The 121519-nt window shown below is 41.3% G+C and overlaps 1 protein-coding gene, 1 long non-coding RNA gene, 1 other non-coding gene and 1 pseudogene across 11 annotated transcripts; 1 reads left to right on the forward strand and 3 right to left on the reverse strand.

The window, feature by feature from the left end:
• Positions 1-16109: 16109 nt before the first annotated feature.
• LOC116527003 lies at positions 16110-17829 on the reverse strand. Its single transcript, XR_004258342.1, has 2 exons — positions 17542-17829; positions 16110-16305 (listed from the first exon to the last, which is right to left on the reverse strand). It is a non-coding gene; the product is annotated as an uncharacterized LOC116527003 (long non-coding RNA).
• Positions 17830-35917: 18088 nt separating this feature from the next.
• LOC116527056 lies at positions 35918-36052 on the forward strand. The gene has a single exon (XR_004258368.1). It is a non-coding gene; the product is annotated as a small nucleolar RNA U109 (small nucleolar RNA).
• Positions 36053-38635: 2583 nt separating this feature from the next.
• On the reverse strand, positions 38636-114675 carry EVA1A (eva-1 homolog A, regulator of programmed cell death). 8 transcript variants are annotated; one of them, XM_032243458.1, is made up of 6 exons: positions 114602-114675; positions 114163-114233; positions 113174-113275; positions 72770-72892; positions 68646-68798; positions 38636-39921 (listed from the first exon to the last, which is right to left on the reverse strand). In XM_032243458.1, exons 5-6 carry the CDS (start codon positions 68728-68730, stop codon positions 39548-39550), a joined length of 459 nt encoding a protein of 152 aa, XP_032099349.1. In that variant the 5' UTR covers positions 68731-68798; positions 72770-72892; positions 113174-113275; positions 114163-114233; positions 114602-114675; the 3' UTR covers positions 38636-39547. The 8 variants fall into 8 exon arrangements, with proteins under 8 accessions (XP_032099349.1, XP_032099348.1, XP_032099351.1 ...); XM_032243457.1 differs by lacking the exon at positions 114602-114675 and adding an exon at positions 114498-114580; XM_032243460.1 differs by lacking the exons at positions 113174-113275; positions 114163-114233; positions 114602-114675 and adding an exon at positions 104884-105189.
• On the reverse strand, positions 42928-44344 carry LOC116526824 (annotated as a pseudogene). The gene has a single exon (XR_004258288.1). The product of XR_004258288.1 is annotated as an L-lactate dehydrogenase A chain-like (transcript).
• Positions 114676-121519: the final 6844 nt, after the last annotated feature.

The raw sequence follows: 121519 nt of genomic DNA on the forward strand, positions 1-121519 counted from the left end.
CCCAAAGTGCTGGGATTACAGGCATGAGCCACCACGCCCGGCCAATAGCTAATATTCTTAAAGTGCTTTTGAGCTATTCTGATAAGGAGGTCTTCGAAGTTGCCAAAACTCTCAACCTTTCTCTTGTATTGTTTCATTTTATTAGAGAAATAAATTCTTTCTATTGATAATGAAATTTAGTTGCTTTTGAACAGAAAAAAAGATGAACTACTGAAAGCTTTTAGTTTAAATTATCTGAAGTGTGGCAAGAGATAACTTGCCTTCAGATGCCCTGATGCTTTTTATAACCCGATCAGCAGCAATAGTCATCATTCCCTCCAGTGATCAATTTAACACTTAGTGGGACTCAATATCCTGGTAACCAACACAAATGGATGCAAAGAACTTCAGTGCACAGACATGAGTCTCCTAGCCAGTTCATATAACCTGCAATCAAAGTCAGGGTGTAAGCTTCCAGTAAGTTTAGGAGAAACAACTTTCTTTAGGAAAGAGCCTTATTTAGCTTTTTATACACAATCATTAGGAAATTTGCTCAGCCCTCAAACATCTCTTGAACTGATGGTAAAAATTCCTCTATTAGCATTCTTTTCTCTTTTATATACTGCATTTTCCATTGTAAATCCAAGAATTTGAGAGATGCAGGCATGAAGTTACAATCAATCCAGTTTGGGGCAATAAGCATGTATCAAATGCCTCTTATAGACAAACAAACACTGTGCTAGGCTTAGGATGCAATGCTGAGTAAAATGCATTCCTTGACTTAAGAACCAATGTAGTCTAAGCAACAATTTCCCAAAGCCACCCAAAGGAATGCAGAAGGTTGCACCTGAGGTCCTTGTTAAAAAAAAATAAAGATCCCCAGGCTCTGTTTCAGAGATTCTCATTCAATGGATCTGAAGTTCCAGGAAATTTACAGTGTAGACATACTATTTAGACTGGCAATGATAGATGAGTGGAGTTCATTTGATAGACAAAGGTGTGAGTAAAGAAGGCTTTCCAGGCAGAGAGAAGAGCTTGAATACAAATTCGAAAGAGGGAAGATGTTTTGCATGTTCAGCGGGTAATTCATTGCTGCTGCAATTTGAACATAAACAAGCAGGATATGAGGACATATGGACAAAGAGAGTGAAACTATAGGAGAAGTCACAAAGAGGCCACAAAAAGGAAAAAAAATGCATTGAACTATTGATTGAAATGCAGATGTATTCATTCACTCATTCATTCAACAAATACTTATTTAGCAACCACTGTGCCCACGTCGAGTGAGCAGCTTGTCAGATAAAGATCACAGGACAGGCTGAGGAGAATGGGGTCTTGCAGCACAGAAAGAAAAGGAAAGCTCAAAGATGACTCGCTCCAGCATTTCAATGCAAAGTGTTGAAATGTTGGGGTTAGATCCCCAAGACAAGTTTCCTGAGATGGGGCTAGTTTGGATTTGAGTAGAAACATTGGAATTAGATGGGATAATATACGTAAAAATTAGTTGTAACTATATATTGCTATACAAATGTTCTGACTTCAACATATTCATGCAAAAATTATGCATATGAAGTATGAGGGGAGACTGACCCCAAGACAAGTTATTTATTAAAGAATTTGTTTAGTACTGTCAGGTAGATTAGAACCATGAACTTATAGAAGCAATTAGAAAAGGAAGAAGCTTAAGGTCTGACTTGGCTCCTTAACTCTCTATTATAAAGTCTCCCACCAGGGCCCAAGCCATAGATATCCACTTTACTCTGAAAATCTCATTTGCACCCAAATGAGAGATTGAAGCCAGGGAATTTATGCTATAACCTACCTCCACCTCCCTTCTCCCTTTCCCTCCCTTTCCATCTCTTCTCCTTCTTTATCCTCTTCCCTCCACTCCCTCCTTGCTTTTTTCTCTCCTTTCCTTTCTTTTTTGTTGGTGTTGTGCTTTGTTTTCTGGTTTGAACAGCTTGGGTGTACTCTGTTTAAGGGGTTTCTTTTTTGTTGTTTTGCTTTGGTATTCATTATTGTTTTAGTTCACTAACTTTTTTGTGTGAGTGTGTGAGAAGTACACAATAGACTTTTCTGATGTGACTGATGATCCATAACAAGGTAGGTCTCTCTAAGCTCCTCTGCTTCTTCAAGTGACCTGACGTGGAAATTGTGTCAAGAATGAGAGAATCTCAGTATTTTAAGAATTAAAGTTGGGCCAATATCTTAGTCATCTCCACCTGCCATAACAAAATACCATACACTGGATGGTTTAAACACCTGAAATATATACATATACATACATATATATATATATATATATATATACACACACACATATATATATATATACACACACATATACATACATATATATATATTGCGACGGAGTCTCGCTCTTGTTGCCAGGCTGGAGTGCAGTGGCATGATCTCAGCTCACTTCAACCTCTGCCTCCCGGGTTCAAGTGATTCTTCTGCCTCAGCTTTCCAAGTATCTGGGACTACAGTCACGTGCCACCATTCCCAGCTAATTTTTGTATTTTCGGTAGATATGGGGTTTTACCATGTTGGTCAGGATGGTCTCAATATTTTTTACAGTTTTGGAGGCTGGGAAGTCCAAGATCAAGGTGCTGGCAGATTCACTGTCTAGTAAGGACCTACCTTTTGACTTGCAGGAGGCTGCCTTCTCACTTTGTTCTTAATGGTGGGAAGAAAGAGAAAGATCTCTGACATCTTTTCATATAAGGGCACTGATCCCATCATGAAGGCCCCATCCTCATCACCTCATCTTAACCCTGATTACTTCCTAAAGGCCACATATCCAAATACCATTACATTGGGAGCTAGGACTTCATCTAAATTGGGGTGTGAGGGAGACACAATTCAGTCCGTAGCCACCAGTGACTCCCCAGATACCAAGAACTTTTCTCTTCATGTGCTATGGCTGGGGCTGATGGTCCAGAGTGCTTACTCCTTATGGCCACATGGCCTATGAAGTTCACCTCACATATGCTATAGCCAAGTTTATCATTAGACCAGAAAAAAAGTCTGACCAAGTAGTTGTAAGGACAATGAAAGACCCTGCATCAAAGGTGGAGGGACAGATATCACTACAAAAATTCATTGCAGCCTGGGATACCCCTGTGAGGTCACTCTGATGCCTTCTCATCACTTTTTTGATGTTGTTACATTTTTCATCTTTCTCCAATGGTCAAGTCAGATCTCACATATTGGGTGGGAACGTGGAAGGCCATGTCAGTGAACTTTCTGTTCAGCTCAGGGATGACCCTCCCACAGCCTGGACAGTGCCAGGGAATGTAGAGAGGATGTCCTGGGTGGAACCCCAGCCATCATGCCAATTTTCCATAGGAGCTGTCTAAATCTTTTTGTATGGCAGTAATAGCATGGACTGCGGTCACCAATCTCTCCACAATACCAATGTTGTCATGGTGACCTTGGCCAGGGTGGCCATGAGTTTGCTGGTACAGGAGGCACTGCTGCCAATACTGAAGGAATGATCATATGTCTTATGACTCACTGTCACCACAAACATGGCAGCAACCACAGAAGCAGCAGAGATGATGATCCCCTGGGGTCTATCCTGCAAGCAAGTTCCAGTCTCTTATAAGATAGTGAAGATACCAGTGGACTCTAACATATTCAGCTCCAGCATATTACCTACCTTGTATGCTGTAAGATGGAGATGTACCTCCCATGGATCACAGGCTTCCAGTCTCAACTTTGACAGTGTCATTTAGTTTGCTATGGAGGAATCATATAAGACACACAGTTGGTGATCAGTGTGGCTGAAGTAAATGGCATCCAATGAAAGTGATGATATTGCTCTGCAACTTTTTTTTGTTTTTGTTTTTTTTTTTTTAGACAGAGTCTCAATCTGTCTCTAGGCTGGAGTGCAATGGCACAATCTTGGCTCATTGCAACCTCTGCCTCCTGGGTTCAAGCAATTCTCCTGCCTCAGCCTCCCAAGTAGCTGGGATTACAGGCACATGCCACCACCCCTGGCTAATTTTTGGTATTTTAGTAGAGATCGAGTTTCACCATGTTTGCCAGAATGGTCTCGATCTCCTGACCTTATGACCAGCCACTTTGGCCTCCCAAAGTGCTAAGATTGCAAGCATGAGCCACCACACCCTGCCTGCTCTGCAACTGTTAAAGGTAGCCCTTCCTGGCTAGCAGGCACCTGATGTGACCAAATCTGTTTATTCTAAACCATCACCACCATGTCTTCTAGATGCAGCCGGCACTGCACAAACAGCACAGCTGACTGTTGAGTCGGAAAGAGCTTTTCGTTAAAGAGAAAAACGGCAACACGTTTCTGTGTACCTAGTTTCTCTAGTTTCTCACACACTTACTGAAATAACCAAAGAGGAAATTAGCTGTATTAACACTGGAACCCAGGGATGAGTACCAACACATGCTAGACACCTGGAGGAATTTCTCAGATGTGTTATACAGAAGGAACCCCTGGGGGCTGATATAACCTCAAAGAGAACCTAGATGGTAAACACATGGCAAAAGAAGTTCCCAGTGCCAGAGCAAGCAGCTCCTGTGTCTGATAGAAAGGGTGCTTTACTTGTCCATTGGAGACATTGAGAGGTTCTAACCAGGGAAGTGATTAAGTAAACTTCTATTTTTCACAGACTAATCTAGCTACTGGAAGGCAAATAGGCTGGCAAAGGACAAGAGTGGAAAAGGGAGACCAGTTTAGAGACTTACTAAGGTAGAGGAAGTAGAAAAGAATAAAGTGGATAAATGTTCGATACATATTATAGGGACAATAATAGGATACAGTGTTGAATTAAAAATATTTGTCTCTGGTGGTAGAATTACAGGTTGATTTTTAGTTACCTCTTTTTTATGCATTTTATAATTTTCTTCTGCAAGGAACATCAATTATTTAAGTTTTTAAAAGCTTAAAAATTTTAAAAATTCTCCCTGAATACACTAAAAAGAGGTAACTTGATTATGCAGAAGGCATATCCTGGATAAATAGCTTTCAAATAAGAAAAGTTCTCAAAATAAAAACAAAACAGATGAAACAGGAGTAAGACTAACCACTGGCACATATAAGGGGGTAAAAATTTTATATCTCTCTGTTTGACCAGGGCAGTGATTGCAGGATTTTTTTCTTTTCAGCATTGGAATTCTTTCTTCAAATAAAATCTCAGTGGAGGCCGTGTATATGGTAGAGATCACGGGAGCACTGTCTGGGAAGGAGCTAGGGGGCTCTGACTCCCACCTGCTCTACTCATGCCTGAGGTTATGCTCTTCCCTCATCTTCCCCCTTCCCCAAAAACAAAGGCCAAGGCACCTCCAAGGATGAGATCAACAATGGTTTTGCTTTTTGTTTTCTGTTCTGTTAGCTTTAGGGATTTCAGCAGAGGCAGCTCTGTTTGACGCATGTAAAATCTGGGTGACAGATAAAACTGAGTAGAAGCCTGGCTTCTAACCTTGGTAAATCACAGCCATTATTGTGCAATGGCTAGAATGAATGTACTGTAAAGGCAATATATCACTGATTACAAAGGTATTTTAGATGGGAAAACAAATAAAAAGGTGGGAAAGCAAGAAAAAGACGCCTTTTCTCTTTCAAGGAAAGAAAAGAGAAATGAGAGATCAGAACATGGCTTGCAAGCAAAATGTCTGCCCCAGATTAGGTTTGAACTACCTCTTTGATTTTTCTGTTTGAGTCCAAGTCATTGCTAAGGACACCTAAGCAAGTCTGAGGGAGCAGGGCCAGTTCCGCAAAGGCAAATGGACTGGCCCCCTTTCCCACAAGCAGTCATTACCCCATGCCAGTTACCACTCAGACAAATGAAGAGGCGCAATTGCTCCTACAAAATCCAGTTTGCAGCACAGCTTCAAGAGTTTATGAATTCGGGGGAAACCACACCTTTTAGACTGGTTGGTCTGGAAAGAGGTTTGATGAGGAGCAGGTTCATGGGAAAGTAGGTAAGAAATACATTGTTTTTCCATCTCAAACTCTTCTCTTTCTTCATTCTTATGGTTTCAGTAGCAGCTGCCCTGTTCTCATACGACTCTGTACTCCTGGTCAGATGATGCACCTGGGTTGGGCATAGACTCACGGTGGACCAAATCTAACACCTCATCCCCACATCTAGGCAATGAGATTTGCTCTCAGTCACAAAGGCTTGGTGTAACTTATTAAGAGTCCCACTTTAATGGAATTCTATTTTTCATTTGAAAAAGGAGAAAAATAGGCTTATACATGCCTTACTGCTCCTGGAATAAGTAAAAAGACAAGAACAGTAATTCTGATAAACTGAGACGTAAGTATGTTTTATTTTAAAGCTTGATTTTGCAAAACAGAATTTAGGATTTAAAAGGAAATATCATTACATGTATATTCATAAAATTTGCTTTATAGTAGGAGTTCTTTTAAACAGCCTCAGCTAATCAGCAGCTAAGCCAATATTTTTATCCTCTCTGTAATAATCCTGACCCATGCTGCAGCTGTTTGTTTACTCTATAGAACACCCTGGCCCTTGGAACCCACCAGATGAATTGTATATTTAATTACCAAGAATATTTGTTCCTCATTCAATTCTACTGTTATTTCATATGCACTGTACTTAAATATTCCACAATCTGAAAAAATGTGATTGCAAAAAAAATAGTTGAGTGCTTTAGAAAGACTTAATAAAGACAAATTACTTTTAAAAAATGAATTACGTTGAGTGAGAGAGTTTTGAATGACCAAAAGGAAAAGTAAACATCTAGATGGAATATGTATTCAGATTTTTTTTTTTTTTGGCAAACAACTTTTGTTTCTCATTCTACTTTACAGAAATAAAAACTGGAAATCACAGATAATGCATTCTAAGTATGACCTAAGTAATAAAGACCATGTAGAACTCTAGTCACCGGACCTAAGGTGTAAAAACCATATTTTTATATTAAAGATTTCATGTGAATATATTTATATTTTAACAAAATGTTTTATCATTTTACACAAAGGTACGTACTTTATGTCCTTCACGTTAGCCCACATTTTTGCTACCTGTCTACCTTGAAAGGTAATCTATAGATGAGAGAGCATCTGCTCAAATACTTTGTCTATCCACTCAGATAGCTTCAATTATCATCAAAATACTGATGTCTCCAATATCTGTATCTCTAGGACAGATTGCTCTCCTAATTTAAGATAGACTGCATATTGGATACTTCCATTTAGAAGTACCAAAAATATCTAAACTCAACATCCAAAACCATCTTCCACATCTCCTTATGCATTTCTTATCTCTAGGGTCCCAGTGTCGCTCACATGTAAGCTTCATACCTGATTTCCTCTTCATCCACCACTGCCACCGCAGCATCTAATCAATTCCTGAGGGCTGTGTGTAGGCAAGAGGGGATGTGGACTCTTATCTCTTAAGAACCCTTCACATCTATGAAGTTCTCTTTAGCCACACTGCCAGTCTCCTATTTCCAGCCACTGTCAGCTCTCTCCTGGAATACTGCAACAAGCTCCTAATTGATCTCTCTGCTTCAAGCTTTTCCAATTTAAATATTCTCATTATCACAAAGCAACCTTTCTAAAATGTTAAGTGTGATCCAGTGAGTCCCTTGATAAGCTTCTTGATTAAAATTCTATGGTTTCTCTTTGTTCTTATAATGGAATCGAAAGTTCTTAACGTGGTTTACAAAACCCTGCAGGATCTATCCTCTAATTATGGCTCCAGACTCAGATATTACCACTTTCCTTTTAAACTCTAAACTTCAGCTAGAATAAATGTCCTTCCCTTCTGGGGACACACTAAGCTCACTCTTGCCTCCTGGGCTTTGAGTATACTCTTCCTTCTTCTTGGTCCACTCTGCTGCCCATACCAACTTCACCCTCCAAAAAAAGTAACTCCCTGGAATTACTACCACTCATCCTATAATTCTTACCACAGGCATTGTTTTCACAAAACACCTTCAGGGACCTCCAACTCATCAGGGTGGTTTAGATGTTCTTTTAAGAGATCCAAGGTACCCTGCATCTTCCTTTCCATGGCATCTGTCACTGTCATCTGTGTTGTTGACTATCTGCTTACAAGGGCTAGGGCAATGTCTTGACCACTGCTATATCCTCAGAGCCCAATAGGGAGTAGTTTCTTCATTAATGAATGTTAAATGGGTGATTGAAGAAAGGGTCCCTGCAAGTAGCTCTGTTCTAGCAATGGAACCTTCTTTTCTGAAGGAAAATCTCTCTTAACCTTCCCTGGAAGCTTTGCCCTATTTTGTACTTTTAGTACTAAGTACTCTATTATTTAGTACCCTAATACTAAGATTCTATTCCTTAAGGGCTTGCAGAGGTAGCCCATACTGAGAATTCTTTTCAGGATCTACTCCTTTCAGTCACATAAAAACAATAGGTTTCAGTACCCTGTCTTGGTACACAATCAGGTCAACCATGAGCTGACTTGTTTATATTCTATAGCTCTGTAATAAAGTCATCCATCAACAATTTGGTAGGGCCTAGGATTTTCTCTTAAGAGATTATATTTTTTGGGTGTGTGAGAAAAAGTAAAACATTCTTGTTTATCAATAAATTAATGTTTATTAATTTTTTTCAATAAACACGTACTAAATATCTACTGTGAGTTGTCACTGGACCACAGACAGACAAAAAACATAAATCTGCCATCAACACTAGATTTACATCTAAGGGTTAAGCATGACATATTGAGAAAAGACTGAAGAGTCTTTTGACAGGCTACAAACTCAATCCTATATCATTTTGAAAATTTGCTATAAAAGAAACTAATCAGGTAATCATGACTCCAGGGATAAAACAGCATAAATTAATTAGTTTTCATTGACCAAACCCTAGTTTAACCCCTCACCACATGTCTGTTCCAAGAGCTTACTAACAACTTGTCTCGCAAGGTAGCTTAAACTGAGGGATTTAAAAATTTATTGCCAAAATTTAAAAGTACAGATTTACTTAGGGGAAAAAAAAGCATTCACACATGGCAACCATTGGCTGAGTAAAACTGTGGTTGCCTCCTTTAAGTGGGTCAACTTCTCTTCTGTTCCCACCAGCTTTCCACTTACAGATCTACCTGTTCCCTGCAGGCTTTTAAGATTATGACCCTTTATGTCAGGATAAAGTCTAGACACAGCATAAAACGTATCCAGTGTGTACCCAGCTCACCTCTTCAGCACAGTTTCTACTGCATCCCATTATTCCAGTTACTCTGAATAGAAAACGGTCATAATATACCCTGCTTTTTCCTATCTTTCAACCCACGAACATTCATTTCCCCTATATGGCCAACATCTGATTTATGGATTTAAAAAACCAGAGGAAAGGAAAGCAAGCTATAGAAAGGTAGAAAGGCTACAGAATTTCTCAGGCAAGGCATTAGAATGGCAACCCTGCATTAGGAAGCAACAGAAATTAGCACCTATCTGTGTGGAACCCATGCATAGCCTGAACTACAATTGAATTGGCTTTAGAATAAACTTCTCCATTAGGTGACCAAGTTAAGGGCACTATAGCCTTGCCTGCTGGCTTTGCACCAGTTTTTCACATCAATGTAATGAAAAAGCTGACAATAGCCTGGTGTTGTGTTGGTTATTAACATGATGTGCCACGAACACTTATCCAACCAACTGCTTTGTCAAAAGATGAAGGAAAACAGAGAAAAGGCAGAGACTTTGTGACAACACATTCTACGGCAAGATAAGCTGTATTATAAAGCCACTTAAATAACTGAAGATGTAAATTACCTTTTCTCAATATAGAATGTAAAAACTAGTTTTCTTCATTCTAAGTATCGGCAGCAGTTGTGTGTCTGCCCAGTAGAGGGAGGTCTCTTATCTGCATACAAAAATAACATTCAATACACAGTCATGCTCAAATGTACACACACACACACACACACACAAATTTCAAGTTCTCATCTTGAACTTGAAATATGAAAAAAAAAAAAAAAAAAGATTTCAGGGACTTCTGCCAAGGCGGCCAAATAGGAGCAGCTCTGGAGCACAGTTCCCAGTGAGAGTGATACAGAAGGTGAATGATCTCCACATCTTCAACCGAGGTACCGGGTTCATCTCAATGGGACTGGTTGGAGAGTGGGTGTAGCCCAAAGAGGGCAAACCAAGGCAGGGTGGGGTGCTGCCTCACACAGGAAGTGCAGCGAGCCAGAGGACCCCCCCTTCCAACCCAATGGAGGCCACCGGGGACTTTCCAGCCATTCCAGCACTCTGGTTCAGATACTGTGCTTCTCCCAGGGTCTTTACAGCCCATAGACCAGGAGATTCCCACGGGATAACAAGCACCATGGGCTTCCAGCACAACACTGGTGGCCGTTTCAGCCAGCACCGGGGGTTTCCAGCACAAATCTGGACCTCTTCCTTAGACCTTACGCAAAAATTAACTCCAGATGGATTAAAGATTTAAACATAAGACCTAACACCATAAAAACCCTGGAAGAAAACCTAGGCAATAACATTCAGGACATAGGCATAGGCAAGGACTTCATGACTAAAACACCAAAAGCAATGGCAACAAAAGCCTAAATAGACAAATGGGATCTAATTAAACTTAAGAGCTTCTGCACAGCAAAAGAAATAATCATTAGAATGAACTGGCAAACAACAGAATGGGAAAAAAATTTTGCAAGATACCCATCTGACAAAGGGTTAATATTCAGAATCTACAAAGAACTAGAACAAATTTACAAGCAAAAAACATACAACCCCATCAAAAAGTGGGTGAAGGACATGAACAGATACTTTTCAAAAGAAGACATTTATGCAGCCAACAAACACATGAAAAAATGCTCATCATCACTGGTCATAAGAGAAATGCAAATTAAAACCACATTAAGATACCATCTCATGCCAGTTAGAATGGCAATCATTAAAAAATCTGGAGACAACAGATGCTGGAGAGGATATGGAGAAATAAGGATGCTTTTACACTGTTGGTGGGAGTGTAAATTAGTTCAATCATTGTGGAAGACAATGTGGCAATTCCTCAAGGATCTATAACTAGAAATACCACTTGACCCAGCAATCCCATTACTGGGTATATACTCAAAGGATTATACATTGTTCTATTATAAAGACACATGCACACATGTTCATTGTGGCACTGTTTACGATAGCAAAGACTCGGAACCAACCCAAATGCCCATCAAGGATGGACTGGATAAAGAAAATGTGGCACATATATACCATGGAATACTATGCAGCCATAAAAAAGGATGAGCTCATGTCCTTTGCAGGGACATAGATGAATCTGAAAACTGTCATTCTCAGCAAACTGACACAAGAACAGAAAACCAAACACCACATGTTCTCACTCATAAGTGGGTGTTGAACAATGAGGACATATCGACACAGGGAAGGGAACATCACACACGGGGGTCTGGTTAAGGGGTGGGGGTTGGGGGGGATAGCAGAGGGTAGGGATATTGGGGAGGAGTAACATTAGGAGAAATATCTAATGTAGGTGACGGGGGCATGGAGGCAGCAAACCACCATGGCATGTGTATGCCTATGTAACAGTCCTGCAAGATCTGCACGTGTAACCAGAACTTAAAGTATAATAATAAAAAAAAATTCAAGAACTTGAAAATGTTTGATGTAAAATCATGCCAAAGGTTATTGATTGGCATGATAATGGGATGCAGAAGAAACTATGTGGAGAGGCAAGCTGGGTACACATTGAATAGACTGTATGCTTAGTTTAGACTTTATCCTGACATAGAGGGTCAAGTCTACAGGGAACAGGTAAATCAGTGATTAAAACAGCTAGTAGGAACAGAAAAGAAGTTGACCCTTTCAAAGGAGGGTTATTAGTGACTTGAAATCTACCTAAGATAACAAACAGAAAAGGAAAATAGATCATAGTAAATAAACTCTTGGGGATCATTACGAAGTTCTCTTTGCTCCAGACTGCCTGGATTATAGAAAGAGATTAATATATAGCCCAGTCTGAGAATGTAACGTCTAGTGAAAAACTCAGGATCTCCATCTTGAGCAGTTAAGCTAATGAGATATAAAAGATTTCTACCTTCAAAGAGGGAGGTGATTAATCAACTTATTTTGCTATAGAATACATCCTATGAATAAATATTTTGACTGATAACATCTGAACTGGAACCCAGGATTCTGAACCTACACAACCTATGGAACCCCACATTCAGTATAAAGAAGGGGCTGAGCAAACACAGGTTCTTTTCTGCTTCAGTCATATGACTTCTTTAACATGGTCTTCTGATGACTTCAGGAAGTTCCAAACTAAAGTTTTAAACAAAAACAAGACAGTGGCTTTCCTAGTCCATTTCCCCAAGTGATTTAGCTCTAATTCAACCATTAGGTGTCATGCTTCATTGATGGTGAATAAAGGTGAGCCAAACAAAGAGTAAGCCAATGGAAAACACACCTTCAGAATAGCAGGGGGAATCACTGCTCCCAGAGGTTGTCCAAGCTGCTAGGTGCCACAGACACAGCAGCACAAATGGACTTTTCATGGTCTTATTTAAAGAAAGTGCTTAAGAACTAAACCAAAAATTAGATAGGGTCTAACATATGAAATGAAAACTACAAATAAAAGTAGTAATATTGGCAAATGCTCATGTGGTACTTGCTATATCCTAGGCTCTATTCTGAGAGCTTTCCTCAGACTGACTTATTTGCTCTTCAGCATTCCTGTAGTACTGTTATTTCCATCTTCACATTATAGGTGAAAAAACCGAGCCATGGAATAGTTAATTTGCTAGTAAATGATAGGGTCCAGATTGGAATCCAAGTGTCTGCTTCCTGAGTCCTTGATTCTGGATCTCTAACCGAGAAGAGATCCAGAATTTAGAAACTTCCCTAAATAAGTACATCTTTCATTTAAATGTCTACAAAATGTAGCATTCCGTCAACTAGAAAACTGCCCTTCAACTCAACTTTTACAATTACGTATAAATTACCTTTATTAGCAATGTAGTATATTTTAGTAAAGTTTGATGTAGTAAAAGTAGGAGAGGCTAGGTCCTGTAAAGATTTTAAAGTAGCTCTGAAGCCAGGTCCTCAGAGCTGTAAGAACTTTGTTAGAGAAACTGAGAAGAAGGTGCCAGAGAGCCACAGGAGCAAACTCACTGCTCAGACTCAGGGCCTCCGTGCAAGCACCATCTCTTGCTCCATAGGCCAATAAGATCCTTGCTGACCACCCTAGACCAAGGGTTGGTAAACTATTTCTAGAAAGGTCCAGATAATAAATATTGCAGGCTTTGCAGACCATTCAAGCTCTATGGCATTCACTCAGCTCTGTCACTGTAGTGTTAAAGCATGAACAGTGGATACATAAATGAATAGGCATGGCTGTGTTCTAAGACAACTTTACGACATTGAAATTTGAATTTCATATAATTTTTATGTATTAGAAAATATTATTCTTCTTTTGATTTGTTTAACCATTTGATTTAATTTTTGGTTTGTTACCAAACCATTGTCACCTAATGGGCTGTACAAAGACAGGCAGGTATGATTTGGCTCTGGGGGCCATGGTGCGCCTACCTTTGCCCTTCACGGAAATCAGGAAGGAGGAAGTGACAGATGGGGAGGAAGAAGCTTGGGCGCCACCTGGAGGCCAGAAAAATCTGATGTCACCCCAGGATAACCATTTTGGAAAGCTAAATCATTTCTGTGGCTCCCAACCATAGAAATACAACAGAATTACCCAGGGTACTTGTTAGAAATACAAATTTTTAGGCTGCACCTCCAGAAATTCTGATTCAGTCATGTGGTTAGGTGAGGAATCTATTATTTTAAAAGCAGCTCATTGATTTAGGCAAGAGGTCTTCAAAATGTGGTTTGCACTCTGGGGAAGTACAGATATAGCCACTAAAGTATGGGAAGAAAATAGTAGAACTGCTTTCTATAATATTATTAGTCAATAAAAAGCAAGACAGAAATGAATTTTTATAAATATTTATCACATAAATTGACATTGGCTCCTTCACTGGGTGTGTGTGTCAGCGATCACTGATCACAAGCAGTACATGAGGAAATCCTAATGTGGAGGAACTGGTAGAGGCACCTTCACTCCTGTTTCCTCTTAGTGGACTACATATAAAAATGGGCAGTACCAATAATTACTGGGACAATTCTCAGAAAGAGAAAAGATGATTTATCTACTAGATCTCAAAACTCATCATGAAGCTATGTTAATTACGATTGTTGTATGGTGCCGGGATAGACAAATAGGTCAATGGAATGAAATAATAGTGTAAGAAACGACAGACTACTCAATACGTGATACTAGGGGAACTAGTTATCTCTAAATAAGAAATGAAAGTAGATTCCTAACTCACTTCATCAATAAAAATGAAACGTAGGAGAAGTAAAGTATGAAGAATACAATTGTCAAACTTTCAGAAGAAAATCTTTTTGGTTTCAGAATCAGGTAAGATTCTTAAATAAGACACAGAAAGTATGAATTGTAAGGGGAAGGACTGATAAATCTGACTCCTCTAAAATAAAAACTCATTTATGTTAAACAGGAAACTTCACAAACATAATTAAAATTCAAGCCACGAGGCAGGAGATTTACAAAGTATATAACCAATGAAAGACTGTATCTAGAATTTGTAAAGAACTACCACAAATTAGTAGAAAGAAACAAACACACAAAAAAACCCTTGTATCCCTTCCTTCTTTTCTAACCCTCCTTCTCTCATCAGAGAACCAATTATCATCCTGAATTATTGCTGAATTTATCACGGTAGGCGAACCATGGCCCCAGAGCCAAATTATGCCTGCCTGTCTTTGTACAGCCCATGAGCTGAGAATGGTTTTGTAACCAATCAAAATTTTTGTAACAAATCAAAAATCAAATTTAATGGTTGAAACAAATCGAAAGAAGAAGAATATTTTCTAATACATGAAAACTATATGAAATTCAAATTTCAATGTTCACAAAGTAGGGGGAAAGGGAAGAGTAGGGGGGAAGGGAAAACAATACAAATGGGTAACTCATAGAAGAGGAACTCACAGCTAAAAAGAAATAAATACAGGGAAAAATGTTTAATGTCATTAATAACAGAGAAATGTGATTTCAGATGACAGGATACCAAGTCATATACCAGATTGTGACTAGATTAAAATAACTGACAACACCATGTGTTGTCAAAGATTAGGAGATAAGGAAACCCTTCTACGTAGATGTTGAGAGTGTTAGCTGGTATAACCACTTCAGAGAGAAATTTAGCAAGACTTGTTAAAGTTGAAGAGGCACAAACCTACAGCCTCAAATTCAACTTCTGGAAATATACCCTACATAAATTCTCATACATGTTTCAAAATAAGATATATAGAAGAATTTTCATAGCAGCACTGTTTGTAACAGGAAAAAAATAGAGAAACATAAACATGCACGAATGGGAGAACGGATAAGTTGTGGTCTATTAGAAAGGACTTTTTAAACTGACTGAATCAGAGTTACATGTGTTAGTAAAGATACATATCTTAAAAAATAGTGTTATTGAGAAGAGGCAAATTGCAGAATAACACATGCGGTTTTAAAACAGAAATAATAATGCCAGGCATTATTTATGGATGTATGCATATGTGGTAAAGTAAAAACATGCACAAGAATGATAAATTCAGCAACAATTCAGGATGATGATTGGTTCTCTGATGAGAGAAGGAGGGATAGGAAAGAAGGAAGGGATACAAGGGGCCTATTTATATCTGTTAGATTCCTAATAGGGTTGGGTATTCTTTGTAATGTAATTCTGTGTATTTTTTAGTATGAGTAAACTGCTATAATGAAGAGGATTTAGAAGAAAAATAGAGTTAGATATAAGGTCGTAACTTTTTAATCAAATGCCAGAATGTGCACAGCTTTAGTAGTGAATGGGGGTGGATAAAATTTCAGACAGATTTTGTCACTAATCAATAAATTCAAGGAATATGGGGCTGTTCTGAGGTGACTGACACTTCTAATGAGATCAACACATCCTAATTTGCCCCAGACAGTCTTAGTTTATATATGTTGCTTCGTGTGATTATTAAGTTTTCCCTTTCCCTTTTAAAGGTGCCTCCCTTTGGAAGATCAATGATATGGTCTCCTGAAAGATGAAGCACTGTGGCTGATGATGCAGGCTATCAGAGGCTTGTCTGATAGGACCACGTTGCTCATTAGATGAATAAAGAGCTACATGGGAGAAATTAAAAACAATATGGTTAATAGCCAGTCTTCAGTTGATCTTTTATCTGAAGACTGAAGACCTCAGCAGTCTCACCTTTTCTTTAGAATCATGCCAGTTTAGAACAGAGGCCCGCGATCTTCTCATCTTCTCAAAGACACACCTGATGGAGTAAAAAGAATTACATAGTTAAGATCACAGACATGGCTGCAGACAAAAATCACCTGGGGAGGCTTGAAAGACAGAGATTCTTGGGTCCTAACACCAGATTATTGATTTGAAATCTGTAGAGTTGTGGCTACAGAATCCATACATTTTTTTAACTCTACAAGTTACTCTGGTACACACAGCCATGAAATTTTGTAATAAATACCAGAGCTCTCGCAGTTGTGCTATTTTAAATAACAACTTATTATTGGGAGCTAAAGTATTTTTTATATTAAATTTAAATGCTCATATATCTGACATGACCTGTCTTCATCTCTTGCCTGAATGATTTTCTAGCCTCATTATTCACAGCAATCAATTTTTTGCAGTCAATCTTTCTCCTGGCTGGGTGAAAGCGGATGGGTGTCTATTATTGAGAAAAAGAGAAGGCTGGGGCCCAGGGTCTGAACAGGCTTGTCATGACCCCTCCTAGCAGCCAGAAGGACATAGAGGACAATGCCAGGCCAAGGAGTGTTCAGTTATTATGCTGATCCCATGCCCTCTTGAGAAACTCTAGTCTTGGTTAGTTAGTGGATAAAACAGATGCCAGTGGGCTCCTGCTTTCTGGAGGAGGCATGTCAAAATGAAATTCCCTTTCTGACACCTCATGCTCATTCCCTTTGGGTTTCTGTCTAAGAGGGTGGGCTGAAAATTAGAGGAAGAAAATTGTCTCAAGCTGTAGTATAAATTTTTGAGAAATGCTCAAGTATAATAATGTTTTGCATTTCCTGCTCTTATTTTCTTTGTTTGGTTTGGTTTTAGTTGTTCTTTATTTAGTTTCATTTTTTTCTCCTGGAAAAGCATCTCTGGATTTGGCCAAGGGTTGCTGGATTTACTTTTTCACGTACTGAAAGACATCTGTATAAACTGAGAATGTGACTGACTGGGTGTGCTGCAGCCAGCAATAAAGGGGACACACCACTGAGCACCAGCGAAGCTTGGGTAATGGCCTTGTCACTTTGAATTTTTATTTCATTGGCACTGGATTCTTGAGGACACAGGTAATACTGTGTCAGATACATGAGCTCCTAGAAATTGCTCGCATTGAATTGTCCGGGAAATCGTCTAAGTTAGACATATCTCAGTTATAATTTTTAGATATTTCATCTAATTGGATATTCTCATTTCCTTGTTGAACTCTTTTTTGGGGGAGATGGCTTTGGGGATAGGTAGAGCATTAAACCATAAATACCCTCATATCCTAAAGGCCTCTGAGAATTGGGGTCAGGCAGGAAATCTATCAGAAATATCTCTTATCATGTCCTGAGAGACTCCTTCGCCACTGGCCTGATCAAGCTGACTGATGATGTCCTACATGTGTAATTTTAAACCTTCATTGAATATCAGAACCCCTGCAGGAACTTTTAGACATCATTAATCTTTCACCCCCACCCAGCATAATTAAAAGATAATGTCTGGAGAGGGGGTCTGGATGTCAGTGGTTTTCTGTTGCTTCTATAAAATTCCCAGGAGTAGGATGACTAAACATTCAGTATGCCTGAAACGGAGGGGTTTCACTTGAAAAGCTAGAAAAATCCTGCCCAAATCAGGTTGAGTTAATCACCCACAATGCAGGTGAGACTCCCATTAGGATCATTCCTTCCAGCTCTGTCTTACTGCACCCTAAGGGAGCAAAATCTCTGGGCTCTGCACCCAGTGTATAGATTTGCCAATCTGTCTCACTGATGGGATTCATATCTTCTGGTGACAGAGAAGATAACTGTTACCTGGAACCTTCTGATGCTGTTAACTGTGACCTAACAAAAGGATGTGAGCAAGAAATCGGAAGATGCAATAAACCTGGCCTAAGAAGATGGAAGAAAGAAAGTGGCTCCATGTGGCTGGCAAGCAGGGCACAATGGCAAAACCTCTGAGTTCACATGAAAAGAAAGGTGGTAAGGAGGGATTTCGAAAACAACCATTTCCTATTAGTCAATTTTTCTTATTCTATTTTTTTCTTACTTATTATTATGAAAAGATTAGGGATACCTTTTACAGTATCAGACACTTTGTGTTCCTTCTCTTTGGAGAGCCAGCTTTTGTTTTTTTCTGGGTGTTATATCCTATAGTGTCCTGTGCAGGCAGCCGGTGGAAACATCAGCTTGTGTATGTGGTAGAGCCAGCCCTGCTGCCACGTGCGGGCACCTAGGTCTGAGTCACTTTAGTCTTCCCTGAAGCCAAGTTGGACTGTGTGGCACTTATTGCACTTCACTGAAAAGGACATTTGGGTGTGTAGGAGAGGATGCCTGATACTTGATCGTACCAATAGTAGGTAGATTTATATACAATGCAAATGTACTTGGGATGAAGGTGAGCTAGCAAGGTACTCGAATCTAGAGGTGAAGCTCATGCAGTAGTCAGCTCACATCTGCCTTGGAGTACAGCACTCTGCCCTTTAGAATAAAGTCTTTGGGATGGCTGTTTGCTTATTTTACATAATCTCTTGTGAATTGAATATGTTTGCCTAATATTGGTATCTCCTGGGCAGTGGGAAAGGACTCTCGTTGCCATGGAGAAATTAGAATCTCCTAGATCCACCTGGTGGATTTCCCAGTGCTCACAAGCAGGTTCTTTTTGCCACAAAATGTCAAATTTAAAGGATCTAAGTTGCTAGAATGATAGAAAAAGACCAAACTGGGAGGAGATTAGGCAATGGGGTAGAAGGTTATAAGCTACCTAAACTTTTATGTAAATTTCCTTTGACTTGGACTTGAAATATCAATTGCCTGATCCCATGATAAGTGCAGAAATTGATAGAGCTTCCTTGTTTCAAATAAGGCCCATCTCTATCCTCTGCCTTGAGGGTTCTGTGTTTGGAAGGCCACATTCCTGGGAGAAAAGGAGTCCTGGAAGTGCTGATAGAGATAAGCAATATTCTTTAGTTTGTATCACATGCTAGACTGTTTTTATTTTCCTATGCATTAACTCATCTGATTCTCATAAAAGCAGTACAAAATATATGGTATCATCCCCACTTTACAGAAGGAAGCTGAAACACAGAGAAGGGAAAAAATTCCCCACAGTTGCACAGCCAAGATGTGAAGGGGCCAAGTTCAGACCCAGGCATCTCCTGATTTCTGAGCTCGAAAGGCTCTTGCTAGACCCCAGGGCCTTGTGTCAGCCTTAACAGTAGGACCCAATTTCATCCACTCAGAGTGAAGGGAGGTAGGTTGACCAATCTGGCAAACACTTGAAATAATGAGAATGAAGGGGATGACTGAAGGGTGAGATGGGGAGGATGAGAGACCTAGCAAGTAATGGTTAAAAATACTGTGGGGCAGCAGCAGCACTGGAGAATGGGGGTTTGTAGAAGTACCAGTCTGCACATTTGGGTGATTTTTGTTTCTAATCAGTGGCCTATATGTATTGGGACAAAGAAGATAAGCAACTGGGCTTCTCTAGACCAGTACATAGCCAAATGGTGCACATCTCAACAAAAATGGGGCTTTTATACTAGGTTGGAGAGTGGTTTTAAAGCAACCATGAGGGACTCATAGAATGCAGACCTCACCAGATCCTGTGCTTTGTGTAACGTGGGGAATGGGCAGCCTCCACCCTAGTCAGATTTCCAGTACAACAAGATGTTGAGTAAACTCCCAGGGAAGAAGTGAGTAATGGTTTCTTACCTTGTAGTGGAGTGTACATAGGGCTTAGTAGAAAGCCTTGTGCCTTAGTCCATTCATGCTGCTGGAACTGAATACTCAAGACCAGGTAATTTCTAAAGAACAGAACTTGTTTTCTCACAGTTCTGTAGTCTAGGAAATCCACGATCAAGGCACAGGCAACTTTCGTTGTCTGGGGAGGGCCAAATCCTCCAGAGATGAAGAGTGCCCTGTCTCCTGGTGAAAGGAGAAAGGACCAGCCAGCCAGCAAAACGCTGGGTGAGCCTCTTTTATAAACGCCTTAATATCATTAATGAGGAAGGAGCCCTCATGGTCTAATCACCTCTTAAAGGCCCTACCACTTGATACTATCATATTGGCAACACCTGAATTTTGGAGACGCCACATTTAAACCACAGCACCTTGGAAGTGAGAGAGGAAAAAAAAAGCAAAAGATACCTGGGATAGGGAGGCCAGGAGAGGAAAGGCCAACAAGAGAACTTACAACATCAGCATTCGAGGCCTGGAGTGTGGGGTGCTCACCTATAGATCCCACAGGACTCCAGCACGGGTACTCCCTGGCTAGTTAGGCTGAGGATGGGGGTTTTGGAATGCGGTCTTCAGAGGTTGAGGAGGACGGGGGCTGACTAGGGCCAAAATGAGCGTCTCTCCAATGTGTGCTCTTTCCACCAGTTGCGAGCGTGGTGAGGAAGAAGTTGTGTGGGATAGAAAAAGCCTGGGGAAAATGGTGCTTTCAGGCCACCCATCACATGCCTCAAACTCCAAAGAATGTGAACAATAGGAAAACAGATTTGCCGTCTCCCGCTGTCATATGTGTGACAGTAGAAAGCTGAAGATTTGAGTCAGAAACTGGTAAGTACACCCCGGGCTCTCAATAAAGTATGGCACGGGGCTTTATCTTGGTCCTCTCCAAGCCTGCTCTGATACCCAGGGACTTATACCAGCAGGGTGCGTGGTGTGCTTCAAGTTTTGGCCTCAGTGTAGGAGTTCTGGTGGCTGTTTAGAAGAGAAAGCAGCCAGGGTCTCTTTGCTTGTAATGAATGGCAGCCTTACCTGCTTTTCTTTTCTTCTTCTTTTTTTTAATCTGTTCCATAGTTTGGCTTTCCAGAGGTCGCTTTTTTATTTTACCTGAATGGAAAGCCTGACCCAATCCACCACTATTCTCTCAAGCTTCCCCCACCAGGAGCCCAGGCAGGCTTGAGTGCAGCATTTCTCCAAGTGTGGTCTGAGGACCACCCACAGGAGAGAGGCCCTGCCCAGGTGCCGCGCGTTTATCAAGTTCCCCAGCATGCTCTCAGGCACATTCCACTTTGGGAACCACTATTGGGATGTCCTGCCCTGCCTCATTGCTTCGTAGTTAATTTCTCTTTATTTCTTTTGTGACCTTCAGTCATTTACTTACCAAAAGCCCTGGGAATCTAAGCCCAGGCTAAGTGCTGAGGATGCCACAGCAAACTAGACAGGCACAGTCCAGCCTTCTCAGCTTAGGGCTTCTGGTATTTGGGGAGGGGGAATGGGAATAGTAGAAAGGTTGGCAGACTAAATAAGTGATCATAATAAAGTGTAAAAAGCGTTACAATAAACTGTGGCAAGAATAATAGTTTGTTAATGTGGCTCAGGAGGCCACCCAAGAGAGGGAAAGGTGTGACACCCTTACCTTTATGGTTCAGCTGCAGATGGCACCCCCTGGGTCGTAATACATACATCGGGATCCCATACAGTCTCCCAGAGAAAGGCAAAGATGAGAGACAGACTGAGTTCTACCCACGGGATACAAGGAGGGATGAAACAGTGTATAGAGGGGCTCTATGCTATCCATGGTATGCGGAGTTAAGGACGGAAGTCTGGAATGATTTATGTTTCAATATCAGTGGGAGATGCAAAATTTTCCCAATATCTGTGACCTCACCCAGAGTAACAAGCAATAAAAGCCAGAAAGTAAAAATGAGGCTGGGCTTTTATAGAGCCTAGCAGAAAAGGGAGTGTAAAGAGGTCTGCAAATCATGCTGCAGCCAGCAGCCAGGCTGGTGGAAGGGAGAGACAGTGGGTGAAAGTTCTACGGTGAGAAATAAGGGTGCACGGAGAGCCAGCTGCAGGAGGAAAAAAAGACCCAAGCTGCAGACATGAGGTGGTCCTAGACACAACCACACGCAATTTTCCCCACTGCCTTCCACATAGTCAGACCTTCCCTTTCAACTTGGTATTCTCTCTCTTCCTATAGGCAGATTCAGTTCTTTTTATTTTGAATTTCTTTTAAAGTTTCATTTCATTATGCTGCTTTCTTTTCTTGGGCTGCCAGCTATTAAAATTTTCTTCTTTCTCCCCTCTGCTACTAGGAAAGTCAGAGCTAAAGTCAATGCCTAGTTAAAATAACCAGATTTTCCTAGGCATTGAGTCAATTTGTTTCCTGTTCCTTCCTGTTTTAATTTTCTTTTTTCTATTTTAACAGCTGCACTACAATTTATTTCTATTCTTGAAAGCTGTCTTAACTTTTTTGGAAGTTTATGCAGATCTAAGTTATGATGAAATGAAACACATGTGTCCATTTTCTCCCACCCACCAATCCTTTACCCTTCCCCCTGACTGCAGTCACATTGCCGTGGAATCACATCTTCCTATGGTGTTATCCCAATCTCCATAATACTCTTTTGTTATTATTCACTGCAGGCACAAACAGAAAGGCCAGACCTCCCCATTCTCTTCATTTTTCTCCTTGATTTTCACCTACTGGTCTTTCTTGTGGCTCCCACCTCTGTCCTGACCCCTAACATTTATTGTTCATTGTTCTTCCCTAATTCTGATGCATCCCCTGTCTCCCAGAGGTTGGCTAATGTAACACCATTCCCCTAGAGAAGAATTAGTGTCGACTTTCTTTCCACAGCAGATCCCCCTAGGGAAATTGAGCATTCACTTATGGGGGACCATAGTGGGAGTTAGTTCAGAGATTCTTACACCCTGCCCCCAAACCCTGAGCAATGAAATATACGTAACCAAGGTCTTCCTTTGTGCATTTCTGTTCTGCTGCTTGGTAAATGTGTGCTCACTCATTCATAAATGAAGGCTTCTCAGCCCAGCATTGCTCATCCTGCTGTTTGACAGTTGTGCTTCCTCAACCCTTTGAATCTTAAATTCGTGTCACTGCAATGTTATGATTCATTGCTCTCACTCTTTCTCGAGGTTGTGGTTGTTTCTTTTAAACCGTTCTTCCATTAAGATGAAAGAGCCAACACAGAACACATGCATGTGTCTTCCCCATTCCCCAGCTCTGTGGGTGGTCCCAGGATTTTGTTCCAAATATAGCCTCTGAGAAAGGGAAAGCATACTTGTTTGTCTGCTCCTAAAACTTAATTTTCAGTGGAAGTCAGTACTGGTAAAAGATAGTTTAAAATTTTTGAAGGGGTTACAACTGTTCGTGCTCTATACTGTCTGAGTTCTACAGTGATATGGTGTGGTTCTGTGTCCCAAATCTTATCTCGAATTGTAATCGTCATAATCCCCACATGTCAAGGGAGGGACCTGGGGGAGGTGATTGGATTATGGGGGCTGTTTCCCCTGTGCTGTTCTTGTGATAGTGAATGAGTTAGCACAAGATCTGATGGTTTTATACGTGTTTGACAGTTCCTCCTTCTCTCTCTCTCTCATTAGAAGATGCTTGCTGCCCCTTCACCTTTCACCATGATTGTAAGTTTCCAGAGGCTTCCTCAGCCATACAGAACTATGAGTCAATTAAACCTCTTTCCTTTATAAATTACCCAGTCTTTGTAGCACTGTGAAAATGGACTAATACATAGTCTTAAAGATGAACTTTAGCTTAGCCCAATTTGGCTAATACAGAGTATGAACATCATTCATTCATATAACAAATGTTTGTTGATGAGGCTATGACAATGGTTTGGCTGCAAGCCCACCCAAATCTCATCTTGAATTCCCACCCAGTGGGAAGTAATTGAATCATGGGGGTGGGTCTTTCTCCTGCTGTTCCCGTGATAGTGAATAAATCTTATGAGATCTGATGGTTTTGAAAATGAGAGTTTCCCTGCACAAGCGCTCTCTTTGCCTGCTGCCATTCATGTAAGACATGACTTGCTCCTCCTTGCCGTCCTCCAGGATTGTGAGGCCTCCCCAGCCACATGGAACTGTAAGTCCATTAAATCCCTTTTCCTGTATAAATTACACAGTCTTGGGTATGTCTTTATCAACAGCATGAAAACAGACTAATACAGCCTCTGTTTTAGGAGCTAGGGATACATCAGTAAACTTTTGGTGAAGCTTGTATTCCAGTGAAGAGAAGACAGACATCAAAGCATATGTAAGTGATGTCATATTGGATTGTGTTAAGTATTATGAAGAAAAATAAGAAAATTTTCGTAAAATGACCAGGAAAGGCCCCTTTGATGAGGTGTTATTTGAGCAGAGACCTGACTGAAATGAGTGATTCTTTCCACCTCCCCTTGACCATGGCAGACATCAGTAATCGGCCAGAGCCATCATTTCTTTTTCAGGGAGCCATGCAATCCTCCACTCAGTAGTCCAGGCCATCACTGCCATTTGGTTGGTATTGACATGAATGAATGGGCCTATTTTCCATTCTATTCCAAAAATGCATTTCTTTCCTAAAATAAGGAGGCAATTTTAAAATAGAGAATAGATCTAGAGACCAGCTTTTACTCATAATTATTTAAGAGTTTAATGATGCAGGGCTGATTGTTTCCTGTATGAGTCCATTTTTGCACTGCTGATAAAGACATACCCAAGACTGGGTAATTTATAAAGAAAAAAGGTTTCATGGACTCACAGTTCCACATGGCTAGGGAGGCCTCATAACCATGGTGGAAGGCAAAAGGCACTTCTTGCATGGTGGCAGCAAGAGAGAATGAGAGCCAAGTGAAAGGGGAAACTCCTTATAAAATCGTCAGATATCTTGATACTTGTTTACTACCATGAGAACAGCATGGGGGAAACTATACCCATGATTCAATTATCTCCCACCAGGTTCCTCCCACGATATGTGGGAATTATGGGAGCTATAATTCCAGATGAGATTTGGGTGGGTACACAGCCAAACGATATCATCTCCTCTTCTCGTGTCAAAAAGAAGATGTTTTTGTCCTTTTGTGATGACTTTGTATGTCTGATTTTATAACTCACCTCTTTAGTAGTTTATGGCCCTCTCACAGTCATGGGGCTATGCAGCTACCCAGTGTTATTAGTCCTACCTACCAGCTTTAAATTGTGCATGCTGTCATGCCTTAGCCATATGTTTAGATTTTCAACCTGAAGCATCTTGTAAATAGCATGTTTTCCTTAACAAAATCCATTTTCATAAATAAAAACACTCTATACATGTATCTCCCAATTTTCTTTTTATCCATTCATTTATTGGGTGTCAGACAGAGAGTATTAAAGATAAATAAGCCATAGCGTCTTAGACTTGTATAAATGCCAATGGAGAATAAAACAAAATATTATATACATGGATAACTCATATCCTCTTATAGTTGTTTTTAAGGTACATGACTCTACAAATCACAGCTTCAGTGATCACCAATGACTTCCAGTTGCCAATCCAGTGCAAATCTTTATTCTACTTAATTTTTACTTAAGCCTGGGGACCATTTCCTGCTTTACTCCAATTGCCTATCTCAGTTCCTGTTGTTATGTATTTTCTTGCTCTTTGTTCTCTTCTATCTCTGCGTCCTTTCTCTTGTGGGCCTTAGTCACTCCCAGACATTCAGCATTACTTTCATGAGTCTCAAATATGCATTCCTGCTTACAACTTCTCTTCTGAGTTATAGTCCACTGGAATATTATTCTGGGACCTGAAATTCTGTATGTTCAAAGTGAAACACATGATCACTGTATTTACCAGCATCTTTCTGATTGCAAAGAATGGAAATACAATTTAAACTGGCTTATATGGGGAAAAAGAGGAATAAATTTTCCTGTACAACCAAAAGACTCCTGAGCTACAACCAGAAACTCAAACAGTATTATCTGAAATTGAATCTCTTCTCCTTTCCTCTTCTCTCTCTCTCCCTCCCTCCCTCGACCTTTTCTCTCTCCCTCAGAGTGTGTGTGTGTGTGTGTGTACTGACTTTCTAGGTCAGGGTCTCCATATTATAGCTCCCATAAGCACCAGGCTTTCCTTCACTGGCTTAGTAAACCTACAGAAAAGGGAGAACTTGTCTTTCACAACAGTTTCATCAAAAATCCTACAACTGAATTTCACTGGGATAATGTGGGACATTGACCATTGTGTAACCAATTGCATGACTGAAATGTGGAAATATGCTATATTAAAGTATATGATTTGGGAAGTTATTGATAAGCTTCAATCACATAAACTTAGAGCAGGGAAGCTTAGTAATTATAGAAAAAAATGAGTAAAAGAGAAAAGTATGCTAAGTAGGCAAAAGCAATAGATGTCAGCTATAACTGCGTGCCTCCCAAAAACCCCATTAACTCCATTATTTCTATTAAACAAGATAATGCATGTAAAAACATTATGTAAATGTAACAGTATTCCTTAAATGTTATTAATTCTACTGATATGATCTTCTGTTTTTTGTTTTTTTTTTTTTTTTTTTAGACAAAGTTTCACTCTTGCTGCCCAGGCTGGAGTGCAATGGGAGAATCTTGGCTCACTGCAACCTCCACCTCCTGGGTTCAAATGATTCTTCTGCCTCAGCCTCCCAAATGGCTGGGATTACAGGCAACTGTAACCACCCCCAGCTAACTTTTATATTTTTTGGTAGAGATGGGATTTCACCATGTTGGCCAGGCTGGTCTCGAACTCCTGTCCTCAGGTGATCCGCCCACCTCAGCCTTCCAAAGTACTGGGATTATAGATGTGAGTCACCATGTCCAGCCTCTACTGGTATAATTTTAATGATATTGAAAGTTTAAATAATGCAGGCTTGAACACTTGGAACCATCTTGGGCTGCACCCTCCTCTGTCATCAATATTTAGTCAGTTGTCAAAGCTTCTTGATTCTGCAACCAAACTATTTCAATATTGGTAAATCCCTTACAACCAGACTCTACCCTTTCCAATTCAGATTAACTTTTCTTGAAGCACAGTGCTGATCATATTTTGGCTCATAAACCTTTCATGCTCTCCAGTGCCTAAGGACAGACAGCCAGTCATATCAGCCAGTTAGTTCTCAAAGTCCAGGAACTAGATCCAACTTAGCTTGCCAGATGTACTCCTCACCATTCCCCTCTGCCTGTAGCCAATGGGAACTACTCACTGTGTCTAAATTACTCCATCTCTGAAACTGTCTCTGGCTGTTTCCTAGAGGTGAAATGCATCACTCCTCACTTTTCTGTCAGTGTTATCATCACATTTTGGGCCCAACTTTAGTATCTCTGTGGATATTTCAGAAAAGTATAGTGGCATAGTAATGTAAGATGATTTCAAATGGACAGAAATCCTGGATCCAACAGACATTTTCTGTTAAACTAGGATGTTAGAGTCTGGTCTTGGAAGACTCTTTTATAGATGAGAATATGTTATTTACCCACAAAGGGCTTTGGTAAATAAGAAATAATCTAGTCTGCTGGCAAGTCGAATGTACTGATAAGGCCACTCTTCCAAGAAAAGAAGACAAATATGGTGAATACTTGCTGTTTGCCACCTGCTGTTTGCCAACTGACACAGGAAGTGTAAGTGTTCAGCTTTGAGAAAAGATGGCTAATGGATACATGTTTACTTTTTATGTGTGTTTATTTGGCTTTCTTTGTGTGCTGAGTCTTCATTCTCACTAAAACAGAAAACTTCAGGGAAATGGTGGCAGCTCCAGGGCTATGTTCTCCAGCTGCCAGTTTCATCTTTATTGTTGGAAGTCCTAGAACTTTGTTTCAGTCTCATTCTTACCACATTATGCTTTGCTAAATAGCCATTGCGTACTTTTTTATCTTCTTCAGCAGCCTGAGGCTGGGGACATAATCCTTTTGATGTTCTGAACATAGTCATTATTCAGTTAATATTGGTTAAAATGATGCCAGTAGAAACTCCAGAATGTATGTCAAGGGGTCTTGGTGGGTTTAAAAAAAATTGTGTTTTACAAACATTCTATCTTTTCATATATTTTTCTCATATTAAATAATAGAAATTTTCAGACATAACCAAGAGTTCTTGTATTCATTTGTTCATTTTCACCCCCAAAAAAGGCATTTTATTCTCTTTTGGCAACTTCGAATAGCTCTGCAGAAAAGAACTCAAAATAATACAGTTAGTATTACCACCTTGTACAGCAATTGCAACACCACCAATATGTCCTCTGCATTTCAGAAAAGCTTTTGGATAGTAACACTTAACATTCCATCATTCACTTAGCACGTTTTTATTGAGCACATACTAAGGTATGGCATTATGCTAGGAATATTAAGACAAAATTCATTGACCTCTTTAAAGTTAGAATCTAGTAGAGAAGACAAATAGAAATTGTCTGACTACATATCTTTTAAGTGCTAGGTGCATAAAAGCAGTGAAATTCAATGAATAAACTGCCTGCCTCTTTCATTTGCAGACTATCAAGATGGATTCAAGTTGATTCTCAGGGTTCTGTTTTATTTCCACCCAGGAAACACCAGCATTCTTGAAATCCTTTCAATGTTAGGCAAAGGAGCAGAAGGGGGCATTCTGAATGTCGAGGAGGTCTTTAGCAACACCTGCTGCCTTGCTGGTCCTTAAAGAAGCCTTGTCTGTGGTCCCATCACCTGAAGGGAGCTGGTGATGAGGGTTGAAGGCATCCTGCATGAAGCAACATTGTGGGTCATTGTACACATATGTAAGTTGGCTCAGAAAGTTCAGAAACTACTCAGGGATTTGAGGAGAACTTCCAAAGCTAGCTTTGGATTTTCGCACTTTTTTGTTCATATTGTTCATAAATAATTTTGAATTGTAAGGCCTGTACAATTATGGACTCAAATTTCTGAGAAAGCCTCAGGAATTCTATGTACTGGTATCTATTTTAAGGCTAGAAACACAAGCATAAACTTACTCCAAATTTCAATTTTAACCTGTGCTCTGCACTCTGTTTAAATGGTTTAAGGAGGCACTTCCCAATGTTTACTCCATAGGTCCTCAGTTCCAAGGGGTGGTCACTGGTGAGCATAATTTGAGAAATGTTGTCTTAAGAGATACTGGTTTGCTTAGTGAATAATTTCTGGAAAAAGGACATAATTTTGAACTCTAAATGCTGTATCTGCTGGAAATAACTGGTTGCCAAGAATGCCACTGTATCCGAATTACAGAAATTATAATAAGCAGATGGATTCTTGGTTGGGGGTAAGAAAATTCATCTGAACTTAAGAGGTAGGTGGAGCTAATGATTCTAATTTGACAGAAAGTCACATGGTTTATATGGCTGACATAAAAACACACCCTTATAATTTTTAGGGCTCTCTTCTTTCTACTCTTCTGCCAATGGGGATATCATTTAGTTTCAGCTAGCCACCTGGGCAGAGGCCACATGGAACCTAGCTAATGCACCGACGTCTCATCTCCCACATCCTGCAATTGTCTTCCTCCCTTTGACTTTTAGCCATATTCCACTCCGCAGTGCTTCTCTTTACAACTGACCTTAAAACTGAGCTCTTCCTTGGGTGTCTTTTCAAAGTGCTCTCTACAATTAGGATTCTGTGATTATCTGTATGATCTCCACTCTGAACTTTCTCTTACACCTGTGCCTCTCCTCTTACCCAGCTGACCTATGGGAATTCATTATACTTTGTGAGACTCTGTGGTCGGCCCAGTGTTTCCTTTACAACCCTGGGAGTGCCGGGCTGACAAAGTTGTTTGTTTCCTATTGCTGCTGCAATAACATACTGTAAATGTAGTGGCCCAAAACAACAACAATACATTGTCTTACAGATCTGGAGGCCAGGATTTGAGATGAATCTTACGGGGCTTAAAGAAAGATGTCCTCAGGGCTGTGTTCAGTCTGGAGAAACTAAGGGACAAACCCCTTTCTTGCCTTTTTTAGAGGCTGATTGTATTCCTTGTCTCCCGGCTGTATCATTCCAACATCCTCCTCTGCCATCATACCTCCTTCTCTGACTGTGACCTTGACCCTCCCACTTTACTCTTACAAGGACTCTTGTGATTACATCAGGTCTAACCAGATAACTCAGGATCATCTTCTCATCTCAAGATATTTAACTCAATTATATCTTGAAAGTCCCTTTTGCCATATAATGTAACACATTTACAAGCTCCAGAGGTTAGAATGTGGACAGATGGTAGAGGATTATTTAGCCTACTCCAGGACAGTTGGGGAGAAGGAGATTGGGTTCTGCATTGATCTTTTTCCCTATTAATATCTGCAAATCACTTCTCTACAATAGGCATCAGCAAACTTTTTCCATAAAGGGTCATATGGTAAATAATTTTAGGTTTTGTGGGCCAAGAGGCAAAATCTAGGATATAATATAGGTGCTTACATAACTATTTTGAATGTAGCTATTTAAAAACGAGAAAATCATTCTTGGCTTGCAAGTGGTAGACAAACGTGGTGGTGGGATTTGGCCCATGGGCTGTAGTCTGGCAAATTCTGCTCTGCGCTCTCTTGTAAAATACTTCCTAAGAAGCTCATGCCACTCAGCTAAATCTCTTCTGTTTTATCTTGCCTTTGTCACTTATGTATATCCTGGTCACTCTTCAATACACATTGAGGATAAATTACCCACTGGAAGAAGTATTCAAGAAGGTAGAAACAGTCTCGAGTTCCAGATAGGCAAAAGTCTAACTCTACAGAGTACCAGTAACACCATAAAGAGAAAATATGTTTTTGTTTATGTACCACCTTTCTATAAAAAGTTCCTGATTCAGAAGTACACTTTTCTCATTCAAGAAACTCACTTGGAAATACCCAGATATTGCCGTGAGTGACCAGTTTTTCTACTCCAAAATATCTGCCAGACTTAGTGTTGTAACAGCGTATAAGGCATCAAAAACTTTCCATGAAAAGACTAGAAACTGGGTGAAAACACAAATTTTCAGGACTATAAAGGAAAAATTTTTACTTAATCATCTCGTCTTTTTTGATGATGTGGAGCTAGTTGCATGATTCTGGGTCCGAATGGACTCCCTAATATGGGCCCTGGCCTCAGGCCCAGATAAACCTCTCTTCGGAGAGCCTCAGAGGTTCCTTGGGTTCTTCAAACCACAGCTGGAAGTGAAGATTATTGTTAATTTCACTGTCACTACCAGTAGGCCCATCTCTACCTACCACTGAAAGAAAGAAAACAAAAAGGTAATAAAATAGATTCCTCTGTTGCATATGCTGGAGTGCAGTAGTGTGATTGTAACTTACTGCAGCCTCGAAATCCTGGGCTCAAGTGATCCTCCCACCTCAGCCTCTGGAGTAGCTAGGACTACAAGCATGCATCCCAACACCTGGCTAATTTTATACTTTTTTTTTTTTTTTTTTTTTTTGTAGAGACAGCGTCTTCCTATGTTTCCCAGCCTCATCTTAAACTCCTGGCCTCAAGTTAGTCTTCCAAAGTGCTGAGGTTACAAGCATGAACCACCTTAGCCAAGACATTTTCATATATTAGTTCCCTATCTCAGTAACTAAATGATGGTTTTTTTTCTCATAGACAGGAGACAAATTGACTCTGAGGGTCAAGTGTCTAGACGATATGAGTGAGACTGAGATGGTCTTGAAAGCAGAAATAATGGAATATATGATGTGACTATTTTGCAGACACAAGAGGCATACTTCCAGTGCTTAAGTTTTAGAAGTTTACCTTGATTTTTTTCAATCCTTGAGGGACTGAAAGCCTGTATCCATGAAGTTAAGGACAAACACAGCAGTTCAAGAAGAAACACCCATACCTTCAAAACCTGTAAGAATTTTGTAACATTCTGAGTGCTAAATTGAACTTGGAAAATTGTACTGTAAGCTCTATTACACAGCCACATCTAAGTTAATGTAGGAAAGATGGGAGAGACTCTAAAATTGAAAGAGACAAGGAAATGATTAATGGTAGAGAAAAGAATAAATGAAATCAGATAAAAGAGACCTTCACACACTCAAGAAAATTATCTTCATCACAAACAATCAAGGCTTTGGGGATTTGTGGAACAGCATGCTGCAACGGATTGTATTTCAAATTCTCTGAGACCTTCTGCATTACTTTATTAACTCAAAAAGCATTTAAGGAGCTACTACTATGAAACAGGTCCTGTGTACACACCGAGAAATCAGAGGTGAGTAAGATACAGTAGAGTTGTCAGGGGCTCAGAGACTAGGGCACAAAAACAGGTAAAGAAAAATCACAGTGTGAGTGTGCAAGGAGCAGTGGGGACACAAAGGAAGAATTTTACTCTATCTGGAAAAAGAAGAATATTCTTTTTTTATTTTTTTATTTTTTGAGATGGAGTCTCACTCTGTCACCCAGGCTGGAGTGCAGTGGCATGATCGTGGATCACTGCAACCTCCACCTCCCAGGTTCAAGCAACTCTTCTGCCTCAGTCTCCCGGGTAGCTGGGACTACAGGCATGCACCACCACACTTGGCTAATTTTTGTATTTTTAGTAGAGATAGGGTTTCATCATATTGGCCAGGCTGGTGTTGAACTCCTGACCTTGTGATCTGCTCGCCTCAGCCTTCCAAAGTCTGGAATTACAGGCATTAGCCACCACGCCTGGCCAAGGAAGGATATTCTTATTCCAGGGTGAAAAAGCAATTCATATCTTAAAACTTAACAAAAAGTCATGAATTTTCAAATTTGCTATTGACGTGGGAAGACTCTTACTTTGAAGGCTGATACTTTTGATGCGATTTTTAATGTTAAATTTAATTCTCAGGATAAGGAATGTATCCTGATATATACTGATTTGGGCTGTGATATGGTATAGCTCTGTGTCCCCACCCAAATCTTATGTTGAATTGTAATATCTACATGTCAAGGGAGGGACCTGTAATTCCCACATGTCGAAGGAGGGAAGTGATTGGATTATCGGGGTAGTTCCCACATGCTGTTCTCATGATAGTGAGCTAATTCTCACAAGATCTGATGCCTTCATAAAGGGTAGTTTTTCCTGTGCTAACACGTTCTTTCTCATCTGCCGCCATGTAGATGTGCCTGCTTCTCCTTCTGCCATGACTGTAAGTTTCCCCAGGGCCTCCCCAGCCATATAGAACTATAAGCCAATTAAACGTCTTTTCTTTATAAATTACCCAGTCTTGGGTATCTCTTTATAGCAGTGTGAAAATGGACTAATACAGTAAATTGGTACGGGGAGTAGGGCACTCCTATAAAGATACTTGAAAACGTGGAAGTGACTTTGGAATGGGCAGAGGTTGGAACAATTTGTAGGGCTCAGAAGAATATAGGAAGATATAGGAAAGTTTGGCCCTTCCTAAAGATTTGTTGAATGGTTTTTTTACCAAAATGCTGAAAGTGATGTGGATAATAAAGTCCAGGCTAAGGTGAGCTCACATGGAGATGAGGAATTTATTGGGAGCTGCAGCAAAGATGACATTCTCTCTCTCACCTGCTGTCATATAAGATGTGCCTGCTTCCCCTTCACCATGACTGTAGGTTTTCTGAGGCCTCCCCAGTCATGTGGAACTGTGAGTCACTTAAACCTCTTTCCTTCATAAATTATCTGGTCTCAGGCATTTCTTTTTAGGAGTGTGAAAACAGATTAATACAGGCTGGCAAACAATTAAAAGATTGACAGCCAGTATCTGATCACAATTTTCAAGAGGAGTTCATTTTACAATTTGTACAGTCTCAACGTTGGTCAAGAAGATAAGGAAAGACATGGGAAATGAGGCTAATTTTGCTCTGCTCAAAGCTGATTAGAATAGTGAGCTTAGCTGCCTTTATCAGAACTGCCACTCTGATAAGCGTGATATTGAAGCTTTTGCGACAGCTATGATAATAGGTGGAAGATATTGCCTGACTCACTTTACTTCAACAGAGTAGAATATATGTATATATGTGAATAAAACATTCAAATAAAAAGGGAGAAGTCACCATGAAAAGCATATAAATAAATTAGAAACTATTCAGCATAAAGAGAGAAAAGGCAAGAAACGCATTAACTTTGAATGTTCATTATTGTGAATTACTATAAGGGGAGATGAACGAAAATCCTTTCTGAACATAAGGTAACTCCAATTGAAGCATAAGAAGTTAGAAGTAGTAAAGGGAAATAGTTACCTAAATAAAAGGGTTACTCTGCTCTATAGAATTCCCTTTGAAGTTTCAGGATCAATTTTACTCATGAAGAATAAGTTAGAAGTAAGCCTATCTGAAGATAGAGTTGGAAGCAGAGACTTCAAGAGCCCTCCCAGCACTCAATTCAGGGTTGTATTTCATCAGCCTCTCTCCTAACACAAAGTACAATGTGGATGTTCGTGGACAGCAAGTGGCCCACTGCGTGGTCATTCAGAAACCCAGGCTCCTTCCATTTTGTGGCTCCACTATCCTCTAGAGTCTCAGAGTTCTTTGCTGAATCTTCTGCATCCAGCCAGCAGAGAAGGGTAGGGGATCACATGGAATCCTTTATGAGCCAGCCAACATCGTAATGGCAAATGTCAATTAGGTAGTCCTGCCATATTCCATTGGCAAAACTGTCACACAGCCACTCTACCCAAAATACTATCTTAGAAATATAGTCCATCTATGTGTCCAGAAGGCAGGGAGAACAGGGTTTGGTGAATACAACAAAGTCTTCGCCTCAGTTCAACAAATAGTTGCTGAAAGCATGTGATGTGTACATCCTGCTGGGACCCAATGACAAGGCAGATTCCCTGCCTTTGAGGCACAAGTGAAGAATTTCACAACAGTGTGGTAGGAACAAGGAGCATAGCAAGCACAGGATACGTGGAAACTTAGAGGACAATACTTAGCCCAGCCTGGAGAAGTCTGGCAAGGCTTCTTGGTAGAGGAAACACTTGTGCTGAGTCTTGAGGATAGGTAGAAAAGTGGAAGAAAAGGAAAGTTATTTTAGACAGAAGCAACAATTGGGATAGACAGCATAGAAGAGAACTATAAGCAATGTGATATTATTAGAATGTAAAGGAGTGAGCAAAAAGGGGCAGGCGGTGAAGATGTGGGAGCCTTCTATGGAGAGCCTGTATGTTATCTAGAAGTATTTGGACATTTTCAATAAGCAATGAGGAAAAAATGGGAGATTTAAAAGAGAGATTGGTATATGAGCAGCCATGCATTTAATAGAGGTCACCTTGGCGGCTGTATTCAATATAGCTTTGATGGTAGCAAGACTTGGATAACAATTTGGAGGCTTTTTCAATTGTCTAGGCAGGAGATGATAAGCGCTTTAACAAAGCTGTAAATGAAGAATGAATGCAAGAAATATTAATACTTAAAATTGGGAAGATTGTTAATTGTTATATGTGAAACTTCAAGGAAAAGAAGGAAACTGGAATGGTTCCAGGCTTCTGACTTGGCTTACCTGGTAACTTGCCTTGTCATTAACTGTATTAGTCCATTCTCACATTGCTATAAGTACTACCTGAGACTGGGTAATTCATAAAGAAAAGATGTTTAATTAGCTTATCATTCCACAGGCTGCATAGAAAGCATGGTTGGAAGGACTCCGGAAACTTACAATGATAGCAGAAGGCAAAGAAGAAGCAGGCACATCCTACATGGAAGGAGCAGGAGGAAGAGAGAGAAGAGGTGGGTGCCACACACCTTTAAACAGCAAGTTTTCATGAGAATTTACTCACTATCTGAGAACAGAAAGAGGGAAACCAGTTCCCATGATACAATCACCTCCCACCAGGCCCCTCCTCCAACATTAGAGATTACAATTCGATATGAGATTTGGGTGGGGACACAGATCCAAACCATATCATTAACTGACAGAAAATACAGGTAGAGTCTAAGGTCTGGGGAGAAGGTGAGCGCAATTTTGGGAAGTTGCCCAGCTATCTATTTTGTAAACTAAGGGGCATATTGCATGTAGAAATGTTTACTCCTCTATCCTTTGGGAATGGTAATACATTCAAAACATGCTACATTTAAAAAGGACTCCTCAGGGTGACCAACTTTATGGTAGAGGTTGTAAGGAAATATATTTCTCCTTCATAAAAGTGGAAAAATAAACTTAGTGGCATAAAACTACCACCAATTTACTATGTTTATGGATTCTGTGGACTAAGAAGCTGGACAGGGGTGATTTATGTCTCTTCTATAATGTCTAAGGCTTTGGTTGGAAAGAGTCATATGGCTAGGGGCTGGAATAACTTGGAGATTGCTTCACTCACTGCTGGAGCATTGGTGGAGAGGACTAGAAGGCTGGCTTTGGCACTATAGAATGTCTAGCAGCATTCCTCGCCTCTAGCCACTAGATACAAATAGCATCCCACCCAACCAGCCGTAGCAACTAAAGTGTCTCCCTGACACTGCCAAATTTATTCTGTGCAACAACTGTCTCCTGTGGTTGAGGTTGATGGATAATATGAGTCTGAATCTTAGCCAGGACTGGAAAGAGATTTTTCAAGTCATCAGTGTGTAGGTGGTCTTTAGAGTCACTGCAGTATATGAGATGTCTCAGGATGTCGGGTGAGAAGATCAGCTCTTCAAGGTTAGAAAGATGGAGCCATACTGAAGGGGTTGAGGAAAATAAGATAAAATGTTAAGAAAAATGAAAAAGAAAAATCAAGAGAGAAAGTAGGAAAACCAAGAAAGACAGGAAAGAATGGTGCAGTGGCTATTTCAGTATCTGCCTAGCATCCTAGCTCCGCTTTCTTCTTTGAGAAGCTCAGTCTCTCGCCCACAATGACCGGTGATTTCATCCATGGACCTATACAAGCCAGGCCATTGAGTCCTTCCTGTAATTTTATATTTTAAGCCACAGAGCAAGGTGTTTCTTTTTCTCTTCTGTGCTTATTTGAAACTATGTAAATCCAGAAGTGCCTATGGTGTGCTCCCTGCCACATGGCAAAGGTTCAGCTGAGTGGGTTTGCAGATGCCATGAGTTGAAAATGACCACCTGTGCCTTGCAGCTCAGGAAGAGGCTCTTAAAGGAAGCTGGTGGGAGCATTAATGCCCGAAGATTTCTTTGGCTCCAAAGACATCTTTACTTTGTAAAGTTATCTCAGAATTTTGTCAGCTAGAGCTTCTCTGTGAAACTGCCAAAGACCAGGAAACCTGCACCAAAAGCATCCCTTCCATGTTGTCTGTCTTGCTTCTGACTTCTGAGCTAAATAAGCCGTGAAACTATGCCAAATATGCACATACACAGTCTGTGAGCTGTGTGGGGGTTTGTTCAGAAGCAAGCAACACAACACACTATATTGTACAAGTGTGTTACAGTTTCATCTGCAGTAGATGATACTGAAACCAGCAGCAGAAGGAAGCAAAGTGGAGAGCTAAGAAAGACCAACTTTTTGGTAGCATTTAAGCCCCTGGATCCAATCACCTGTAAAGCTTCAGATCCAGCAGTGACCTTCCAGTTATGTGAATCAATAAATGCTCTTAAGTGGAATATCTTTCTGTTCCAAGTGCAAGTGTCCTAACACAGAAACTTAAACCAGATGTGAAGTGATAAACCTAAAATGTGAAACTGGTTGACTCAAGATAGGGAAGGTTGAAAAGCTGTAATCCTTGTTATATGAAAGTGAAGCAGCTGCTACCTAGTGTATTTTATGCCTCAGGTCATGTCCCCACCACCATAATAGCAACAGCATTATGGACTTGGTCGAAAGGATATGGGAGTGAGAACTGAGATAGGCATATGCCCCAGAGCCCTCCCAAACACCTCTGCTTCTGCAGTTATAAGGCTCGTAATCTCGCCCCATAATCAGCTTGATGCCTCCTGGTGATGAAAAGCAGCTCCCAATGGTTCCATTTTTCTAAGAGGTGGAAACAAGGATAGATGATGTTAATCTAAAGCCCAGGGGAATGGATGATTCCTGCAATTATTGCTAAAGGACTGAAACCACAAGGGCACGGATCCAGACTGAGAGATGCTGACTCAACAAGATTTTTTGGCACTTATAACTAGTCAATATCACCAGCCACCCAAAAATATAGTCAGGCCAGCGACTGAGTGTTTCAAGTGAACTTTATTGCCCCCTTGGAAAGTGGAGATTATGATTATGATTGTTCAATTCTTAAGACCACCCTCCAAGAGTTCTTACAACAAAAAGTGGGTTGCTAAAGCAATAGAGACCTCACCAGAGAAAGGTCTCCTAACCATCCTCTTAAGCATGGTGACAAAGTCAATGAACAGGGGAGATCCTCCCAGCAGGAAGGTCCTGGAGCATCCAGATAGGCTAGGAAGCTACTCCATGGCAAGAGAAGGGAGTCACCAGAGAGACAGGTCTCACTGTTCCTGTTTGCCAGCCTACAGGATGTTGCTTTGTCCTCTGTAACCCATTTCTAAATGTGGCAGAGCCTGGCTCCTCTTCCTTCCCTACTATCTTCTTTCCATATAAAGGCTACCATCTTATTTCTAGCTTTAAGTAAGTCTTGTATTCCTCTATCTGCTTAACAGCTCCACTATAGCAATCATACATTTAACCCACAGAAAGTGAAAAGCCCATTATCACACAGGAACCATCTCTCCTCTCTAATCCTTGAGGGCCTGGCAAAAGCCCATACCCATGTATATAAAAGAGCTTTCATTTAAGGTAAGTGTAACCACAGAGACAGACATGAAACGAAAACGATTTTATGTAATATTTATTTTTTTTTATTCCCATCCTAACTTTGGCTTTAATCCTTACCTCTCATTTCCATTCTTTTCTTTGAAATCCAAACTTTAAAAAAACAAAAAAGTGTTTAAAATCGCAATTATCTAGAGTCATAATAAAATTTTCTTGTCTCCAAAGAGGGGGAAAACATACCACTTTTATTTTTATGCAGCATTTTCAAATGTGCATGTCAGTATATATTTTATAAACTATTTAAAATAAAAACCCTTCATCCTTTGAGGTTATTGACATTTTCTAGTTCACTGACACATCTCCCATAATATAATAGTTCTATTCATTTTCATAAATGAAGTGGGAACTATTCTAAAAAATAGGACTTTAATCCCTGAGGTGCCAGTTAAAATGGACGAGGTTGCCCTTGGAACACAGATTTTAAAAATCAGCCTTAAATAATAAGCATGGATCATGCTATTTGAATCAGAATCACCTCCATAGCATGGAGCCATTTAAGAAATTGCATTTACTGGGTTAAGTTCACCCTGCTATTCCCAGCCCTCGTGCTATGATGATCTTTCCTTTTGCAAAGGAATAACACATAGCAGGCAAGTCTGCAGAAACTTCTGAGATCCTCAGAAATCAAGAGAAACCACAGTCGCATTTCTCCAATCTGCATCCACAGTGTTGGAGAGGATTTTTCAGCACCATTCCAAGACCTGGAAAGGCTGATGAACTGCCTTGATTTTTCTACTTCTCCGTAGATTTGACCAAAAAGGAGCAATCCTCCAAGCTAGAAAAGGGGCATGTCCTGCTTTTTCTCAGAAATCACAATATTAGCAGAGCTGGGTTCAGTTCCCTGTGCCCGCTGTCCCTGCAGACCCTCTCCCTTCCAGGCGGCCTCCAGCGGTTCCTGGATGTTGCTGCTGCCCTAATAGTAGCGGTTCAGGCTCCTGGTCCCGGGCACCTCAGGCTGGCCATTCATCCAGATCTCCCTGATGATGCGTTCGCGCTCCTCCAGTCGCTGGGCGCGCTCCAGCTCCTCCGCGGAGGTGAACACGTTCTTGTTCAAAGTCCTCTCGAAGCGGCGGTGTCTCCGCACGGAGAGGTCAGATGTGGTATCCTCGCTGCCGTCCTCGCTGTCACTGCTGTCGCTGCTGCTCTCTCTGTCCTGCAGGAACTTCTTCCCCGGACGCCTTCGGCAGTCTGTGTGGCAAGAGATCCTTATCACCAAAGCAGCCAGGGTCAGGACCAGCCCGACGCACACGCCAGAAACAAAGTACAGAGCTGCTCGCTCAGGATTTTCTGGGGAAAGAAGGGGAAGAAGCAAGCATTTGAGAGATGACAACTCCAAAGGCAGATACCCAATATGACCCCAGCCTACACCTCTCACCAGGCCCCACAGTTTTGATGGTTACAAATATTATCCTCCCATGTGACATATTTCATAATGTATTCAAAATATAATTATTGACAAACAGTGAACCTGTAAAAGGTATATGAGATTCTTTCACTCTTCTTGCAACTTTAGAGATTATTCCCAAATGAAACTATAAAGGAAAGAAAAACAGTAATTATTTAGCATCTACTGTATGCAAGCAGCTGTGCTTAAGTGTCATTTTGTTTAAGAGATGTATCTTCTAAAGCCTCTTCTCACGTAGAACAAAACATCTTTACTTGTGAATTTGCTCATGCATACCCACTGAATTAGCCTTTCATCACAGTGGTAGGCAGCTTCTGAGATAAACCCCACCTCCCAGTATTCACACCCTTGTGCAATCCTCTCCCCTTGAGGGGTGGACCTGGTGACTTACTTCTAAGAAATACAGTTGACCTTTGGACAACATGGATTTGAACTGCGCAGGACACTTATACGTGGATTTTTTTCAAACAAACATGTGAATCGAAAATAACTTGTTTGCAAGATGAGAAATCCACATATAAAGAATGTCAGCTTTTCAAATATGTGGCTTCTGCAGGGTCAGCTGCAGAACTTGAAGTGTGCATGCACAGATTGGGGTATACATAGGGATGCTGGAACCAATCCCCCACATATACCGAGGGACGACTGTAGGACATGGCAAGAGCAATGGGTGATTCCAGGATTAGGTTACATAAGACTGCGATTTCTTCTTGCTATCTCCCTCTCTCCCTCTCTCAGGCTCTTCTTACTTGCTGGCTCTGATGAAGCCAGCTGCCATGTGTGATCTTCCCTATGGAGAAGTCCAAGTGGCAAGGAAATAAGGGTAGCCTCTGGCCGACACCCTTTGAAGAACTGAATGGTGCCTACAGTCATGTGAATGAGTTTGGAAGTAAATCATCCCTCCATCTAGTCTTGAGGGACCATAGGCCTGGCCTTGTAGCAGCCTGTGAGAAACCTTGAACCAGGGAACTTAGCTAAGCCACACCCAGATTTCTCACTTGTAGAAACTGGAAGATAATATATTTGTGTTATTTACAGCCATTAAGTTTTGGGTAGTATTATAAAAAGCAATAGTTGCAACTGAAAGCCAGTGTAGGTATTTAGTCACTTCTTTTACATCAGAAAACCAATCATATGGAGACTTCTTTTACAATGAAAAAGGGGCTTTAGAAGTTAAATACACACATGCACATGCAAACATGCACAACCACAGCCTCAATCTTGTATTTATTTTGGGGAAAGAGAAGAGAATTTCCTGTGGATTTGTTTTTCCCTCAAGTGCACCTCTCTGGTTGACCCAAACTCTGCAAGAAAGCACTGTGATTAAAACATACATAATGCCTGCATACATGTTCCATGGTTTCAGTTAAATGTCATGCTTTAGCCTTTACAAATGAGGTCAAAGGAGTGACCAAAATGCAAAAGCAAGGGAAAAATGGAATATCTGGTTTTTGCTGAATGCTTAATTTATTTTTTACTGTGCCACTCCAATGATATTTATAAAATTCAAATAGCATGAAAGCTTCTCTGTAGTAATACAAATTTTGTGCCTTTTGTCTGCTTTCTTAAGACCAGTTGTTCACACTTTGTAGATATTAGACAAATATATTTCGATTGAATACTTAAAAAAAAAAATTGAAAGCCAGTGTAGGTATTTAGGAGTGGCCTCAGCAGGTTAACTGAAAGGGGAGGAGAAATTTGGGTTCTTTCCTTGGTGAGAGAAGAAAAGAGTCATTCTGTTGATGATCAATATGCTTAGTGGGCCTGGTGGTGACCCCCACTCTGTAAGGTGTGCCTGACAGAATAGGAGTCTTTGGGTGAGCAACTTTCATTTCTAGGTACCTATGAGGACACAGGGACAGGCCTGCCCTGGAGTCACAGGGTGTAGTTAAGCTAACAGAACCCAAGATTGACATGAGCAAATTTACTTTCCATATTCTATATTCACTTGTAAGTACTAATCAAAATATATATATATTTGTGGGTTTTAAGTAATAAGTGGGATAATATAAGCATTGATTGTAATAATATAGAAATTAGAAATAATATAGAAATTTGCTATCCAAAAGGAAATGATTAAACTTTGATAGGTTTATCTAAACTATAGAACACTACACAGCTTTCAAAATGCTATTAATCAACACAGATTTGGAAATCCCTCTAAGAAATATTCTTAAATTTTAAATGCAAAGCACAGAAGTGTAAAAAACATATCAGTGTGGGAAAGTATGAATGACAGAACAAATCTACAGAAAAAATGTTAAATTCCTCTTTTCTGTGGCAGCACTTTAAATATTTGGAAATAACTATCATATAGCTAGGTTTCAAAGAACGTTGGCTGATAGTCACTCTGTAAACATCATAATATTCCAGCCTAGAAAATAATAGAGTCATAACCTCCCTCTTTATAGAAACTATATTTCTAGTCATATAGCCCTAAATCATGTCTTTATCACCAAATCACAATAGTCTCATATAGTGAATTTATTGTCAAGTAAACCCTGTAAGTCTTTATCAAAGGTAATGGCAATAAGTTGTGTTTTCTATTTCTGTGTGCTACCTATTAGGATTATTTTCAATTCAAATACAAAGACTTCACTTTGTTTTACCCTAGTCTTATATTGTTTTTTTTTTTTTTTTTTTTTCACTGTTCAAGGTTTATTGGGGGTAATTTTAGTTGGTGTAACACTTGGATAGTTGGTTGCATTGTTTATATGTAGATCTTTTTACATTGCATGGTAATGTACACTACTGATATGTATAGTTCACAAAATTAGATCCTTTGGAACAAGACATGCGATATTGGATCTATACACCGAATGCCAGGATGGGACTGACTGGGAAAAAATGTTGGACTAGGCATGTTCAGTGACGAAGCCAGGAAGTTACATAACAAAGGAACATCTCTCTGGCTCAAGGGGCAACTGCAGCATGTGCAGCATTGGCAGTGGTGCCTCAGAGGTGGCAGAACTATTTCACACTAACCAGTTTAGGACTACACAAGGTTACCACTATCCAGCATCAGAATATAGCTGTAGGACTTTACAAACCATTCCTATTTCTAACTTCTGGAATTGATGTTTTTCCCAGTCCATATTAAAATATTACTGTTTTAATCACAGATCAGATAAAAAGGACAACATGCACAACCTCCAACTAAAATCCTCTTGTAGCCTAGAGAGTGAAATGGTATGACATCAGAAGACTTTAAAATTGCAGCTCTTTTTGGATCCCCCAAAGTGTATCCGCACTCTTCTTCAAACGGGTCTCTTCCTCAGGAGTCAGAGTCACCTTCACAACGTCTGAGATTCCATTCTGTCCCAAAATGCAAGGAACACTAAGGAAGACATCATCCTTTATTCCATAGAGACCCTTAATCATGGTGGAAATTGGGTGCACCTGCCTAAGATTCTTCATTATAGTCTCTACCACATCTGCCACAGAGAGTCCAATGGCCCAGGATGTGTAGCCTTTGAGTTTGATCACTGCGTAAGCACTCTCAACCACCTGCTTGTGAACCTCTTTCCACTGTTCCTTATCTGTATCAGTCCCTAAATCTGGGTGCAGAGTCTTCAGGGAGACACCAGCAACATTCACTCCACTCCATACAGGCACACTGGAATCTCCATGTTCCCCAAGGACCCACCCATGACAGCTTAATGGGTGAACTCCCAGCCTTTCCCCCATCAGGTGACGGAATCAGGCTGAATCCAGATTGCAACCACTTCCAATGACACAGTTTTTGGGAAAGCCACTTATCTTCCAAGCCACATAGGTCAAGATATCCACTGGATTTGAAACAATAAGCAACTTGCAGTTCGGGCTGTATTTTACAACATTAGGAATGATGAATTTAAAGATGTTCACATTACGCTGGACTAAATTAAGACGGCTTTCTCCCTCTTGCTGACGTGCCCCAGCCGTAACAATGACCAGCTTGGAGTTTGCAGTTACATTATAGTCTTTGCCAGAGACAATCTTTGGTGTTCTAAGGAAAAGGCTGCCATGCTGGAGATCCATCATCTCTCCCTTCAATTTGTCTTCAATGACATCAACAAGAGCAAGTTCATCTGCCAAGTCCTTCATTAAGATACTGATGGCACAGGCCATACCAACAGCACCAACCCCAACAACCGTAATCTTATTCTGGGGGGTCTGCTCTTCCTTTAGAAGATTGTGAATCAGCTGATCCTTGAGAGTTGCCATTTTGGACTTGGAACCAAAAGGAACCAGGAATGCATGTCGGGCGGGCATCGGGGGCGCACAGCAGTGGGATCCGGACTCGGCAGCAGCTGCTCCAGCACCCCTAGTCTTATATTGTTAAGATTTTTTATAATCTTAGGCCGGGCGCGGTGGCTCAAGCCTGTAATCCCAGCACTTTGGGAGGCCGAGATGGGTGGATCACGAGGTCAAGAGATCGAGACCATCCTGGTCAACATGGTGAAACCCCGTCTCTACTAAAAATACAAAAAATTAGCTGGGCATGGTGGCGTGTGCCTGTAATCCCAGCTACTCAGGAGGCTGAGGCAGGAGAATTGCCTGAACCCAGGAGGCGGAGGTTGCGGTGAGACGAGATCACGCCATTGCATTCCAGCCTGGGCAACAAGAGCGAAACTCCGTCTCAAAAAAAAAAAAAGATTTTTTATAATCTTGCTGTTGTCATCTAAATTAATCTCTCTGAGCCTACCACTTTGCCACCAAAACCAATATGTACAATTCCATCCAAGACAACATAAAAATATTGAATAGGACAGTGACCTGGAACAAGCCACTAGACCAGCCTGTAGGTTAGTGTTGACTTGCCATATAAGGGTGGTCTTCAGTAGGCTTGAATTTAAGTAATCATCCTAGTGTTTGGTCCAAGTGTCTCCATCTCATCCTCATGCTCACAAAATGCCCCAGTGACTCCCTCTCTCCTAGGGCTGGTTGTCCCCACAACATGCTTCCATCACTAATGGCCCATTGTCTTACTTTCTGTCTATTGCTTTCATCTGTTCCCCAGTAGACTAGGTGCATTCTGAGAGCAATAACTGAATCTCATTTAAGTCTCTGAACTTCTGGAACCTACAAAGATTGTCCAAATATACACAAAGGCATAAGGATGATATAATAGACTCTGGGGATTCAGGGGAAATGGTTGGGAGGGAGCTGAGTGATACAAGACCACATAGTGAGTACAGTGTACACTGCTCTGGTGACAGGTACACTAAAATGTCAGAAATTACCACTGAAGAGCGTATCCATGTAACCACAAACCACCTATACCCCCGAAACTACTGAAATGAAAAGAAAAAATATTTCATGAAATCCATTACATCATCAGCTTCAATCTTTACAATAGCCCACTTATTTCTTTTCCTTCTCCTTTCCTCCTTTTTTGGTTGTCTTTTATGAAATAAAAGGCAGAAGCAAAAAGAGGTACTGTTACAACCCTAGGCCACAGGACAAGGTAGAAAGGCCTAAGATAACAAACCCAAGTCTATCCAGTTTCAAAGCCTAGTCCCTTCTCATCATTTCTTGGTGCTTCTATGGCATCAGTATCAATGCTGAGGTGCCATCTATTACACAAAGCTGTTGGGAAGATCAGTATAGATGATGCATGTGAAAGTGCTTGGTTAACGTTCCTTTCTGGGTAAATAAAAGGTGGTCTTGTAAGACCTAGCTAGAGCAATCAGGCAAGAGAAAGAAATAAAAGGCATCTAGATAACAAGAGAGGAAACCAGACTGTCACTCTTCACAGACAACAAGACTTCAAACCCAGAAAACCCTAAAGACTCTGCCAAAAGGCTCCTCAAACAGATAACTGACTTAGGTAAAGTTTCAGAATACAAAAATGAGTAGCATTTCTATGCACCAACAATGTCCAAGCTGAGAGCCAAACCAAAATGTAATTTCATTTGCAATTGCCACAAAAATAATAAAATACCTAAAAATGTAGCTACCCAAGTAGGTGAAGAATTTCTACAACAAGAATTACCAAACACTACTGAAAGAAATTAGAAATGTCACTAACAAATAGAAAAAGACTCCATTATCATGGACTGGAAGAATCAATATTGTTAAAATGGCCATACTGCCCAAAGCAATTTACTATGCTATTCCTATCAAAATACCAACATCATTTTTCATAGAATTAGAAAAAGTGATTCCAAAATTCACATGGAACTAAGAAAGAGTTCAAATAGCCAAAGCAATCCTAAGGGGAAGGCGGTGGGGCGGGGGGGCGGGCAGGGACAGACGAAAAGCCAGAGGCATCACATTACCCAGCTTTGAGCTATATTACAAGGCTACAGTAAGCAAACAGCATGGCTGTGGTACAAAAACCAACAAAGACACCAATGGAACAGGATAAAGAACCCAGAAATAAAGCCACATTCGTATAACCATCTGATCTTTGACTAAGTCAACAATAACAGCAAAGGGAAAGGATTCTCTATTTAATAAAGGGTTGTAGGATAACTGGCTAGCCATATGCAGAAGATTGAACCTGGACTCCTCTTTACCATATACAAAAAATTAACTCAAGATGAATTAAAGACTTAAATGTAAGACCTAAAACTATAAAAACCCTAGAAGAAAACCTAGGAAATACCATTCTGGACACTGGCCTTGGCAAAGAAGTTACGACCAAGTCTCCAAAAGCAATTGTGACAAAAACAAAAATTGACACGTGTGATCTAATTAAACTAAAGAGCTTCTTCACAGCAAAATAAACTATCAATAGAGTAAGCAGATAACCTACAGAATGGGGGAAATATTGCTAAACTATGCGTTTGACAAAGACCTGATATCTAGAATATATTAAAAAAAACTTAAATAGTTGAGTAAGCAAAAAATAAACAACTCCATTAAAAATGAGCAAAGGACATGAAAAGACACTTTGTAAAAGAAGACATATATTCAGCCAAAAAATATATGAAAAAATGCTCAATGTCACTAATTATCGGAGAAATCATGATCAAAGTCAAAACCACAATGAGATACCATCTCATACCAGTCAGAATGGCTATTATTAAAAGTAAAAAAATAGCACGTTGACAAAGTTGTGGATAAAAGGGAACACGGTTGGGCATGGTAGCTCACACCTATAATCTCAACACTTCGGGAGGCTGAGGCAGGCAGATCACTTGAGCTCAGGGAGGCTGGGACAAGCCTGGGCAACACGGTGGAAAACCCATCATTACAAAAAATACAAAAATTAGGCATGGTGGTATATGCCTGTAGTTACATCTACTTCTGAGGCTAAGGCAGTGGGGGGAAACCCATCATTACAAAAAATACAAAAATTAGGCATGGTGGTGTATGCCTGTAGTCACAGCTATTTCTGAGGCTGAGACAGGAGGATTGCTTGAACCAGGGAAGTGGAGGCTTCTGTGAGCCAAGATTGTACCACTGTACTCTAGTCTGGGTGACAAAGTGAGACCTTGTCTCAAAAAAAAAGGAATATAAATTTATATAAATTAGTTCAGCCCCTGTGGAAAGCAGCATGGAGACCCACTTAAGGAAAATCTTTCCACAAAAAAGATACCTGCACTGGTAAGTTTATTACAGCACTATTCACAATAGCAAAAAACCTAGAATCATCCTAGGTATCCATCAACAGCGGATTGGATAAAGAAAATGTGGTACATATACACCATGGAATACTAACCAGCCATAAAAGAAATAAAATCATGTCATTTGCAGCAAATTAACACAGAAATAAAAAATTAAATACTGCATGTTCTCACTTATAAGTGGGAGTTAAACACTGGTTAAATCTGGACATAAAGAAGGGAACAATAGATATTAGGGACTATTAAAGGGGGGAGGGTAGGATGGGGGCATGGGTTGGAAAACTACCTATCGGGTATTATGCTCACCACCTAAGTGACAGGATCATTTGGACACCAAACCTCAGTGATATGCAGCTGACCCATGTAACAAAACCGCACAGGTACCCCCAAACCTAAAATAAACATTAAAAAAAAACTAGTGGGGAAGGGATATGAGAACCTTCTGCACTACCTCTTCAATTTTTATGTTAATTCAAAACAGTTGTACATAATGTATATTAATTTTTTTAAATCTGGCAACACCGTTTCAGGAAAAGATCTGTTTTAGCTATTATTTAACAATTAGCTTAATGTCTCACCATTAGATTGAGATGCTATTTACTTTTAAAAGGGAACCAAATGTTAAGTTGTCAATGTATCTGTACATCTCTAGTTGTAGCACTACTGAGTGACTTATAAATTTAAATTTGCACCACACGCACACATTGGTTTTTTTAAAAAAGATGGTCTTCTCAGAACTCATTTGCTTACAAATAGCATATTCCTATGCCAGGTGCTATGGGATCACATCAAAGACCCCACCTTTATCTTTAGATTTATATTTTCCTGGAGGAAATAATGACCAGGACAGCCCATGAACTCCACACCAATTTGCATTTATTTGTGATTTGCTCATGTCTGCCTGATTATAATTAACATGGACAACGTGTATAAAAACATGCTATCTGATGACAGGCTGGAATGGGCCTGGGTTTCATCTAGATTCTAGAGCAACTTAGAGAATTCTTAAGCTCTCAGATAGAGAGAACATGTCTTGGGGCAAATAAAAGCCCTGGACTTGGCCCCCCTTGGATTGGGTTAAATCTAATAATTTGCCTTTCTTTTGTAAAGTAGGAGGAAGGTGCTCTCATTTATTACTTAAATGACCTTGGGCCAATCACAACCTCACTGGACCTTCAAGCCTCATAGGAGAAACCGACACGCAATAACATAATTGGAATTAAGCATAACTGAGTGAAATAATGGAAGTGTGCGTGAGGCACCACTGGGGCAGGCTCAGAGAGTGCAGAATTGGGGAAAAGTCAGTGAGCACAGGAAATGGAAAACCAAAAAGGTGAGAAAGGGTCACTCCAGAGTGGTCTTTATAAAACCTAATTCTAGTGAGAATCCAAAAGTCAAAATCACTGGGATAAAGCAAAATGAAGCCCATCTGCTGGAGAAATGGATTCTTCTGTTTATCAAGATAAAACATCTTCCCAGGGTCAGGTCTTGGACCTGTCTGCTTTGTCCAGAGCTCCTTAGGAGCCCTTTTCCTCTAAAACAGTCTTGACTCTGCCTCAGAAATCTGTTTCCAATTGCTAACGGAATTGATTTTCTGCCACTAGCTGCATCAGGTAGGAATAAGCTCACTCTACTCAGGATGATGGCTGGTCAGAGGGCCCAGGGTGCTGCCTCTGCCCACAAACTCATGGTCCCATCAGCCCACTGACGATGTCTAAGTCCTTGTGGGTCTAAAAGGGTCTGAATTTTATCTCACTGCTCGGCCTTGAGATAAACAGTCTTCACAGCGGGAATGTGTGCCTAAGAGGTGAACAGGCATAGCTGGTTTTAAGGAAATCTGTTTCTAGACCTTACACAGTCATTTTCTTTGATCTTTCCTATACTGGATCTGCCTGAGAAGGTGCCTGTGGAGGAAGGCACAGGTTTACCTGTTCTACACCACCCACTGCTTCCCCCATGTCACTGAAGTCAGACCCTTCCCCCACCCCACATCCCATCTTACTATGGTGCGCTGCCCCGAGTGCAAAAATGGCCACCAAGCAAAATAACAGTTCCAAATATTGGAATATTGATGTCAATGACAGGAGGCAAAAGCCCCTAATAACTGGTAACACATCCTTTTTCAAGTCAGTTTCCAATTCTTGGTTTTCAACAAAACAGAAGGAAGGCTTAATCAGGTTGTCATCTGATAAATCAAAATAACTTTTGATGACGGATCACTCTGATTTTTGGCATACAAAGAAAAGTTAATTCAAAGACTGGAGTGACTTCATTACATCAAAACTTCTTTTGTTTTTGTCTATGTGTTTATGTGAACAAAGTTTCTCAACACTGCTATACAAATAAAAATCAGAAATAGAACTGTCACTGAATCATGCCTCCTTCTGGCAATAAGTGATATTTATTTGTGAATACATAAATACATAGAGAGGAAAGGAAGAAACTTATCCATCTCTTTAAGAGACACATTTCCTGTAAGTTTTAACTTTTGTGTTTAAAAACTCTCATGTACCTTCCAACTTCATACAGAACATACCTCACATTGATCTCACCCTCTTCTATCTCAAACAGCAAGTTCTCTCTCTTACCTCCCTCTCTGTCCCTTTCTCTCTCTCCCTTCCTCCCGCTCTCCCTCCCTTTTTCAACCTTCCCCTTTCTGCCTGAGGCTCCCTTCAGTCATCTGTGCCCAATGCCCAGAGTCATCTTTTTAACTCACTCTGGCTTCTAGCCATAAACTAATTAATCTCACCATTCTCATGTCTCCTCCATCCCATTCCTACTCACTGCCATTTCACCACACCTGCAGCTTTCTAGCTTTGGATTCCACTTTCTTCCACCTTCAATTCATTTTGCACATGGATGTCAAAGCAACATTTTAAAATGTGACTCTGATTACTTGCCTTATTACTACTTTTTCAAAAAAAAAAAAAAAAAAAAGGATATTCAAGGCTGTCAAAAATCTAGTTCCAATCTCCCTTTCAATCACATCCTCCCAAACTCTTCCACAGGAGCCTTTAGGGCAGACAAGCAAAAGACTTCATTGTCCACTCTTGATCCACAAACACAGCCCCCTCTTCATGTTCATTCCTTATTCCTCTGCTGGAATGTGAGAGTGTGGGCCCCTTAGTGAATTTTTTTCCAATAGATAATTAACCTTCAATAAAACTGAGTCTTTTTTACATTGATGTAGTGCTCAAGTGACATGCTTTGAATTTCACAAACATTTTATTCCTTCTTTTGGCAGTATGAAACATTCCAAGGGAGTTTTCTTAAAGTTCTATTAAAGATCACTTTATTATGAGTGTGGAATAAAAATTCTACATAAGGTTATTGTGAAAATTCTCCCCTTAGGAAAAGAAGAATTTTAAGTAATTCTTCATATACTTTGGTTTAGGAGGTATGGCTTTGAGTATATAAATTAGAAATGAATTTATACTGCGCAGTATGCCCTGGCAACAAAAAAGGTTTTGATTTCTGGCTTTACTTTGGCTTTGCCTCCTTAATCAAGCAAAAGAAATTGAGCCAATTATAGTTACGCTACAGCTTTTCTGAGCTAGAATGGAATAAGCCAAAGAAAGGGACTGGCCCACTTCTCATATGATGCCCTTGAAGGAGCCGCACAATGGGAAGCTGGCTCTGCTCTCATGGGTAAGGGAAGGGACCCTGTAGGCAGAGTAAGTAGCAATCAGCAGGCAAAGCGCCCGTGATTGGCACTGTACATCCATTTTCTGTAGATGAGCCTTCAGACCAAAATCTCGTCCTCTGTCTCCACAGGAAGCCTTGAAAAGAACCTGCCTAGGTAAGTCATGATTCTGAAGGAGAGATACCGATACTGCCTCTTCCCTCAATCCCCTCAACTCATAGAAGACAATTTCCCAACCAAGAGGAAATCTTCCTGGATCCTGAGTGAAGGAAAGAGGACATGACAGAGAAAGAGTACATCAGTTACACTTGCTTTATTACCCAACTCAAGTGATAACTCAACCTCCCTTCTGTTAGTATAAGTGTATAGCATTAAAATAACTGAATTCAACCAATCAATGTTGGTAGGTTAGAAATAAATTTGGAATAGCGTCTTTTAAAACCTCTAGATAGCTCACGTATCCACTAACGCAGCTAACATAACCCTGTGCTTCCTGGAGTACAAATCTGGAGCTCCATAAATCTATCTCCATTTCTTGGAAACGCCTATATTCCCTACAAGGGTTTTCAGACCATGAAGGTTTCTAACACAATCACAATGGCCACATACTCCAGGGAAATAAAAGTCAAGAGAAACCTGAAAATGCTGAACAGATATAGCAGAGCTTGAGCTATATTTCTTCTACTTCCCAATCCCTTCACAAATGTCATCTCTACATGTACCCTTTTACCTATTCTGGAATCTAAGAATGCTTTAAAATATTAGGGTATACACAGATATACATATGGCATATATGCATGTACAAAGAGACAGAGAAATGCATTCACAGGGGAGGGTGGGAGGGATGAGAACAGGAAGGAAGGCAAGAAGGAAAAGGGAAAGAGGGAAGGAGACAGAAAGATACATACATATGTACATGCATACATACATACATACATACATATGTACATGGAGTGAGTGAGAGAGCTATCATTCATTGAATACTTCTCTTTGCCAGGATCTGGAATAATTCCTTTATGTTGATTATCTGTAATACCTTTAGCCATTACCACTGTTCAGCAGGATAAGAAGTGTTACTCTTGTTTAAAAGTTGAGGCCATGATGAAGGTGTCAAATGTAATTCTGCCTGATACTCAAAAGTCCATGCTTTGACCAAAATAGAAAGTGATACTTCATACTATAGGCAGAAAGATAAGTCATTCTAGCTTTCACATACTGCCCTCACCCCATCTATTACATAGGCCTAACTTCAAAGATAGTTTCTGAATTCCATCTTGGAAAGCACTCTTCTCCTTCTGTAGCTTAATGAATCCACCTTGTCCTGCCTCCCAGATCAGAAAACATCCCCTTTTGCCTCCAGCATCCAGATGTGGATTCCTGGACAAGCCCAGTAAGAGCAACCAGACTGGGTAAGGGAGTTTACTGGGTCCTACGCTGGTGACTCAGGCCTGATTTTCACAGCTGATACAATTTATATCATTCCTCTTCATCCTTTTCCCACAAAATTCAAAACTGGAGCTCTAAGGTGATTGTTTTTTCTCTCCTCTAATACTTTCTGCTCCAGGTCACTTCCTCTTGGCCAGTGATCCACCCTGGTCTTGACCAGATCCAGACAGCTGTTAATTACCCAGGAAGTGGAGTGGGGAGGGCTATTGTCAGTTGTTTTCCCTTAATAAATAAAAATAAATGTATTGCTATATCTTGTTTCCTGCAGGGTCATTGTTTTCACGAGCAGGAAGAGGCCCTATGTAGAGGTCCTGAAGCTAATTTCATTTGCACCCTCAGAGGTCAGATCATGCCCAACAAACTCCTTGCAGGAGAGGGCAGCAGCAGCAAGCCCAGACCAGGCCAGCTGGTTTCCATGCAAATATAACCTTCTCTCTGGGTGGGCTTTCTTCTTGGCTTCGAAGCTTCCAATTCATTGAGTGAAAAGGAAAAGGCTTTTAAAATTGTTTTTGACAAATATTGTTTTCACTTAAATGTGAGAGTTAAAAAATTTGATCTCATGCAGATAGAAAGTGGAAAGACAGATAACAGGCTGGGAAAGGTGAGTTGAAAGTAGGAGGAAGGATGAAGAGAAGCAGGTTACAAGGTACAAACATACAATTAGATAGAAGGAATACATTCAGTGTTTGATAACTGAGCGGGATGACTATAGTTAATAAAAATGTATTGTACTTGGGTGATGGACATTCTAAATGCCCTGACATGATCACTACATATATACATGTAACAAAGTTTCACATGTGCCCCGTAAATTTACACTAATAAAAAACAATTTTAATCCCCCAAAATAATAAATAAAATTAGAAAGTGGGCGTTAAAGAAAGTCATGGGTTTGTGTGTAGGCGGGGAGTGCTCAGCATAATCTCTTCTCCAAACTCTTCTGGCACCGTAAGAAATCTCTTTATGGCATTCTGCCCCACCCCATAGGAAAGGGAAGATCTCCACTAACACTACTGCCCTCTCTAAAATGCTGGAGGAAGCTTCCTTCCTTTTTCTTCCCTCTCTGACTTGTTCTTCCCCAGGAAGGAGTATTGGGAAATTTCTGTCCCTACCTGGCTGGCTCTGACACGGGCTCCTTTAAATTCACTCATTTCAGTTCATGTCCTTTGCAGGGACGTGGATAAAGCTAAAAGCCATCATTCTCAGCAAACTAACATAGGAACAGAAAACCAAACACCACATATTCTCAGTCATGAGTTGGAGTTGAACATGAGAACACATGGACACAGGAAGGGGAACATCACATAGGGGGGCCTGTCAGGGGGTGGAGGGACAGGGGAAAGAGAGCATTAGGACAAATACCTAATGCACATGGGGCTTAAAACCTAGATGACAGGTTGATAAATGCAGCAGACCACCATGGCACATGTATACCTATGTAACAAACCTGCACATTCTGCACACGTATCCCTGAACTTAAAGTAAAAAAAGAAAAAAAAGAAAAGAAAATTCACTAATTTTATCTCCTTCCACAGGCAGTAGGTCCCCACAAGGAAGCATCCATTGCACTACCTCTCCTCCGAATCCACTGGCTCACTTTCCTTCCCCTGCAAGGGAAGGACCTACAACCCCATAGCTACCCTGGAACTCAACGGACCAGGTAGAAGACCCCGACACATTTTTTTCACCCAGCTTTACCACTGCTGAAATTGACAATGATGAGGTCAACTTCAAAATTTGAGTGCTTTTCTGGGTCCTTGAGTTTGGAAGAAGGATGTGATTAATTAGCCCTTCCAGTCTAGGAACCACTTTATGTGGTTGCATTATAATTAGTTATATAACCATTATCTTTCCCACGTGACAGTGAGGAATCTGAAGGCAGAATGCATGTGATTGATTCACTTTGGATTCTCTGAGCACCCAGCACAGTGTGTTTGCTCATGGTGCGTATCTCTCAATATTAATTGAACTAAATTATGAATACACTATTTCTAAAAGTTCAGCTAATAAATTTGTTATATGTGGATACATATGTATATGTATGTATGTGTGTAAATATGTGCAAGTATAACATTAAAAGAGTAGAATTTTTTTTTTTTTTTTGAGATGGAGTCTTGCTCTATCACCAGGGTAGAGTGCAGTGGCATGATCTCGGCTCACTGCAATCTCTGCCTTCTGGGCTCAAGCCATTCTCCTGACTCAGCCTCCCGAGTAGCTGGGATTACAGGTGTGTGTTACCACACCCAGTTAATTTTTGTATTTTTAGTAGAGATGGGGTTTCACCATGTTGGCTGGATGGTCTCAATCTCCTGACCTCGTGATCCATCTGCCTCGGCCTCCTAAAGTGCTGGGATTACAGGCGTGAGCCACTGTGCCTGGCCAGGAATTTTTTAAAACTGTAAAATCATCATAATTTCACAACCTGAATATAATTATACAGTGTGTAGTATAGTGAATTTTCCTTTGTTATTTATCATATAAATATGCCCGTATTTATTCACATTTACTTGCTTATAGTCAGGGTGTGTATACATATATATATATATATATATATGTGTATATATATATATATATATACACACACACATACATATATATATAGGTATACATATATAATTCATATCTTTTCTTCTGGATATACTGTACATGTACACTTCACACAGTATATAACACCGTTCAGTATTGCTCCGTGGTCTCCCTCCATCATGCCCAATAATGGCTACATAGCATTCATCCAAGTGAAAGTGCCTCAGTTGACAAAAACTGCTTCTTGCCTTTGGATATTTAGGTTGTTATGAGGAAATATTTTTGAAAACTAATAATAGAAGAAATATTTTTGTGCTTAATGCTGCTTCCTTTTTTGCTTGTTGTTTATTGCCTTGCAATGGATTTTCAGGAAAGGAATCTCTACGTCAAACAGGATACACATTATTATAGCTCTTGATACACATTGCCAAGTGGGTTTTGAAAAGTAGTACACTAATTTATCTTGCTATCATCTGTGCACAAAAGTACTACTTTCACCAGTAAGTCCTCTCTAGCAGAGGATATTCCAACTGTTAAAAAATGTTACAAATTGTGAGCCCCTCCCTAGAGGTTGGGACTGGAGGCCTGGGTTTCTCCATCTCTCAGCCCAGGCAGGAAGCTCCCTGATAAGTGTTTGAAACCTTTTTCAGATTAACTTTAAGTACCACTCTACTGCATGCTTCTGAAACCAGAGTAGGTACAGCCTCAATTCTATGCAGGGAGGATGCACAAAAGCAGAATATCTGTGATACATCTTTCTGGAGTATCAGTTTTACTGCAAGATTTGGAGGAAACAAATTTAATTGATTTCCAAGAGAACATGTAAGAACTATCAAGTCTTAGGACACATGGCCAGGACCAGTAGGTGCTCAGTAAAGGGCTGGGGTGGGGCCCTGTCCTCCAAAGATAATCAAAGGGGGCCTCTGGAAGCCATTTACTCCCCAGCTCCTCCCTAGTGAAAATGGACTTGGATACAAAGAGGCAACCTACTGACCTCAAAGACACCAGCCCAGATACCGACCATTGAACTCCTGTACCCCTATGACAGACTTCATCTAAGCCACATCAAAGCCCAAACTGTTCCTCAACCTCCTCCATCCAAACAGTCCGGAACAGCCCCTCAGAATTGTCTTGAGATGGGACAAGAGGTAGTAGAGATGCAGATTCAGAATGGTTGCCTCATCCCTCCCTCCTGAAAAGTCTGTGCGGATCACAGCCTCACACCTTAGGGGACTTAGCCCTCCCAGTAAGTGTCCCCTAAGAGGACCTTCTGGTCTTTTCTTCTCAGAGGGAAAGGCTCAGGAACGATACTCTCTATGCTACAAAATATATAAGCTCTACTCTCACGTGATTTGGTGGACTGAGGACCTGATGCCCTGAGGAGGAAAGAGATGCGGAGGATAGCCTGTACCACGTCTTGCGGATCCCTGTTTCCCCAGTTGTGATGCCATTGTGAATGGAGGAACCCCAAATAATACTGGGTGGGGGACACATAGACACTACCTAATGAAATTAAGCAAATTTAAAGGGAACTTATCATATGTCATATAAAAATTTAAGTTGGTGAATTTTATGAGAAAACTGAGTTAAAATGTACAAGGGCATTAAAATATAATTTTAATAGGAAGCCATGAAAATTATCTGCACTTGTGATGTAAATGACTGAATTTGGGTAACTATGTAAGATCATTTATGGGCTTGAAAAGATATCTGCTACTTAATTTTATCAGACATTTACTTTCAAATATTTGCTGTTAACCAGTTAACCAGTACCCTCTTATGTTACTAAAATTTTTTATTCTGCTGGAGCACGTCCATGAACACAGTAAGATTATTGCTAATTTTGGTTATTAAAATAATAAAATTGTCTGGTTAGCTTATGTTATTGTTAACCAAATGTTCCCATAGATAGCATATTGCACAGACGTTTTGATTCATCCTTTCACCCTAAGTCAATTTTCCTTAATTTTATTCATCAAATTGTATTTACTGTAGATAAAAGAAACACTGCAGTTACCACGTGCTCTGCAGATCTGTACGTTGTTAGAAATACAAATTCTCAGTCAACACTCACACCTATTTTACAGAATTCTGGATTTTAAATAATACTTTGAGATAATTTCTATGCAGATTAATGACTGTTACGGGGGATATTTCAATTCTGAAAAGAGGGGAAGTTTACATGGGTATATTGATTTGTCAAAAAGGTACAGTTAAGATTGTACCTTTCAATGTGTATGCATTTTATCTAAAAAATAATCAAAAACCTAATGAAGCGGGGGTGGGGAATGAATTGTAGTATAGATTAAACAAAAATGACATATGACTAGTAGATGTTAAACTGGGTGACAGTCTATTATACTTTTTGGTATTTTGTATATGTTTTGAATGTTCTGTAATAAAACACTTGTATGAAATGACAAAGTTGATCTATACTTAGTTCTTAAGATCTTGGTTACCTTTGGAAAGAGAAGGAGATCATGACTATCAGGAGCATGAACAAGTCTGATTCTATTTCTTGGTTTCACGAGTGTACGTATTTTATAATAATTCATCAAGCTTTCGATAAATGTTATGTGCATATGTTTCTGTATGCAATTTAAATATTTAAAAATTTACGAATTGTATATATTAATAAATGGTTACTTATATTCATTCCACAAACATTTACTGCAAGTCTCCAATGCCTTGGGCATAGCTTAAAGGGTAAGGGCACAAAGGCCCTCGGCCCTTACAGCATTCATAGTATAAAGAAGATTGAGAAAATCCAGAACTTCAATACCTTCTGAAATGTCCAAATTTGTGACTATCATCAGATAAGTTGTGGAGGGTCTTAAACTCACTGCTGAAACACTGCCTCCCTCATACCAAAGTCATGGGAAACGTGATTCACATTCTATTCAATACTATACAGTTAGCATAACTGTACTTGCAGGTACACATTCAAAGAATATTGGTTAAACGGGGAAAAATAATCACCCAAAACTCCTGCTCTGAAAAATATTACTATACGAAAAGTCAAAAGCCATTGAAAAATTAGGAAAAATATCTGTAATATGTAACAGACACAAAGGGCTAATATAGGAAAAGTACCTAGAAAGAGTGTTAAGTAAAAGGCCAATAAAAATGAACAAAAGATATGAACAGTTCACAGAAAAAGAAATACAAATGGCTCTTCAACATATGAAAAATGGGGTCTGACACACTATGGCTCACAAGCCAAGTCTGCCCAGCCATATGATTTTGTAAATAAAATTTTATTGAACACAATGACACCCATTCATTTGTGCATTGTCTATGTCTGCTTTCATGCTACAATGCAGAGTTGAGTTGTTACAGCAGAGACTGGCTCACAAAGCTGAAATTATTTACTGTCTGATCCTTCAAAGAAAAAGCTTCCTAACTCCTGATCTAGAAAAGCAGAAATTAAATAGCACTTAGACATCATTCTCCATCTACCAGACTGTCAAAGTTCAAAAGATTGAAAACACTGTTGCAGGGGCTTCTCATATATCTTTTAAGAGTAAAGTAGTAACATTATTTAAATGACAATTTATTAATATTTTTCTCAGTTGATAATTTATACATACTTTGTTCCTGCAGTTCCACTTTGGGGCACCTATTCTACCAGAGCACTTCAACATATATGTCATAATTATTTATTGCAGCTCTGTGTGTTGCTCAGTTTGGAAAGATTTGAACCATTTTTCACTAGACACCAGTAAAGGACTGTTTAAACTATGGATGCCCATTTATATAATGGAACAATATATAGTTGTCTAAAAGAATGAGGAAGGTCTTCACATGCTGATCTAAAATATCTCCTTAATATATTGTTCAGTGAAAAAAGTGAAGTGCCAAACAGCATGCATGGCACACTACCTGTGTATAAAAAAGGAGGAGGAGAAAACTGTATCCTTGTATTTTCTTAATATCTGCATAAAGAACTCTGGAAGGATGCACAGAGGCCTGATGATGGGTCAGGTTTGGGAACTGGATGGAGGAAGTAGCTCTTGGGTAAGACTCTTTGCTATATGTCTTTTTATAATTGGTTATTGAGCCGTATTTATTCACTGATTAACAAAGCATCTGATGGGTGCCTGGTACTATTCTACATGTGCAGGATATAGCAGTCAACAAAAGAAACAAAAATCTCTCTTCTCCTGGGAGCTTATGTTCCAGTAGGGGAGATGATACTAAACAAATAAATAAAATGTATAGTATGGTGGGTGATGATAAGATGATAAGGAGAAAAAAATGGGAAAAATAGGAAGAAGGAGACGAAGTGCTGAATGTGTGTTGTGGGGAGAAGTGGGTAATGACAAAAGCAAAATTCACTGAGAAGGTTATTTATTTATACATTTATCTATTTATAAATAAATAAATAGGTATACAAAGGTGACTTTTGAGAAAAAAATGTAAAGGAAATAGAAGAGTGAAACAGGCAAATGTACTAAATATTCAAATCATTAAATTAAAATGAGTAATCATTCCACTTATTCTAACAACCTTGTTAGGAGTTATTAATGAGGTCATTATTATTAATGAGATGATCTTCATTATAAACTATCATATTCTGGTCCCAATGGGTTGCTTACAAACAGTCAAAAAAGAAATGTTAACTTCTCCAATCCAAGTGCTAAGATAGAGGGAAATAAAACATGTGTGGGAGTATGTGGTGGGTGCCTAAGCCCATCGATTCCTGGAGGGGTAGGTTGAGGAGAGATGACTCTAAGAGAGTTCTACAGACCGGGAGGGAGTCAGCCAGTCCAGAACTGAAAGGGAGAATTCTTGGAAAAGAAAACAACTGAGCAAAAGTAATGAGGTGAGAAAAAAACCTGGCAAGTGGTTTAGAATAACTGGAGCAGGGGTCTTGGTCAGGAAGAATAGGGACTAAATAAAAGCATGGAGTAGAAAAGGTCAGACATTAAAAGCCCTGATAAGCCACACAAGGACATGCAGAGTGGGATGCCACAAACCATCACCACGTCCCTTCTTCCTTGCCTGCCTCTGCTCTAGGCATGCTTTCTCCACCTCAGCACTGTTGATGAAGTCTTGGCTCCAGTAATTCTTTGTTGTAGGAGATTGTCCTGTGCATTGTAGGATGCTTCCCCACCCACTAGATGCCAGTAGCAGCCTGCACTTCTAAGCTGTGACACCCAAAAATATCTCCAGACGTCGTCAGAAGTCCTTTTGCAGAGCAAAATCACACCTGGTATGAAGCACTGATCTAAAAATTGAAAAAGCTAAAATTCTCATTTTTCCAGCCTCCCTTGCAGCTAGAAATGGCCATGTAACACAGTCCTGGCCAATGAAATATGAGAGGAGATCTACTGGAACCTCTTTCTATTTTCTGTCTTTTTTGATCTTGAATGCCTAAACAACAGCAGCCATTCTACAGCCATCAGATGACAAACACAGAAGAAAAGTTTTGAGAATCACAGAGATATTGGTCCCTACATTTTTTATTGTATATATTTAAGGTGTACAACCTGATGCTTTTATATACATACACATTGTTAAATAATTACCCAGTCAAGTGAATAAACATGTTCATCATCTTCTTTTTATTTTTTGCGTGGTAAAAGCACCTAAGATCAACTCTCTTAGCAAATTTTCAGTATATAATAAAATATTTTTAACTATCATCCTCATACTGAGGAGAGAAGCTATTACTCTCCTGCCTGTTGCTTGCTGGGGAAAGGGGTAAAAGATAAAAGAGTAAAAAGCTGAAGTCAGCAGTCAGGTGATTAGCTGATCTCACTGGCTCTGCCTCAGCAGGGCCCAAAAGTTAGAAAGATAACTCCCCCTTCTGAAACTGGTGTCTATGTTATCTATAAAGCTTAAGAATGAAACAAAGGAATGTTCTTCCTGTTGCCCAAGAACCTGCCCTTGGTCATATACTCCGCACTTGACCAAGTCCACCCCCCTTTAGTTGCATCTGTCACCAAATGATTAACTGCCTTTGTTCAACTTCTCAAAGTTTGCTGTAACTCTTCCCCTTTCCCTCCTTCCCATGCATGCCAAATATGAATTAGCAAATCAATGAAAGACAAGACTGTAAGGTCAGATGTCCAGCCAATGGGTTATAACACAGTTTCACCTCTGCTCCCCCTTTAGAGTTGTGAGCCCCTAAAAGGGGAAAGGAGCTGCTCTTCCGGGAGCTCTGTTTTGGAGATGCAAGTCTGCCAATGCTCTAAGGCAGAATACAGTCACTTCCTTCCTTACTCCAGTGTCTTAGGGGTTTTGTCTGTGGCTCGTCCTGCAACAATGTTATACATTAGAACTCTAGAGGTATTCATCCCACAAAGCTGCAAGTTTGTATCTTCAGACATACTTCTCCTATCCTCCTCCTTGCCCCTGGTAACTACTATTCTATTCTCTGTTTCTATGTATTCAACTTTTTTTTAGGTTTTATGTATAAGTGAGATCACATAGTACTTTTATTTCTGTCTCTGACTGGATATATAAACAAAGGAAATAAAATCAGCATCTATAGAGATAGCTGCATTCCCATACTCATTGTAGCCCTAGTCACAATAGTCAAGATATGCAAAAAACCAAAGTGTCCATCAATGGCTGAATAGATTTTAAAAGCTGTGGTATATTTACAAAATGGAATATTATTCAGCCTTAACAAAGAAGAAGATACTGCCACTTGTGACAACATGGGCAAAGCTGGAATACATTATACTGAGTAAAATAAGCCAGACAGAGAAAGAAAAATACAGGCCTCTACATGTTTGTGTCAATGAGTCAATGCTAATGACCACGTACCTCCACACTTCTTAGTATGTGGGTAAGATAACATCTATGTGTTTAAGCCACCAAGCTGAGGTTTTCATATTTTGCAGTTGAAAACAATCCTGACTCTTAAACCACACAAATGGTTTGGATTTTATCTCAGAGATAATGAGAATCCTCTGAGGGATGCTAAAAAATAAAAAGAATTGCATCATCACATCTGCATTTTGGAAACATCATTTTGCTACAAAATACAGACTGTGAAACAAAATTGTAGAGACAGGAAGATCATGGCAAATACCATCATGATGAGGCAGGTAAAAACATGATGGGGCTTGAAGCCAGTCAATCAAAAATGGTCGGACTAAAGTGAACACGACACACTGAGAGACATTAACAGGCAAAATGAATTGACCCAAACCAGTTGGATATGGGCAGTGAAGAAGATGCATCAAAGTTCAAAAATCATATTACTGGATTAGGTGATGTCCTAGATGGGTACATAGAAGAAAGACCATATTTAAAGAGAAGGACAATATTCTATTCTAGGCTACAGTGAATTTGAAATGCTTATCATGCAACTAAATAGTTATTTTCAGGACACTTAGACACGAAGCTCAGGAAGTTAGAAAAGACAGGGGAGTGAAAACTGTCTAATATACGTATGGTATAATTCAAAATTTAATATTTTAATAAAATAGCATCCCTCTCTCACCACTCCTATTCAACATAGTATTGGAAATTCTGGCCAGGGCAATCAGGCAAGAGAAAGAAATAAAGGATATTCAAACAGGAAGAGAGGAAGTCAAATTGTCTCTGTTTGCAGATGACATGATTGTATATTTAGAAAACCATAACATCTCAGCCAAAAATCTCCTTAAGCTGATAAGGAGATTTTGCAACTGCAGCAAAGTCTCAGGATACAAAATAAATGTGCAAAAATCACATTCTTATACACCAATAATAGAGAGTCAAATCATGAGTGAACTCCCATTCACAATTGCCACAAAGAAAATAAAATACCCAGGAATACAACTTACAAGGGATGTGAAGGACCTCTTCAAGTAGAACTGCAAACCACTACTCAAGGAAATAAGAGAAGACACAAACAAATGGAAAAACATTCCATGCTCATGGATAGGAAGAATCAATATTATGAAAATGGCCATACTGCCCCAAGTAATTTATAGATTCAATGCGATTCCCATCAAGCTACCATTGACTTTCTTCACAGAATTAGAAAAACTACTTTAAATTTCATGTGAAACCAAAAATGAGCCTGTATAGTAAAGACAATCCTAAGCAAAAAGAACAAAGCTGGAGGCATCATGCTACCTGACATCAAACTATACTACAAGGCTATGGTAACCAAAACAGCATGGTACTGGTACCAAATCATATATATATAGACCAATGGAACAGAACAGGAGCCTCAGAAATAATGCCACACATCTACAGCTACCTGGTCTTTGACAAACCTGAAAATAAAAAAATAAAAAATAAATAAAAATAAATAAAAAAACAAGCAATGGGAAAATAATTACCTATTTAATAAACAGTGTTGGGAAAACTGGCTAGCCATATGCAGAAAATTGAGAGTGAACCTCTTCCTTACACCTTATACAAAAATTAACTCAAGATGGATTAATGACTTAAATGTAAGACCTAAAGCCATAAAAACCCTAGAAGAAAACCTAGACAATACCGTTCAGGACATAGGCATGGGCAAAGACTTTATGACTGAAACACCAAAAGTAAAGGCAACAAAAGCCAAAGTTGACAAATAGAATCTAATTAAACTAAAGAGCTTCTGCATAGCAAAAGAAACTATTATCAGAGTGAACAGGCAACCTACAGAATGGGAGAAAAATTTTGCAATTTATCCACCTGTCAAAGGGCTAATATCGAGAATCTATAAAGAACTTAAACAACAACAAAAAAAACAACCCTATCAAAAAGTGAGTAAAGGATATGAACAGACACTTCTCAAAAGAAGAAATTTATGTGGCCTACAAACATATGAAAAAAAGTTCATTATTACTTGTCATTGGAGAAATGCAAATCAAAACCACAATGAGATACCAACTCACACTAGTTAGAATGGCAATCATTAAAAAGTCAGGAAACAACAGATGCTAAAGAGAATATGGAGAAATAGGAACCCTTTTACACTGTTGGTGAGAGAGTAAATTTGTTCAACCATTGTGGAAGACAGTGTGGCAATTCCTCAAGGATCTAAAACCCCCAGAAATACCATTTGACCCAGCAATCCCATTACTGAGTATATACCCAAAGGATTATAAATCATTCTACTATAAAGACACACCCACACGTATGTTTACTGCAGCACTATTAACAATAGCAAAGACTTGGAACCAACCCAAATGCCCATCAGTGATAGACTGGATAAAGAAAATGTGGCACATATGTACCATGGAATACTATACAGTCACCAAAAAGTATGGGTTAATGTCCTGTGCAGGGACATGGATGAAGCTGGAGACCATCATTTTCAGCAAACTAACACAGGAACAGAAAACCAAACACACCCATAAGTGGGAGTCGAACAATGAGAACGCATGCACACAGGGAGGGGAACATCACACACTGGGATCTATTAGGGGGTGGGAGGCTAAGGAACAGATAGCATTAGGAGAAATACCTAACGTAGGTGATAGGTTGACAGGTGCAACAAACCACCATGGCACATGCATACCTATGTAACAAACCTGTAGGTTCGGCACATATATCCCAGAACTCAAAGTATAGTTAAATAAATAATAAAAAAATAAAATAACATTACTTATTACGAAGTAATATCAATGAATTGTAGAATATTAAAAATACAGTCAAGCAAAATAAAATTATAAGTACATATACCTGCACCCACACAATTCTGGCACTCAGTTATAATTTGTAGTAAAATGTGGTTACCTATACATATGAATATACATGAATAAATGGGATTAATGTATATGATATGTGGTAACAGATTTTATTTACCTAGTAGCACGTCATAAATATCTTCCTATTTCAATTAATATTCACAAATGGCTGGGCATGGTGGCTCAAGCCTGTAATCCCAGCACTTTGAGAGGCTGAGATGGGTGGATCATGAGGTCAGGAGATCGACACTATCCTGGCTAACATGGTGAAACCTTGTCTCTACTAAAAATACAAAAACATTAGCCTGGCGTGGTGGCAATCTCCTTCCAGCTACTCAGGAGGCTGAGGCAGAAGAATCGCTTGAACCCTGGAGGCAGAGGTTGCAGTGAGCTGAGATCACACCACTGCACTCCAGCCTGGGTGACAGAAGGAGACTCCATCTCAAAAAAAATAAAAATTCACAAATTTTTCCTAAAATTTTTATTACATGTATTATAAGTAGTTCTGAGATGAATCAACTTCACAGTAAAATTTCTGCCTAAATCCCTAATTATTTCCTTAGGAGACATTTCCAGAATTGGGATTTCTGGCTAGTATATGTGTTTTTAAGGGATTTGATGGATATTGCCAAATATTCTCTAGAGAGGTTGTAGCAACTCACAATTCCAACAGCACAACTTGTAAGTACGCATTTCCCCATACTTTCTCCAACACTAAAATTATATACTTCACCAGTCAAGCCTTTGAGAAATGTATAAAATGAAAATGTTAATCTAATGGCAGTTTCCATTTTGCATTTTTATGCCAGAATTTGAGCTGTTTCTATTTTATTGATAATTTGTATCTTTTTTTGGCAAACTGTTGATTCTTGTTTTTTGGCAACTTTCCTTTGGAGACACTTTTGTTGATTTGTAAGAGCTCTTCATATGTTATAAACTTTAACTCTTCTTCATTAATGTTTCATTTTTCCCTAGTTTGACACTTGTCATTTGTTTGTAGGACCCATTGTGGTAAGCAGATATTTACAATTATTGGAATGGTCAAAGTTTGAAAGGTCTGTTGTGAAGAATGGGTACAAGATGTGTGCAGAAATAAATAGATTAAAGTACAATGTGAAAAGCTCAGCTGAGATTGGAGACTATGAATTTCTAGTGGCATCCAATTGCAAATTATACTGGTCTTTGATAACTTGTGCACAGTGAGAAAGGGTCACTTTTCTTAGGTCATCTAATATGAACCCTCGCTGGATTAGAACAGGAAAGTAAAACCAGTCCTTACCCAAGGAGAAATCCAATCAGAAGCCCCGTCCCTTTCTTTTTACATAACATCCAGAGACCATCAGGCAAAACAAAAACAAAATATCAAATATTTTTAAAATCACTTAACCAGCAGAGGAACAGTTTGGTCATTCAAACCATTGAGCATTTTCATGTAATTTAAAATGGCTCCTTTATATAAACAGTATTTGTTTCCAAGAAATGATCTTGAGGAGAGTCTGCTGTCTTCCTAAAGAGTACAACTTTAAACCAAAAAAGAGGTAAATATCAGACTCTCCCAGCTTACACGCCTTCTTCTGTCTCCATCTCTCCCACGGGTTACCAAACACCTTAAACATCCCCCTAACAAAGAACACGTAGACACAGAAAGTGAGCAGGATTCACACAAAGTTAGGGTTTCACCTACTAGTTTACTCAGAAGCTCCATGAAAGAATAAGGCAGTTATGTGTATTAGCAAGTGTGTTGCTGAAATAAGGGACCACGTGGATAGGAGAGGAGGCAATGGATGCACTGGGAGAAAATAGGAGGGGCCAGGGACCCTGTGTGGTTGAAGACCAAATAGAGCAGAATGAGAACATGAGACAGCTACAAGATTAGGACATTTTCCACAATTTTCTTCCATCATACTTTTCATCATTGCTTCCCCATTTATTTGATTTTCTTCACTAAAAACAGTAACTATTTGTAGTTTGTATATTCACCTTTGTATTTTAAATTTTCCTTGTTAATTTCACTTATAATCGGGGGGTGTCCCCCATTTCAGAATTGGTTTTCAGTCATTGAGTCTACACAGTGAATCTAAATTTTATTTTAGCCACTCTGCTTTCTGTTTCCTTGCATTTTCTTTTTACCTCTGCCCATACTTACTTAAAGAAGCATTGTTTTCCTGCATCCCAAGTACTGTAGTATTTAATTCAAGAGTATGGGCAGGAAGGAGGAAGTTTGGAGGAGTGAGAAAAACAGACCCATGTACCCTTTCAGCCTTGACAAGATCACACGACACATGGTAAACATAGGACTATTCAATGAGTTATCACTTTCTGTGGTCACAATTCAGGGTCACACTGACTGAAATGGAAAATTGCCATGTACCTCCTGGGCTGAGCCTAAGAGGTCCAAAGTCCAATACTCTGTTTGCTCCCACGCGAGACATATTTTTGCAACAGTTGATTCACAGGTGTCCTTTGGGGCTTTGGAAACTACAGCCCCTCTCTGTCAGCCTCACTTCGTTTGAGGGATAGCTTCACTATAGAGCTAAGAAAATTATCCTTCAATTGTTTGTGAAAATGATGCCTGAATTTTAAACCTCTTTTCCAGCTCTTGTGTCCTTTCTCTCCAATGTAGCCTTAAAGCACGAGCAAAGATAAGATTCCTCTAATGGGCGAGTACCTGGAGAAGGATGTCCCAGACTTCCTCAAGGGGAAAGAGAAGCTGACTGATGACCTAGGCCTTCCCTGATCGAAGAAGGCAGAGCCCTGGATCTGAGGCACAGGCAGACTACATGCTGCAGCTTGCCTAGCACGAAGCCCTAAACAGTCCTTTTTTTTTTTTTCTTTCTGAAATCAGGTTGCACGTCATCCAAGATCCTCTCGCAAAGAGAAGCCATGAACTTCCTTGGCTCATGAAACCCTCCGCTTGGCTCAGATTTGCCACTGTAAATCATAATATCAGGTTTGCATTTCAACTCTTAGACCACCATGTGTCAACTCTGCCTAGAGAATTAGAAAGTAAACCCAGTCCTCACCCAAAGGAAATCTAATGGAAACCTAGTCCCTTTCTTTTTATACAATATGTCCAGAGACATCAGGCAAAACAAAACAAAACAAAAACAAAAGCAAAGTATCAAGAAATTAAAAACTCATTCAAGCAACAGAGGAACAGTGTGATCATTCAAACCAGTGAGGATTTTCATTTGTTTTCAAATGGCTCTTTTTATATGAACATCTGTTTTCAAAAATGATCTTGAGGAGAAAATCAGACATCTTACAAAAGAGTACAATTTTTACCCAAAAAAGGGACAAATATCAGACTCTTCCATTCGTCGCATGCCTCTGTCTTCACCTCTTCTACAGCTTCATCAAATACCTCAGAAAGCCCCCAAACTCAGAACATATACACACATACTCTCTCCCACACACAGTCTCACACACTGCAGCCTATGTGGGGTTAACTGCACAGAATAACCAGACTGAGGTACTCCATCAGCCCCCTCCCTGGTCAGAGTTAATGCATAGTGACAGAAGCCAACAGTAGCCCCGGGCCACTTCAATCACTCACTTGAGCTGAAAGAAACCTAAACATTTTCTTCAAGACAAAGCTCTGAGAACCCTTCATTTTTCAAATTAGAGAATGACAAGCTTAACTCCCAACGAGGAGACCTTTTGTCTCGAAATTCAGCACAGCAGAGCAGTAGCTATGATTACATAGTGTGCCTTTCCTGAGAATAAGGACAGAGATGGCCACCCAGAAGACAGCCTTGGACCAGCCCCAGACCTCAGTCCTGGTCCAGTGGAGACCAGTCACCTACCTGAGACAAAGGAATAGGCCGCTAGGATGTTGCTGAGCAAAGCCATCTCGACGTGCTCCGGGCTGTGGCTGAGGGGCAGCCTCATGGGACATCCAGAGGGGACTTCCTGGAGGTGCTTGGCTGAATCAGCGTGGCCAGTCTACCGCTTCTCTTCTGTTTGGGAACACAAAGTGAGTGATAAGGCACATTCTGCTGTCCTAAGGCCATGTTCCAGGTAGCCTGGGCTTGAGAATAAAGAGCCAAGCATTCTTTAGAAAGACCAGCCCCAGCCAGGGGTCCACAAATATCTGAGGTCTTGTGCTCTTTGTTCAAGTGAGCTTCCTGGCTTTCAAGGAAGTAGAAACCCCCTTGCATCCCTGATTTTCCTGACCTTTCTCCCTTCTCTTCTCTGTATCCTCCTAATTCCAACTTAAACAATGCCCCCTTACCTCTCCTGGAACTCTTTATTTCATTCTCCCTGGTTCACCTTCAAGGCACAGCCCATCAGGTTTAAATCATCATCACATTAATCACTGCATTTTAACTCCAAGCCACAGCCCTCTCCTCTTCTGCTGTGCATTACCAGGAGCCTGCACTAATGACACTTGTGTACCTTGATCAGTTTGCCTCATCCCTCAGGTCACTAAATGTGTGCCCTTGGCAGTGGTTCAGAGCTGGCTATCCCAGAACTGACATAGCAGTTCCTGTTCTAAAATACCTACAGGAATTTGGGAGCTCAAGCTGCTCCCTCCCTCTAACTCCGTGACTCCACCTGTGACTGTGATGGGCCAGTCGAACACACACATGGCCCACAGACTGTCCATCCATAGAACCATCCCTCCAGGAGTCAGAACAGGGACTTGGGATCTCAGTGCTCAGCCTCTAGCTGGAGGAGCATATCCTCTCCAGAGCTGCTGCAGCTCCAGCCTGGCATTAGCATTACCCAGTTCACTCAGCAAAGGCTTTACAGAGAGGTCCTGAGCATGAAGTGGGAGAGAGGTGGCAAAGACCCCAATGGCTCATTCGATGCAGCTATGAACTGAAGGCAGGGAATTGAGTCACAGGGTGCAGAGGAATGTCAGGCTTGGGGAAGGAACCTGGGCTCTCGGTGGGTCACAGAGTTGAGTAACATGGGTTACTCACAGTTAGAGCACCTGGAGTGTGGCTGTTCCACGAGGTAAATGGAACGGGCTACAACAGAACACTCTCAGGCTGGTAGATTTCATCAGGCTTCAGGAAAGAGCAAAGCAAGAAAACACCAACCAACTCACAGTTAGGAAAAACAACCACAAAGTTATTGGAGCAGCCAGAGGCTCAAGAATGACAAGGAATGTGAGCACCAGGAGCTTTGAAAAGAGACTGGCTGCTGTTAATGGCCCCTGAGCCTCTAAGCCAGAACACTGCCTCCTTCAACAGCCATTTGAGTTCCTAAAAGGTGACAAATGGATGCTACTGGTGAATGGTTGGAACCATCACCCTGAGTTCAGAGGCTATTCCACAGATCTAAGGACTTCAAGACCCAGGAAAAGAGTGAAGCCACTGGAATATGACTGGGGGTGTAGTGAGCCATGTCTATTTCAAATCCACTCCCTCCTTCCTATCTCCACTAATGCTACCAGAGTGCAAGTCTTATCATTTTACTTCTGGGAGTTTTGCAATGATCTCCTACCTGGTCTTTCTGCTGATACCTTCTTCCTGCTCAATGTAGCATCCATTCTTAACAGGGTCATTTTTCTATATTACAGATATGATCACATCATTCCACAATCCAACTCTAATGAATTTCCATTGACCTTAATATAATGCCCATCCACTTTCATAATATCTGACCCCTGCCTTACCTCCTAATGTATCTCCTATCCAAACTGACACTCAAACACATATATACACACAGATAATAAGAATGCTTAGTTCTTCAACAATACTACATCTTTTAGTTCCCACATGTAGAGCACGATCTTTCATCTTCTCATGCTTTTGGTCACACTCTTCCTTTTGCCTAAATGCCCCCCTTCTCTTCATCTATCTGGCAAATGTTTCCTATAAGAAAGAATTCAGAAGTTTTACGGCAGTCTCAAAATCTCAATGATGTTTTTTTGCAGAAATAGAAAAATACATACTGAAATTCATATGGAATCTCAGGGGACCCCAAATAGTCAAAACAATCTTGAGAATTAACAAAGTTAGACATCTGACTCTTCCTGACTTCAAAACTTTTTGTAAATCTATAGTAATCAAAACAGTGTAGGACTAGCATATGAAAACAGACATGTAGCATAATGGAATAGAATAGAACATCCAAAAATAAACCCTTATGTATATGTTCAAATTATTTTTGCAAGGGTGCCAAGACCATTCAATGGGAAAAGATTGCCTTTTCAGCAAACAGTGTTGGAAAAACTGAATATTCATGTGCAAAAGGATGAAGTTAGACCCTTACCTTATACTATATAAAAAATTAACTCAAAATGTATCAAAGACCTAAGTGTAACAGCTAAAAATTTTAGAAGAAAACATAGGAGAGTAAAGATTCATGACATAGAATTTGACAGTGACTTTTTGGATATGACACCAAAAGCACAGGCCACAAGAGCTTAAAAAAATGTACTCTATTAAAATTAAAAACTTCCATGCATCGCAGGGTACAACAGAGTGAAAAGGCAACCCAAAAAATGGGAGAAAATATTTGCAAATAATATATCTCATAAAGGGTTAATAACCAGACTACTACCTCTCCTAATTCCTAATATCAGAACTCCTATAACTCAACACCTAAAAACAAAGAGTTTATTTAAAAATGGGCAACAAACTTGAAGCAATATTTCTCCAAAGATATACAAGTGGCCAACAGGCACATGAAAAGATGCTCCACGTAACTAAGCATTAATGAAATCAAAATCAAAACCACAATGAAACATCACCTCATACCCGTTAGGATGGCTACTATCAAAAATTAGAAAATAAGTACTGGAACTCTGTGCACTATTGATGGGAAGGTAAAACTGGGCAACCACTATGGGAAATAGTATGAATATTTCTTAGAAAATGTTTAAATATGATCATCCTATGACCCGGCAACTCCACTTCTGGGTATATACTCAAAGGATTTTAAAGCAGAGACTTGAACAGAATTTGTACACCAATGTTCAGAGCTGCATTATTCACAATAGCCAAAAGGTGGAAGTAACCCAAATGTCCATCCACGGATGGATGAATAAAAAAAAAGTTGTGCATACATACAAGGCAATATTACGCACAGCCTTTAAAAGGAAGGCAAAAACATGGATGAAACTTGAGGACATTAGGCTTAGTGAAATAAGCCAGGCAAAAAGGACAGATATTATATGACTCCACATGTTTGAATCACCTAGAGTGGTCATATTGATAGAGACAGAAAGTAGAGTAGTGGTTGTCAGGAGCATGGGCAGGGAAGGGAGGAAAGAGAATTATTGCGCAGGGCACAGAGTACAAAGTTTCTGTTTCGCAAGATGAAAGAATTCTGGGGATGGATGATGGTGATGGTTGTGCAATAATGTAAATATACTTAGCGCCACTGAACTGTACACTTAAAAAATAATTTAAGATGATGAATTTTGTTATGTCTATTTACCACAATTTAAAATTTGTATTGGTGAGGTAAAATTGAATTTTGAAGGTTGCTTTATTTAAAGAATCTTGCAATCAGGTTTTGGTTTTAAGTTAATAAGAATGATGGCAGAGTTATCTTTTAGTGGTATTAATTTGAAGTCAATAAAATCCTAATTCATATCACATTTGAATATGGCTTAATTTTAAGTAAGAGATGTTGTTGTACTTATTTTTAAAAATTGGATTGTAAATAAGTATAATCTATCATATTTATAGATAAACAGGAAAAAGATGATATCAGTAGACAGAAGAATGTATTTGTGTAAAATTTAATAAAAATTCATGATTTAACCAAAGGAAAGACTTATTACAGTGAAGCCCTCTATGAATCTTCCAAATGCCTTTCTTTGGCTATCAAAGTGTCCAAATATTCCTCTAATATTGTGCCGATGATATTGCAATTAGAACTGAGTGTTCCCTGGTATATACACCCCATACGGAGACTATCTCATTACATAGTGTTCAGGGGGTAATAATCTCATTATCCCTTTAGCTACCTGGGGAGAGGTGTGCTGTCAGGATCAGAGAAGTTTCTGGTAAGAACAGTTCATCCCTGATGATGTTGGCATCAGCCAGTAGAGGTTCTAAAACTTGCTTAGCCCCAGCTGGCTTCTCAGACACTGAAAGAAAAAAGCAGCAGCACAAAAACCATCACATACCCAGGAGATCACATCATACCTTAGACCTAGTGTGTGTGTGTGTGTGTGTGTGTGTGTGTGTGTGTGTGTGTGTGTATGTGTGTGTGTGAACCCAGCAGAGAAGCTTTGGTGGGTAGTGTCTGGATGCTCAGAAGGATTAATACCATTTCCAGAGAGGATAAAGCCCATTGACAGAGTTTAATCTGGAATTTAGACTAGACAGCCAGATAAACCAACCTCCCAAGGTCACAGCAGAAAGGATGCAAGAGCTAAAAGGTCAAAGAAACATGCTTCCTCTCTACTCCTGTCAGCCAAAATCCACAAAACAGCTAGTGTGGGATGTGCCAATCTGGTCCCTCATAAGTGAAGATTGCAGGCCAGCCTCTCTGTAACAGGAAGGGAGGGAATTCTGTTTCCTTCTAGCAATGCCCAGATAGGCCATGGAATGACCTCACACAGCTCTACAGGCACTAGAATCCTGGAAATGCTGATATGTAGATTCCTACAGCCTGTGCCCGCCATGGAGCTTCAAGACCTCTGCTCAGCCCAGTTAGGAAAGCTCTTCTCTGTATCCAGCTTCACACAGAAGCCTGCAGGAAGAATGAAATCAGTCATGGAGCTCCAAGCACCGAGCTGTCCCCACTTCACATGTGCATACTCATTCATTCATCATCACCACACCCTGCCAACTGTTGCAGCTTCTGACTTCTGCTTACTGATGACTTTATAGAGACACATCTCAGCTGCCTTTTCCCCAAAAAGGATTTGTGGCACCTCTGTATGTTAGTTTTACAGGCCAAGAAAATAAGGGCAAGAAAGTAAAGGAAACTTGAAGCATGGGAACGGTAACTGTCTACAGACTCATGTACCAAAGTGCAGAAGCCTAACTTTGAGGCCCACTGACCTTCCACTCTACACTTGTGAAAACCACCAGGGACTGACCCTAGGACAGTCACACGGAGTCTGAAGAGCAAAATCTCAAATGGAAAAACAGTCCTCATATCACCAGCTGGGGCAAGGATACACATGGCCCAGAGAAATAACTGAGCCAAGAGAAACCCTGATTTTCTTTGTAGGGCTGATAAGCACCTAAGTATGACACATCTAACATGCCAGCCTGCCAGCCACTTGGCTTCCATTGCCCCACCAATTTTCCCCTGCCACTCATTCACAGCAAATCATTTCCAGAGACACATCCTGGACCTTGTCATCACCTGGAAAGGATTTACCTCTGAATTCTGGGCTGTGAACTCCTTAATGGCAGAGACCATGCCTTAATTCTTATCTTTATTCTCAGAGTTTCCCACAATAAATGGGAAGAGCTAGTTCTCAGGGGCTGTTTGCTGGATGAATAGACTCACACTGAGAAATCTCACTGTCCAGTCAGAACCTCTATCCTACTTCTGTGATATGGTTTGTCTGTGTCCCCACCCAAATTTCATCTTATAATTTCTATAATCGGAAAGTGTCCTGGGAGGGACCCAGTAGGGGGTAATTGAATCATGGGACAGTTACTCTCATGCTTCTGTTCTCCTGATAGTGAGTGAGTTCTCATGAGATCTGATTGTTTTATAAGGGTTGTTTCCCACTTTTGCTCAGCACTTCTCCTTGATGCTTCCATGTGAAGAAGGACGTGTTTGCTTCCCTTTCCACCATGATTGCAAGTTTCCTAAGGCTTCCCATGCCATACAGAGCTGTGAGTTAATTAAACCTCTTTTCTTTATAAATTACCCAGTCACAGGTATATCTTTATTAGCAATGTGACAATACTGCTATATACTCTCAGTACCTGAATCAAAGTAGATGTGCTCCCCAAGCTCTCTGAGCTTCTATCTTCTCATCCCCTCCATGCTCATTCAGTTTATCACTCTTATCCTAGATACATCTTTTCTCTGCACAGCCTGGCTATTACAACTATACCACGTGCTGCTCCCACCAGGACCCTTCTGCTGCCCTCTCCCTACCCTCAAGCCTAACTTTCAAAGCACTCCAGCCCTCATCTGCCTGCTCTCCTCCTTATAGGCTAGTGCTTCTGAAGAAGTATAATTACATTGCAAATGCCAAGTTTACAAACTCAATCAATTGAGGCCCCCAGTACTGCTAGGAAAGCCTACATGTATATCCCTGACATCTTACCTTCTCACTTTCTCATTCCCGAGAGAAAATATACCAAATCTCTACCTTTTCTTTCAATCTCATTTCTCCGTTCTCATCTCTCTCAACCTTCTCAGCCTTCCAGAGAAATAGAGGGCACCCTACATGAACTCTAACTTCCGTCCCTTCCATCTCATTCTAACCTTCCTTCCTCCTATCTCTAAGGAGTTCTCACCTGTCCTTTCAATTAAATTATTTCCTCCTTCTTCCTACAGGACACAGTTACATTAATGAATGACTCTTCTTTCACTTTCCCTTTTCTGGCTGATCTCCATCTCTCTATATAAATGGGTAGGCAGATGGATGGATGAATAGATAGGTAAATAGATAAATAGATAATATATATAGAGAGATTACATTATATGTATAATTCTCTCTCAAAATTTCAGTCGTCCACTTTCTCCTCACCTTCTTGCCCCATATATAAATGCATATCTAAACACACATACATATATACATTCTATACTTATATACAATGTGTATATGTATGTATGCATGTATGTATATATGTATATGTACATGTATATCTATTGTTCTTTCTCAAACATTTGCTCATTCTTTTCCAGTCACCCTCTCAATCTCTCTATCTTTTGATCTACTGGCCTTATTTCTTTTTATCTACTATAAACTCACTTAATTTCCCCCACCCTTAAACAATCTTCCCTTTGCTCAGCCTCTGCTGTAGTTTCTTACCACCCATTCTACTTCCCTTCACAGCCATATATCTTCATAGGAACTTATACTTCTTCTTTCCATTTCTTCCATCAGTCCATCCTTAGCCTAAAATATCTGGGTTCATATCCATCCTCTCTACCAAAACATTGTTGGTAAGGTGGCCACAGTAAAACAATCAGGTCTGTGCTTCTCACGATTGCTCCAGGATGGAGACTATGAGCTCCTGGCTATTGAGGGGGGTCTTGTGTCCCATCCTTCTGCATTTGTGGTAGCTAGTACAGTTCCTGGCACATAAGTGCTTTAAAACAAATTCTGTCTCAGTGGTGGAAGTCAAGGTGTGTGGGGCTAAGATTGTCAGAAGTGAGCCTTAAAACAGAATGAACGATGTCATCAATGTCACTGATACAACTCCTAAGACCTCAAGAAAGATCTTTGTCTTGATTTGAACATAAGAGAACCAGGGTTAAGGAATGATATGGTCCTAGACAAGACTCACATAGTGGTGGCCACAGACCACAGGAATCCCAATGTTGTTACAGCAGGGCTCTAACACAGAGCCTGAGGCCTTCACTTAGCACTATGCAGAGGTCAGTAACAAGGATGGTTCACAAAAAGTTTCTAACTTTAACACACCATGATGCTGTTTAGTCTGAAGGGCTGCCTACCGTCCTATCCCAGGGCAGAACCTGTTTGTCTTAAATCAAAAAATATTTATTAAGCCCCACTAGAACTGTTTATTTAGCAAGCAGTCTTCAGCTACTAAGGAACTGAGAATTCTCTGAAGGAAGATCCACATCTTAATTACCTCTGTGCCCAATGATTGATTCATGGTGCTTCCTCTGAATGAATAAATCCAGAAATAAGCAAATGTGGTCAGCAAGAAAGATTTACAATCTAGCTATCTATATTGCAAACAGAATCAAGTGTAAATGCAACGTAAATTAAGTGGAGAGTTGGGAAAAGAATAAATAATTTCAATAATAAGGTAGCAATGGGGAGGACCCATAATGACTTCACAGAGAGGTAACATTCAAATTGAATGTTGAGATACTGCATATTAACTTAACTACTGAGTATTAATTTAATAATGAATTATACTAATAGCCCACATTTATGAAGACCTTCCTCTTCAAACAGGCAATTTGCTAAGTGCTATTTAATTTAAGTTTCATAACAATCCTACAAGGCAAATGCTATTATCCTCGTTTTTCAGGTGGGAAAACTGAGACGTGGAGAGGTAAACTTGCCCAAGATCACCTAGCTAGAAAATAAGAAAGTTGGAATTTAAACATAGGCAGTCCAACTCCACTGCACTTAACTTTAATCTGTACTTTGCTAGAGTAAAGAAAAGCACTGGAAACAGAAGGAGGAGCAGGAACTAAAGTACACGGTACATCTTTAGCCCAGGAGCAAACGGATAGGCAGAGAAACTGAACAGAAGTCAAAGTTGCAAAGGCAAAGTTGGAATTGTATTTTGGTGGATCTTCAGTGCCTTACAGAGGTTGGGCTTTATATTATGGACAGTAAGTAATATTAACAGGAGAGTGACATGGTCAGTTCTGCTTTGTAGGAAGAAAACACTGGCAGAAGTGTGGAGGATGTGTTAGAGAAGCCAGAGATGGTCTGAAAGACTTACTAGGAGTCTAACTCAGTAGTCCAGGAAAAAGATGGTGCACACCAGAAACCAAGGGGATGAAGTAGCTGAAGAAGCCAGCAACCCAGAAACCCAGCACAGCCAGTGCAGAAAAACAGACTCCCAACAAATACCTGCTCTCTCTAGCCAGAAGACCAGGAAAGGAATGGTCTGGCAAGACAGAAAACTCTTAGATAATAGCCACTCTACTTCAGCCAAACACCATTTAAAAAAACAAAAAAATGTATGGCCTCACCCATACCCATACCAGCAAAGCCTTAGTGGATAGCCTAGACTTTCACCCTCAAGAGACTATAACAAGAAACTCTAACACCCTTGCCTGAGTGATGTCAGAGGAGGCCCAATGGTAGAGATGAAACTTTCATCTGAGACAGCTAGTAATGAGCCACCTTCCCTGGCAATAACAATAGGGACTACATGAGAAGCCTGGACATCTGACCCCTCCTAGAAGTAACTAGATACTCCTCCCCCTCTCTACTGGGGTAGGAGAGGCAGCCTAGTCAGGACTTTCATCACCACAAGTGGTTATAAGCCCCACATTGGTGGAGACCACATGGGATCCAGAACTCCCATCCCCATCCAGCAGTAATGATCAATTGATGCCTACACTAAGATGACAGGAATAATAGAATTATCTGGCAAAGATTTTTAGACAACCATGATTTTAAAAATACTTCAGCAAGCAATTATACACATGTTTAAAACAAAGAAATTAAAAACCTCAGCAAAGAAATAAAAGTTCTCAGCAAATAAATAGAAGATATATTTAAAAAGCAGAATTTTATAATTAAAAAATACAATAATGTGTAATATGTGGAGACTCACATCTGAACTTTTGCTCCAAGAACCACCACAGGAACATACTAGGGAAACTGAAAGAATTCACAGACCCTATGAAACAAGTGGCTTGCCACTGCAAACTCCATGAAACGGCCAACAAAACAGTGCCCAAAGTATGAGAGGACGAAAATCTGCCGCTGAACACACATTCTCACTGGGGAATCTGGAAATCTAGATCATGGAAGAAGGGTTTAACTTTACCCAGATTTGAAATGAATTTAGAGAGCTAAGCAAAATATAAAAGAAAAGAAGCAGCAGGAAGTGCCTGTAGTCACTCCTGTTCCCCAGGAAAGCCCAGGGAAGCCATTTCTGACTTTATCTCACAGAGTTCCTTGGGGAAGGCAGCCAGTGGAATCGGGGAAGGGCCACAGGGAGAAGGAGACTCCCAGCTGAACTTTGTAATAATTTTGATCAAGTACAAATTTTCCTGGGCAGAATCTAGGGGGTGGAGACAAATGGGAAGTGCAGATATGAGCTCAGAACCTGCAGCAGTCAGGGAGGGGTGAGGCCTGAAAGCCCTGTTTGCTTTCTCAGCAGGGAGGCTTATAGCCTGGGCAAGATCTCAGCCCTGTGCATCAGAGGTCTCTATATAACTTCAGCTCTGTTGGCTGTTGGCAGGAGTGAGACGGGCCTTGCTGGCTGTGTGAGAGCTGGGTATGGTCTGTCACTGCCGGCTTTCCCCCACTTCCCTGGCAATCTGTATAAAGCAGTAGAAGCAGCCATAATCCCCCTTGGAACATAACTCCATTGGCCTGAGAACCACTGCCCCATCTCCTCCAGTGGTCTCAGCAAGCACCACCCAAGAAGAGTCTGAGCTCAGACATGCCTAGCCCTACTCCCACCTGATGATCTTTTTCTACCTGCCTTGGTAGCTGAAGACAAAAGACAAAAACTTGTGGAAACTCCATAGTCCCACCCATTGCCTGAGAAACCTGAAACCAGGTGACCTTAGGGCACACTTGCATCTCCCAATACTACTGAAGCTGATGCTCTCTTGAAAGTATCACCTCCTAGCTGGAGGGCAACCAACTCAAGCCATTACAGCAACTTATGACAGAACAACCCTGCTCCAAGAAAGGAGAAAACAACAGCTAATTTTACCACCGGTAGAGGTCCTGAGTCTATGTGACAACTTCACTATAAGCATAAGCAGCATTTATGAAAACCAATCCACTAAACCAAACTACATCAAGGACTCTCACAGAATCCACTTCATTCTCCTGCTGCCTCCACCAGAACAGGTGCTGGTATCCATGGCTAAGAGACCTGAAGACGGATCACATCACAGGACTCTTTGAAGACACTCCCGAATACCAGCCTGAAGCACAGTAGCTCAGCTAACCCTAACCCTAATCTTAACCTTGAATGTATATGCACCTAACAATGGAAACCCCAAATTTATAAAACAATTACCACTTGACCTATGAAATGAGATAGACAGCAACACAGTAATTGTGGGGAACTTCAATACCCCACTGACAGCGCTAGACAGGTCATCAAGACAGAATGTCAACAAAGAAACAATGGGTTTAAACTACACCCTAGAACAAATGGACTTAACAGATATTTACAGAATATTTTGCCCAACAACAGCAGAATATACATTCTATTCATCAGCACATGAAACATTCTCCAAGACAGATTATATGATAGGCCACAAAACAAGTTTCAATTAATTCAGGAAAATCAAAATTATATCAAGTACTCTCTCAGACCTCAGTGGAATAAAATTGGAACCCAATACCAAAAGGAGCCCTCAAAACCATGAAAATATATGGAAATTAAATAATCTGCTCCTGAATGATCTTTGGGTCAACAACGAAATCAAGATGGGAATTTAAAAATTCTTTGAACTAAATGATAATAATGACACAATCTATCAAAACCTCTAGGATACAGCAAAAATGGTGCTAAGAGGAAAGTTCACAGCAATAAATGCCTACATCAAAAAGTCTGAAAGAGCACAAATAGACAATCTAAGGTCATATCTCAAGGAACCAGAGAAACAAGAATAAGCCGAACCCCAAACCCAGGAGATGAAAAGAAATAACAAGGATCACAGCAGAAGTAAATGAAATTTAAACAAACAAATGAAAATTGTTAGATCATTAGTAAGATTAACCAAGAAAAGAGGAGAGGAGATCCAAATAAACTGAATTGGGAAAGAAACAGGAGATATTACAACTGATACCATAGAAATACAAGGTCATTCAAGGCTACTATAAACACCTTTATGCCCACAGACTAGAAAATCTAGAGGGGATGGATAAATTCCTGGAAATATACAACCCTCCTAGATTAAACCAGGAAGAAATAGAAATTCTGAGTAAATCAATACCAACTAGCAAAATTGAAACAGCAATAAAAAAGCTGCCAATAAAAATAAACATCCAGGACCAGACGGATTTGCAGCTGAATTCTATCAGGAATTCAAAGAATTGGTACTAATGTTACTCAAACTATTCCAAAAGATAGAGAAAAGGGAAATCCTTTCAAAATCATTCTATGAAGCCAGCATCAACCTAATACCAAAATCAGGAAAAGACATAACAAAAAAAGAAAACTACAGACCAATATGCCTGGTGAACATAGATGCAAAAACCCTCAACAAAATACTAGCTAACTGAATCCAATAGCATATCAAAAAAAATAATAATCTACCATGATCAAGTGGGTTTTATACCAGGGATGTAGGAATGGTTTAACATACACAAGCCAATAAATGTGATACACCACAGAAACAGAATTAAAAACAGAAATCATATGATCATCTCAATAGATGCAGAAAAACATTTAACAAAATCTAGCATCCCTTGATGCTAGATTTTGTTAACAAAATCAGCATAGCAGGGACATACCTTAAGGTAATAAAAGCCATCTATGACAAACCTACAGTAAACATTAGACTGAATGGAGAAAAGTTAAAAACGTTCCTCCGGAGAACTGAAACAAGACAAGAATGCCCACTTTCACCACTTCAGTAAAACATAGTACTGGGAGTCCTAGCCAGAGCAATTAGATAGGAGAAAGAAATAAAGGTCATCCAAGCTGGTAAGGAGGAAGTCAAATTGTCATTGTTTGATGATGATATGATCATATACCTGGAAAACCCTAAAGACTCATCCAAAAAGCTCTTAGAACTGATAAATGAATTCAGTAAGGTTTCAGCATAGAAAATCAGTGTATACAAATCAACAGCACTGTAATAGTGACCAAACTGAGAATCAAATCCAGAACTCAACCCCCTTTACAATAGCAGCAAAAGCAAAAATAAAGTACTTACAAAGTAAGTAAATAAATAAATAAACCTTAAAAAGGGATGAAAGACCTTACAAGGAAAACTACAAAACACTGCTGAAAGAAATCATAGATGACACAACAAACAGAAACACATCTCATGCTCATGGTTAGTAGAAACAATACCGTGAAAATGACCATACTGCCAAAAGTAACCTATAAATTAAATGCAATTTCCATCAAAATGTCATCATCATTCTTCACAGAAAAAAAAAATTCATATTGAACGAAAAAAGAGCCCGCATAGCTAAAGCAATACTAAGCAAAAATAGCATATTTAAAGACATCATATTATGTGATTTCAAACTATACTACAAGGCTATCATCACCAACACAGCATGGTACTAGTATAAAAATAGCTACATAGACCTATGGAACTGAATATAGAACCCACAAATAAAGCCAAATACTGATAGTCAACTGATGTTTGACAAAGCAAACAAAAGCATAAAGCAGGGAAAGGACATCCTATTCAACAAATGGTGCTGGGATAATTGGCAACTCACAGGTCTAAATCTCATGATAAAATTTGTTCTCCAGTGTTGCATGGGACCTGGTGGGAGGTGTTTGGATCCTGGAGTTGAATCCCTCGTGAATGGTTTGGTGGCCCTTGTGGAAATGAGTGAGTTCTCATTCTATTAGTTCATCTAAGAGCTGACTGTTTAAAAGAGCCTAGCATCTCTCTTGCTCCTTCTTGTCATATAACATGCCTGCTGTCCCCTAGTCTTCCACTATGAGTAAAGGCTTCTTGAGGCCTCACCAGAAACCAAACAGATGCTGATGCCATGCTTGTACAGTCTGCAGAATGATAAGCCAAATAAACATTTCTTCTTTATATTACCAAGTCTCAGATAATCCTTTTGCAAAACAGACTAATACATCTCTTAAAACTAGTGAGTTCAGCCAGGTGCAGTGGCTCACACCTGTAATCCCAGCACTTTGGGAGGCCAAGGCAGGCAGATCACGAGGTTAGGAGATGGGGACCATCCTGGACAACATGGTGAAACCCCATCTGGTTGTGTGCTCCTATAGTCCCAGCTACTTGGGAGGCTGAGAAAGGAAAATCGCTTGAACATGGGAGGCGGAGGTTGCAATAAGCCAAGATGGTACCACTGCACTGCCTAATGACAGAGAGAGAATCTGTCTCAAAGAAAAAAAAAAAAAGAATAAAATACAGTCCTGCACTACATTAATGTAGTTTTGGTCAATGACAGCATATTATAGAAATGAGATCACATTATGACACCTTTTGGTATTGGGTACATGAATATTTATAGAAGCTGTATTTGCAATAGCCCAAAACTGGAAACAATTCATATGTCCTTCAAGGAGTAAATAAACAAACTGTGGTACATCTAAATCATGTAATAATACTCAGCAATGGAAAAGAACAAACTGTTGGTACACAAGACAACCTGGATGAATCCCAGAGGATTATTCAGAATTAAAAAACCCAATCCCAAAAGGTTGCATATTGTATAATTTCATTTATACAACATTCCTGAAATGATAAAATTACAGAAACAGGGAAGAAATTAGTAGTTTACAGGGGTTAAGGAAGGATTGAGCTGGGAAAAAAAGTTATTATGGCTAACAAAAAGCAACATGGGAAATCCTTGTGATGTTGCAAATGTTCTATCTTGACTGTATCAATGTCAACATCCTGATTGTAACATTGTACTACAGTTTTTCATGATGTTATCATTGGGGCAACTAGTTAAATGGAACATGGGAGCTCTGCATTATTTCTTGCAACAGCATATAAATTTAAAATTATCTCCAAAAAAGTCTAATTAAAACTATGTTTTAATACATAATCTTTAGAGTCTTTCTAAATCATAATTTGCACATTAAATTTTGACAAATATTGATCTAAAGTTCAACCTGGATATTAGGGGAAATATCCTCTTTCTCATTATGAACAGCTGAAGGGAACAGAAAATGTTTAACTTTGGGAAATCTTGAAGAAAACTATGAGAGTTTTATTTTTCCAGAATATGAAGTGATTATACAAAAGAAATTAAACTTAGTATGGTGCCAGTAAACAGAACAAGGCTGATGTACAAGAAAGTGCACCAGCTTCAGGATTAACCAAGCATGGGTTTAAACCCAAGCTCCATCATGCCCTATCTCTAAGACTAGACAAGTTAGTTAACCTCCCTGAGCTCCTGTTTCCTCATCTTTAAAACAAGGCTAATGATTGCCACCTCAATCCATCAATCAGCATCTAAGTAAAGAAATAGATACAGCTTCAGTATTTGCAACAGAAGGAATTTAATGCAGAGAATTGGTAGCAGTGGTGAAGATAGATATGTAGGTAACAGGTGATAGAAAGGCTGATATTTGAAGATTACTGCAATAGATAACAAAGTCAAGAGTATAAAGATCCTCTTAAGTTCACATAACCTTGCATACTTACTAAGGACCAGGAAAAATGGGAAAACTAAAAAATTAAATAATTTAGAAAAATAAAAAAACTAAGTTTGTATGACTTTAAAAAGATAAAATTAGTTGGAATAAGGTCCCCGGATGGGGTCATGAAGTAATCAGATATTAGCAACAGTGGGCAGTGGGTAATTGAAAGCATAAAGCTAGGAGGCAGTGTTGCCAGAGCTCAGAAGCCAGAGTCACCAGGAAGAATCGGGAACCATAGAGGACCCAAATAGTGGGAGCTGGAGCTGTGGAGGGGATGCAGACACTGCTGGCAGGGATGATTGAAGCCGGGAGAGAAGGAAGAAATACTCTGGTTTCCTCTTTTCACTACCTTCTAACCTTCCACGGGTCCAGCAACCTTCCTCTAGCAGGAAGCTACAGATGTGGAGCCTGGAAAAGGCAGTCTCCCAGATCAGCCCTGCTATCAAGGGCAGAGCAGGAATCAGAAGATAGGCATACCTAGATGTGGCACCCTCACAAGGTGTTTGTGTGGATGCAGGACTTGTAAGATAGCTGGCACAAAATAATAGGTGCTCAAGAAATGGTAATTTTTATTTTTGAGTGCCCATGTTGTGTGATAACATTTAGAGCCACATTTTCTCATCATTTCATATCTAAATAGATGGAAGCACAAGCTGGGGCTCATGCCACTAGATTTTGCCAATAGTACTTATTTTTTCCAAATGAGCAGCACATATGAGAAATGTGAAAAGCAGCCCTGTCCTAAAGTTTCATTGTATAAAGCAAACGTTGAGTTTCCACAGCTGCTGGCTTCAGCCTACCCTGAGGAATAGTTTTCATGAAATATTAATCTCGGAGAAAGCCACACTGGAGTAAGCTCGCACCATAATTCAAGCAGCATGTGCAAAATTTATTTAATGTTTGGCTGGGCATGGTTTTAATTAGGTGAAGTCTTCAGAATTAGAAGAAAGTGATTGAAGATGTTTAGCTAAGTCAGTCACGGAGGCTGTGGACACTCCAAGACCCTTCTCCAACTTTGGTTTATTTCTGCAGTCCCCAAACTATAAACACAAAGGAAACTCCCATGGAATTGGATGATGGTACTGTAAGAATCAAGATGAGGCCAGCAGTAAAAACAGAAGACACCAACACCAGGAGTCCAGAGACCTCCAGTGTAACATAAAGTCAGGTGTCCATTCATGGTTCCCTAAACCAAGGTAAAGACAGAAGGGTGAGAATCCACAGGATTGTCCAAAACCTGGAAAGCAGCATACAAGATGCTTTCATCAAAGGTCCCAATTGAGTGCAAGGTGCAGAGTGTGTTATGTACCTGCTGGGTATCTTATACTTCCTGAGAGTCACTGGCATGGCATGATGTTGCATGTGAGGTAGCATCTGGGAGTGCAGAGAGGGCCAGGGACCCTCCCTGAAGATAATACAGGCATGGAGACAGGCTGGGCAGCGCATACAGTAGTTGAGCCAACCTGCAGGGCTTTAAAACTGGCAACAACCAGCAGCCACTAGACGGCCCCTTGGCTGATGGAACAGATAGAAAACGCAGAACTTATCTCGGTAAGACACTAGGTTCTGTCCCAGGAGGGACTATACGAGTCAGAACCTCAGAAAGGCAATGCTAGTTTTCAGAGACAATCAAAAGCTAGTCCTGTGAGGCAAGGCATAGGAGTTAGAGATAGGCAGGAAGGCTCTCATGATCAGTCCATCAGAATTGATGCCCTAATCTCTATGCCCTCATGGGGGTCAGGGGGACCTGCAGAGTTATTTACTGCCTCAAGTCATATAAGTCTGGGCATCAAGGTGGGCTGGTCCTAGCTAGGAGGAGAGGAGGAGGAAGCCAGACTGTGCTGACCTGAGCCCAGAACACTGAGGTTATTGGGGGAGGAGTCTCTGCTTATGCTTCCCAGAGATTCCTCCAGCTCGACATGCTCTAAGTTCATTCCCCTGGCTCACCTACTTCCTCTTTTCTCTACAGTGTTCATAATATTCTGAGGATCCCAATCACTCAAGCTCAATCCTGAGGATCACCATGGATCTTTCCTCTCCCTTGCCCAAAAAATCCTACCTCCTATCCTTTCAAACTCTCCATCCCCACTGTCACTCCTAATTCAGGAATTTCCCTCCTTTCTTCCCCTCTCAACCCCAATCTCATATAGTGGTGTGATATGATTTGGCTCTGTATCCCCACCCAAATCTCATCTTGTAGCTCCCATAATCCCCATGTGTTATGGGAGGGGCCCAGTGGGAGATGACTGAATCTTGGGGATGGATCTTTCCCATGCTGTTCTGATGATAGTGAATGGGTCTCACAAGATCTGATGGTTTTAAAAATGGGAGTTTCTCTGCACAAGCCCTCTCTTTGCCTGCCGCCATCCATGTAAGATGTGACTTGCTTCTTCTTGCCTTCTGCCATGACTGTGAGGCCTCCCCAGCCATGTGGAACTGTAAGTCCAATAAACCTCTTTCTTTTGTAAATTGCCCAGTCTCTAGTGTGTCTTTATCAGCAGCGTGAAAGCAGAGTAATACATGGTGCCAGGCTGAGTATTTGGAAACAGTGTTCTAACAATGCCACTCATCTGTTCCAAAAACTGCCAAAAGATCCAGAGTGAAATTCAAACATAAGCCTGTAAATCAAAGCACTTCATGAATTCTTCCCAACCTACCTTTCCAACACAGCCCAACACAAGGCACACAGAACCACTCTCTTCTCCGTTCATTTTTCACTTGGTTCTACTTCTGGGTTTTGCTCTGCTTGGCATGTGCTTTCCTGCATCACTGCATTTCCGAGTCTTACCCATCCTTCAAGGTTCATGTCACATCACCTCCTGCAAGAACATTCTCTGATCCTCTCCTGCGTGCGTAATCACTCTCTCTTTCGGACGCCAGCAACCCTGTGTGCCGCTCTTTCACATTGAGTAAAAGTATGTGCTTTTCGTATGTTTCCATTGGGCTACAAACTCTTTAAAAATAAAGGCCTTATATTAGATTCACCCGCCTTGAAGGAGACATAGGGAGACCCAAAAATGTTGAATTTAGCTGGTTTGTAGGAAATGTAACGAAGTTTGGGGGAAAAACTTTGGAAAGGTACATTTGAATCATATTGTGGCTCCAGGGTAAGAGTTAAAAGTGCTTGGGAGTCATCTGCAGAAGTATGAAGCTAGATGAGGCAATCCTGAGAAAAAAATAGCAAACGTGAAGGGAAAGTGCCCATCCCTGGAACCACAGGGAACATCAGCCTGCAAGTGTCCACTGGAAAAAAAAAATCATGGAGACTGGCAGGGAATGGCTATACAGAACAGAAGTCAATCACAACATCCGTATCACACTGGGAATAAAAAGAATTTCAGCCCTGTTGGTCAGCCACTACATGCGCTTGAATAATTCTGTCCGAATCCTGTATGGCTTTTTTTTTTTTTTTTCTGTAGAATTGCAAATAGGGAAGGGCATGCTGACAGACTTTTGGATCCTTAATTCAGGACATTTAAAAAGACCATTACTTGTCAACATTCTATTCCTAATCAGTGGGGCCTCCCAAGCCCAGTACACCTGAGGCATCTATAAACGTGGAGAACTCACAGAAGTAATGCCTGACCAATGAACATACGAATGGGAACAAGGAGCATTTCTGGTCATCTGATTTATTTCTGTGTTGGCCTCCCAGTCCCAAAAGTGACTTCTAAGGTCATGACAATTATTAAAACCAGAGAATAAGCACAGGGACCTGAGGAAGTCAGCAGAAGACAAGTGGGTAATAAAACCCTGGACCTGGAAGTCTGGAAGCCCAGGGCAGCCCCCCGGCCCCACCCTGCAAGGAGCTGGTGGGAAGAAAAATTCTAGGTGGGGAGTGTGGCAGCCTTCCGGGGTGGGACCTGTGTGGCGGCGCCCTGGGAAGATGGGCAGCTTCTACTGGAGACCTTCCTGATCATTCCTCACCAGGGGGAGCTAGTCCTGCAACCACATAGGACTGCCCTGTGTCAATTCAATTTAATTCAGCACAGGAAAAACTGCTGAGCTCCCAGGAGGTGAAAGCCCTGAGTTGGGCAGACGCTTACCTGATTAAAACAGGGAGGCCTTCCCAAGCCAGCTCTGCTAAAGGTCCCACCTGAGACCACAAGTTTCTTACACCTTATTCTAATACAATGAAAGTCCACTTACTCATTTCAAGGGTTCTAGAAATGTTTCATTCAAATTACATTTTTAAAAATATTTTTTAAATGGTAAACACAGACAAGTATGTGATACCAAATGTGAACAATCATAGACCCCGGTGGTTTACATGAGCCACAGGTTATAATATACTCATGCCCCCTTCAGAATAAAGGTTCTCCTGCTAAAACCATGAATATGTTTGAACACATGTAGATGTGTCATTAATTAGGAAGGCTGTAGTTCCAAAAAGGTCTTTTAACAGTTCAGATCCATGCAGGTCTTCTGATGCTGTAAAACTGGAACAAGTACACTATCATTACCCTGGCCCCCTAGTGCCATTCCAAGAAGTCCCTACTTCGTTGGAATGTATCCCCTTATAAAGACATAATACTAAACTATACAGTAATATGTGACCACATAACATGTTGTATCATGATAAGTACTATTGGTAGCATTAGTATTTATTTTAATCTTAGACTGGTTGGCAGACATGAAAACGTCTGAACAAGACTAACAGCAATGCAGGGCCACTGTATTACCGTTTCTCTTGTGGCCAATACTGTCAGCGATGAAACTGACAACTGAAGTTGGGCTCAAAATGCCAGATTAAATATGTTTTGCAGTGTTAAAGGCTTTAAGTGATCGCTAGAGAGAAACAAACACTGAAGTTTCTGAAAAAACATTTAATAACATAATTAACCTCTCATGATGATACAAAATAATTTTGGGAAGTATTTTCTGCCAAAGATATATGTTGGTGAATCTAAGTGAAAGAATCTGTTCCTTTCCATTAGACCTCTGATAATTAAACAATTGTTACATAGTGTTAGTGAGTCACCATTATAACCAATTCTTCCTCTGTTTATCTTTCATGTTTCTAGATCATTGAAATCACAATAGCTTGAATCTGTAAGGTACTGTTTAAAAGTGCTATAATATCCAATATCTAGTTGTTGCAATTTTCCCCATGCTGTACAGCCAATATACAATACAGGGGTGAACTTGATAGTGAGTATGCCATGAGGCTGCAATTGTCACCCAAAACTCTCAATTTCAAATTTCCATAACACTCTCATTGTTTTCATTAACTGTATGTTAAAAACTAAATTTATCAAACAAACATATATATATATATAACAAAATGTTGGTCTGCTCTGTTATACTCATTGATATTCCACATAAGATTTCATTTGAACAGTTTTAAATCTAAAAATTTTCCAAAAATCACTGTATCATTTAATATATAGAAGAAACGCAAAATATGAAGCAGGAAAAGATGTAAGAAACAGATCTTTTTGGCTAGAAAGGCAGAAGTAGAAAAGGGTGAGAGCAAGTCAACTACAACTCCAGATATAAACTTGAGACTCAAAAACAATGCTTTTTGAATTGATCAATTAAGCATAGTGTGTCCCTTGCTCTTGGAATTGGGAGAGGGAAACCTCTGGGACTGGAGAAACAGAGAAGGCCATAGAGGAAGTTTTGTTTTCCTGATGAAAACCATTTTCCTATATGCAAATAAGAAGGCCTTTCTCTGTGGGAAGCAGGGCAGATCAAAGAGATGAAGGTCAGTGGGTAGCCCAATGTGATCATTAGGGCCAGCATAGCTGAAATGTCAGCACAACAGAAAGAAGGCCTTCAGCAGTCCGGTTTCTGGACTTGTGGTAGAGAAAAAGTGGTGACCAGACATGTGATTCCAGGGAAGGAGGCTAAAGGGAGAGTGCAGCCTGGAAGGCAGAAGCAAAGAACAGGACACAGGAATCATTCATTCATTCATTCATTCATTGACGAAGCTCCTATTAATACAGGCATTTTATTGGCCACTGTGGTTACAAAGATAAATAAGCCTCAGTCAGTGTCTTCTAGAGGGAGGAGAGGTTGTTACCAAGGGGAAGCCCGAGGAGCCACAAGGATGGCAGAGGAAGGAGTCATAGGCAGCTTCCTGGAAGAGGTACCCCCAGTCTTGAAGAAGAAGTAAGAGTTAATCAAGCAGATCATAACTGAGAATGGGGGAGGAGGAGCACCTCTTAACTCAAAGTGCATGCGTGGAGAAAGACATGATTAGAGACAGAGAATTGTATAGCTGGGGAAGAGCAAGTGAACGAAAATGAGTCAGGTGCAAAGTGAAAGGAAGGGACAGTGAGGAAGGAAACTGTTGAGGAGGTTGGAGCCAGGTCATGGGAGGCCTGGTGTTTTCTGCAAGGAAGCTCAGACTCTTTCCTAGCAGCAACAGGGAGCCAATGAGGATGCTAAGCTGGGAACCTGCACTCATACTTCCCGATTCAATTTCTCCACACTATGTGCTCGTGTGGCCTCTCATAACCATTCACCATAGCCATTCATCAAGAGCAGGAACTATTTTTTTTTCATGTTTTTACCTTAACGTCTTTGGAGCATAACATAGTCCCCAGAATGCAACAGGAACTCAGCACTTATTTTTACATGAAATGAATGAATGAGCAAAGTGCCAAGTAGGGAAAGAAGAGGCTGGGGGTCAAATGCGGTGAATGAAGATGAGAGAACGCTGTCAAATACAAATGCTAAGGACTTAGAACAGAAATCCATCTGAAATGTAGCAATAAAAGTATATGTAAATATAAACAGAATCTTCATGGCCCAAGCAGTGTATATAGGAAATGGATGGAAAAACTGACCACAGATGAAGATAACCTGGAGAAGGAACTGGATTGGGATCCACTCAGGGATCTTGGTCAGAGGAAGCTCTTGAATTCTTCTTGGGAAAGGACCGTGTTAGGGATTGAATTGTGTCTTTCCCCCCTAAAAACATGAGAAAAATCCTAATTTCCAACACCTCAAAATGTGTCCTTATTGGAAATAGGGTCCTTACAGATTTAATCAAATTAAGATAAAGGCAATAGGGTGGGTCTCAATCCAATCGAGCTAGTGTTCTTATAAAAAGGAAATTTCGACAAAGACACACATACGCACAGCAAAGACGATGTGAAAAGTCAGAGAAGACAGCCATCAGTAGGCCAAGAATCACCTAAGACTACCAGAAGCCATGGGAGAACCCTGGGACAGATGGTTCCCTCAAGCCTTCAGAGAGGGCACAGCCCTGCTGACATCTTGATTTTGGACTTCTGGCCTCCAGAACTGTGAGACAACACATTTCTATTATTCTAAGCCACCCACTTTGTGATACTTTATTAGAGGAGCCCTAGGAAATGCATACTGGCTGGCAGTTAAACAGATTAACACTTGGAGCCAACTTTGGTATTTACCTTCCCTACGTGTATTCCCTTGTCCTCCTTGCTGGTTGGGTCTTAGAAGGAACAGAGGGAAAGAAGGGAGCTGCACAGGCTCATAGATGGGGCTTCGTGCCACCCACTGGAAGGGGGGAAAAGATTCCGCTTCTCAGGAATGGTACAGGCTTTGACACTGACCTGGGTTAAATCCTAGCTCCACCATTCACCAGCTATATAGCTTTAGGCAAATGACCTGCCATTTTCAAACTTCAGTTTGAAACAGGAAATACATCTTAACATTCTAAAGAATTCTTAAGAATTATGCTTAACAAGAGATAATCTATGTAATGCACCACGCACGATGTCTAGTGACCAGCAGGTGACCTCACAGATGTGCGCATGATTCTGAGTCATACAGCCAGAATGCCCAGGATTTTTTTCCTTCCCTGGAAAAATCAGTCCACTGAGCATTAAAGAAACAACTAGACATGTTCTCATCAAACTGGTCATGAAGTCCTGTCATTTTTCCTTGGAGCATGCCATGAACCATTTCTCCCCATCGTCCCTTCCTTAAGTTCCTTGAATGAAAGCAACAGCTCCTAACTGGCTACCTACCTCCATTCTCTCCCCATCCTCCAATTCAGCCTTCACAGAGCCATCCACCAGAATTACCACTCTAGAGCAGGGACCGGTAGGCTACTGCTCATGCATAAATCCAGCCCACTGCCTGTTTTTGTTTATAAAGTTTTATTGTCACATAGCAACACTCATTCATTTGCATATTGTCTATGGCTGCTTTTGCACTACAGTGGCAGAGCTGAACAGCTACGACAGACTGTAGGTCCACAAAGCTTAGAATACTTACTATCTGAGCATTTACAGAAAAAGTGTGCCAGCCCCTTGGTAACTTGCCATTCCCTCCAGTGACTTGCTTCTCATACAAAACCTACACTGAGTAGTTGACCCCTGCCTGTCTTTCCTGGCTCATTTCTTTTTTATTTATTTTTGAGACAGGGTCTCATTCTGTCACTCAGGCTGGAATGCAGTGGCACAATCTTGGCCCACTGCAACCTCCACTTCTTGGGCTCAAGCGATTCTCCTACCTCAGCCTCCCAAGCAGCTATGATTACAGGTGCACACCACCATGCCTGGCTAGATTTTTTTGGATTTTTAGTAGAGATGGGGTTTTGCCATGTTGGCTTGGCTGGTCTTGGGCTCAAGCGATCTGCCTGCCTTGACCTCCCACAGTGCTGGAATTATAGGCTTGAGCTTTGCTGCCCAGCCTCCTGGCTCATTTCTAGCCACTCCCCTGTGTCACCCTGGCTGATTAAGAGTCCCCCCAGAACACCACATGTTGCCTCCACCTGGAACACCACTACTCCTATCCGCATGAAAATTTTTCACATATTCTTTAAGATTATTTTTAAACGTCCCTTCCTTCTGAACCCTTCCAGCCCTATTCAAGGGTCAGGCACTCCTTCCTTAGAGCTGCCTTAGCAACCTGTGACGTGCTTTCAATAGACAGCATGTTGTAGATAGTAAATATGGGTCTACAGATCTTTCTCCTTCACTAAACACCACCAACTTAAACCTCTCTCATTCCCCCCCCTAGATCATCATGTTCTTGTCCAGGATAGAAGTTACCAGTTTGTAATCATCTTATATTTTATCTGTGTATTTATTTCTTGAATGCCCATCCCCTAGTAACTGTAATCCCTGAGAAGGCAGAAACTAAGACTGTCAGAATCACCATCACTTTATTGTCACCGAGCCTGGAGCCAGCCATGTAGTAGTTCAAATTATTAAATAAGCTGATGATTGGCTAAATAAAAACTTTACACACACACACACACAGACATATAGAATCAAATACAAGTGAAAGAGAATCTAATGTATCACAGCTGTTGCTTTATGGTCACACAGGATACTGCTTCCCAAACCCTTTTGCACCCTCCCACAACCCAGAAGGTTGGATGGGCAGAAGCAACACCGATAGCTTAGATGTGGATATCTGATGCATGTATACAGCCCTGTGCACACATTTGTGGGCATCAGTGTGCAACATGTACATAGGCCATTTCCATGACAGAAAATTCACACACTGTGGAATAGGAATAAAGCCAAGTAGAGGATTATATAACTTCACTGAACCACATTTGTGTGGAACCATCTGGCATCCCAGCCATGCCTTTCTGGAGAAGCACTTCCTCCACTCCTTGTCTACTGAGGAAAGGTGGGGCAAGACACCTGAATCTTCTTTCCTCAAAGAAAGAGGCCCCTAAGAAGAGTGCCCTGTCTGTCCATCACACCCACACCCAGCCAAGGGACTCTATACATGCCCACATCCAGGTGAGAGACATGGCTGGGAAGAGAGTAGGGAGGGGTCCGGCAGGGATGATCCTTCCTTGCATACTGCAGTGTCCTACCGTACCTTCAAGCTGTCCTCCAGGAAACCTTCAAACTGGAAATGTGACTCGTGAATGATGTAGTGTTTACTTTTTCTGATACCTGTAGGCTCAAGATCAAGCAAATAATTCAGCTGAGCTGCTGCTTTGTGTAGGGAAAGAAAAACATCCTGAGGCCATTTCCTGTGTGGCCTTTTGGATTCAGGATGGTGCCCTTTGGGAGAGCCCTTTCCATAAAGACCCTCTGTGAAGGTGTATGTGTTTCACTGACATGTTTCCAAGAAGAGCAAAGATGCCATTTCAAGCGAGGCAAATCTATGAAGCTGGCAGCCAAACCCTAATTCCAGCCCGGAGCCTCAGGGATGTCAGCACCATGAACATGAACCAAGGTAAAGCTGAATTTCTTGTTTAAGTCAAGCTTTTAACCCTCTACGGTATCTGCCTCTGATACGAACAAAAGAATCTTACATATGAAAACAAAGATTGTCTTTGCCCCTAGACAAAAACATCTTCTGGGATGGCTTCTGGGAGGCTCTGGGATGCAGCCTCTAAGTCTGGTAACAAAGCATTGACAGGAAATGCCAGTATTTTTCCATTATTAAGAACTTAAATGCCAGTGGTCAAATTCTGTAGGGTCATTCCAAGCAGAGGATTGTCACTCCAGCAAATCTTCTTACAATAGACCTTCCATTTCCTAAAAGATCTAAACAGCTCTCTGTCTTCTCTCATAGATTTGCCTTCATCCCCAACCACCTTTCCATTTGCTCAGAGAAGCAGGTGTCTCTTGTTTAGTACAAAGCTAGTGTCTCCTCCCCACAACCCCATTATGCTCTAGGTCCCCTTCCTTCCTCCTAAAACGTTGGAGGAATACTGACACTCTTACCTCCAGGTATCTACACAGCAGACACCAATTCCCCATGCCTGACATGGAGCTTCAGCATGTCATGCTCTCTTGGAGAATACTTTGAAGGCAAATTCAGTGGATGATATAGTGAATGCACCCGAATTTGACATGGTCCGGATTTAACAACAAGTGATAAGTCACCACTGGGCATTGTGAAGGAAATTTTCTCTGCTCCACCTGATAAATGCTGAATACTTGAAACACCTATCCAGAACTTTTTAAATGACGTCCAACTATCAACATGGAAGCCATCCAGAATATGGAGAGAAATATTAGAAATCTCTGTGGAAAAGAAAAGCAAGCGTGGAAACACCTTTCCTAGCATGCATGGTCCATTTGTGGCCACTCTATAAATATGTGCTGGTCTTTTCCATCTTTAAAACACTGCCTCTACCTAATACCTCTAGCTGCTGTCTTTTCTCTCATTACTTTCATAGGCAAGCTTTAGTTGCCAAAGTTTAGTATGTCCACTTCTTCACCTCACATTTGTTCATCAGCCCTCCTCATCTGTCAGACTCCCCTCACCAAGTCGTCCATAGCTTCGGAATTTCCAAATCCATGGACCTTTCAGATCTCTCATTCTTCTGTATCATGTGAAACTGTTGATCCCCCTCTCCTGGAAACTTTCCTTTTCTGCACCTCAGTCTCCTATTTCCTCCTGCCTCTCTGAACATCCCCTTCCCTGTTGACTTCTCTGGGTACTCTCCCTCCTTCCCTGAGGTCAGTGATGTACAGTAGGACCTCTACTCCCAGAAACAGTCTGACATGGGCCTGGCATCCTGATAGCTGACTGAAAATCGTAGGTCCATGACCTATAGCTGTTTGGCCTTCGTCAAATTACTTGCCATCTTTGTGCCTAGGTTTACTCAGCTATAAAGTAGGTAAAATAATAGTAGTCCCTCCTAACAATAGTTGTTAAGAGAATTAATGCACATAAAGTGTTTAGAACATACAGTGCACACTCAATAAACGTTAGCTATTAGAATTCCTCTTCCCATACTCCATAACCCTCCATAATCAACTGATCCACAGCATGACTTCACTACCTTTTGTTAAAGTTTGCTTCTGGGCCAGGCACAGTAGCTCATGCCTGTAATTCTGGTGCTTTGGGGGACTGTGGCAGGAGGATCACTTGAGGCCAGGAGTTCAAAACAGCCTGATCAACATAGTGAGACCCTGCTCTACAAAAAGTTTGACAAATTAGCTGGACATGGTGGGATATGACTGTAGTCTCAGCTACTCAGGAAGCTGAAAGAGGAGGATCACCTGAGCCCAGGGGTTTAAGTTCAAGACTGCAGTGAGCTATGACTGTACTATTGCATGCCAACATGGTCACAAAGTGAGATCCTGTCTCTTAACAACAAATGAAGTTAGATTTCTTGTAAATCTTTAAGACTTCCCTCCTGAATGTCAAACCTACAGAACATCTGCCCAATAGACATCTCTCCCTGACTATCTTAATACCTCAAACTCAGCATATCTGAAACTGAGCTCATCAGCCTTCCTATAAATGCTACTCCCTCCTCCCTGTCCCTTCTCTCTCCTAATGAATATCTTCACTATCCTTCCCACTGGCTTCCAGGCCAAAATGTCAGAATCATCCTAGACTCCTGCCCCTCCCTTACTCCCCCGTTCAGTCAGTCACCAAATCATGTCAACTTTATTGCCAAAGGATTTCCTGAGTCTGCCCAATTATCCACCCCAATTACCAGTGTCTTATTAGGACCCCATTATTTCTCACCTAGATGATAGTAAGTCACAATAATATTAAAAATAATACTGGTCACTAGTATGACATGCCAATTACAAATAAAGCACTTTAGTAGACACTTCACATACTTCTTGGTACATAAACCTGACCACCATGTACACCATCCATAAGGGAGAAGTAGAGTCCTCTGTTTTCAGGTAAGACAGAAGCTCGGAGACATTTACTAAATAGCCCAAGTTACAAGAAGTCATTGTATGGCTGGGAAAGAGATTGAGCTGTATCTGACTCCAAACCCCAGGCTTTTTCAACCCCTAAACAGCAATGACATGCTCACTGGTCTTCTTGCCACCTATCTTATTCTTCTCCAATATTTACTCTATTGCCAGAGCAGTGTTAGAACAAAACTTTGACCTAGTGTTCTCTCCTCTGTGTGAAATCCTGCAGTAGCTCCCCACTATCTTCAAAGTAAAATTCCAATTCTCTAGCAAAGTTCTTCCAGACGTGGTTACCTTGCCCCTTCACAGACTTACTTCCTTTGTCCCCAACCACACCTATCTGCCTTCCTTTCTTAGAACAGCCCTGGCCTGCTCACCTGGGCATGCCGGACTTCTCGCCGGCCCATCTGCCTAAGCCCCACTTCTCTTCTCATCAGCCTGGATACTCCAGCTCAGCTCCTTTGATGTATGTCATCTTGGACTCACCTGCTCTCTAAGCTGAGTTTAGGTGTCCCTCTTGTGGGTGCACACAGCACCCTGTGATTGCCTCTAGTATGGCATGTTAGGGTAGTACAACATTCATTGATTGAGCATCTACCATATGCCAGAGTTTATGGTAGGCCATGGTGATTTGGGAATCAACAAGACACATGTCCTGCTTTTAGAGAACTTACTCTAACGAGAGATGGGCAGCAAAACATTGCATTACTATCTCTGATTCCCTCATCTGGCTCCCCACTGGACTGCCGAGCTCCTTGGGCACAAAGATATCTTGTTCATCTCTGTTTCCAGGGTCTAGAACTGTGCCTGGTACACAGGGTATCAGTACGTGTTGGCGGCTTGAGCTGAGCAGACACACCAAGGCCACCAAGCTGTCTCTTCGAGCACAAGAGTACACCCACAGGAACACTTTTACTTTCATGTGTCTTTTTCAGACTAAATGACCAAATCATTGAGTTCCACGAGATCCTACAGTGTACCCCGCTTTGACATGCAGCAGAGTCTAACATTGGAGAATGTCCAGGCCAACCATTCCTGCCCTGTATGACAGACCCACTAGGAGATTAAGGGATCAAGATCTCACAGCAAGTGGCATTGCTAACTCCCTTCCAGTGCTCATTCTGCCCATGCTCAGATTCATAGCCACATCTCAGTGCAACAAAGAAGGATTCCACTGTCAGAGGTTGCTTAGCCAAGTGGCACTCAGGATGGGGGACCTCAGGAAAGAAGTGCACGCTTCTTCAGTAAGAGGCCTACCTGCCCCCTCCCATGGGCTGCCACGGCCTGTCTTGTCTTGACAAGATGAGTGTGTTTGTGGAGGTGCCTGGAGAAGGACAGCTTAAGGCAGCCCTTTTGATCGAGGTCCCTTGCAGAAACAAGATCCCCTGAAGTCTGTTCCCTGCAGCTACCGCTGGCCCCATCTGAGTGACAAGGGCAGGAGTGGGGAGGGCAAAAGGGGAGAGGCTTAAATTACAGCAGGTGTTGTGTAAAAAGTCTTCTTTTCCTTGCGAGTTTATGGTTGCTTATCTACTAAGCAGCATTTCCCCCTCCTCTCACCATGGAGGGCAAAATGCAGGCTGCCTTGGTGATCAAAGAGGGGGTGAGAGGAGGAAGAGGGTTGCTGAACCCCAGAACAGGGAACATCTAACTGCCCCCAGGCACAGCTTCAGACGCCAGGCTAGGGGGAAGGAAAGGGGCAAAAGCAGGGAGGAAATAAATGACCATTCCTATCCCAACCACAGTGGCCCACATTATTTCACATGCTTTCTTGAAAACAGATTTTCTAAATGTATCTTTGATGACAACAACTGTTTGGAAGCTGTCTGGGAGGGATAAAGGGCTGAGTCTGAGCCCTTTTAGCTGTGGATGCGACCCTGATTCCTCCTCTAATACAGACCTCAGAGGGTGTTTGTCAGGATCCATGCAATTAAGGCACCTAAAACCTTTAGCACAGTGCCTAGCACCCACCCCAGGTTACAACTGATCTCTAGGAACCACTCCTGGGATCACTTCCCTGGAGGAAAGATGGTTTCCAGAAGACAGAATTCTCTCTATCTCCATTCCCCGATCCCTGGCTGGATGAATTCTTCCCCTGTACTGTATCTTCTCTGTCATGGCACTAATCCACCATACTGTGTGGGCTGTTTTCTTATCTACCTCTTCCTTCAGGCCATGAACATCTTGAGGGGTAGGAATATGACTTCCATGCTAGGGCATTCTTTCACTCATCTATCACTTACTAAGTGACTCCTATGTGCCAGGGGGTCACTAAGTGGTGAATAAATGAGTAAAGCGTAAGGATGACCTATCGAAGGACCTACATCAATTGTCTAATCAATAAGCATATGCACCCATCATCTATGGGGAGCTCAATGCAATCAGAACATGAAAACAGCTTTGGGCTTAAAGAAAGGCTGCAAATGAGGATACAATTCTCAGGAAATGTATCAATCCTAATAGCTGTTGATCTGCTGGATCACAGGCTGGATTTTATGTGAAACAGACTTTAGCATCAAAACTCACTCTCTCTCTCTCTTTTCTCTTTCCTTCCCTCTGTTTCTCTTTCCTTCTCTAAGTCAGGAGAAATTTAGCAATTGCTTAGCAATTCATACGGACTTTTGGATGCTCTAAAGGTAATTGTTCAAAAACCCAGACTCTGGAGGGGCCATTCACATAGTTCATCAGCTAGGACTTTGAAAAGAAAACACAACCACCACCCACAACTTCCCAGCTCAGTTTTGTTTTTGACTGGGATTTCTTTGCTTACTAGAGACAGTGTCCGTCCCTGACCCATGGGCTCTGGTCCCACTGCCCCAGGAGGAAACAAGGCCAGCAGAGATAAGAGGCAGAGCCACTATTCAAAGAAGTCAGCACACCTGAGCTTTAAATGCCCACTCCATTGTCTAGAAACAGTACACAGACAAACTCCTGGACGGGTAAAATGTCAAAGTCACCTCCCTAGGCCCATCTCTGCCCTCCAGCCGCCACCAAATGCCTACATGTCTTCCAGTCCCTTTCTTGACCCTTACACATGCTGTTTCCTATCTGTAATGCTCTTTAATCACCAGTCCCCTCAAATTCACCAAACTCCCGCTTACACATTAAAGCTGAGCTCAAATATCCTCTTCTCTCTGACACCTTTCTTGACTCTTCTAGCAGAGACAGTGCTGGTTCCTTTGAGCTTCCAGTTCTCTGCTCAGATCTTTTATTCTATTTAACACACTCTGATGATCTATTCACATGTTCATCATATATCATGGACTGCAATCTTGATGCTACAGACCAGGTCTCCATCTTTGTGTCTCTGGCACCTGCACAGAGCTACTTATTGCACATGTATTCCAAGCCCACACTAATACCTCAGGATTCTGCTACCACTCTAGTCTGAGACCAAATGCCCTTTACAGCGCTAAATGGGGTTTCACACAGAGTCAAACGACAGAGTACATTTCACAGAGAATACAGCTCAAGGCATAAACAGGGCAAAGTGTATCTCCCTAGAACTAGACACACAAAGCAGGGGCCAGCTTCATTAGAAGTCTGCTGCAGGTCAGTTAAAAGGTGCTACCCAAAGTGGCAGCCAACAAGATATGACACCAGAGGCCTCGAGACCTGGCACCAAGCCTGACATCCCCCTGACCTTCCCACCCTGGGCTCGTTTATCTTCTGTGCCGAGCTATAAAAGCCTCAGTATAAATACAAGTGATGCCCAGAGATCTCGGGTCTTTTACTCCAGCTATTAATATCCTGAAGGAATTTGTTTCTCAGGTCACCCAGCTAGTGATAGGAGAGGGAATCGTGCCAGGAGACAGTAAGAGTCTGGTGTCTGAAGGGGCAGGCAGTGCTATAGGGCAGTGGTTCCCAACCTTTTTGGCTTCAGGGACCAGTTTCCTAGAAAACAATTTTTCCATGGATAGGGGGAGATAGTTTCAGGATGAAACGTTTCCACCTCAGATCATCAAACATTAGCTTCTCATAAGGAGTGCACAACCTAGATCCTTCACACATGCAGTTCACAGTAGGGTTTGCACTCCTATGAGAATCCAATGCAGCCGCTGATCTGACAGGAGGTGGAGCTCAGGTGATGGCCCTGTTCCTAAAAGGCCAGGGACCAGCCAAGGGGTTTGAGGACCCTGCTATGGGGATCTGAAGAGTCTTGGATGTCAATGGGCAGGAAAGTTCTCACCCTACTCCACCCTCAAAAGCAGCACTTACTAGAGTGTTTCCCTGGCCCCTAACAAAACCACAAGGCTTTACACGCGCCAGGTGACCTCATCCCACTGCAGTTTTGGAGACAACCTGCCAAAACAAGCAAACTCAGGGGGATTACAGCTGTGCCGGACAGCTGTGGAGGAAGCCAGAGTACACAAAAGTGCAAGAATTTGTGTAAGGCAGTCTAGCCCACAGAGCAAGTGGTCCAGGGACTAGCAAGGAGTGGGCTTTCAAAGCCAAGGCTGCATTAGAGGAAACAAAAGATTCCAAGTTAGTTTGGTGATCAGTTGTAACCAAGTATCCAGTGTCAAACACAACTTACCTAGAGGGTCAGTGAGTGGCTCCAAATCTGCTTCTCCAACACCCCATATGGCTCATTAAATTCCCTCAGCCAGTTTTACCTTCAACAGATAAATGAGCCTTACAATATGTGGAGAGAAGTACTCTGCACCTGATCACGTATAAGGTGGAAGACTCAGCTGGTGGAATTTATCCATCCATCCCTCATTCATCAATTGGTTTCACCAATTTTTATACACTAGGTGCACATTGCAAAGGGCACATGCTTGGTAGGAACAAAGCTGAGGTCACAGAGTTTCTGACCCCAAGATTGTAGCTCTCTCTTCAGGCAGGTGTATGTTGACTCCATCCCCCCATCCCAAAAGAGTTAATACTCTTCTAGCCCTGACTATGTACACTTACGCTCAATTTAGCATCAAGATCAGTGGTGCTGGGAACTAACCCCAATGTCCTGCCCCTCTGTGGCTGGAGGCAGGGCAAGGAGGCAAGGAAAGAAACAAGAGTTGTAAAAATAATGGCACAGTCTTAAATCACAGCATGATGCAGGTGGAAAACCCAATGGACTTAGGCTGTCTTTAATACACTTAACAAACCTTATCTCACATTAGTTGGGCCCTTACTATATGCCAAGCACTGGGCTAAGCCCTTTACCTGCATAGTGTGAAGAGTATGTGTTCTAAAATCCAGATGTCTGTGTGAATCTTGGCCCTACTACTCATTAGCTATGTGACTTTGAGCAACTGCTTAGCCTCTCCTTGCCTGTTTCTTTGTCAGGAAAATAGGGCAATACCAGTAGTAACTGTAGAGGACATTATAGGGTTTAAATGAGTAAAAATGTATAAAATGCTAAACTTGAACCATGTCCTGGAATTAGGTAGGCACTCAGTATTAAGATGAATGATTATTATTCCATTAGTTAGTCATACTCATCTGCAGAGAAGGCAGGCATTTCTTCTTACCAAGAAGGCTTTGACAGACTGAGCCAACTTGACCAAGATTAAGTAATTAACTTTTAACAGAGTTCATAAGTGGCAGAACTGGGATTTGAACACAAGCAGCCAGACTCCAAGGCCTGAAAGCTTAGCCATCACTGTGAGCATGGAAGGCACTGAGCTAGATTCTAAGTATGTAAGACCAGCGGAGAGATAAACAAAATACTACCCGAGAGATGTATTTAAAAAAAAGTAGTGGGGAGAGAGGCTGAGGCTGAGGCTTTTCCCCAATTGCGGAAGGGCAGGGAGCAACAAAACTGTCTGTAGGAACTGAAGAATGATGGGTAAAGACCCAAAAGGAGACTTGTCCTCTAGTCTCAAAGAATGATTGTCAGCCAAGGAAGAAGAAGGGCATTCCAAAAAGTCAGGACCTAGAATACCAAAAGAATAGTGGGTTGGAGGGAAACGAGGAATATTGAGGAAGTGGCATAAGATGAGGCCAACTGTGAAGGGCCATGTGTACAAGGTCGGGGGTTACATTTTATTCTGTAAAGAGTGATTTTCAAATCTTAATCAATTCCAATACCTTCTGTTAGCAATGGGGGACCAACAAGTGTATTTAGGCGACATAGTAGTATGACCTATTATGGATTTAGCAACAGAATTCTGGCACTGGAAGGGAGGGAAAGACAGGAACAGAAGGGGGTATAATCAGCCAAACTAGAGCAGATAAAAGGACGAGAGCTGGAAATAATGGCAGTCTTCATCAAGTGATACATTAAACCTGGGCTTCTCAACCTCAGCACTATTAACAGTTTAGGCAAGATAATTCTTAATGGCTGGAACCAAAGTGGGGCAGGGGAGCAAAGGTCTTGTGCAATACAGGATATTTGGCAGCATCCCTGGACTCTACCCATCAGATAAATAAGATCCTCCTCTACTTACATCATGATACCCAAATATGTCTACAGATATTGCTAGATGTCACCTGGGAAGCAAAATCAAAATTTCCATTGAAAACCATTGTTTTAAGCCCTAGCATCCCTTTTTTGTAGGAAATGCAGCTACAGAAAGGTACAGAAAGGCCCCAGCCAGTATTCAAGCTGGGGGTCTCACTCCAGGGCCTGGGCTCTTGGCCACTGGGCTTGGCTGCCTTTGTGGAAAGGAGATTCAAGCCAGCCTTCTGAACAGAATTACAGATTTTGTGACAGACTGGATGACAAGAAGGGGTTGAAAGAATAAGGTTCAAAGGTGAAACCCCAGTGCTTGCTGCTGAACTCAGAGGACAGTAGTACTAAATAAGTAGCTTGGGTTTGAACAGAATCAAGGTGTATTCGGTCAAAAAGGGAAAAGCCTGGTGCCCTGTACTAGGAGCAAGGAGGTGGGGGGTGGTTCTTGCTCAGACTGAACAGAGGAATCTTCCGTAGGGCTGGACTTGAAGTGTGTGTGTGGTATAGACCAGCTAGGACCTGAATCCTGGCTGGGCCCTTTAGCTGTGTGGCTCCAACTCATTGTGCCCGTGTGTGAAATAGGTGTAAGAGTCCCTAGGCATAGGCTTGATATGAGAACTCAGGCAGTTAATAAGAGCAACATGGCAAGCCAACACAGCACGATGTGGCCGGCACTCCTCTCCTTCCAGGACATCCTCGTTTCCTCCATGCCCGAAATGTGCTCCGTATTTCGTGCCAACACCTCCCCCTACACCGCAATCGTAGGGGTGGGGACCCCCACGTAGGCCCCCCAGATAGAGGGGCCTGGACTGTCTGCGCGCACTCTCCACCAGCAGAGCGTCCCACTGAGACTTTAGGGGGCGCCAACAGCCTTCCTCTCCCCAATCCACTCTACTTTTGGGGTTCTGGGGGTCGCCAAATGCGCGCAGCGAGCTGGATGCCTCCGAAACGAACCAGGTAAATAGTCCACGGTGCAGCACGTACATTTCTGGCAGGTCTGTCCCCGGCAGGCTCGGGATCGAAGCCAATCAGGCTCAGCCCAGCTCCCAGAAGCGCAGGAGGAGAGAGCGTTAGAATTGGGAGTGACCTGCTCTCCGACGCTGAGCTGCAGAGGCAGGGAGCTGAGAGTCGTTTTATCCAGAAAGAAGTAGGGGGCGAGAGAAGCAACAGGAAAGTGGGAGGAAGAGAAAGCAAAAAAGAAAGCGCTGGGAAGCAGAGTTCCCTGTGGGACCCAGCCTACAACACCTGGGCAGAGGCTTGGGAACAATGCAGCGGCTTCAGGTCAGAAGTGCTCTGGGTGTTTCCGAAAAGGGGGCGCTCCGGAGAAGCCGGAGCCCGCTGGGGATGCGGGGCACTTCGGAGCCCAGGGTGCGCTCTTGGGCGCCGCTTACCTTCGCCGGGGCCCCGGCGCGCACTTCCGGGGACTGCGCTCGCGGCGTGCGGGGCCGAGCAGATGAACCCGGAGCCGATCACCGAGAGGCGGACGCGACAAAGCGCTGCCCGGGGCTTGGGCCGGCACCAGCGCCTCGGAAAGAAATCCCGGCGGAGGGGCCGCCTGGGCCAGGGCTGGCCTGGGAACTTAGGGTCCCGGCCTGGATGTTCACGGGCGGCCGCGCCAAGCCCCGCAGAAGCTGGAGGAGCACGAGTCAGTGGGAGGAAAAGGTTGTCTCATTTCCTTCGATCTCCCCCCTCCTCCACCCGCTTGGCTCCGGACCTGCCCTCCCTCTCCCCCGCCCCCTTCTGCAAGCCAGCGGCCCATGTGGGCGCCCGCAAGACGCGAAACCTGAACGGCTGCAGCGTGCGGCACCTCCCTCCGCGCCAAGTTAGTTCACGCTCCCAACTCCCGCCTGCCTCCCCGCGCTGCCCCTGCAGGGCGGTGGAGGTTCCCCATCGGCCGTCCACACCCTATCCCAGTCCTCCAGCCGTTCCCCCTGCGGGGATGACCCCAGATTTGAAAGCAGACCTCCAAGCCCCTGCCAGCATCCATCCTCTCATTCCTGTCCCGTCGCCTGCTTTGAGCCTGTATTAAACCACTCAACTCAGACAGGAAATAACCACTTACTTTGTTAAATTTGATCGCCTTTTTTTTTTCTGAGTGGGAAGTTAAAGCCTGATGCATAATCTCGAAGGAATGTTCATTTTTATCGGAAGAAATGCAGCTGAGGCCTCTGTTTGGCCTTTCTCTTTCAGGGTTGGAGTTTTGTTTGTTAAAATCAATAAGTATGTATTGAGTGATAGGCGCTGAGCTGGGCGCTGAAAACACAGACACAAGCGCAGGGGCACCCTGTTCCTAGGAAATCGTCATAGGGGAGAGTGCAGGAAGAGAGCAGGTTCCGGGATGCAGTGATCTATTAAGAGATGGGTCACAGAGTGAAAGAGACTTCTACACAGTCAAAATAAAAGCATGGACAGAGGGAAGACGGGATAAGAAAACCCTCAGGAGGCGGTCTAGCAAAGAACACAGCCAGGGCAGCCAGTGGCAGTGAGGAACAGGGAGGAAAATGTTGTGCCATTCTGTTAGGAATGGAGAGGAGCTGCTAGAAGCAGCGGGGTGGAACTGACAAGATCTGAAGACCGAGGGCCGGATAGGGAGAAGATGAGGAGAGAATGAAGGAGAGCGTAACTCCCAGGCCTTTGTCTAGAGTAGTCAGTGACCAAGTGGATGAACAGAATCCCAGAGTACCTTCTGGAGCTACTATTCCAAGTGTGGTCCAGAGACTGGCAGTATTAACACCACATGGAAGCTTTTTGGAAATGAAGACACTCGGGCCACACTTGAACCACTGGATTAGAATCTGCAGTTTAACAAGATCCCTAGTTGATTCAAATGTGCATTAGAATTTGGAAGCACTGCCCGCTGACTGTATATTAGACTATGGAGCCGTGGCTGTATATTAAAAACACCTGGGGAGCTTTAAAAACCAATAGGAGGCCCCAGCTCCACCCTCACAAATACTTCTTTAATTGCTGGGGGTGGAGCTCCCGCATCAGTATTTTTCTAATGTTCTCAAGATGATCTCATACAGCCAGAGATGAGAACCACTGTTTTAGATGTACTCAAGAGCTACTTTATTTTACCTTGAAATGCTGCTCTTCAGAAACGAAAGCAACACCTATCTGTAGATGAAGATTTAAAGACAAGTTATCCCAGTCTCATACGGAGGCAGTTGGTCTGGTAGTAAGGGCCCTTGTTTCCTCAATTAATCAGGGAACACGGTTCTAGCCTCAGACAGCACTAAATTACTCTCTGAACTTGAGTAAGTACTCCCCTCTTTTTCCTTATCTGTAAAAAGAATACACACTTGCCTGACTCCAAATTCCACACTCTGGCATGCAAGTTGCCATCATCAGATCTCCCCCTAACTCTCCAGCTTTCCAGCAGGCAGATGGAGAGGCAGTGTTGAGAAGCGGGGTTTCCTGATGTAATACTACATGTATCAGCCCAGGTCACAGCCATGTATGAATATCATAGGTTAGAGGTTTGTGTGCCGACCACAGAAGCATCCCTACATGAAGGCCAACATTGAGATAAATGACTATTTAAGGATCCTACAGGGGTAGATTCTCCCAGGAGCTATGTCAGGGGACCTATGGGTTATGACTGCACCTTGGAAAGAAACCCCTCAAAGCTACTAACTCCATGCTTGCATGCACTTGTGTGTTCATGTGTGTGTGTGTGCTTTTAATGAGAGCTTCTTAGATACCAAACTCTATGCCAGTCCTTTTCACGTACATTTCTTTTAATCAACACAACATCTTGATTGGTTAAGCATTTTTGTTCTTATTTTATAAATAAGAAAACTGGAACGACATGAAGATCTGTTCATCTCTGTAGCCCAAGTTTCTTAAGTGTGCATTCTATTGCATCATTGTTCATGTCCACCACCCCACAGACCCCCATTCTATGGAGGGGAGAATCCTCATTTCAAGTCTCATTCACTTGTTATGGTTACAAGTCACCAAAACTCTCTATGTCTCATTTTCCTACCTGCAAAATAAGTTGCCTTTGGTTGCTCTTTTCTGAAGGTACTGTGTGTGGCTTGACAGTCTAGGCTGAGAGGAAAGGAAGGGAGATAACCCATAGACTGTTAAGAGAAACTGAAAACGCTGGGGTGATTTATTCCAAGATGAGAGGGCCCACTCAGCACAACTATTATAAAAGAGAGAAATAGCTGTTTTCCATTTTTAGGGAGACATATTTACAGAACAGTGCTAAATATCAATTAAGACTTTAGGTCAGATGTGAGAAAGGGGCATTAAGCCTCTGCTAGACTAGGGCAGTTGCTCAAAGGCTACCTTCTGAAGCTGCCCAACCTGGTCTCATAGGGTCTGCTGGATGGGCCTTCAGGGTGGAGGTGGTCAGGAAACACAGGAGAGGTTGGAATGCACAGGCTGATACAGGAAGGGCAGAGGAATAGGGAGTCCCAGGCACGGTGTACAGCTCTAGATCTAACCAGAGATGAAGAATTAGAGGAAGAGAAGGGTTCCCAGGAAACCAGGATCTGCAGCTCAGAATCTCAAGTAACAACTTCATGCCTGATTCCAGGCCCAAGGCTGAGAGCTGGAGCTCTCAGTGTGAGCAGCCTTGCAGATGTGGGCAGGTAATGCCAGCAGAGTGTGCAGGGCTCCCATGGCACTGGTGGTCAGAGCAGGGAACCACCACCCACCCACCCCCGCACTGAAGTTGTGGCCAACAGAACATCCAGTTCATGGAAAAGGTTTAGAAGCCAGGGCCCCTTTGGTTAATACAAAGAAGATGTGAGAGTTTTAATGCTCAGTGAGTGGAGGCTGTGGCATTCCTTCAGTGCACAAATGTCGTGATGACAAGATTTGATAGGAGGATCGTGTTCCATCCATGTCACGGCTGAGCCCCATTAATCAGCTACTGTTTGACAAGACTCCAGGCACATTCCTGCTGCTTCTGCTTCCAAAACTCCATCTGCATTTGCATGGCAGTAATTTGATGATTTTGCACAAAGCTCATTGTGGGAAATATTTACCAGTTTTTGCCTCAAACGAGCAGAAATACAACCTCAGACTTTGATTACCCCCATTTTACTGATGAGCAAACTAAAGCACAACACCCAAAGGCAGCCAAAAACAAAAACAGAGTCACCAGCTAAGGTGAAACCCTTAGACTCCTATAGTTTACCCAAAAATGATGAGCTGCTAAAGGTACCACAAGATGCTTGCAATGAGAATATGTCAAGATTTGTCCTCACCCAAAATCATCTGGCACTGTGTAACTTGTGTGTTACACAGTTCAGCTTAACTGTCATTTCCTGGAGACTGCCTGCCCTTCACAGAGAACTGTCCTAGATACCATTGGCAACCTTGCTGCACGATGTACTTAGCTCTCACCTGGGGCATGTTCTGAAATCACAAGCTGGGCTCCAGACCAAACCAATTGAATCAGAATCTCTAGGAGTGGGGCTTTTTATTTAAACTTTTGCAGGTGATTACAATGTGTGGTTAGGATTGAAAGCTACTCCTGTAGGAAATGCAGAGACAAAATCCAGGTCCTCAAAGATAAGAAGTTTATAAAACAGTAAGGAACTCAATTTAGATCATTCACTAATGATTTTCAAAAGTCACCCGGAAAAGGAAAACGTCAAAATTGCTCTCCTATGTGCAGAGCATTAAGACAATGCCAAACGGACAAAAATCCCTGGACTTTTCTCTGCCATAAGTCAGTGAAATCATTCCCATGTGGTAGGATGTGGGGATTTTCCTACCCCACAAGGTAGGAAATCTGGTTTTGTCCCAAGAAAGTACGAATGATTGAAACCAGAATCCTTGCCTGCTTCTACTATGGCACTGCTATTTACAAGAAGCCTTCAAACTTCCAGCTCTTATTAATTCCAGAAGTAGTAAATGATCTCCAGGAGTGATGGAGCAAGGCAAGCATGTAAACTGAATAATAAAAGACAAAGGAAATTGCCTCATGGCCTGATGAGAGGCTAATGGATGTGCAGACAGAGACACCAATGTGTCACCATTAATGATGTCACTTTAGGAAAATCAGGAGGCCGAAAATTTTTTTTCAAGCTTTGCCCTACAGTCATTTCCTATCTATTCATCTTAACAAAAGTGAACTTGAAAAGAAAATGTACACTTGTTTAAAATGTTAGTTTGGGGAAATGAGGACAACCTTTCTCTCTCTCTCTCTCTCTCTCTCTCTCTCTCTCTCTCTCTCGTCTCACTTTTGCTATTACATTCCCTGGCAAAGTAATGGGACTTCTGTTAAGATCCATGGATGGTCATTAACCAAGTGGCATTTACATTCATTCATTCCACAACAGCCTGCTGAAATGAAACTAGTCATTTGATAGTATTAGCTACTAACATCGCCTAGACACCAAAGGTCAAAGAATGCAGCATGCCTCATTTATAGTCCAACCTTTCGCCAACTTTTTATAAGGTCTAATGGATGTGTTTAATTGCCAGATAAATCAATGTCGACAGTTATACCCCCTCTACAATCCTAGATTCCAGATGTAGACAACAAAATTATAAAAACCAATGTTCTCCAGGCCTTGTCTTTTTTTTTTTTTTTTTTTTTTCCAGAAAGAAAGTTTTACCTGTATGAAGGAATATGAGATGATGCTAGGAGCACAAGGAAGTTGTTTAAAAGAATTTTTCAGGGAACCAAAACCTCCAGGGAATATAAGTCATGCAACGAAATTTCCACATGTTCTATCTAATCACTTCTCTCACCTTTTAAAATGTGTTATGTGCCCTAAAATGATAAACAATGAATGAAAAGCATCAATTAAGTATCCTCTTTATCTGTTCTGTTGTGGAGTGGGGGTTTATCTCATTGAATTATTTCCTCACAGGCCCTAGTCAGAAGAATAGAGATTTAAATACCCTTGGATCAAACACTTTATCTTGCTTGGGGTAACAGAGCGGAAATCAAAATATTTCTCTAGCCAGTTGCTGCTGCCCAATACAACATGTCTTCTGATTAATTATAGGTTTTTAATCAAACGTATTCCCCTTTTAAACCATAAACATAGCTTAGTATAAATTTTGGTTCTTTTTTTCCCCCGTTTTTTATAGGAAATTCTCATGCCCAGGCTGACACCTCCTCTACTTTTTTCATCTTGACAAACAAGGTTAAATAAGCATAAGCAGAACTTAAACAAATCATCCATATACAGCACTGTCTTTCTAACCAACAGGAAACCTCTATAAAAACGAGAGATTTCAATTATAAAAATTTACACAATGGAACTATGAAACATGTCTAGAGAAAAGGCTAATAGTTGTTCTTTAAGAAAATTCAAGTTAGATCCTAAGACACAATATACATGTGCCCCAAAAAGTTGTCAATAGATAAATATTTTAAAAATAAGATACTCAAGCCTGTAATCCCAGCACTTTGGGAGGCCGAGGCGGGTGGATCACAAGGTCAAGAGATCGAGACCATCCTGGTCAACACGGTGAAACCCCGTCTCTACTAAAAATAGAAAAAATTAGCTGGGCATGGTGGTGCGTGCCTGTAATCCCAGCTACTCAGGAGGCTGAGGCAGGAGAATTGCCTGAACCCAGAAGGCGGAGGTTGCGATGAGCCGAGATCGCGCCATTGCACTCCAGCCTGGGTAACAAGAGCGAAACTCCGTCCCCCCCCAAAAAAATAAATAAGATAAATCTGTTTACTTTTATATTGAAAATACCATTGATTCTCATTATAAAATTGAGATATCCCATTACATTTTAATCTCATGACATGTTTGAAAATTACCCTGCATGTCTAGAAAACTATACATTTTTAGAGAAAAAGGATACAGGAGAGTTTGGAATAAAGGTTAAATGTTGAGTTAAATTAGGTCAACGTCATAGCATACCTGAACTGGACACTATGTAGCCCTGTTTCAGGGTTCCATTATGAGACTACCTGCAACTCTTCCAAATTCCTCAAAGACTTATTTTCTGTAACTCTATAAAAGGTGTGAACCCAAGAAATTGAGAATGATTTGGTCTGAAAGATAAAAAACACAGGACAGAGAGCACATTTTACCAAGCTCTTAATCTCCTTGAAGAGTGCACACTAACCAGAACAGATTATTGAGGGGGGTCCAAACTTGTGAAACTTCCATAGTGCATGCATTTAATCCATTCTTCGATTCTAGATTTCATGGTTGCGAGTTCTGGAACACAGTGTCCTTATGCACAGCTATGCTAGATCTAATCAAACCAACTGGATGGCAATGCGTTCATGTCCCCAGTGCCCAGATTGGAGTGATTTCCATTTCTAAACTAGTGTCTGCAACCAGCAACCAGTCAGCCGCCTGCGTCTGGACACAGCTGATGGAGTTTGGGATCTACTGTAGATGTAAATGAGCAATCTAAGATTGTTATCCTAACAGAAGGAGAGCTAATAAATGAAAGGCTAATTCACTTGCTTCATTTTTAGTCCACACTGGGAATCTGTTAAATTAGCAGGTTTGATTAATGTATTAACAATACAATACTCTTGATTATTTTAAATGGCTTGCTATACTTCCCAGAAGCATAAGGTTTACTTGTCATGAGATATGCAGGGCAACAGAGCTTCCTGTGACTTCAAACTCCATGGGCACATGGGAAGTTTGGTTTGGGGAGGCTCTTCTCTGTGCCAAATCCCCTGCTTGCCAGACCCTTCCTCCTCATCCTTATTTCCTCTCTCCTTGTCTTTAATCTTCCCACTGCCTCCTTCTCCTGCCTTGAACATACCTGAACCTCCCCCATGTTTATGTTAATAATATATTATTGTGAGATAATTAAAACAAATAATTATTACTGGTCAATAATTATCAAATAATTTTAATAATAAATGATGTTATTTAATATTAATATTAAATAATTATTATTAGATGATAAATAAATATTAAACCTTCAAGATTCTGGAACCATTTCTAGATATCTTTCTTTTTTAATTTTAATTTTATTATTTTTGAGGTACAGGTGATTTTTGGTTACATGGATAAATTCTTTACTGGTGATTTCTGAGATGTTAGTGCACCTTTCACCTGGGCGGTATACACTGTACCCAATATGTAGTCTTTTATCCCTCACCTCCCTCCTGACCTTCCCCCTCAAGTCTCCAAAGTTTATTATATCATTCTTATGCGTTTGCATCCTCATAGCTTAGCTCTCATTCATAAGTAAGAGCACACAGTATTTGGTTTTCTATTCCTGAGTTACTTAGAATAGGCCAGGTGTGGTGGCTCACGCCTGTAATCCCAGCACTTTGGGAGTCCGAGGTGGGCAGATCACCTGAGGTCAGGAGTTTGAGATCAGCCTGGCCAACATGGTGAAACCCCATCTCTACTAAAAATGCAAAACTTAGCTGGGCATGGTGGCAGGCTCCTGTAATTCCAGCTACTTGGGAGGCTGAGGCAGGAGAATTGCTTGAACCTGGCAGGCAGAGGCTGCAGCGAGCTGAGATCGTCCCATTGCACTCTAGCCTGGGAGACAAGAGCAAAACTCCATCTCAAAGAAAAAAAAAAAAAAGAAAGAAAAATGGCTTCCAGCTCCATCCAAGTTGCTGCAAAAGACATTATTCTGCATTATTCTGTCCCTTTTTATGGCTGAGTAGTATTCCATGGTGTATATACACCACATTTTCTTCATTCACTGGTTGGTTGATGGGCACTTAAATATGCAAGTTATGGAGCTATGGTTCCATACCTTTGCAGTTGCAAATTCTGCTGCTATAAACATGCGTTACATGTGTCTTTTTCACATAATGACTTCTTTTCCTTTGAGCAGATAACCAGTCATGGGATTGCTGGATCAAATGGTAGTTCTACTTTTAGAACTTTTAAGGAATCTCCATGCTGTTTTCCACAGTAGTTGTACGAATTTACATTCCCACCAGTAGTGTAAAAGTGTTCCCTTTTCATCACATCCATGCCAACATATATTGTTTTTGACTTCTTAATTATTTAATGTTAATTTAATATTTTAATAATTTTTAATTATCTCTAGATATTTTTCTTTATATTTAATTCTTTTCATAACCAAAATTCTCAAACAAATGGTATTCACTCACCTCACTTTCTTAATCCCCTTCAACCCTCAGCTCATGGTGGTCTGGATTTTGTCCCCAACATGCCACTAAACCTGCCCTCATTAAAGTCCCCCTTGGCTGCCTCCCGTTACTGTTCTTCATCTCCCTGCAGTACTTGCCACTGTAGCCACGTCCTTCTTCACACCTCCTCCTCCTTTCACTTCCATGCTTCTCCATTTCCTAGATCCCCACCTACCTTTGTGATCATTTCTCCTCTGTGACCTTCTTTAACTACCTTTGCTCAGCAAACAGACACATCTGGTTCACATTGCTAAAATGCTTCAGGGGTTGCCCATCTCTTAAAAGATAAAATCAGGTCTCCTTAGCATGGGATCAACATCCTCAGGGTCAGCCCCTGCGTTTCTCTCCCAGCCATTCAGTACCAGCCCATCTTATGCTTCAGCTATGTCAACCTTTTTGCAGTCACAAACATGTTATGCTATTTCACGCTTCTGTACCTTTGTACAGAATGTTCTTGACTCCACCCCCATCCTCCACTAAAGAATTCTAGCTCATCTTTTAAGACTGAGGACAAGGGTGAGCAATTCTGGGAAGCTTTGTCTCCCCCTAAACAGAGGCAGCAACCCCACCTGGGTCCCAGGCATCTGTGACACATTTTCACTGTAGAGCTCTGCACCCTGTTACCTCTCCTGGATCGAGTCTTATGAGAGCAATAGGTTTTGTTCTTCTCTCTCTGTCTCAAGTTTGCACACCACATCTACCACATGATTAGGGCACAAGAAATGCACCCTTCTTTTATTTCTCTGATTTAGTATAATTTGTCCTGAGCTTTCTATTCAATTCACAGAAAATTTTCATTTCAGTTACTACTGGGAAATGTCCCTTCCCAGAGTCAGGTGGAAGTCCAGGGTCAGATGGAGGTGGATGATGCAGAGCATGCAAAGAGTTTCTGTCCACCTGGTCACCACATCCAGGCCTGTTGTCCAAAATAGCATGGAGCCCTGAGACAAGTTCTTTTAAGGCTTGGGCCTAGGGCTTCTTTTCACAGAGATTCTTAAGGTCACAGCCCTTGATGTTTAGAAAGTTCGACCCCACCCCTCAGCTGCTCTCATTGTTGGTGCTGTTGAAAAGCAAGGTCCAGATGAGCATACTTCAAGGCCACCCCAGTGACTGTTCTTTCTCTCATATCCAGGGACTCCCTTAGTCTCCAGTCAGGATGCGTACCTTCAGAAAGACAAAGCTCCCACTCCTGCCCATCACGAAGCAGCACGATTCTCCTCAAGGTGCAAAGGGAGCTGAAACAAAAACAGAAATAGGGATGTCTCCTCCTGTTTTCAGCCCTGCAACAACCAGCACTGAAAGACAAGGGCATGACAGGGTCTTGCTGCCTTTTTGAGGCAAAGAGTACCCTCAGTGAAGAAGCCAAGACACAAGTAAATATCTTAAGAAATTACTCTGCCATATAACCACCCATGAATTTCTTTCATTACTTAATTAAAAGCAGAAATGGCCATGAAAAACACAAATGGAATTGCTCTCCCAAAGAAAGACACCTCTACCTGGCAGCCCTCCTCTCTCAGCCTAATCCTTCTCCTTCCTTCACCAAGGAGCAAGCCCTAAAGCATCTGGGATTCCCTGTCTGTGGCCCGGGAACACTACTCACATGGCCGAGTTTATTTGAGCTGCTGACTTGGGCTGCTGACGCAGGGTATTTGCAGCAGCTGCACTAACCCACTTTTTCTCATGGATGATTTTAATCTCTTTAATTTTTGCCCAGCCTGTGAGAAAACTGAAAGCGTGGTTGGGAGGGGGCGGGAGATAGAAGTTACAGGTCATGAGCTGAGTGGCAGCTAAATCCTGTGGGAGGAAGCTAACGCGAGTGTAATCCTTTCAGGAAAACAAGTATTACTGGAGAGGAGAAAGCTGCCAATGAAACTTTGTTCCAAGAATAAATAGCACATTTTCCCTCAGTGTTTGCTTTTCTCTCTTTGATCCCCTTGAAGCCCTCTGGAAATGCCTGGCCAGCAATTTTTCTCCCCTCTGAGGCTGGGGAGAAGGAGCCACAAGCACTCACTTGAGATTCCTCAAATGAAGGCATACGTAGGGGCTCCCGGGCAATGCTGGAGTCATGAGGCCTGTGGAAGCCCCGGATCCAGACATCGGCATGAAGTTTAATTACCGCAAATATGCCACGGTGTTTCCAAACATGCTGTCATCACGGCCCAGAAGTCGTTTAGAAGGGAATAATAATAGATAGGGTATATCTGACTAAAGCCACTGGGAGCCACGGGAATCTGAAAATGGAAAAGGAAAGGCAAAGGCAAAGCTTGAGTGGGTTAATGTTTAGCTTTGGTCCCAAGCAAAATAAATGCCTGCACACAGTGAGGCTGACAAGAGCATGCCCTCACCGTGGGGAGTTCATGACTCAAGCGCTCTAGAAACCACAGTCCTTAGTTACTCACATAGTTTCCCCTTCTTTTCCCAAAGAGTTTCATTCCAAGGGAGTTGCAGGCAGGGCAATGCCAGTGAAAGATGAAAGCCATGGCATCAGACAGACTTGCCTTCAGTTTTGGTTCTCTCACTTATTACTTGTACTAAGTATGACAAGTTAAGTACAGTACTCGGCGTCCTCATCTGTCACATGGGAATAATACTTCTCTTACAGGATGGTGATGAAGAATATATGAGATGATGGATGTAAACACTTAGCATCATATTTGACTCTGAGTGTTCAAATGTCAATTCCCTTCCACCACTGCCTCCCCATAGCATCATTCAAATCAGAAAACACTTACTAAGCACTGATTCACGGAAAGACTTACAGCAGGCTTATGCAGGAAGCCAAGTATAAAACCCACTCAATAAGAAATGACATTTGAAATGAGGATTCAAGCCTGAAAAGTGTCGAATAACAGGCAAATGTGATGTCATAAAACTGCACATGAGGCACTGATCAATGGCCAGTCCTGACAGTCTGTCTTAGGAGTCCCCTAGAGAGTTGAGATAGCTAAGAAAAGCTTTGTGGAGAGGGCTGGGCTTACTCTGGACAGAGCAGCAAGGAACAACTAGGAAAAAGCCAATAGACTTATTTGACTTAACTAAGTACACCTTAAGGGATTTGGGGAAGATATCTGGAAAGGAAATTGGAAATTTTCATGAGTTAAAGATGATGAAAAATTCTCCATCACTCTCCTCTTTAAGAGATAGAGTCTATGTCTCTTCCTGAATCTGGGCAGATTCAGCAGCTGCTTAACAAATAGGATGTGGCAGGAATGATGCTGTGCGGGTTTCAGACCTAGCCTTGGAGAGAACTGGTAGCTTTTGCTTCCTGCTTCTGGCTACTTCTGCTCTGTTAGACACTGCATCTTAGAATCAAGCCATCATGCTGTGAAAAATCCAAGCATGGGTTTTTCACAAATGGAAAAGCCATATTGGACTCTTCAATCAAAAGCCCAGCTGAGCTCCCATTCAACAGACAGTCATAAGAACAATCATGTGAGTGATCCGTCTTGTATATTCCAACCCAGTCAAGCCCCCAGATGACTGAAGTCCCATGTGAAGCAGAAGAACCACCAAATGATCCCAGTAAACTCACAGAATTTTGAGATAATAAAACGTCACCTGCTATTAAATACAAATTTGGTGGTGGTATATTATACAACACTAGATAACTGACACAGGAAGGGACTCATGGGAAGCACTGAACATCAAACACCATAGTCTAAATTCATTATGATCATCATAGAAACTATTGGCAAATGATCACTATGTGCCAGACACTATGAGGTAAGATTTTATAACTTTTAAAATTTAACCTTCTTATAAACCGGTTAAGTAGGTACTATTATTCATATTTAATTGTCAAGTAAACTAAAATTTAGAAAGGTTTAGAAATTTGCTCAAGATTTTACAGTTTTTACAGCCAGAAAATAGTAGAGATGGGATTCAAACCAGTTATATTCTGAACACTCCCTAATCTGTCATCTTTTTTCTACAAGGTAAATAAACAGTAAGCATACTGATAATCTTGACAGATACAAACAACTCTCCAGCTGCAAATTGTCAACCAGTTTGAAAACCCACAAGCTGCCTGGGCTTGTCAAATAATTCCATGCAAAACAATGGCAATTGTATTAGTTATCTATTTCAGTATAATCACCCCTACAAAAACAAAAACAGTGGCTTATAACAACAATAATCATTTATTATTTCTCATGGTTTTGATGGATCAGGAATTTAGGAGTGGCTTAACTGGAAAGTTCTTAGCTTGGGGTCCCTCAGGAAGTTGCAGTCAGTTGTTGGCTGGAATTTAAGTCATCTAATGACTTGCCTGGAACTGCAGGTCCACTCCAAGGCAGTTCACATCTTCAGCCGACAGGTTGATGCCGGTTGCTGGTGGGAGGCCCCAGTTCTTCATCAGATGGGTCTCTCCAGAGGGTTGAGTGTCTTCATGGCTTGACAACTGGCTTCTCCCAGAGCAAGTTTTCTGAAAGGCAGAAGCCACACTGCCTTTTAGAATATAGCCTCAGAGGTCACACATCAACCCTTCTACCTTATTCTGTGGATTACATAGGGTCATCCCTGATTCAGTGTGGGAGGGGACTCCACAAAATCATGAATACCAGGAGAAGCAATCATTAGGAGCCATCTTAGAGACTGGCAATCATACATCTCTGTCTATTCCAAGTACTTTGGCTTTAAAGCAGGACACTTGAGGCTTTTATATGTGTCTTTACGGCTGAAGATCAAAGGTTAAAGAAGTCATTTGAGATGACCCCAGCCTTCATTACCAAAATAAGAAATTCTGAAGCACTCATTTGAAAGCTGTTTCAAATATCAGAACATTTTTAAACTCCTACCATCTATCTCAGCCAGCCGCTGAGAAGTGAGAGATTCTCTAGAGGGCACCACTGGCTATCTTAGGTTCCCACAGCACCAAAGAGGGTCATTCACAAGAGAATATCCTGAAACTGCTAAAAACCTTATATCTGATGGAGGGATCCAAGATGGCCAAATAGGAACAGCTCTGGAGTGCAGTTCCCAGTGAGAGCAACACAGAGGGTGAGTGATCACTGCATTTCCAAATAAGTTATTACTGCCCATACACCAGGAAATTCCCAGGCTGAAAAGCATCACGAGTTTCCAGCATGACTGTTTCAGCCAGCACAGCGGGGCTCCTCACAAAAATTCACACAAATCTGGGTTCCCATTGCAACTGGTGCCTGGAATGCCTGGGAGACAGAGCCGCCCATTCAACTGAAAAAAAAAGGGGGCTGAAACAGGGAGCCAGGTGATCTGGCTTGGCGGGTCCCATCCCTGCAAAGACCAGCAATCTGAAATGCTCAGGGTTGAGAGTTTCACAGCAAGTGCAGCTGGACCCGGGATGGTCCAGCTCTGTGGGGGGAAGGGCGTCCGCCACTACCGAGGCAGTCCACCCCTACTGAGGCAGTTCTAACTATACCTCTATAAATAAAACTGCAAGGAAGTTCACACAGCAGCTGGGCAGAGTCCATGGCAGCTCAGCAATGCCTCTGCTGGTAGACTGTGACTAGGCTACCTCCTTGCTGGGCAGGGTAGCTCTGAAAAAAGCAGCATGTCAGGAACTTACAAATAAAGCCCCACCCTCCCAGGACAGAGCACCTGGGAGAAAAGGCAGTTATGAGTTCCACTGCAGCAGACTTAAATGTACCTACCCAGCAGCTCTGAACAGAATAACAGAGCTCACAGCTCAGCACTTGGACTCCTATAAGGGACAGACTATCTCCTCAAGCAGCTCCCTGACCCCCATATACCCAAAGAGACACCTCTTAAAGGAGAGCTCAGGCTGACATCTGGCGGGTATCCTTCTGGGACAAAGATAACAGAAGAAGAAACTGGCAACTGTGATCCCTAGGCAAGCAGGGTCTGGAGTGGACCTCCAGCAGTCCTATAGCAGAGGGTCTGTTAGAAGGAAAACTAAAAATCAGAAAGAAATAACTTCATCATCAACCAAAAGGACATCTGCTCAGAGACCCCATCTGAAAGTCACTACTACAAAGACCACAGGTAGATAAATCCACAAAGATGGGAAGAAACCAGCACAAAAAGGATGAAAACACCCAAAACCAGAATGCCTCTCCTCCTCCAACGGATCACAACTCCACCAGGAAGGGAACAAGGCTGGATGGAGAATAAGTCTGATGAATTAACAGAAACAGGCTTCAGAAGGTGGATTATAACAAACTTCTATGAGCTAAAAGAACATGTTTTAACCCAATGCAGAGAAACTAAGAACCTTGAAAAAAGGACTGACGAAATGCTAACGAGAATAAACAGCTTACAGAAGAATATAAATGACTTGATGGAGCTGAAAAACACAACATGAGAACTTCGTGAAGCATACACAAGTTTCAATAGCCAAAACAACCAAGCAGAAGAAAGGATATCAGAGATTGAAGATCAATTCAATGAAATAAAATGAAAAGGCAAGATTAGAGAAAAGAAATGAACAAAGCCTCCAAGAAATATGGGATTATGTGAAAAGACCTAATCAACATTTGATAGGTGTACCTGAATGTGCTGGAGAGAATGAATCTAAGCTGGAAAATGCTCTTCAGGATATTATCCAGGAGAACTTCCCCAACCTAGCAAGGCAGGCCAATATTCAAGTCCAGGAAAAACAGAGAACGCCACAAAGACATTCCTCAAAAAGAGCAACCCCAAGGCACATAATCATCAGATTCACCAGGGTTGAAATGAAGGAAAAAATGCTAAGGGCAGCCAGAGAGAAAGATCGGGTTACCTACAAAATTAAGCCCATCAGACTCACAGCGGATCTCTTGGCGGAAACCTTGCAAGCCAGAAGAGAGTGGGGGCCAATATTCAACATCCTTAAAGAAAAGAACTTTAAACCCAGCATTTCATATCTAGCCAAACTAAGCTTCATAAGCAAAGGAGAAATAAAATCCTTTATGAACAAGCAATTACTGAGAGATTTCGTCACCACCAGGCCTGCCTTACAAGAGCTCCTGAAAGAAGCACTAAACATAGAAAGGAACAACCAGTACCAGCCACTCTGAAAACGTATCAAATGATAAAAAGCATTGACACAATGAAGAAAATGCGTCAACTAATGGGCAAAACTACCAGCTAGCATCAAAATGGCAGGATCAAATTTACACATAAGAATATTAACCTTAAGTGTAAATGGGCTAAATGCCCCAATCAAAAGATGCAGGCTGGCAAATTGGATAAAAAGTCAAAACCCATTGGTATGCTGTATCCGGGAAACTCATCTCATGTGCAAGGATACACATATGCTCAAAATAAATGGATGGAGGAAGATTTACCAGGCAAATGGAGAGCAAAAAAAAAAAAAAAAAAAAAGCAGGAGTTGCAATTCTAGTCTCTGATAAAATAGACTTTAAAGTAACAAAGATCAAAAGAGACAAAGAAGGGCATTACAAAGGATCAATGCAACAAGAAGAGTTAATGATCCTAAAAATACACATACCCAATACAGCAGCACCCAGATACATAAAGCAAGTTCTTAACAACCTACAAAGAGATTTAGGCTCCCACACAATAATAGTGGGAGACTTTAACACTCCACTGTCAATATCAGGCAGATCAATGAGTCAGAAAATTAACCAGGATACTCAGGACTTGAACTCAGATCTCAACCAAGCAAACCTAATAGAGAAATATAGAACTCTCCACCCCAAATCCACAGAATATACATTCTTCTCAGCACCACATCACACCTACTCTAAAATTGGCCACATAATTGGAAGTAAATCACTCCTCAGCAAATGTTAAAGAATGGAAATCATAACAAACAGAATCTCAGACCACAGTGCAATCAAATTAGAACTCAGGATTAAGAAACTAACTCAGAACCGCACAACTTCATGGAAACTGAACAACTGGCTCTTAAATGTTGACTGGATAAACAATGAAATAAAGGCAGAGATAAAGATGTTCTTCAAAATCAATGATTATGAAGACACAACGTACCAGAATCTCTGGGACACATTTAAAGCAGTGTCTAGAGGAAAATTTATATCAATAAATACCCACATGAGAAGCAAGGAAAGATCTAAAATCAATACCCTGTCATCAAAATGGAAAGAGCTAGAGGAGCAAGATCAAAAAAACTCAAAAGCTAGCAGAAGACAAGAAAAAACTAAGAACAGAGAAGAAATGAAGGAGATAGAGACACAAAAAATCCTTCAAAAAATCAATAAATCCAGGAGCTGGTTTGTTGAAAAGATCAACAAAATAGACCACTAGCCAGATTAATAATAAAGAAAAGAGAAGAATCAAATAGATGCAATAAAAAATGATAAAGGGGATATCACCACAGATTCCACAGAAATACAAACTACCATCAGATATTATTACAAACAACTCTCTATGCACACAGACCAGTAAACTTGGAAAAATGGATAAATTCCTGGAAGCTTGTACCCTCCCAAGCCTAAACCAGGAAGAAGTCAAAACCCTGAATAGACCAATAAGGGCTGAAGTTGAGGCAGCAATTAATAGCCTACCAAAAAAAAAGCCCAGGTCCAGATGGGTTCACAGTCAAATTCTACCAGAC

Source organism: Sapajus apella, unplaced genomic scaffold (assembly GCF_009761245.1).
Source record: "Sapajus apella isolate SASKATOON/1434 unplaced genomic scaffold, GSC_monkey_1.0 scaffold52, whole genome shotgun sequence".
In the NCBI taxonomy this organism is placed as follows: domain Eukaryota; kingdom Metazoa; phylum Chordata; class Mammalia; order Primates; family Cebidae; genus Sapajus; species Sapajus apella.

What these genes read in the sequence shown, in the direction of transcription:
- EVA1A (XM_032243458.1), bottom strand. Translation starts at nt 68,730, where the DNA reads ATGAGGCTGCCCCTCAGCCACAGCCCGGAGCACGTCGAGATGGCTTTG. An exon ending in GGCCTATTCCTTTGTCTCAG is followed by an intron (nt 39,922 to 68,645) that starts GTAGGTGACTGG and finishes TTCTTTCCCCAG; the next exon opens with AAAATCCTGAGCGAGCAGCT.